Source organism: Lathyrus oleraceus, chromosome 5, assembly GCF_024323335.1.
Source record: "Lathyrus oleraceus cultivar Zhongwan6 chromosome 5, CAAS_Psat_ZW6_1.0, whole genome shotgun sequence".
In the NCBI taxonomy this organism is placed as follows: domain Eukaryota; kingdom Viridiplantae; phylum Streptophyta; class Magnoliopsida; order Fabales; family Fabaceae; genus Lathyrus; species Lathyrus oleraceus.
Genome location: NC_066583.1, coordinates 191,903,976 through 192,048,154, shown reverse-complemented (window position 1 = coordinate 192,048,154; position 144,179 = coordinate 191,903,976).

The window sequence follows — 144,179 nt, the reverse complement described above, 5'->3', positions numbered from 1 at the left end:
CACTCATGGCCTTCCCAAACAAAGTAGCTTGAGCAATGAGGAAATCAGATGGGATACCTTGAATTCCACCTTTGGTAGTCATATGAGCACCAATATCAGATACATCTATATGCAACAAATCAGCAATCTCTTGGGAAGAAGGAACTCTCTCCAAGCCACTGAACGACAACTGGTCTAAGATAGGTATACCCACGAGATAGGCATACTCCTCAAGTGTAGGCATAAGCTGGAAATCTGGGAAAGTGAAGCAACGATACATAGGATCATAGAACTACACCAACACACTCATCAGACCTTCATCCACCTGAGTAGTAAGAATAGACAAAAGCTTTCCATGACGAGCCTTGAACTCCAAGGGATCTAATACATAGGATGTCAAACTCCTTAACTCTTTCAAGTCGGGTTGTCTGAAATTGTACTTCTTCATATTCCTTCTTTGTTTATCCATGTCTGAAAATTTGCAAATAGACCTCTTAAGTTCCTTGAAAATTTTCTCATTGATGATGATATGGATGTGTATGAATGCATGAATGCATGGATGCAATAATCACACTCAAGGATCAAGCAAGTCACGCCACACAAAGGTCACGAGATGGATAAAGTCATCCTCAATATCAATCATCCATTTTGGTGGATTATGGTTTGCACCTTATCAACACCCAAGTTCCATTGATATTAAGGATATACGAGAACGAACCAGCCGCAAATCAAGGGTTTGTTGCAAGTCACGAGCATGGAGTCTCGGTTAAGAACCACCCAAAGGGAGTGTACTATGGTTAAACTTGACAATCATGTTCTACAAGAGGTCCCCATAGTCATCATCTCATATTTCGGATATTATCGGATGAAACGACTACTCGTATTCCAAAAATATTCTCAAGAGAGACTCTTATGAGTGTAGTATCGCGTAACAATCGTATCAAATCTTACACTTGAATGATTTTCGCACTACGTCCTAAAATAGGCCAAGATGGGCTAGGTAATCTAAGGTCCTTGGCTTCTAAGGTATATATTGGAAAAAGTAATGCCTAACCATGACTACTCGTGTGACATTATTGATCCCAACAAGACCTCCACCAAGTGAATGGGCTTGCAAGTCAACTTGCTAAGGAATAACTCCACACAAGTCAACAAGACTATGTCATTCTCCTATCATAAGTGCACTCGAGTTCGGGTATAGAACTCATCTCACAAGAGACCACCAAGCCCACAAGCAATTGATATATATCAAGCAATTCATACATTACAAACAATACAGTCATCCCAAATTTGCACAAAAAATATGTCACAAACAAATATAATCATACAATACAACAAAGGCAAAAAGTAGGCTAAACCCCTTAGGAAACAATCAACAGTATCACCAGCAGAGTCGCCACTTTTCTGTAGCGGGGTATTCGTTACCTTTAGATTTATGGACTAAATCAAAATTAAGCATACAATTCGAGTCGCCACCGCACTTCTATTTATCCAAAGTAAAGGTTAGAAAGCGAACAAAAACAAAGTAATAAGTTTTATCAAATCAAAAACTAATAAAAATGTCAGAGATATGGTTAAGGGGGTTAGTTATGCAATGAGATGGTTTTAAGCACCCAAAACATCCTTAGTACTCTAAGGGAGCCCTTTTTGCAAAGTTGTATGGTAGGTTGGTATTTGTGAAAATATTTGTGCAAACATAATTGGGGAGATGAGAAAAGAATATACAAATTATTTACAATTTTGTTGTTTGAATGGATGAACCCATTGCCTACGTACCATCACAAAGGTAGGATCAAAACCTCGTAGTTCGGGGTAAAAATCTCAAAAGAATATGTGAATTGATTTGATCAAAAGCCTTAAGGTCTTTTGTTATCAAAGGGAGAAAACTCAACCTAAACCAACAATCCACCATGTGAGGAGAGCTTCAACATACTAGTGATGGATTCACCCTATAATAAGTATGGAAGACTTATAGTCAAATCACTAAGGATAAGGTGAGGTTTACATCAACCACTATGATAACTCAAACCTATGGCTAATGTTTATGAAAAAAGTTTTAATCAAAGATGGTCACTGGAACCACAAAAATCACTTGGAGTGAGTTGAATTTACAAATTAAAAGTATTCACAAAATGAGGTCAAGGTATGAATTAGAGTTCATTTACAATGAGTATTAGTGAAAAGAGTTTGAAAAATCAAAGGCATATGGCCTAGGTTTCTAGTTTTGAAAACAATGTCAATGTTTGCACAAAATGAGTTTGGCTTGGGTTAGAGTGGAGAGAAGAAGAGAATGACTAGTCCTAAACATGCAAAGATGAGAGAAGAGAATAAAACCCTTGGAGTTCCTTTCTTGAGATCATAAAGATGATTCAAGATGCTCCTTTCCTTTGGACTTAGCAATTAACTCAAGCAATCAAACAAATATTTAATCAAGCTCCTAGGATCTTCATTTGGCTTGTCTCTTAACTTGGATGCTCATGACAATGGTCCTTCTAACTATCTCAAGTTTGGAATCCCTATCACACAAGAACAAACAATCAAAAAGTTCACAATGCAATAAAATAATGGATAAAGAGAGTGTTTAGATTAGGGGTCCTTTCAAGTCAACATCAAAATGTAAGCATTCTAAAGGTATGAGGCCTAGTTGCTCTTCAACAATTTTAGCATTCTAAAGGCATGAGGCCTAGTTGCTCTTGAACTCCATTAAGCATAGGTGAGGTCCTAATTCTAAGTCCTTTCTCCTTTTTGCATTGGGTTCACACAAACAAAGACAAAACATATACAAGGCAATATTATATTTACACAATAATGTGCTCAAGTGAGCAAAAGGCAAATGGCATAAACATAAACATGAGCTCAAATGAGAAAAAGGAAAAGACAATATGAATAAATGAGCAAGAAATTAAATTGCATTAAAGTAAATTGCAAGAATTAAATGCTTAAATTATAAGTTAGTAGTTAGTAGTTAGTGTTAGTGTGCCATAAGGCAATTTAGCGCTATGTTAAGCAATCATAAGTGGACTAATGTAGTAGTCACACATTTCTGAGACCGGTCAATAAAACTATAGGCCAAATAACACAAGTTAGAGATCATGACTAGTAAGCCAAGCTCCTACAACTTGCCATGCCAAAAGAAAAGAAGAATGACCTTGTATGGATTTCAGGTTCTTTTCTTGACCAAGAAGCAACCTATCTTGGACACAAAGCAATTCACTTGATCTTTGATCAAGTTGAATTTGATTTGGATCAAAGAAGGTTAAGCCCCTCATATGTCAAGGCTAACCACAAATCATTAACTCATTGGTCAAAAGAAAAAGAAGAATATGAGAGATGAAGATGAAATGTACAAAATGAAAATTCAAAAGACATAACAAAAACACAATGATCAAATGTGAATGGGATCAACATTAATCAATGGTAAACAGAAGTGAAATGAAGATTAGAAGTCAACAAAGGACAAACATATTTTTTGTATTTTTTGGAATTAAAATAATACATGAAATAAAATGAACAAAGTAAGGTTAAACTTCAAATCCAATTCAAATCAACTTGGACAAGTCCAATTGGATCATCATATGTCTAACATGGTGAAACTAGGTTTGACAGATTTTCTCAATATTTTTTGAAAACAGAAACTATTTTTAAACAATTAAAAAATGAAGAAAAATAACACAAATGGACTAAAATCTCAAATAAATCTCAAATCAATTAAGAAATTGATGAGAATATTTTTTATAGATTTATCATCATCCACATGTATTAAGAAAATATTTTTGGCATTTTTGAATAACTAAAAGTATTTTAAATGAATTAAAAACAATTAAAAACAAAAAAATTCACCAAAAAATATTAAATGGAATCATAAAAGTAATTAAAAATCAGATTATGAAACTAGAATTTAAGAGAAAAAAATTGCAATTGGTCCCATATTTTTGTGATTTCAAATAAAAGAGTTATGAATTTTTGAAAATAAATGGAATAAAAGAAAATAAAACAGAAATTAGGAAAATAGAAAAATCAGGAAGCGTTGAATCATCATTAATTAATTGACGTGGATGATCCTGAGTCTCTCACGTGCGCGCTCATTGTGTACCCTAGTCAAACACGTGGTATCATGAATTAAATGAAGTCAAACAAAAGCATGGCCATGATTAGATCGTGGGAGCCTCATCCAATGGTTCAGGATCAACCACGTGGGGACGGTGATGGAAACCACCGTCCTCTCCAGCGAGAAAACAGAAATCGACCACCAGTTGCAGGTTTTGCAACCTCAACCAAACCACACATGCCTTATACCAAATTAAAGCTGGGGTGATGTACATCACCCCTATAACCTTGGATTTCACTCAAGATCCCTATAGAAGGAGAAATCTGAGATGGAAAATCCAGGTGTTCAAGCTGAAGAGCAACAATTCATGAAATTACAGCCACCATTGGCTTGCCTCTCACATGAGGACTTCAGAAAACCAAGCAAACTCAAGCAAAGCATAATATATGATGAGATTCGAAGCAAAATCGTTGAGATGTAAACCTTTGAAGTGCAACTTTGATGAGCACGATCGAACCAATCTCTTGCTTGCAGCTTGATCTTGAGGTATGGTATGAGTGCAAGGCTTAGGAATTAATATTGAAGATCAACTGATGTTGTTGAAAATCAAACTTGAAAAGTGAAATGAAAATGCAAAATTCCTTTGATGTGAGGTTAGGATTCAATTCCAGCAGAGTTTTAGGCGCCTTCAGGTTGAGAATTGAATGAAGCAATGCATCTATTTATAGCTGAAAGTGCAAGGCAAGGGAATGGAACTCGTGTGCATGATCATTGGGTCCTCCATGCATGGGCTTGTACAGGCGATTGTGAGGCCCAAAACCAATTGGAAATGAATGCAGAGCTTAAACCAAGTTGAATTGGACGTGTGATTTGAATGGCATTTGCTTGTGTAAGAAGATTTCATGTGAAATGCATAAATGGTCACAAATGTTCCTCTCTTCGAAAATCCATCTTGGAAAATCCAAACATAGGCATGTCAATAATGGTTGGAAAGGTCTTGACATAAGGAACAAAATCTATATTGGACAAAAATCCATTTGTAGCTGGGAAAATTGTGAAAAATGGCCATGAAGTTTGAGGTACAAAACATGTATTTGAAAAAGTTTCCCAAAAATGACAAACTTCAAGCCCTTCTGTTTAAATGATGCAAGGCTCAAATGGAAAAACCTCCAATATCAAAGTTGTAGATATTTTCAAGACAATAAATTTGAACTTAAATTATGCATCATTTGGATTTTTAATGAGCAAGTTATGGTCACATGAAGTTGGACTTTTTCAAGATTCAATGGCTTTGGTCCAAAGTGACCTATAATGTTTTGTATTATCAAATATGTTTCTTTTTGGATTATGAAATTTTGTCCAACGTAACATTTGAAGTAGACATCTCAAAATTTCCAATTCAATTGGTATCACCCAAAAATCAGAAAAAATGAGTGAGTTAGGTCCTTGGGAAGTTGACCCAAAATTAGGGTTTCTATCAAAATGACCTATAATGTTTTGAAATGAATGATGACCTTCCATGTTTAAAATTAATTTTTGATGAACATGAAAGTTGTTAAAATGGTTCTTAAGAACATTTTTCTCTTGGGGTCATCTTCATTCGACAAACACATCAAAAGTTAGGTCTCAGTGGATTTCAATTTAGTTAGATGATTTGACTGGTCAACTTCTCAAGTCCAAACTTCAAATCTTAATGAATGAATGATTGAGGATACTCACATAGGCTCATATATGCATAAAATAATGAATTAAAGAACTTACCTTGATTTAATTTGATCATAGGTTGAGGTTGCTTTATGAGCAAGGCACAATCAATGCACAAATGAATTAGGGTTTCCTTGGGAAACAATCTTCAAGCCCTTTGGCTTATCTTGATCAAATTGGAAAATTGAGATACTTGGGAGACATATATGATGATTGATAGATTTGGGGACCATTTTCATGCTTGCTTTCATCTTCATCTGGTCATTTCAATGATCACAGGAGCCTTCTCTGAGCCTTGGATCTCATGATTGCTTAAGCTTCAAAACAAAACAAGTTAGTGACATATTTTTGTGCTTTTGGTTAGTAAACAAAATAAGAAAAGCAATAATACACAATTCAAGCATGCTTGGTGGTCTCAAACCAACTCACACAAGTCATAACCCTAGGGTAAAGGAGCCAAGATGCTACGATCCTTGAGGCAATGCAATGAGCAATGATATGATGCCATGAGGGATCTTAGGGTAAAAATTAGGGTCTTACACTATGGCAAAGAATATGTTGAGAGTAGGTTACTCTTGGCTGACAATGGAATCTGATTGTTGCAAGTTTGTGAAGAAATCCACAAGTGTCAAATATATGCAAATAAGATTCATGTTCCTCCGACGCTGTTAAATGTCATTTCCTCTCTATGGACCTTCTCCACGTTGGGAATTGATATGATTGGCATGATTGAGCCCAAAGCTTTGAACGAATATCGTTTCATTCTAGTGGCTATTGACTACTTCACAAAGTGGGTTGAAGCGGCATCGCATGCGAATGTGACCAAGCAAGTTGTTGTGAGGTTTATTAATAATCAAATTATATGCTAATATGGTATACCAAGTAAGATCATTACTGATAATGGATCTAACTTGAATAATAATATGGTGGAAGCTCTTTGCAAAGACTTCAAGATTGCACATCATAATTCTTCTCCCTACAAACCCAAGATGAATGGGGTTATTGAAGCTGCGAAAAAAACATCAAGAGGATCATTCAGAAGATGGTTGTAACGTACAAAGATTGGCATGAGACGCTCCCATTTGCTTTGCATGGGTATCGTACATCCATCCGCCCTTCAACAGGGGCAACCCATTTTCACTTGTTTATGGCATGGAAGTTGTGCTCCCGATAGAGGTTGAGATCCTATCATTGCGTGTGCTGATGGAAGCCAAGTTGACTGAAGCTGAATGGTGTCAGACCAAATTTGACCAGTTGAATTTGATTGAAGAGAAGAGGTTAACCGCCATGTGTCATGGTCAATTATATCAGTAGAGAATGAAGAAAGCTTTTGATAAGTAGGCCAGACCTCGTGTATTCAGAGAAGGTGACCTTGTGCTCAAGAAGATCTTATCTTTCAAACCAGATTCTAGGGGCAAATGGGCTCCTAATTATGAAGGCCCATATGTTGTTAAGAAAGCCTTTTCAAGCGGTGCTTTGATTCTAACAACTATGGATGATGAAGAGTTCACGTGTCCTATGAATGCTGATGCAGTCAAGAAATACTTCGCCTAAAAAAGAAAAGAACAACTCGCTAAGTTGAAAACCCGAAAGGGTGGCTTAGGCAAAAATGAGCGTCTCGGTGGATTAAAAACCCGAAAGGGAGATCCAGGCAAAAGTTAGATACATAAAACAAAATAGTTATCCTGATAGATTGAGTACCCCACCTTGGGGAAATTTATGCAAAAATTAGGGATTATGGCAAGTAACTGTATCCTGTTGATCTCCAATCTTGAAGACTTTCTTGAGCATAATGTTTGGTTCTGAATCATCTTCAACCAAAGCTAAGAGCACAACGGATATCATAGTTGGTAGAAGTATTAGTGGTATTTATATTCAATGTAGTCCTTTTCCATGTAGATTGCCATTTTTCAACTTTTGTAAAGATCTATGAAGTCTTGTAATTTACAGACTACCATCCTATTAAATAAAGTTGAGCTTTTTATCCAATTGTTTCTACTCTTATTTATTCAGCTAAATAGAATTAAATTTTATTATGATCATTTTGAAATTAAAGTTTTAAAATAAAAATCATGTTTTCTTAAATAATAAAAGCAATTACTTTTTAAAGAGCAATCGATTTCATTTACGGGATATCCACAGCGGTCCGGGAACAAGTAATCCCTAAAATGCGAAACATTGTTGGTTTACCCCAAGCAATTGGTGTGATTTATGTTTCTTCCCCAGCAGCATTTCAGCATCTCCATCCGAGTTTTGTTGGTTTCCCCAACTGAGTTCGTAATTGCCTCCATCGAGTCTTGACATAAGGAACAAAATCTATGTTGGACAAAAATCCATTTGTAGCTGGGAAAATTGTGAAAACTGGCCATGAAGTTTGATGTACAAAACATGTATTTGAAAAAGTTTGCCAAAAATGACCAACTTCAAGCCCTTCTGTTAAAATGATGCAAGGCTCAAATGGAAAAACCTCCAACATCAAAGTTGTAGATATTTTCAAGGCAATAAATTTGAACTTAAATTATGCATCATTTGGGTTTTTAATGAGAAAGTTATGGTCACATGAAGTTGGACTTTTTCAAGATTCAATGGCTTTGGTCCAAAGTACCCTATAATGTTTTGTATTATCAGATGTGTTTCTTTTTGGATTATGAAATTTTGTCCAACATAAAATTTGAAGTAGACATGTCAAAATTTCCAATGCAATTGGTATCACCTAAAAATCAGAAAAAATGAGTGAGTTAGGTCCTTGGGAAGTTGACCCAAAATTAGGGTTTCTATCAAAATGACCTATAATGTTTTGAAATGAATGATGACCTTCCATGTTTAAAATTAATTTTTGATGAACATGAAAGTTGTTAAAATGGTTCTTAAGAACATTTTTATCTTGGGGTCATCTTCATTCGACAAACACATCAAAAGTTAGGTCTCAGTGGATTTCAATTTAGTTAGATGATTTAACTGGTCAACTTCACAAATCCAAACTTCAAATCTTAATGAATGAATGATTGAGGATACTCACATAGGATCATATATGCATAAAATAATGAATTAAATAACTTCCCTTGATTGAATTTTATCATAGGTTAAGGTTTCTTTATGAGCAAGGCACAGTCAATGCATATATGAATTAGGGTTTCCTTGGGAAACAATCTTCAAGCCCTTTGGCTTATCTTGATAAAATTGGCAAATTGAGATACTTGGGAGACATATATGATTATTTATAGCTTTGGGGACCATTGTCATGCTTGCTTTCATCTTCATCTGGCCATTTCAATGATCATAGGAGCCTTGGATCTCATGATTGCTTAAGCTTCAAAACAAAACAAGTTAGTGACATATTTTTGTGCTTTTGGTTAGTAAACAAAATAAGAAAAGCAATAATATACAATTCAAGCATGCTTGATGGTCTCAAACCAACTCACACAAGTCCTAACCCTAGGGTAAAGGAGCCAAGACGCTATGATCCTTGAGGCAATGCAATGAGCAATGATATGATGCCATGAGGGATCTTAGGGTCAAAATTAGGGTCTTACACTATGGCGAAGAATATGTTGAGAGTAGGTTACTCTTGGCTGACAATGGAATCTGACTGTTGCAAGTTTGTGAAGAAATCCACAAGTGTCAAATATATGCAAATAAGATTCATGTTCCTCCGACGATGTTAAATGTCATTTCCTCTCTATGGACCTTCTCCATGTTGGGAATTGATATGATTGGCATGATTGAGCCCAAAGCTCTGAATGAATATCGTTTCATTCTAGTGGCTATTGACTACTTCACAAAGTGGGTTGAAGCGGCATCGTATGCGAATGTGACCAAGCAAGTTGTTGTGAGGTTTATTAAGAATAAAATTATATGCTGATATGGTATACCAAGTAAGATCATTACTGATAATGGATCTAACTTGAATAATAATATGGTGGAAGCTCTTTACAAAGACTTCAAGATTGGACATCATAATTCTTCTCCCTACAAACCCAAGATGAATGGGGTTATTAAAGCTGCGAACAAAAACATCAAGAGGATCATTCAGAAGATGGTTGTAACGTACAAAGATTGGCATGAGACGCTCCCATTTGCTTTGCATGGGTACCGTACATCCATCCGCACTTCAACAGGGGCAACCCATTTTCACTTGTTTATGGCATGGAAGTTTTGCTCCCGATAGAGGTTGAGATCTTATCATTGCGTGTGCTGATGGAAGCCAAGTTGACTGAAGCTGAATGGTGTCAGACCAAATTTGACCAGTTGAATTTGATTGAAGAGAAGAGGTTAACTGCCATGTGTCATGGTCAATTATATCAGTAGAGAATGAAGAAAGCTTTTGATAAGAAGGCCAAACCTCGTGTATTCAGAGAAGGTGACCTTGTGCTCAAGAAGATCTTATCTTTCAAACCAGATTCTAGGGGCAATTGGACTCCTAATTATGAAGGCCCATATGTTGTTAAGAGAGCCTTTTCAGGCGGTGTTTTGATTCTAACAACTATGGATGATGAAGAGTTCACGTGTCCTATGAATGCTGATGCAGTCAAGAAATACTTTGCCTAAAAAAGAAAAGAACAACTCGCTAAGTTGAAAACCCGAAAGGGAGATCCAGGCAAAAGTTAGATACATAAAACAAAATAATTATCCTGATAAATTGAGTACCCCACCATGGGGAAATTTTTGCAAAAATTAGGGATTATGGTAAGTAACTGCATCCTGTTGATCTCCAGTCTTGAAGACTTTCTTGAGCATAATGTTTGGTTCTGAATCATCTTCAACCAAAGCTAAGAGCACAACGGATATCATAGTTGGTAGAAGTATTAGTGATCTTTATATTCAATGTAGTCCTTTTCCATGTAGATTGCCATTTTTCAACTTTTGTAAAGATCTATGAAGTCTTGTAATTTACAGACTACCATCCTATTAAATAAAGTTGAGCTTTTTATCCAATTGTTTCTACTCTTATTTATTCAGCTAAATAGAATTAAATTTTATTATGATCACTTTGAAATTAAAGTTTTAAAATAAAAATCATGTTTTCTTAAATAATAAAAGCAATTACTTTTTAAAGAGCAATCGATTTCATTTACGGGATGTCCACAGCGGTCCGAGAACAGGTAATCCCTAAAATGCGAAACATTGTTGGTTTACCCCAAGCAGTTAGTGTGATTTATGTTTCTTCCCCAACAGCATTTCAGCATCTCCATCCGAATTTTGGTGGTTTCCCCAACTGAGTTCGTAATTGCCTCCATCGAGTCTTGACATAAGGAACAAAATCTATGTTGGACAAAAATCCATTTGTAGTTGGGAAAATTGTGAAAACTGGCCATGAAGTTTGATGTACAAAACATGTATTTGAAAAAGTTTTCCAAAAGTGACCAACTTCAAGCCCTTCTGTTTAAATGATGCAAGCCTCAAAAGGAAAAACCTCAAACATCAAAGTTGTAGATATTTTCAAGACAATAAATTTGAATTTAAATAATGAATCATTTGGATTTTTAATGAGAAAGTTATTGTCACATGAAGTTGGACTTTTTCAAGATTCAATGGCTTTGGTCCAAAGTGACCTATAATGTTTTGTATTATCACATGTGTTTCTTTTTGGATTATGAAATTTTGTCCAACATAAAATTTGAAGTAGACATGTCAAAATTTCCAATGCAATTGGTATCACCTAAAAATCAGAAAAAATGAGTGAGTTAGGTCCTTGGGAAGTTGACCCAAAATTAGGGTTTCTATCAAAATGACCTATAATGTTTTGAAATGAATGATGACCTTCCATGTTTAAAATTAATTTTTGATGAACATGAAAGTTGTTAAAATGGTTCTTAATTACATTTTTATCTTGGGGTCATCTTCATTCGACAAACACATCAAAAGTTAGGTCTTAGTGGATTTCAATTTAGTTAGATGATTTAATTGGTCAACTTCTCAAATCCAAACTTCAAATCTTAATGAATGAATGATTGAGGATACTCACATAGGATCATATATGCATAAAATAATGAATTAAATAACTTCCCTTGATTGAATTTTATCATAGGTTAAGGTTTCTTTATGAGCAAGGCACAGTCAATGCATATATGAATTAGGGTTTCCTTGGGAAACAATCTTCAAGCCCTTTGGCTTATCTTGATAAAATTGGCAAATTGAGATACTTGGGAGACATATATGATTATTTATAGCTTTGGGGACCATTGTCATGCTTGCTTTCATCTTCATCTGGCCATTTCAATGATCATAGGAGCCTTGGATCTCATGATTGCTTAAGCTTCAAAACAAAACAAGTTAGTGACATATTTTTGTGCTTTTGGTTAGTAAACAAAATAAGAAAAGCAATAATATACAATTCAAGCATGCTTGATGGTCTCAAACCAACTCACACAAGTCCTAACCCTAGGGTAAAGGAGCCAAGACGCTATGATCCTTGAGGCAATGCAATGAGCAATGATATGATGCCATGAGGGATCTTAGGGTCAAAATTAGGGTCTTACACTATGGCGAAGAATATGTTGAGAGTAGGTTACTCTTGGCTGACAATGGAATCTGACTGTTGCAAGTTTGTGAAGAAATCCACAAGTGTCAAATATATGCAAATAAGATTCATGTTCCTCCGACGATGTTAAATGTCATTTCCTCTCTATGGACCTTCTCCATGTTGGGAATTGATATGATTGGCATGATTGAGCCCAAAGCTCTGAATGAATATCGTTTCATTCTAGTGGCTATTGACTACTTCACAAAGTGGGTTGAAGCGGCATCGTATGCGAATGTGACCAAGCAAGTTGTTGTGAGGTTTATTAAGAATAAAATTATATGCTGATATGGTATACCAAGTAAGATCATTACTGATAATGGATCTAACTTGAATAATAATATGGTGGAAGCTCTTTGCAAAGACTTCAAGATTGGACATCATAATTCTTCTCCCTACAAACCCAAGATGAATGGGGTTATTAAAGCTGCGAACAAAAACATCAAGAGGATCATTCAGAAGATGGTTGTAACGTACAAAGATTGGCATGAGACGCTCCCATTTGCTTTGCATGGGTACCGTACATCCATCCGCACTTCAACAGGGGCAACCCATTTTCACTTGTTTATGGCATGGAAGTTTTGCTCCCGATAGAGGTTGAGATCTTATCATTGCGTGTGCTGATGGAAGCCAAGTTGACTGAAGCTGAATGGTGTCAGACCAAATTTGACCAGTTGAATTTGATTGAAGAGAAGAGGTTAACTGCCATGTGTCATGGTCAATTATATCAGTAGAGAATGAAGAAAGCTTTTGATAAGAAGGCCAAACCTCGTGTATTCAGAGAAGGTGACCTTGTGCTCAAGAAGATCTTATCTTTCAAACCAGATTCTAGGGGCAATTGGACTCCTAATTATGAAGGCCCATATGTTGTTAAGAGAGCCTTTTCAGGCGGTGTTTTGATTCTAACAACTATGGATGATGAAGAGTTCACGTGTCCTATGAATGCTGATGCAGTCAAGAAATACTTTGCCTAAAAAAGAAAAGAACAACTCGCTAAGTTGAAAACCCGAAAGGGAGATCCAGGCAAAAGTTAGATACATAAAACAAAATAATTATCCTGATAAATTGAGTACCCCACCATGGGGAAATTTTTGCAAAAATTAGGGATTATGGTAAGTAACTGCATCCTGTTGATCTCCAGTCTTGAAGACTTTCTTGAGCATAATGTTTGGTTCTGAATCATCTTCAACCAAAGCTAAGAGCACAACGGATATCATAGTTGGTAGAAGTATTAGTGATCTTTATATTCAATGTAGTCCTTTTCCATGTAGATTGCCATTTTTCAACTTTTGTAAAGATCTATGAAGTCTTGTAATTTACAGACTACCATCCTATTAAATAAAGTTGAGCTTTTTATCCAATTGTTTCTACTCTTATTTATTCAGCTAAATAGAATTAAATTTTATTATGATCACTTTGAAATTAAAGTTTTAAAATAAAAATCATGTTTTCTTAAATAATAAAAGCAATTACTTTTTAAAGAGCAATCGATTTCATTTACGGGATGTCCACAGCGGTCCGAGAACAGGTAATCCCTAAAATGCGAAACATTGTTGGTTTACCCCAAGCAGTTAGTGTGATTTATGTTTCTTCCCCAACAGCATTTCAGCATCTCCATCCGAATTTTGGTGGTTTCCCCAACTGAGTTCGTAATTGCCTCCATCGAGTCTTGACATAAGGAACAAAATCTATGTTGGACAAAAATCCATTTGTAGTTGGGAAAATTGTGAAAACTGGCCATGAAGTTTGATGTACAAAACATGTATTTGAAAAAGTTTTCCAAAAGTGACCAACTTCAAGCCCTTCTGTTTAAATGATGCAAGCCTCAAAAGGAAAAACCTCAAACATCAAAGTTGTAGATATTTTCAAGACAATAAATTTGAATTTAAATAATGAATCATTTGGATTTTTAATGAGAAAGTTATTGTCACATGAAGTTGGACTTTTTCAAGATTCAATGGCTTTGGTCCAAAGTGACCTATAATGTTTTGTATTATCACATGTGTTTCTTTTTGGATTATGAAATTTTGTCCAACATAAAATTTGAAGTAGACATGTCAAAATTTCCAATGCAATTGGTATCACCTAAAAATCAGAAAAAATGAGTGAGTTAGGTCCTTGGGAAGTTGACCCAAAATTAGGGTTTCTATCAAAATGACCTATAATGTTTTGAAATGAATGATGACCTTCCATGTTTAAAATTAATTTTTGATGAACATGAAAGTTGTTAAAATGGTTCTTAATTACATTTTTATCTTGGGGTCATCTTCATTCGACAAACACATCAAAAGTTAGGTCTTAGTGGATTTCAATTTAGTTAGATGATTTAATTGGTCAACTTCTCAAATCCAAACTTCAAATCTTAATGAATGAATGATTGAGGATACTCACATAGGATCATATATGCATAAAATAATGAATTAAATAACTTCCCTTGATTGAATTTTATCATAGGTTAAGGTTTCTTTATGAGCAAGGCACAGTCAATGCATATATGAATTAGGGTTTCCTTGGGAAACAATCTTCAAGCCCTTTGGCTTATCTTGATAAAATTGGCAAATTGAGATACTTGGGAGACATATATGATTATTTATAGCTTTGGGGACCATTGTCATGCTTGCTTTCATCTTCATCTGGCCATTTCAATGATCATAGGAGCCTTGGATCTCATGATTGCTTAAGCTTCAAAACAAAACAAGTTAGTGACATATTTTTGTGCTTTTGGTTAGTAAACAAAATAAGAAAAGCAATAATATACAATCAAGCATGCTTGATGGTCTCAAACCAACTCACACAAGTCCTAACCCTAGGGTAAAGGAGCCAAGATGCTATGATCCTTGAGGCAATGCAATGAGCAATGATATGATGCCATGAGGGATCTTAGGGTCAAAATTAGGGTCTTACACTATCGCAAAGAATATGTTGAGAGTAGGTTACTCTTGGCTGACAATGGAATCTGACTGTTGCAAGTTTGTGAAGAAATCCACAAGTGTCAAATATATGCAAATAAGATTCATGTTCCTCCGACGATGTTAAATGTCATTTCGTCTCTATGGACCTTCTCCATGTTGGGAATTGATATGATTGGCATGATTGAGCCCAAAGCTCTGAATGAATATCGTTTCATTCTAGTGGCTATTGACTACTTCACAAAGTGGGTTGAAGCGGCATCGTATGCGAATATGACCAAGCAAGTTGTTGTGAGGTTTATTAAGAATAAAATTATATGCTGATATGGTATACCAAGTAAGATCATTACTGATAATGGATCTAACTTGAATAATAATATGGTGGAAGCTCTTTGCAAAGACTTCAAGATTGGACATCATAATTCTTCTCCCTACAAACCCAAGATGAATGGGGTTATTGAAGCTGCGAACAAAAACATCAAGAGGATCATTCAGAAGATGGTGTAACGTACAAAGATTGGCATGAGACGCTCCCATTTGCTTTGCATGGGTACCGTACATCCATCCGCACTTCAACAGGGGCAACCCATTTTCACTTGTTTATGGCATGGAATTGTGCTCCCGATAGAGGTTGAGAACCTATCATTGCGTGTGCTGATGGAAGCCAAGTTGACTGAAGCTGAATGGTGTCAGACTAAATTTGACCAGTTGAATTTGATTGAAGAGAAGAGGTTAACTGCCATGTGTCATGGTCAATTATATCAGTAGAGAATGAAGAAAGCTTTTGATAAGAAGGCCAGACCTCGTGTATTCAGAGAAGGTGACCTTGTGCTCAAGAAGATCTTATCTTTCAAACCAGATTCTAGGGGCAATTGGACTCCTAATTATGAAGGCCCATATGTTGTTAAGAGAGCCTTTTCAGGCGGTGCTTTGATTCTAACAACTATGGATGATGAAGAGTTCACGCGTCCTATGAATGCTGATGCAGTCAAGAAATACTTCGCCTAAAAAAGAAAAGAATAACTCGCTAAGTTGAAAACACGAAAGGGCGATCCAGGCAAAAGTTAGATACATAAAACAAAATAATTATCCTGATAAATTGAGTACCCCACCATGGGGAAATTTATGCAAAAATTAGGGATTATGGTAAGTAACTGCATCCTGTTGATCTCCAGTCTTGAAGACTTTCTTGAGCATAATGTTTGGTTCTGAATCATCTTCAACCAAAGCTAAGAGCACAACGGATATCATAGTTGGTAGAAGTATTAGTGATCTTTATATTCAATGTAGTCCTTTTCCATGTAGATTGCCATTTTTCAACTTTTGTAAAGATCTATGAAGTCTTGTAATTTACAGACTACCATCCTATTAAATAAAGTTGAGCTTTTTATCCAATTGTTTCTACTCTTATTTATTCAGCTAAATAGAATTAAATTTTATTATGATCATTTTGAAATTAAAGTTTTAAAATAAAAATCACGTTTTCTTAAATAATAAAAGCAATTACGTTTTAAAGAGCAATCGATTTCATTTACGGGATGTCCACAGCGGTCCGAGAACAGGTAATCCCTAAAATGCGAAACATTGTTGGTTTACCCCAAGCAGTTAGTGTGATTTATGTTTCTTCCCCAACAGCATTTCAGCATCTCCATCCGAATTTTGGTGGTTTCCCCAACTGAGTTCGTAATTGCCTCCATCGAGTCTTGACATAAGGAACAAAATCTATGTTGGACAAAAATCCATTTGTAGCTGGGAAAATTGTGAAAACTGGCCATGAAGTTTGATGTACAAAACATGTATTTGAAAAAGTTTTCTAAAAGTGACCAACTTCAAGCCCTTCTGTTTAAATGATGCAAGCCTCAAATGGAAAAACCTCAAACATCAAAGTTGTAGATATTTTCAAGACAATAAATTTGAAATTAAATAATGAATCATTTGGATTTTAAATGAGAAAGTTATTGTCACATGAAGTTGGACTTTTTCAAGATTCAATGGCTGTGGTCCAAAGTGACCTATAATGTTTTGTATTATCACATGTGTTTCTTTTTGGATTATGAAATTTTGTCCAACCTAACATATGAAGTAGACATCTCAAAATTTCCAATGCAATTGGTATCACCTAAAAATCAGAAAAAATGAGTGAGTTAGGTCCTTGGGAAGTTGACCCAAAATTAGGGTTTCTATCAAAATGACCTATAATGTTTTGAAATGAATGATGACCTTCCATGTTTAAAATTAATTTTTGATGAACATGAAAGTTTTTAATATGGTTCTTAAGAACATTTTTTTCTTGGGGTCATCTTCATTTGACAAACACATCAAAAGTTAGGTCTCAGTGGATTTCAATTTAGTTAGATGATTTGACTGGTCAACTTCTCAAGTCCAAACTTCAAATCTTAATGAACGAATGATTGAGGATACTCACATAGGATCATATATGCATAAAATAATTAATGAAATAACTTCCCTTGATTGAAATTTATCATAGGTTGAGGTTGCTTTATGAGCAAGGCACAGTCAATGCATATATGAATTAGGGTTTCCTTGGGAAACAATCTTCAAGCCCTTTGGCTTATCTTGATAAAATTGGCAAATTGAGATACTTGGGAGACATATATGATGATTTATAGCTTTGGGGACCATTGTCATGCTTGCTTTCATCTTCATTTGGCCATTTCAATGATCATAGGAGCCTTCTAGGAGCCTTGGATCTTATGATTGCCTAAGCTTCAAAACAAAACAAGTTAGTGACATATTTTTGTGCTTTTGGTTAGTAAACAAAATAAGAAAAGCAATAATATACAATTCAAGTATGCTTGGTGGCCTCAAACCAACTGACACAAGTCCCAACCCTAGGGTTTAGGAGCCAAGATGCTATGATCCTTGAGGCAAAGCAATGAGCAATTATATGATCCCATGAGGGATCTTAGGGTCTTATACTATGGCAAAGAATATGTTAAGAGTAGGTTACTCTTGGCTGACAATGGAATCTGACTGTTGCAAGTTTGTGAAGAAATCCACAAGTGTCAAATATATGCAAATAAGATTCATGTTCCTCCGACGCTGTTAAATGTCATTTCCTCTCTATGGACCTTCTCCACGTTGGGAATTGATATGATTGGCATGATTGAGCCCAAAGCTTTGAACAAATATCGTTTCATTCTAGTGGCTATTGACTACTTCACAAAATGGGTTGAAGCGGCATCGTATACGAATGTGACCAAGCAAGTTATTGTGAGGTTTATTAAGAATCAAATTATATGCTGATATGGTATACCAAGTAAGATCATTACTGATAATGGATCTAACTTGAATAATTATATGGTGGAAGCTCTTTGCAAAGACTTCAAGATTGCACATCATAATTCTTCTCCCTACAAACCCAAGATGAATGGGGTTATTGAAGCTGCGAACAAAAACATCAAGAGGATCATTCAGAAGATGGTTGTAACGTACAAATATTGGCATGAGACGCTCCCATTTGCTTTGCATGGGTACCGTACATCCATCCGCACTTCAACAGGGGCAACCCATTTTCACTTGTTTATGGCATGGAAGTTGTGCTCCCGATAGAGGTTGAGATCCTATCATTGCGTGTGGTGATGGAAGCCAAGTTGACTGAAGCTGAATGGTGTTAGACCAAATTTGACCAGTTGAATTTGATTGAAGAAAAGAGGTTAATTGCCATGTGTCATGGTCAATTATATCAGTAGAGAATGAAGAAAGCTTTTGATAAGAAGGCCAGACCTCGTGTATTCAGAGAAGGTGACCTTGTGCTCAAGAAGATCTTATCTTTCAAACCAGATTCTAGGGGTAAATGAACTCCTAATTATGAAGGCCCATATGTTGTTAAGAGAGCCTTTTCAGGCGGTGCTTTGATTCTAACAACTATGGATGATGAAGAGTTCACGCGTCCTGTGAATACTGATGCAGTCAAGAAATACTTCGCCTAAAAAAGAAAAGAACAACTCGCTAAGTTGAAAACCCGAAAGGGCGATCCAGGCAAAAGTTAGATACATAAAACAAAATAATTATCCTGATAAATTGAGTACCCCACCTTGGGGAAATTTATGCAAAAATTAGGGATTATGGCAAGTAACTGCATCCTGTTGATCTCCAGTCTTGAAGACTTTCTTGAGCACAATGTTTGGTTCTGAATCATCTTCAACCAAAGCTAAGAGCACAACGGATATCATAGTTGGTAGAAGTATTAGTGATCTTTGTATTCAATGTAGTCCTTTTCCATGTAGATTTCCATTTTTCAACTTTTGTAAAGATCTATGAAGTCTTGTAATTTACAGACTACCATCCTATTAAATAAAGTTGAGCTTTTTATCCAATTGTTTCTACTCTTATTTATTCAGCTAAATAGAATTAAATTTTATTATGATCATTTTGAAATTAAAGTTTTAAAATAAAAATCATGTTTTCTTAAATAATAAAAGCAATTACTTTTTAAAGAGCAATCGATTTCATTTACGGGATATCCACAGCGGTCCGAGAACAGGTAATCCCTAAAATGCGAAACATTGTTGGTTTACCCCTAGCAGTTGGTGTGATTTATGTTTCTTTCCCAATAGCATTTCAGCATCTCCATCCGAGTTTTGTTGGTTTCCCCAACTGAGTTCGTAATTGCCTCCATCGAGTTGTAGGCGCATTATCGGAGCAGGTTGCATAGAATCATCAAATTTTATTTCCCCTCAAGTCGCCAGCAGAGTTGTCCCTGACCCCGGTTAGCCCCGATTCTTGAGCAGTATTTTCGATCCTCTGCAAGGTTGTCTCCCATTTAATATGGTGTTGACTTAAAATCCCCCGTAGAGTTGATGATGCAGATTTTCGACAAACCTTTTCCTTTTTCCCATCCAGGATTGAGCCTTTGAGGTGGATGATTCCTGTTCATTCCTTTGCAACTTTTTCTCTCCGGCAAATGCTCCTCTCTTGTGAAGATTGGTTGAGTATTGTATTGGTGATGAAGACCAATAACATTTGTATCCTTTGTGATTGTTTTGTCAACATAATCAATATATATACATATACATATACATATACATATACATATACATATACATATACATTCATAGATTTCATCATTGCATTAATAATGCACTTTGTGATTCATTGTTTCTTTGATCCTCTGCTACAGTGGTATCCTTTCCCCCCACGCAGATTTGGTATGTCTGTCCTCTTTCAATTGTAGAGTGTCATCCCCTTAAGCAGAAAGAATTTAACCTTTCTCATTCCCCACTGAGTTATTTCCTCGTGGATGATCATTATTTTAGATTCCTCCCCAGTTGATTATCTGGATGGAATCACTCCCCCTGAGTTATATCCTCATTGGGTTGAGTCTTTGATTGACTATTTCTTTCTAGATCTTACCTAGATAGATGCTTTTGGTCCCCTGAGAGTCTATTACCCAGTAAATGGTAATATTCTTCTCAATTTTCAAGTATTTCACTTCTGCCCCAATACCCGACAAAAGTAACATTTTTCTCCCCAGCGGATTCGTTTTCACGTCTCCTAGGAAGTTTATCCTTGATATGTTCATCTTAACCGATGACGGATACTCTTTGTCTTCTGAGTTTAATATTGATATATTCATCTTGACTGATGACGGATATTCTCGTTTTGGTATTCTACCCAGTAAAATGGTAGTTGTAATCCCTATTTTGTTTCCCAGAAGGTTAATCCTTGATATTTTCATCCTAATTGATGATGGATTTCCTCTTCTTTGCGGTTTTCTGCCCAGTAACCAGTAGTTGTAAATCATGCTTCCCCTCAGAGCCTATCCTTGATATGTTCATCCTAACCGGTGACGGATATTCTCTTTCTGGTATTCTATCCAGTAATCGAGAGATAGAATTCTTACTTTTTAGGTAGTTTATCCTTGATATGTTTACCCTAACCGGTAACGGATATTCTTCCTAATGTCCCCAGGTGAGTCTATCCTTGATATGTTCATCTTAACCGATGACAAATATTCTTTCCTTTGAGTCTATCCTTGATATATTCACTTTAATCAGTGACATATATTATATTTCTTTATGGTCTTCTGCCCAGTAACCGGTAGTTGTAAATCCTATTTGATTTGGTTCTTTCCTCAGCGAGTCATCCTTGATATGTTTACCCTAACCGGTAACGGATGTCCTCTCTGACAGATTATGTCATCTCCTTACCCAATAACCGGTAGTGGATAATATACTTCTGTTACTCTTGTGTTAAATATCATTTCTTCCCCAGTTGAGTTTGAGTGCGTATTTCCCAGTGAGATCGCCATTCACTATTTGGTTCGAGTATTTCGGCTTTGTTCCGATCTACCCGTTTTCTCTGTAGATTTTCCTTTTATCCCCCGGCTGAGTCTTTCCATTGAATTATTTTCATGGGATCCCTCATGTCCCCCAACAGTCTTAAGTCGTAGCCTGACCTATGCACAACCTTTTTATTCCCTCCAGAGTCTCTGTCTCCCCAGTGAGTTTTCCTTATGGAATGCATTATACTCCCGCGGACTTTCGGTCTCTCCGGATTCTTTTCCTTGTGGCAACATTTTCCCCACAGATATATTTTTAACATTCACATCATATGCATCATGAGGTCTCTTAGGGACCAAAATTTGTTTCTATATGTTGTTATTTAATTCTATTCTACTGAGTCAATGCGAAGATTTTAACCTTCATCTCCTTAGCTAGAACGTCCTTAAATAAGAGCAGCTGTAAGACCCCAATTTTGACCCTAAGATCCCTCATGTCATCTCATCACATGCTTTGACATTGGGATCACACCTTGGCATCCTCCTTACCCCTCATTCATTGGGTTTGCATTGGGAGAGATCACCAAGCATAATTTGATTATATCATACTTTGTTTATATCATTTACTAACCAAAATACCAAAAATATGTCAATGTATAGTTTAACTCTTTTGTAGGTAGTGGGGATGCTCACCTATGTTTTATCAAGCTCATATCTAGGGTTCAAGACCCTCAATGCAAGGAGCTCAATCAAGAAAAGGTTTACATTGGCCCTAAGTATCATATATGGATCCCCATGATCTTCAAATGACATTTTGATCAAGAAATCATTAAGAGTTTGGAGTTTGTTTGCCTTGGAAATCCTAATTCATCTAGGTATCTTATGTGACTTCTTCAACAAGTTTCTTCACCAATTGATCAAATATTTCAAGGTATACTTCACATTACATCATCTTATGCATATATGATCCTCCATGAGTCCCAAGAGTCAAGAGAATATCAAGCTAGTAAGTTGGTTCATGGTGGTTGACTAGAGAAAGTCAACTAGTCAAAACTAGGGTTCCCTAGACCCTATCTCCTACAATATTTGTGTAGCGGTGTATTCGTCGCTATATGATCTATTGATTAAATCATAAGCTATGAGATACATTCAAATTTTCGAGTCGCCACCGCACTTTTATTTGTCCAAAGGACTGGCTAAAAAGCGAACAAAAGCCTAAGAAGTTTTACACGTAGAAAACTAATAAAAAGATCAGAGATTCTGGGTAAGGGGTAAATTACGCAATGGGAAGGTGTTAGGCACCCACTACGTCCTAGGTACTCCTAGGGAGCCCTTTTCACACTTGTTATGCAAAAATTATTATTTGTTATGACATAAAGATTGTGCAAACATGATTGGGATGATGAGAAAAGAATATACATTTTTATTATTATTGGGTTCGAACGGATGAACCCGTTGCCTACGTACCTTCCATCAAAGGTAAGGATCAGAACGCCGTAGTTCGGCTAAAAGATTTCCAAAAGTGGGTTAGGTTCAATTTTAAACACAAACCCTAGGTCTTACGTTATCCACGGGAGAAAACTCAACCTTATATAAACAACAACGTCCACCATGTGAGAAAAGCTTCAACTGGCCAGGGAGGGGTTAACCCTATAATAGGCGAGGAAGGCTTACAATTCAATCACTAAAGACAGAAGGTGAGATTAACATCAACCACTAAGATAAATCAAACCTATAGCTCATGTATGAAAAGATTAATGGACAAAGCCAAAACAAGTGAATGAGTGGAGTTACTGATTATGATTATGAAAATGGAGTCAAAGTATGATTAAGATCAATTCAAATAAGTATTATGAAATGAAGTTTGAAAAAAGTCAAGGACTTGAGTCCAGGTTTTTAGTTAGAAAACATGAAGATGTTTGCACAACACTTATGTCAAGTTTTAAAAGATAAAGTGTGAAAAGGTTCTAAGACGTAATGAATGATGAATGGATGAAGGATGGATAGTAAAACTTCTTAGAAGGTTCACCTCTTGAAATCATATAGCAGATGATTCAAGTGTGTCCTTTGGAAATAGAAATTAATAATAACAAACAAACAAAGCAAGCAAAAGCGGATATCGGATGCCAATCAATGGTCTTAAACCAATCTCCTAAAACAAAACGGGATATCAGATGCCACTCTATGGACTTACACTAATCTCCACAGGCAAAGAAATAAAAGCGGATACCGGATACCAATAAATGGATTTACACCAGTCTCCTAAAACAGAAATGGATATCAGATGCCACTCAATGGACTTACACTAATCTCCTCAAAAGAAAAAAACAAAGATGAAATGTGGAAGTCAACTGCCAATCTATCTGGACTTAGGTTAACTCCACAGCATGGTCCTAGGAAATCCAATGCCACATCACAGGGACTTATAATGGATCCTCACATACAAGAACAAAAGCAACAATATGATCACAGGAATGCAAATGCCAACTTACAGGGACTTATAATTGCAACCTCTCATACAAACAGATGAACAAACTATGATCACAGGAAAGCAGATGCCAACTTACAGGGACTTATAACTGCAACCTCACATACAAAACCAAACAGATCAAATTATGATCACAGGATAACAGATGCCAACTTACAGGGACTTATAACTGTATCCTCACATACAAACAGATAAACAGAAGATATGAGTGACCAATGAGGTCTTACACTCTATCCTTCCATATCACAGGAGCAAATGCCAAAAGCAATGGACTTACAATTGTCCTCCATGGGTAAACCACAATGAAAGCATCACAAAACAAATGAGATGATCATGCACTAATGGCAATTGATGATGATAAATGCACAACATACAGGCAAACAAATGCACATGAAGCAATCAATCAATCAATGAATAACAAACAGCACACTCTATAGCCAAACAATTGGGGGGCTCACACAAGAGGGTTTGACTTTAAAAGTCCACTGTAATGGGTAAAGGTCGCTCTTAACCTGGCCATTGAAGGGCTCAGGTGAAGCAGATGAAAAGGAGATGAGGGGTGTGCCCCATTGCTTCTATCTCATATCAGAGAGAGCATCAAAGAAAGTGTGGGAGTTCAGAAAGTAGGAACTCTCTCCACATTATCGACTCGATTAGATCTTGGGTATTTATCTCATTGCTTCAACCAGGTACTGGGAGCAAAGAGAGGACACACTGAATAGTGGGGGATAGATTGCTTATCCCTACCTTCCACCAATTGCCTTACTTGAAGGACTTTTCCTGCTTGGGACAAATATAAACAAACACAGGCATTGCCTCTTAAGGAGGACTTCAGACAGTTTGCCCGGTCAAATAACAGACCGGGTCTTCAGACTACATGAAGAAGAAGTATTTATACCTCAAAGCAAATGCTATAAAGCAAAGCAAGCAATCAAGTTCAAAGAACTTAGGCAACTAAAGTACCTGAAAAAAGTCAAACTCATTAGTAAACAAGTCAACAGTCAAAAGCAAAAGAAAATGAACCAATGGTCACACAGAGGGACCAAATGTGCAAGGCACAAAGACTCAAGTATGAGTCACCTACAAAACAAGGGTTAGCATGTGGCAACCAATCAAATTCAATCACATTTGAGTGATCCTTAAAGCATGGGTGCTCAACCTGAAACAACAGCTCAATTGTAAGCTCAGAAGACCACTAGGACTAGCCTAGGGTCAAAGATGAAAGAAAAAGTCAAGGCAGCAAGCAATGTTCAATCAAAGTCAAATTCAATCATGTAGGAAAGTAAACACAATTGGATTCAAACTTATATCATGCATCAAGGTCATTTCATGTGCAAAAGAATGCAAAGCATAGCAAAGGAAGCATGCAAAAGTCAACAGCAAAGACTTCATTCAAAAGTCAACTCAAACATTTTCAAAAATTATGAAATAAATCATACTCAATCCTAACATCTAACATGGTACACATGTCAAATTTCAATGCATTTGGATGAGAGGAAGGCAGTCAACAAAAATCATGAAGTCAAATCAAATTCAAGTAAGCATGGTGAAAGTCAACAAGCATGGGTCAACTTCAAAAAATCATATCAATTTGAAAACAGAAGAGAAATGAATGAGATTAACACCAATGCAAAGCTTGAGATGTCTAGTTATCACATATGAAATTTCATGATTATATAATAAGATTTGAGAATTTCACAAAAGATTTGGCAAGGCATAGCACAAAAAGTCAACAAATGAACAAGTATGGAAGAAAATTCTCAAATAAATGGAAAACAGCATGATTAATTCCAAGAAAATTCATACATCAACTAGACATGTAAAGGATCATTCATGCAAAATTCGAAGTCATTTGGATGTGGGGAAATGTGTGAACAAAAATTGTGAAAATGCATGATCATGGTATAGCACCAAATTCAACACATAACTTCAAAAAATCATAACTCTCAATCCACAAATGATAAATGCACAAACTTTATATGGAAATGAAGATCAAGGTGCCTAGTTTTACCACAAAAAATTTCAAGCTCATTGGATATGAAATGACAATTTCACAAAAGGAATGGCACAATGTGTCATTTATGCATACATGTCAAGAAAATAATTACCAATTAAAATCCAACCAATGAAAAATTAATTAAAATTCACCATAAAAATCTAGACACATTCATGAGTATGAGGAAAAAATTTCACAATTTTTTGATGAAAATTGAATGAGAAATAAAATGTGGAAATTGGATGAAATTATGATGCAAACATGAACAAAATGGTGTGGCAATTGGTCAACATAAGTCAACGCAGTGGCAAACTAGTAATTCCGGGCTCATTAACCTAAACTACTGCGTTTTGGCAAGGCAAAACGAAATGTTCTGATTGGCTCCCAGCCAATAGAACAGTAAAACGACCAATGGAGCAAAACTCTGGTTTTTTCACCTAAAACCCTTAGGGTTTCTAACAGCAGCCAAAGCAATGCTCAATGTTATCATCATCATGCACGAACAAACATAACCAACCTTAATAATCATCATTCAAGCATCAATCTGTAACCAACATCAACAATCCAAAACAAAACCATGTAATCTCATCATTTAAACAACACCAGCTGACAGCAAAACAAACATTAATCAAGGAGGAACTCTGGGCATGGCAGGTTCAAGCAACAGCAGCATTCAACACCATCATCATGTGCTCATCATAAACAACAGCAAACACAAACTTCATACAAGTTCAATCACATCCAAACAAATTCGACAACAAAAAAACTCAGCAGCATAGCATTATTATGGACAAGGTAATTGTTTAAATAACAACAGCAACAACCATCATTATTGTTCATTATCCAACAGCAAGCAACAGCATGATATGCATTGCAGTATGGCAATTGCAGCAGGGCATAACAGCATGTAACATTGAACAAACAACAGCAACAACAGCATATAAACATGTAATCAATACAAGTTCATCATCAATATACACCCTCAACCAAAAATTCGAAAGGCAATGGCAATCAACAAGACAATGACAAAGTTCATGTAATGTCTAAAGCAGCCCTAAACCAAACATAACTAACACAACTCACATGGATTTCTAGGCAACTTAAGGTTTAATGGCAGGGCATAATCAACATGGCTCTCAAATGCAATCAACATGGTAACTTCATGCAAGTTCAACATCCTAGAACACACTTTAAAACGAGCCACACAATAACAAGGCAATGGAGTTCAGACAGCATCATGTTCATTATTTGAATCAATCAACACATGAGCAAAAGCACATAGCAGCATAGCATTCAGCATTCAAATGCAATTCATGAGGTTTTTCTAAACTGCAGTAAGGTTTCATAACAGCAATGAGCATGGTATCAAGTTCATCATCAATTTGCAGCATGGTTGATAGCTTCAATCAATCAATCAAAAAAAAAAAAAAAAACAACAATTGAACAGCAACATGTAACAACACACCAGTCAAACATCCATGACCAACACAGTCAAACATCAATTATGTGGATTTTATGGTCAGCTTAAGACAGCAAAACAGCAAGTCAAGCTTATGTTGCTCAACTAACAGCAAAATTCCAACAGCAAGAAAAAACACAATGTGGCAATGATGCAACCATGCTCATGCACCTAAACAACACAAACCCTACACCTTCAATGCAAAAAAACCTGGGCGAGTTCTAAGGTTCAAACAGCAACCAGCAATAGCATAATGTGTTCATCAAACATCTCAATCAGCACACAACAGCATGGATATTATGAGCAAGTTTGAAGTTGTCCATCAGCAGGGCATATGCAGCAATGGTATTCATCAACATGTTTCATCATCATCAAACCAGTCATGAACAAACAAATATACAGAAGCAACAATGATCAAGCAAGCCATGCAGCAACTATCACCATTTAACAATCAACCAACACAAAACAACATTTAACCCTGTGGAAATCTGGACAGAATTAGGGTTTTAATGCAACAGTATTCATCAAGTTCATGCAACATCATCATGAATCAACATGCCCATAAAATGAAACCAAGCATGCCAATAGCTTCAACAAGCATCAAACAACAAGAATGTGGTATCATATTTCGTTAACTCATCATGTCCAAGCTAAATCGAAGAAAAATGCATTTTACACATGAAAATGAAAGTTCAGATTTAACACGATATAGTCAACCATTTCAAGCAAACTACCATCCATTAGAATCAGCATCAAGTGAACTATCTAAAGCATATCATAGATTTGAGAATGATGATGGTCGAAAACTTACTTGTTTGTGAAGAAAAATGTGAAACCGGGTTGTTTAGATGTTTTCAGCTCGAACCAGATGCCCACAATGCCTTGAAATGATGAAGGGTTGAGGTTGTTTGGCTCATTGATGCTTGGAAAATCTCACAGCTCGATCTGCCATTATTGAGCTTGGTGAAAAGCAGAGTTTGGAAGAGCTGTTACAGCAGAGTAATGGAGGTCCAAAAAGCTTCCTAAAGTTGTCCTAGTGAAGGAACAATGAAGGGTTACTCGAAGGTTTTTCAAGGTTTTGTGCAGAAAACCAATTTGATGAAAAATGGTGATTTGAGAGTAGAGAGAGTTCTGTGCTTGTGGCTGCTTGTCTAGGGTTGGCCAATGGCAGAAAAATGCACTTATATTCATCTGTTTAAGCTCACATTATCACATGCTAATCCCAGTTTAATTTTATGAATCAAAATGCCAATTGCTAATTATGCAAAAGTGAGTAAATGGAGGTGTATGTTTGCCATGAGCTGGGCCTGGACAGGCTGCATACAGACTGTATGTTTGCTGTTTTGTGGCTGCACATGTACTGCTGTACTGGTTTACTTGTATGAAGCCAAATGCACAAATTGCCAAGCTTGCATTTTTATCCAAAATTGTGGTATGGTGATGGAATGTGCATGAATTAGGACTTGAGGCAAGTTTCAAATGTGATTTTAAACCTTTCCCAATTGGCAAAATGATGAAAAAGTCCATAAATCAAAAAGTCAACTGTGAGTCAAACTTTGATTTTTAAAGGAATAGGTCCAAAAATGCCATTTTGAATGGTAAGGTTTTAGGTTATGAAATTTATATTTTGGAAAGAGGATGAAAAATGTGGTTTGTAGGAAAAAACCCCACCAAATTTGGCCTTATGGTTTGAGAGATATGGCTTGTTGAAGTTCAAAATTTGATGAAAATGATTTGATCATATCTTGACAACCACACATGGGATTTGAGAGTTCTTGGACTTTTTGAAAATGGGAAGACAAGATCTTCAACTTTCATGTTGGGCAAAAATTCATTTGAAGCTTGTATCATGATGTAAGTTTAAGATCAAGAAGTTTCCATTTTTGGCAGTTGAAATTACAGGTCCACTTTCTATTTCTGGAAAATTTCTGATTGGCTTGATTTTCTTCCATGATGAGGTTGAACATGATAGATGAGGTTTATACAAGCATGAATGAACTCTTTCAAATCAATTCTATCCATCAAATCCTGATTAAATCAACTGTTGACCAAGTTTGACTTTTCTAGGGTTTTGGACTGATTGAACCACTTCTGATGAATTCCAAACCCTAATTCCTTGAGACCTTGACTTCCAATGATGTCTCAAGATGTATGAACCTTTGATTAATGACCATGATGCCCAAATTCCACAAGAATGGCCATCATCCATTGCTTTGACTGATCAATGACTGACTTTGACCTAATTGCTGATGATTACTTTAACTGCAAGCAAAAAGGTTAGACTGACAATATTTTTGTACTTTTTGAATAATAAACATATGAAAGGCAAAGATATGCAAATGCAAAGTATGCTTGGTGATCAAGGAACAACCCACAAGGCAATCTATCCACTAAGAGGAAAGCAAAGGCATGCATTGATCCTTGAGGTTATGATATGAATGATATGGGCCATGAGGGATCTTAGGGCCCAAAATTGGGGTCTTACAGATGCCCCTATTTAAGGTCATTCTAGCCGGAGAAGTGAAGTTTAGAAATCTTCATCTCGACGCGGTAGAATGGGCTTAAATAACAGTAATGAGACAAATTTTGGTCCCTAAGAGACCTCATGATGCGAATGTATGTATGCAAAAGACACAAATTCTGTGGGGAATATGATTCACACAGAAGAAAAGACGATCCATCGGAGTAATACACTCATCAGGAACAGAGACTCTAACAAGACTCTATGGGGATAATAAAAGAAGAAGAAATGTGTGAACAAGACACGACTCCAAACTGGGGAAAGACAAAACTGACATAACGTGAACAAAACATGACCCTGATTAGGGAATACGGAAAAAAGATTGGAGAACTCACTGGGGAGTGAAGGACTCACACTGGGGAAAGGAGTTCAAAATAGAAAATAAATCCATTGGAGAGGCACAAGCTGACTCCTGAGGAGAAGCAACACAAAGTTTCACTGGGGAAGTAACAAAGCACATGAGATGTTACCGAGCAGACGGGTAACGAACTCAGGAAAATCTGACTCCACAGGGGGACCGAGGTCATAATAGGGAGCAGAAAGGAGGGAACACCAAGGATACCGGTTATTGGGTATATAATAGGTGACCGACCGAAAACGTGAATTGGTTTTCACTTCCAAAACACTCATCATCCTGAAGAGAGCTAGAAAAGCAAACTTGTTTATAGGATGGACATTCAATTCCACAAGGAAAATGAATCTTACTCTGAGGGGAAAACAATCAAAAGATCGACTCAAGAGTGAACGAGATATAATATCCATTACCGTCAGAACGTGGATAGAATACTCAGATGAGACATATTATTCATTACCGGCAGACCATGAATAATATACTCGAAAGGAAAATTATCCTGAACCGGTTACTGGGTTGTTTAAAGGATAAAATCCGAAGACGTGAATTGGTTTTCACTTCCAAAACACTCATCATCCGAAAGGAGGGCTTGAAAAAGCAAATCGACTTACAGGATGGGCATTCGAATCCACAACGGGAAAACGAATCTTACTCAAACGGGAACACAAACCCAAAGAGTGCATGAGATATAATATCCATTACCGGCAGACCGTGGATAAGATACTCGCATGAGATATATTATCTATTACCGTCAGAACGTAGATAATAAACTCGCATGGTAAGAAACACCAGAGATACCGGTTACTGGGTATATAATAGGTGATCTACCGAAAGCGTGAATTGGTTTTCACTTCCAAAACACTCATCATCCAAAACACAAACTGGTTAAAGGATGGCTATTCGATTCTACAAAGAATACGAATCTTGCTCAGTTGGGGAAAATCAACAAAGGATTCCAACTAAAGAGCGCATGAGATATATTATTCATTACCGGCAGACCGTGAATAATACACTCGAAAGGAAAAGACACCAGAGATACCGGTTACTGGGTATATAATAGGTGACTAACCAAAAAAAGAGACAATCGATACCAAGCATACGGGTAAACGAAAGACAACTCCAAGGGATAAATTGCAAGCATCCGGCAATTATCCGACAACAAAGAAATATTCGACTCCGCAAAGGGAAATAACGAATCTTACTCGACTGGGGAAACACAAAAGGCTTCGACTGAAGAGTGCATGAGATATACTATTCATTACCGGCGGACCGTGAATAATATACTCGCATGGAAGATTATCCGCAACCGGTTACTGGGTTAAAAAAGGATAAATCAACCGAACAGAAAGGCATCGGGATACCAAATTAGGTATATAATGATAACCAATCAAAAGGAGCAACAGACGTTACCGACAAAAGGGTAAATGAAAGGCGAACTGCTGAGGATAAATTGCAAGCATCCGGCAATTATCGACAGAAGACTAGCTGGGGGATGCACTGGTAAACAACCAATGATCCGGGGAACAAATCACTAGCATACGGTGAAAAGACCCACTGGGGATAAAATTGCTAGCATACGGCAATTATCCACAAAAGACTTGCTGAGGATATAAGTGCTGATCTGAGCAACTTACACAAGCAAAGGAAAATCATCATCAAATATTGAATGAAGATAACCACAAAATTAGGGTTTACATCTACCGAATACGGGGTAGAAGACCAAAAACTCCGCGTGGGGATAGAACAAATCACAAATCCGCACGGGAAACCAAAATAGGGTTATAACAAACCACAAACTGCTGAAGAGCAGGAAAATATAGGATTTACAACTACCGGGTAGTAGGTAGAAAACCAAAACCTCTGGCTGGAGAATAAAGGGTGTATAACCACAAATTCTGTTAAGACAGCCAGGAAAAGATAGGACTTACAACTACCGGTTATGAGGGTAGAGGCCCAAAACATTCCGCTGGGGAACAACCCACTGGGAAGCACAAGACATTTGACAAATAGCCAATTCGGGAATGATCCGAAAAGACGGACTGAATAAAGACACGTCCTAATGAGGATGTAACTCAAATAGGAAAATCCATCCCAATATATGTGTTGGGAAGGAAACGGAAGAAACCGTCATCCACGAGGATAGATCTCAGTGGGGAACTGCAGAAGGAGAGACAGACATTTTCTGCTTATGGGGTTGACTCTATATGGAGAGATTTTAAACACCCAACATCTGCTTGGGGAGATCTGTAAAGAGATCTATATCACCCTAGCAGGAGACACGACAAACAAAGATATATGGCAAGAAATGCGACATGAATATCTGAATGTTTATGAATATGCATGAATATGCGTGATTTATGTTTGATGAATGCTGACAAAACAGACAATTCTAACACAAACAGGTTCGGGAAAAAACGTCCGGTATTATACTTCCAGGGGAAAAACCAGCTGGAGAGCCAATCTGCGGAGATCTACATGCTGAAGAGCAAAGATCTGCAGGTACTGCTGAAGAAGCAGAGAATCATAGATATCAGGAAACAACCCAATCAGGGTACAGAAAGTCACAACGGGCAAAAGAGCCACCAAGACAAATCTGTAGGGGAACAAGAGAAGTCCCAAAGTATATCTGCAGGGGATCCCAGTGTCAACTGAGAAACAAAAGAGTGCATTGCACAAGCACAAACTGCTGTAGAAGCAAATCCACACAACTCCGCCGGGGAACAACCCACCGAGGGGGAATGATATCATCCAGATAGAATCTAACTGCATAAGCATCTCTACTGGGGAAAACTGTCGGCTACTCTCTTGGGGACAAACCACTGAGGGAGGATAGATCAAACAAGCAGATTCTGCAACAAACCACTCCCCTTGGGGAGAATATACATAGCAAGACTGATCACAGCAAGTAGATTCTGCAATATAAGCCACTCTACTGAGGATCACAAACAATCAGGAAATCAATCCGTTCACTGGAGGCTAGAGCCATCATCCGACCACACTGGGGATGAAGGAGAATTCGACGGGCGAAAATGCCACAACAAACATTCTACAGACTAAGCTGAGGAAAAGATGATTGCAAAACTGGGATGTCAACCCAATCAACCACTGAGTAGGAAAATAAATCCTGCTCTGCCGGAGAGAAAAACTCTGATGGAGAGATAGCAACAATTCCACAGACGACTTCGCCGGGGAAAAGGTAAAGTACCGGGTATCAAACCACTGACCTACCGAATCTTCAAAAAGACAACCGTGCTGAGGGAACAAACAAATCCTGCTGGCACACTGCATGGGGAGAGAAGCGGTAACAACTCCACTTGCAACCCTGGTGGGGATATTAATAACAGCTTTACTCGCGACTCCGAGGGGAGTATCAATCAACAGCTATACTCATGACTGTTCTGAGGAGACAAATAAAGTCTGGGGAATACGACCCACTGGAGAAAGTGACAGGGCACCAAGATGACAAACCATCAACCGCCGAAACTTCTCAAGAAAACACCCATGCTGGGGAAAAACTGCTGCTGGAGGAAACAAAGTCTTCAACAACACATCACTTGCAACTGTACTGGGGAACAGCCCCAACAATAACTTTGTTTGAGGAACAACCTCAACAAACATCTGAAGAAAGAAGATACCACCAAACCAGGAATATGAACAAATGTCTTACCTGTTGGGAATCATGCCACCCTCGGGAGAGCACTGAGATATTCTTGAGTATCCTTTCAATCTTGCGAATGTTCACTTTGTTTAAAACAAAAATTTTGAAAAATTTGATTTGTTTAAAACAATGACATTTTTATCAATTTAAAACAATGCAAAACATTTGTTGAATTGAAACAAATAAGAGTGCAAATAATTGGATAAAAAGCTCAAATTGATTTGATAGAATGGTAGTCTGCAAATGGCAAGACTCCATAGATCTGTACAAATTTGAAATTAGTGATATATATTGGAAGAGGGCTACATTGAACATAATGATCCTTTCTCTACCAATTTGAATCTCGATGTATCCGAATCTTCAGTTGACGACGAATCGAGAATCTTCTGACGAAATGATGACTAATGAACAAGAAAGTCTTGTCAGGATGCAGTTACTTGCCAAAAATCCCTAACTTTTGCCTAGATTGCCCCAGGGTGAGGTACTCAATCTAGCGGGATGCAAATATATCTCTTTTTTTCAAGTCTCTAATTTTTGCCTGGATTACCCTTGCGGGTTCTCCACCGAGACGCTCATTTTTGCCTAAGTCGCCCTTTCGGGTTTTCAACTTAGCGAGCAATTCTGTTTTTTCATTCTTTTTTCATTTGCATATACTCTTTTTTTTATTAGGCAAAGTATCTCTTAACTGCATCTGAATTCACAGGACGAGTGAAATCCTCCCCATCCATTGTTGTAAGCATCAAAGCACCGCCTGAAAAGGCTCTCTTAACAACATATGGACCCTCGTAGTTTGGAGTCCACTTGCCCCTGGAATCGGGCGCGAAAGACAAAACTTTCTTGAGCACAAGGTCACCTTCTCGGAACGCACGAGGCTTGACCTTCTTGTCGAATGCTTTCTTCATTCTTTGCTGATACAACTGACCATGACACATGGCAGTTAATCGTTTCTCTTCAATCAAGTTCAATTGGTCATAACGACTCTGAATCCATTCAGCGTCTGTCAACTTGGCTTCCATCAAGACTCGCATTGATGGGATCTCCACCTCTACTGGGAGAACGGCTTCCATGCCATAAACAAGAGAGAAAGGGGTTGCCCCTGTTGACGTGCGTACAGACGTACGATATCCATGCAAAGCGAATGGCAGCATCTCATGCCAATCTTTGTACGTGACAGTCATCTTCTGGATAATTCTCTTGATATTCTTGTTAGCAGCTTCAACAGCCCCATTCATCTTAGGTCTGTAAGGAGAGGAATTATGGTGTGCAATCTTGAATTCAGCGCACAACTCATCCATCATCTTATTGTTCAGATTGGATCCATTATCAGTAATGATCCTCTCTGGCACACCATAACGGCAAATCAACTGGTTCTTGATAAACTTCACAACCACCTGTCTGGTTACATTCGCGTACGACGCGGCTTCAACCCATTTGGTGAAGTAATCAATTGCTACGAGAATAAATCGATGTCCGTTGGACGCTTTCGGCTCAATCATACCGATCATGTCGATTCCCCACATAGAGAAAGGCCATGGTGATGAAATCACATTCAGGAGTGTCGGAGGAATATGAATCTTATCCGCATAAATTTGACACTTGTGACATTTCTTCACATACTTGCAACAGTCAGACTCCATTGTCAGCCAATAGTAGCCTGCTCTCAACATTTTCTTAGCCATGGCATGTCCATTGGAATGAGTACCAAATGAACCCTCATGGACCTCAGTCATCAATAGGTTTGCTTCGTGTCTATCCACGCATCTGAGCAAAACCATATCAAAATTTCTCTTATACAGCACTTCACCACTGAGGTAGAAACTGCCTGACAACCTTCTCAAAGTTTTCCTATCTTTCACAGATGCCCCAGGCGGGTAGACCTGGTTCTGGAGGAAATTCTTGATATCAAAATACCAAGGCTTGTCATCTTTTACTTCTTCGATTGCAAATATGTGAGCGGGTCTGTCCAAGCGCATCACCGTAATGTTGGGAACATCATTCCACCATCTGACGACTATCATAGAAGCAAGCGTAGCAAGGGCATCTGCCATCCGATTATCCTCTCGAGGAATATGATAAAATTCAACTTCTGTAAAGAAAGTTGAAATTCTCCTTGCATAATCTCTGTATGGGATGAGACCTGGTTGATTTGTCTCCCATTCACCTTTGATCTGATTGACAACCAAAGCTGAATCACCATAGACATCAAGATACTTGATTCTTAAATCAATGCATTCTTCAAGTCCCATAATACAGGCTTCATACTCCGCCATATTATTCGTGCATTTGAAAGTTAGCCTTGCTGTAAATGGAATGTGCGATCCCTGGGGATTAACAATTACTGCCCCAATTCCATTTCCATATTGATTAACAGCGCCATCAAACACCATCGTCCATCTGGAACCAGGTTCTGGACCTTCATCAAGTGTAGGCTCATCGCAATCTTTCATCTTCAAATACAGAATTTCCTCGTCAGGGAAGTCGTACTGAACAGACTGATGATCTTCAATCGGCTGGTGCGCTAAATGGTCAGCCAAGATACTACCTTTGATAGCTTTCTGAGCTCGATACTCGATATCATACTCAGATAACAACATCTGCCAACGGGCAATCCTCCCAGTTAAAGCAGGCTTCTCGAAAATATACTTAATTGGATCCATTCTGGATATCAACCAAGTTGTATGATTTATCATGTACTGGCGCAAACGCTTAGCTGCCCAAGCTAAAGCACAACACGTCTTCTCAAGCATAGAGTACCGAGACTCACAATCAGTAAACTTCTTACTGAGGTAGTATATAGCAAACTCCTTCTTCCCTGATTCATCTTGTTGACCGAGTACACAACCCATCGAGTCTTCAAGAACTGTTAAGTACATAATCAGAGGTCTTCCTTCCACAGGCGGAGACAAAATCGGAGGTTCAGACAGATAATCTTTGATACTGTCGAAAGCTTTCTGGCAATCCTCGGTCCAATCATGAGACTGATCTTTCCGGAGGAGCTTGAATATCGGCGCACATGTGGCAGTCATGTGGGATATAAATCTGGAAATGTAGTTCAAGCGGCCAAGAAAACCTCGGACTTGCTTCTCAGTTTTGGGTGCGGGCATCTCTTGTATTGCTTTGACCTTTGCAGGATCAACCTCAATACCTCTTTCACTTACCACAAAACCCAACAACTTGCCGGAACGGACTCCAAAAGTACATTTGTTCGGATTCAGACGAAGCTGGAACTTCCTCAAACGCTGAAAAAGCTTCAACAAATGCTCAATATGCTCAACTTCCGTTCGGGACTTAGCAATCATATCATCAACATAGACTTCTATCTCCTTGTGCATCATGTCATGAAACAAGGTAGTCATAGCTCGTTGATACGTGGCTCCGGCGTTCTTCAAACCGAAGGGCATCACTCGATAACAGAATGTTCCCCAAGGTGTGATGAATGTTGTCTTCTCCATATCCTCTGGTGCCATCTTGATTTGATTATATCCGGAAAATCCGTCCATAAAGGAAAAGACTTTGAATTTAGCTGTATTGTCTACCAACATGTCAATGTGTGGTAGAGGAAAATCATCTTTTGGGCTAGCTTTATTCAAATCTCTGTAATCAACGCACATACGGACTTTTCCGTCCTTCTTAGGAACAGGCACAATATTGGCCACCCATAGAGGATATGTCGAAGTCACCAGAAACCCCGCATCAATTTGCTTCTGAACTTCCTCTTTGATCTTCACTGCCATATCTGGATGAGTTCTTCTGAGCTTCTGCTTCACAGGCACGCACTCAGGCTTCAAAGGCAGGAAATGTTGCACAATATCTGTATCTAAACCCGGCATGTCTTCATAGGACCAAGCAAAGATATCTGAATATTCTCGTAGCAAGCTGATCAAATCTTCCTTAACAGACTCTTCAAGAAGTGCCCCAATCTTCACCAGGCGCTCACAATCTTCAGATCCCAAGTTGACTGTTTCCAAGTCTTCGAGATGCGGCTGAATGATCTTCTCTTCGTGCTCAAGGAGACGGGTGATCTCATCAGGAATCTCTTCAACGTCATCTTCTTCTGCCTCAAATACAGGGAATTCAAAATTGGGAGATGGCGTTGGATCATTATGTTCAATGGGTTTTAGAATCAACCTGCATAATGATTTTGGTTAAGAAAAAAACTTCAGAATTTAAACAAGCAAATCATTATGCAGATGAGAGAATGTTGCTTTTACAGCTTTTATTTTGTTTTTATGGTTTTTTGTGATCACTGATTTCATAAAGAAAAGCAAAAAGTGAAAACAAAGGAAAAACAAATGTTTTGACAATGCAAAAATTGAATGAAAACATCATTGTATATATGCTTTGCCAACAATGTCATCACTTCTCCTTTTGGCATGGGAGAAGGGTTTTAAACAAAATGAACAATTACTCTGATCTATGGATAACTGTAGGAACATCCACAGCGACCCAATTGTGGCAGACACCACCAGGAATAACAAAATTGTTCAGATCTTCTGCATCTTCTTCTTCAATGATAGCAGCAGCTTCCTCTTCTGCAGGTTGATCAGCATGGATGAATCCTCCACTGGTGAACAGACCTTGCTCATTGCATGCCCCAGAACCATAGCCAATGCCAGCCCGGGATCGATTATCTTCAAGTTCAAGCACTTTCCCTAATCCAGCAACTGCACCACATTCAATGGCCAGCTTAGCATCACGGTAGGAAGTGAATGAAGGAGACTTCTTCTCGATTGGTTTATCAATAGATAAAGCTTGGAACTGGGTTCCAACTTCATCCTCTGCATCAATGTACGAGAAAGAAGATAGATTACTGACCAGGAGAGCCTTTTCTCCCCCTACTACAACCAATTTCTTATTTTTCACAAACTTCAACTTTTGGTGTAGGGTGGATGTCACGGCGCCAGCCTCGTGAATCCATGGTCTGCCCAAGAGACAGCTGTATGATGGGTGAATATCCATTACTTGAAAAGTGATCTGGAAATCACTTGGTCCAATCTTGATTGGGAGATCCACTTCCCCAATCACGGTCTTGCGCGACCCATCAAAAGCTTTAACAACAACCCCACTCTGCCTCATAGGAGGACCTTGATATGACAATCGAGAGAGTGTGGATTTTGGCAATACATTAAGGGACGATCCAGTGTCCACCAGTACATTGGACATTGCATCAGATTTGCAGTTCATTGATATGTGTAAAGCCATGTTGTGGTCTCTTCCCTCCTCAGGGAGATCAGCGTCACAAAAGCTTAGAGTGTTGCAAGCGGTAATGTTTGCAACGATGCTATCGAATTGTTCCAAGGTGACGTCATGATCGACATATGCCAGGTCCAAGACTTTCTGCAGAGACTCCCTATGAGGCTCTGAATTCAGCAGTAGAGAAAGAATAGAAATCTTGGAGGGCGTGTGTAGAAGCTGGTCTACAATATTATACTCACTCTTTCTGATGAGTCTCAGCATCTCATCAGATTCTTCATCAACAGTGCCACTCGGGCCACCTGAAGAAATGGGAGTCTTTTGTACGGAGGAGGAAGGCTGGGCACCAGCAGGTGCCGGATTCTGAACATTCACAGCAGTCCCCACAGGACGCTCAACAGATTCAGAAGAAACAGCCGGAGCTTTGGCAGGCGCAGAAAACACACGACCACTGCGGGTCAACCCACTAACATCAGCGATAGTGGTCACGGAAGTGGAAGGCAAAGGTACTTCAACCCCATCCTGGACAGCAACAGGATTGTATCTGAAAGGTACAGCTTTATCAGATGAATAGGGCACAGGGCCAGCTGGCTTGATAATCAGAGAAGGCGAAGCTTTAGGCTTATTGCTATTATACCGAATAACAACGGGCTCTGGCAATTTGAACACCGGGGAGATGACACTCACTTCGGGCTCAACTGTATCCACATTGCGATTCTGGAGAATCTCAATGGTACCTTCATTCAACATCATCTGCAGTTCTCGGCGAACCTGATCACAACCCAAGCGGTTAACAGCACAGACGCGGCACTTATCGTGGTTATGCTCCAAATAACTGTGCTGACACAGCATTTTATGTAATCCAACCAATGACTGCCGGATATGACTGATGTACTTCACCTTGTATTTCCCAAGGTCTTCCTGGATCATATTCACAGATTTCCCATGCGAAGGCAATGGGTTTCTGGTGACATTAGGGTTAGAGTCTTCAAAACTCAGGATTCCACTTCTCATGAGGTCCTGAACCTTATTCTTCAGCGGGAAGCAATTCTCTACGTTGTGGCCCGGAGCACCGGAATGGTAGACACAATGCTGGTCTGGTTTGTACCACCATTGCGGATTGGCAGGAATAGCAGGAGGATCCCTGGGAGAAACCAACTTCCTCTCCAACAAGGAGGGATAAAGCTCTGTATATGTCATCGGAATAGGGTCGAAGCTGACCTTCTTCCTATCATAGTTCGTATTTGCTTGGTTGGTTGTACTTCCACGAGGCTGGTAAGCCTGTTGCTGTGGACGTTGCTGTTGTTGTTGGTACTGCGGCTGTGGATATTGCTGCTGATGCTGATACTGTTGAGCATTATCCTTGAATACAGGTGCTACACTAGCCACCTGGTGCTGATGTTTGGAATGATGTGCAGGCTTCCTCTGAACAGAGGGTCTTCGATGCTTGGGCTGAGACTGCACAGCATGCGCTTCACCTTCTTTCCTCTTAAACGCTCCATACCGTTTAGAGGAAGAACCATCATCTTTAGACAACCGTCCTTCGCGGACACCTTCTTCAAGACGCATCCCCATGTTCACCATCTCGGTGAAATCAGAGGGAGCGCTGGCCACCATTCTCTCATAGTAAAATGACCCAAGAGTTTTCAGAAAGATCTTGGTCATCTCTTTCTCTTCTAATGGTGGAGTGATTTGAGCTGCCAGCTCACGCCATCTCTGGGCGTACTCCTTGAACGACTCTTTGTCCTTTTGTGACATAGACCTGAGTTGATCTCTGTCAGGCGCCATGTCAACGTTGTATTTATATTGCTTGACGAAAGCTTCGCCAAGATCATTGAAAGAGCGGATGTTGACACTATCCAAGCTCATGTACCAACGGAGAGCAGCACCAGACAAACTGTCTTGGAAATAGTGGATCAAGAGTTGATCGTTGTCGGTCTGCGTTGACATCTTTCTGGCATACATGACCAAGTGTGCCAAAGGACAAGTGTTCCCTTTATACTTCTCAAAGTCTGGGACCTTGAATTTAACAGGTATCTTAACACCGGGAACTAGACAAAGTTCGGCTGCTGACTTGCCGAAGAGATCTTTGCCTCTGAGAGTTCTCAATTCCTTTCTCAGCTCGAGGAACTGATCGTTCATCGCATCCATTTTCTCATGTACATCTGAGCCCTCAGACGCTTCAGAGTGATAAATGGTGTCGTCTACCCTCGGCATGGTATGCACGACAGGAGGAACAGGAATAGGGACCGGGCTAGATGCCGGCATTTGAGCAAATGTAGGAGCTGGCAGATCGGGCATGAAGCCAGGAGGCATCCCCCAAGGAAAACCGGGAGGCATGGCATTTGGCTGATGGGCACTGACAGGTACCGCTGAAGTAGCTATCTCTGATATGACCGTCCGCTGAACGGGAGTTGCTGGTTGTTGAGGAGCAGGCTGATTCTGGGCAGCAAGAAGTTGCTCCATCAGAGCGCCAAGTCTGGCGACTTCATCTCTCAAACTCTGGTTCTCTTGTTCCAATTGCTCCATAATCCTTGCAGAGTTGACCCTCGTATAATACCGGTGAGTCAGCTTGTCTTCAAAATAAATGAAGAGCAGATGGTTAGAACCGGAAGACCAGAAACAAAGGAGTACCTGCTTATGCAAGAATGATGCATGAAATGCTTGTGCAAATGCTTTATTTTCAAGGAACCCTCAGGGTATTTTTTTGCAATATTTTGAATTTTTAAACATTTAGATTGCTCATGGAAAATATTTCATTCAAGATATTAAGACAAAGAAGTACAGCATTCTTTTAAATATTACAAAGAGAAAAGGTAAATAACATCCTATGGATCCCTATTAGCTCGGGATGCTGGAAGACGAGAAGTGTACAACTTCTTGATCTCTCTCTCATAGGCAGCCTCCATATCAGCTTTCTCCTTTGCAAGTTGATCATACTTCCTTTTCCAGAATTTGGAAGACTGAGGAAGCAAAGAAGTCCAAGTATCGTTCGGATCGTCGATCACTCGGTGCTCGAGAAATTCAATCATATCATCTTTCTCCTTGAGCTGCTGCAGCAATTCCTCTCTCTCGCGGATCCAGGCACGCGAAGGGTCTTCTTCTCTCAACTCCTCTACATGTTGGGTAGGGAGGGTTGAAGGCCCAGCCACATCCAACAGTGTAGGTCTCGGATGATCATACGGCATCAGGTAGGTAGCAGCCCTCTGTCTGACCCAAGAGGTGTATGGCTCCAAAGCAATGCAGTTCTTTGGACCCAATTCATTCCTACTCTTTATGCGAATATTGCGCCAAGCGCGGACAAATCTGGCTTTCAGGCCTTGGGGATCTTTACCCTCCTGAAAGAATACACCTTCTAACAGAATGTTATGGGGTTTATCCTTTAGGGGGAACCCAAGCTGACGACGTGCAAGCGTAGGATTGTAGGTAATCCCACCACATGTACCAAGAAGAGGCACATTAGGGAATTCCCCACAAGAATTGATGATCTGGACGGTATCATACACGCGATCATACCAGGTGATATCATCATTGGTGAGAGACATGAGTCTCTGAGACCACCGTAGACATCCCTTGTTCTCCTTGAAAGCAACTGTCTGCGGCAAGTGCGAAATAAACCACTTGTACAGCAGGGGTAAACAGCAGACAATGACTCCTCCATTCTTCATATTCCTCAGATGCAAGGAGACATACGCATCACCCAACAAGGTCGGAACCGGATTAAGGACTGAAAAGATCCTAATAGCGTTCATGTCGACGAACTTGTCAAAGTTGGGAAACAGCACCAATCCATAGATGAGTAACACAAATAGAGCCTCAAAGGCATCCTCACTCATGGCCTTCCCATAAAAGGTAGCTTGAGCAATAAGGAACTCGGAAGGAAAACCTTGAATTCCGCCTTTGGTAGTCAGATTTGCTCTAATCAAATCTTCATCTATATGCAACAAGCTAGAAATCTCTCGAGCAGATGGGATACTCTCTAAGCCACTGAACGGCACTTGATCCAGAATAGGAATCCCAATAAGGTGAGAGTATTCTTCCAAAGTCGGCAACAGCTGGAAGTCCGGAAATAAGAAGCAATGATAGAGCGGATCATAGAACTGAGCGAGAGTGCTCATCAATCCCTCATCCACTTGAGTAGTTAACAGCGGCAGAAGCTTCCCATAACGAGCTTTGAAACCCAAGGGATCTAATACATATGATGTCAGATTCCTTAACTCTTTTACATCGGGCTGCTTAAAGCTGTACTTCTTTGTATGCCTTTTCGGTCTTTCCATGTCTGAAAATTTTGCAAATAACCCTTTAAGTTCCTTGAAAATTTTCTCTTTTGATGACATGAATGCGGATGAATGCGTGAATGCATGAATGCAACAAACACACTCAAGGATCAAACAAAGCACACCAAACAAAGGTCGTGGGAAAGCTCTATGTATCCCTAATATCAATCATCCATTTTGGTGGATTTAGGTTTTCACCTTATCGACACCCAAGTTCCATTGATATTAACGGTACATGAACCGGTTCAAACATTCCTAATATCAACCAGCCGCTTTGATGGATTTTAGGTTTTACACCTGATCCGGGATCCATTGATATTAACAATGTTTGAACGACTCAACCACGAATCACGGGTTTGTTGAGAGTCACGAGCATGGAGTCTCGGTTAAGAACCACCCAAAGGGAGTGTACTAGGGTTTAAACCTGCCAGACATGTTCTATCAGAGGTTCCCATAGTCATCGTTCCATCTTTCGAATATTATCGGAGGAACGAATACTCGTATTCCAAGAATATTCTCAAGAGAAACTCTTATGAGTGTAGTATCGCGTAACAATCGTATCCGAACTGACATCTGAACGACCTCCGCACTACGGTCCTAAAAATAGGCCAAGATGGGTTTGGTAAACTAAGGTCCTTGGCTTCTGCGGAACATGATTGAAAGAATAATGCCTAACCAAAAATAACTTGTGTGACATTATTAGTTCAACATGACCTCCACCAAGTGAATGGACTCGCAAGTCAACTGGCTAAGGACTACTCCACACCAGTCGACAAGACTATGCCATTCTCCTATCCTAGAGAGCACTCGAGTTCGGGTATAGAACTCATCTCACAGATCACCAAAGCAAACAGCAATGTATATCAAGCAATTCACACATTACAATCAATACATTCATCCCAAATTGTACAAAAATATGTCAGATAAAGAATAACAATATAGCACAACAAGGGTGAAAAGTAGGCAATACCACCAGGGATTCTGGTGAGGTCTCCCCAGCAGAGTCGCCACTTTTCTGTAGCGGTGTATTCGTCGCTATATGATCTATTGATTAAATCATAAGCTATGAGATACATTCAAATTTTCGAGTCGCCACCGCACTTTTATTTGTCCAAAGGACTGGCTAAAAAGCGAACAAAAGCCTAAGAAGTTTTACACGTAGAAAACTAATAAAAAGATCAGAGATTCTGGGTAAGGGGTAAATTACGCAATGGGAAGGTGTTAGGCACCCACTACGTCCTAGGTACTCCTAGGGAGCCCTTTTCACACTTGTTATGCAAAAATTATTATTTGTTATGACATAAAGATTGTGCAAACATGATTGGGATGATGAGAAAAGAATATACATTTTTATTATTATTGGGTTCGAACGGATGAACCCGTTGCCTACGTACCTTCCATCAAAGGTAAGGATCAGAACGCCGTAGTTCGGCTAAAAGATTTCCAAAAGTGGGTTAGGTTCAATTTTAAACACAAACCCTAGGTCTTACGTTATCCACGGGAGAAAACTCAACCTTATATAAACAACAACGTCCACCATGTGAGAAAAGCTTCAACTGGCCAGGGAGGGGTTAACCCTATAATAGGCGAGGAAGGCTTACAATTCAATCACTAAAGACAGAAGGTGAGATTAACATCAACCACTAAGATAAATCAAACCTATAGCTCATGTATGAAAAGATTAATGGACAAAGCCAAAACAAGTGAATGAGTGGAGTTACTGATTATGATTATGAAAATGGAGTCAAAGTATGATTAAGATCAATTCAAATAAGTATTATGAAATGAAGTTTGAAAAAAGTCAAGGACTTGAGTCCAGGTTTTTAGTTAGAAAACATGAAGATGTTTGCACAACACTTATGTCAAGTTTTAAAAGATAAAGTGTGAAAAGGTTCTAAGACGTAATGAATGATGAATGGATGAAGGATGGATAGTAAAACTTCTTAGAAGGTTCACCTCTTGAAATCATATAGCAGATGATTCAAGTGTGTCCTTTGGAAATAGAAATTAATAATAACAAACAAACAAAGCAAGCAAAAGCGGATATCGGATGCCAATCAATGGTCTTAAACCAATCTCCTAAAACAAAACGGGATATCAGATGCCACTCTATGGACTTACACTAATCTCCACAGGCAAAGAAATAAAAGCGGATACCGGATACCAATAAATGGATTTACACCAGTCTCCTAAAACAGAAATGGATATCAGATGCCACTCAATGGACTTACACTAATCTCCTCAAAAGAAAAAAACAAAGATGAAATGTGGAAGTCAACTGCCAATCTATCTGGACTTAGGTTAACTCCACAGCATGGTCCTAGGAAATCCAATGCCACATCACAGGGACTTATAATGGATCCTCACATACAAGAACAAAAGCAACAATATGATCACAGGAATGCAAATGCCAACTTACAGGGACTTATAATTGCAACCTCTCATACAAACAGATGAACAAACTATGATCACAGGAAAGCAGATGCCAACTTACAGGGACTTATAACTGCAACCTCACATACAAAACCAAACAGATCAAATTATGATCACAGGATAACAGATGCCAACTTACAGGGACTTATAACTGTATCCTCACATACAAACAGATAAACAGAAGATATGAGTGACCAATGAGGTCTTACACTCTATCCTTCCATATCACAGGAGCAAATGCCAAAAGCAATGGACTTACAATTGTCCTCCATGGGTAAACCACAATGAAAGCATCACAAAACAAATGAGATGATCATGCACTAATGGCAATTGATGATGATAAATGCACAACATACAGGCAAACAAATGTACATGAAGCAATCAATCAATCAATGAATAACAAACAGCACACTCTATAGCCAAACAATTGGGGGGCTCACACAAGAGGGTTTGACTTTAAAAGTCCACTGTAATGGGTAAAGGTCGCTCTTAACCTGGCCATTGAAGGGCTCAGGTGAAGCAGATGAAAAGGAGATGAGGGGTGTGCCCCATTGCTTCTATCTCATATCAGAGAGAGCATCAAAGAAAGTGTGGGAGTTCAGAAAGTAGGAACTCTCTCCACATTATCGACTCGATTAGATCTTGGGTATTTATCTCATTGCTTCAACCAGGTACTGGGAGCAAAGAGAGGACACACTGAATAGTGGGGGATAGATTGCTTATCCCTACCTTCCACCAATTGCCTTACTTGAAGGACTTTTCCTGCTTGGGACAAATATAAACAAACACAGGCATTGCCTCTTAAGGAGGACTTCAGACAGTTTGCCCGGTCAAATAACAGACCGGGTCTTCAGACTACATGAAGAAGAAGTATTTATACCTCAAAGCAAATGCTATAAAGCAAAGCAAGCAATCAAGTTCAAAGAACTTAGGCAACTAAAGTACCTGAAAAAAGTCAAACTCATTAGTAAACAAGTCAACAGTCAAAAGCAAAAGAAAATGAACCAATGGTCACACAGAGGGACCAAATGTGCAAGGCACAAAGACTCAAGTATGAGTCACCTACAAAACAAGGGTTAGCATGTGGCAACCAATCAAATTCAATCACATTTGAGTGATCCTTAAAGCATGGGTGCTCAACCTGAAACAACAGCTCAATTGTAAGCTCAGAAGACCACTAGGACTAGCCTAGGGTCAAAGATGAAAGAAAAAGTCAAGGCAGCAAGCAATGTTCAATCAAAGTCAAATTCAATCATGTAGGAAAGTAAACACAATTGGATTCAAACTTATATCATGCATCAAGGTCATTTCATGTGCAAAAGAATGCAAAGCATAGCAAAGGAAGCATGCAAAAGTCAACAGCAAAGACTTCATTCAAAAGTCAACTCAAACATTTTCAAAAATTATGAAATAAATCATACTCAATCCTAACATCTAACATGGTACACATGTCAAATTTCAATGCATTTGGATGAGAGGAAGGCAGTCAACAAAAATCATGAAGTCAAATCAAATTCAAGTAAGCATGGTGAAAGTCAACAAGCATGGGTCAACTTCAAAAAATCATATCAATTTGAAAACAGAAGAGAAATGAATGAGATTAACACCAATGCAAAGCTTGAGATGTCTAGTTATCACATATGAAATTTCATGATTATATAATAAGATTTGAGAATTTCACAAAAGATTTGGCAAGGCATAGCACAAAAAGTCAACAAATGAACAAGTATGGAAGAAAATTCTCAAATAAATGGAAAACAGCATGATTAATTCCAAGAAAATTCATACATCAACTAGACATGTAAAGGATCATTCATGCAAAATTCGAAGTCATTTGGATGTGGGGAAATGTGTGAACAAAAATTGTGAAAATGCATGATCATGGTATAGCACCAAATTCAACACATAACTTCAAAAAATCATAACTCTCAATCCACAAATGATAAATGCACAAACTTTATATGGAAATGAAGATCAAGGTGCCTAGTTTTACCACAAAAAATTTCAAGCTCATTGGATATGAAATGACAATTTCACAAAAGGAATGGCACAATGTGTCATTTATGCATACATGTCAAGAAAATAATTACCAATTAAAATCCAACCAATGAAAAATTAATTAAAATTCACCATAAAAATCTAGACACATTCATGAGTATGAGGAAAAAATTTCACAATTTTTTGATGAAAATTGAATGAGAAATAAAATGTGGAAATTGGATGAAATTATGATGCAAACATGAACAAAATGGTGTGGCAATTGGTCAACATAAGTCAACGCAGTGGCAAACTAGTAATTCCGGGCTCATTAACCTAAACTACTGCGTTTTGGCAAGGCAAAACGAAATGTTCTGATTGGCTCCCAGCCAATAGAACAGTAAAACGACCAATGGAGCAAAACTCTGGTTTTTTCACCTAAAACCCTTAGGGTTTCTAACAGCAGCCAAAGCAATGCTCAATGTTATCATCATCATGCACGAACAAACATAACCAACCTTAATAATCATCATTCAAGCATCAATCTGTAACCAACATCAACAATCCAAAACAAAACCATGTAATCTCATCATTTAAACAACACCAGCTGACAGCAAAACAAACATTAATCAAGGAGGAACTCTGGGCATGGCAGGTTCAAGCAACAGCAGCATTCAACACCATCATCATGTGCTCATCATAAACAACAGCAAACACAAACTTCATACAAGTTCAATCACATCCAAACAAATTCGACAACAAAAAAACTCAGCAGCATAGCATTATTATGGACAAGGTAATTGTTTAAATAACAACAGCAACAACCATCATTATTGTTCATTATCCAACAGCAAGCAACAGCATGATATGCATTGCAGTATGGCAATTGCAGCAGGGCATAACAGCATGTAACATTGAACAAACAACAGCAACAACAGCATATAAACATGTAATCAATACAAGTTCATCATCAATATACACCCTCAACCAAAAATTCGAAAGGCAATGGCAATCAACAAGACAATGACAAAGTTCATGTAATGTCTAAAGCAGCCCTAAACCAAACATAACTAACACAACTCACATGGATTTCTAGGCAACTTAAGGTTTAATGGCAGGGCATAATCAACATGGCTCTCAAATGCAATCAACATGGTAACTTCATGCAAGTTCAACATCCTAGAACACACTTTAAAACGAGCCACACAATAACAAGGCAATGGAGTTCAGACAGCATCATGTTCATTATTTGAATCAATCAACACATGAGCAAAAGCACATAGCAGCATAGCATTCAGCATTCAAATGCAATTCATGAGGTTTTTCTAAACTGCAGTAAGGTTTCATAACAGCAATGAGCATGGTATCAAGTTCATCATCAATTTGCAGCATGGTTGATAGCTTCAATCAATCAATCAAAAAAAAAAAAAAACAACAATTGAACAGCAACATGTAACAACACACCAGTCAAACATCCATGACCAACACAGTCAAACATCAATTATGTGGATTTTATGGTCAGCTTAAGACAGCAAAACAGCAAGTCAAGCTTATGTTGCTCAACTAACAGCAAAATTCCAACAGCAAGAAAAAACACAATGTGGCAATGATGCAACCATGCTCATGCACCTAAACAACACAAACCCTACACCTTCAATGCAAAAAAACCTGGGCGAGTTCTAAGGTTCAAACAGCAACCAGCAATAGCATAATGTGTTCATCAAACATCTCAATCAGCACACAACAGCATGGATATTATGAGCAAGTTTGAAGTTGTCCATCAGCAGGGCATATGCAGCAATGGTATTCATCAACATGTTTCATCATCATCAAACCAGTCATGAACAAACAAATATACAGAAGCAACAATGATCAAGCAAGCCATGCAGCAACTATCACCATTTAACAATCAACCAACACAAAACAACATTTAACCCTGTGGAAATCTGGACAGAATTAGGGTTTTAATGCAACAGTATTCATCAAGTTCATGCAACATCATCATGAATCAACATGCCCATAAAATGAAACCAAGCATGCCAATAGCTTCAACAAGCATCAAACAACAAGAATGTGGTATCATATTTCGTTAACTCATCATGTCCAAGCTAAATCGAAGAAAAATGCATTTTACACATGAAAATGAAAGTTCAGATTTAACACGATATAGTCAACCATTTCAAGCAAACTACCATCCATTAGAATCAGCATCAAGTGAACTATCTAAAGCATATCATAGATTTGAGAATGATGATGGTCGAAAACTTACTTGTTTGTGAAGAAAAATGTGAAACCGGGTTGTTTAGATGTTTTCAGCTCGAACCAGATGCCCACAATGCCTTGAAATGATGAAGGGTTGAGGTTGTTTGGCTCATTGATGCTTGGAAAATCTCACAGCTCGATCTGCCATTATTGAGCTTGGTGAAAAGCAGAGTTTGGAAGAGCTGTTACAGCAGAGTAATGGAGGTCCAAAAAGCTTCCTAAAGTTGTCCTAGTGAAGGAACAATGAAGGGTTACTCGAAGGTTTTTCAAGGTTTTGTGCAGAAAACCAATTTGATGAAAAATGGTGATTTGAGAGTAGAGAGAGTTCTGTGCTTGTGGCTGCTTGTCTAGGGTTGGCCAATGGCAGAAAAATGCACTTATATTCATCTGTTTAAGCTCACATTATCACATGCTAATCCCAGTTTAATTTTATGAATCAAAATGCCAATTGCTAATTATGCAAAAGTGAGTAAATGGAGGTGTATGTTTGCCATGAGCTGGGCCTGGACAGGCTGCATACAGACTGTATGTTTGCTGTTTTGTGGCTGCACATGTACTGCTGTACTGGTTTACTTGTATGAAGCCAAATGCACAAATTGCCAAGCTTGCATTTTTATCCAAAATTGTGGTATGGTGATGGAATGTGCATGAATTAGGACTTGAGGCAAGTTTCAAATGTGATTTTAAACCTTTCCCAATTGGCAAAATGATGAAAAAGTCCATAAATCAAAAAGTCAACTGTGAGTCAAACTTTGATTTTTAAAGGAATAGGTCCAAAAATGCCATTTTGAATGGTAAGGTTTTAGGTTATGAAATTTATATTTTTGGAAAGAGGATGAAAAATGTGGTTTGTAGGAAAAAACCCCACCAAATTTGGCCTTATGGTTTGAGAGATATGGCTTGTTGAAGTTCAAAATTTGATGAAAATGATTTGATCATATCTTGACAACCACACATGGGATTTGAGAGTTCTTGGACTTTTTGAAAATGGGAAGACAAGATCTTCAACTTTCATGTTGGGCAAAAATTCATTTGAAGCTTGTATCATGATGTAAGTTTAAGATCAAAAAGTTTCCATTTTTGGCAGTTGAAATTACAGGTCCACTTTCTATTTCTGGAAAATTTCTGATTGGCTTGATTTTCTTCCATGATGAGGTTGAACATGATAGATGAGGTTTATACAAGCATGAATGAACTCTTTCAAATCAATTCTATCCATCAAATCCTGATTAAATCAACTGTTGACCAAGTTTGACTTTTCTAGGGTTTTGGACTGATTGAACCACTTCTGATGAATTCCAAACCCTAATTCCTTGAGACCTTGACTTCCAATGATGTCTCAAGATGTATGAACCTTTGATTAATGACCATGATGCCCAAATTCCACAAGAATGGCCATCATCCATTGCTTTGACTGATCAATGACTGACTTTGACCTAATTGCTGATGATTACTTTAACTGCAAGCAAAAAGGTTAGACTGACAATATTTTTGTACTTTTTGAATAATAAACATATGAAAGGCAAAGATATGCAAATGCAAAGTATGCTTGGTGATCAAGGAACAACCCACAAGGCAATCTATCCACTAAGAGGAAAGCAAAGGCATGCATTGATCCTTGAGGTTATGATATGAATGATATGGGCCATGAGGGATCTTAGGGCCCAAAATTGGGGTCTTACAATTTGTCATATGAAAATTATTCCAAGAGAAAAGTTACTATAAATGACATTCCAAACAACTTTCATGTTTAGGTCAAGAGCTAGTTTTTCTTAGAAAATCATTTTGTATGGTGAAAGATTATAGGTCATTTTGCCTAAACCCTAGTTTGGAGGTCAACTTCCCAAGACCATAACTTTCTCAATCTTTATGAGATGAAGTCCATTCAATTTTCATTATCAAATTCAAGATGTATACTTCAACTTTGAGGTTTGGAGGAGTTTCAAAATTCAACTTGCAAATGAATGTGCCAAGAGGAAACATTATAGGTCATTTTGGGCCAAATCCATTGAACACGTGATTTTCTTCAACTTCTAAAATGCATAACTTCTTCATGATAAATCCATATGAGGTCAAATTTGTGACCAAATTGAAGGGATTTGAAATAGATACAACTTTGATGAAGAAACGTTTCTCATTTGAGGTCCATAGAAAAAGTTATTTAAGGTGGAAGAAGTGAACATATGGCTTGGTACTTAGAAATTCTTTTGATATGTTTGATTTTCCAAACTTCCACCTCAAAATTCATCATGATCCAAGCTTCAAATGAAAACGTGTTCAACATGAAACTCTTGATCTAACCTTTCCAAAAATTCCAAAGTCATCTCATTTGGATAAAGTATGAGGCACTTGCGTATGGGTTAAAGTTGAAGGACCATTTGGATGATTTCAAGTTCCACTTTTCATACACGAATGCATGGCTTGACAACATGATTTCAGCATGGCTTACACTCAATTTTGGACCTAAGTGCATCACTTGATTGGCCTATCACACGCCCATACAAGCATGCAAGAGAGATGTTCAAACTTTTTCCAAAAATGGAAGTGTGCAATTATCAAAATCATGGCCTATAAATAAGACCTCTCTTGCTCAAAAATAAGGACCTGATGTCCAAGCTTCGGTTCAGCAACCCTAAACCCTCACCATTAAAGGATAAGCTTGAAGATTTTCTTTGAAAATCGAGTTTCAAATCTCTAACTGTTTTGAGATTGAAACTCCAAAAGTCCATCCCTCTCCTCAATCCAGGCCATCTGATCCTTTTGAAATATTTTAATCTTGAGCGTTGCTTCTAATTACGTGTGCTGCTCAGTTGACTCAAGACCACATGGAACGCGCGTTTTGGACCATTTAATCTGTCGCCTCAATTAATGAGGGAGATCAGATGGTCCACGTATTTTTGAATTTTTTATTTTTGATTTTTATTACTTTATTTTCATTAATTCGTATTAATTTCATTATTGATCCAAAAAATATGGGACTTTCACCAAAAAAAATTCAAATATTTTCCTCTTCCATTTTCTAAATTAAAATTATATTTTGGATCAATATTGATATTTTTCATGATTTAATTGTTTTTGTGCATATTTTTAATTGTTTAAAAATACTTTTGACTTTCCAAAAATTATGAAATTTTTTGTCCAAGGTTTTGTGACCTTCATTGACCTTGGATAAATCTCTTGGCCATTTATTTGGTGTTTTGAAGAGATTTTAGGTGTTTGATCAAACATAATTTAATTTAATGCATTTTTAATTGATTTTTTAATTGTTTAATTGTGAATAAATTATGTTGAGCTATTTTTATTGACTTGTGAAGTTTGAATATTGTGTTTGATCCTTGGTCAAGGTTGATTTGACTTTTGTTGGATTAAAATCATTGGATTTAGGGGATTGATGACACGTACATTTCATCTCCCAAAATGAATGAATGATTTTAATTTGATAAAATTCCTCCCATGACCAATTTGTGTTTATCTCATTTCCCCTCCATCTTCATCTTCAATCTCATTCTATCCAATCCATTCCATTGACCAATGATATATCTATATCCTAAGGTTAATTGGTTCATAAACCAATACAAGTATGAATGAGATTAGGTCCACCCTTTTGCCATTTTCTTTTTAAGTGTGGTATGTTTTAGGAGTGTGGTTCATTATACTATATCTCTAACATGCTTTAACACTAAAATTTCTATTGCCTGGCCTAAGGTAGTTGTGACTTCTACATAAGTCCAATTACGATTGCTTAACATAACGCTAAATTTTGACCCAAAAGGTATATTATTCTAGTAAGTGGGATTGTAAGCCTCCCCCCTTTCATGGTATTATGTGGGAACTTGGCCTTTTTTTCCTTCCTTTGGAAGATGTCTTGGTTCAAGGATCCATGCTTGTGAATAGAGGGTTGAGTGTTCTCCAAAGAATGACTTAATCAATTGAAAAGCAAAAACAATACTAACATCTAATCAACTAACATTTGACTAACCTTTATTCTATTTGCTTTTATTTTCAAGTCATTTACTTTATGTCATTTAGAATTCATGTCATTTATCATTTTTCCATTTACATATCATTTAACTTGTTTACGTTTATGCCATTTTCCATTTTCTCATTTGAGTCATATATTGTGATTGTATGTACTTGTTTGTGTATCTTGTTTGTGTTTGTGGTCTTAGGACCCTAAAATACCTAATAACAACAAAAACCCTAAAAAATGTTTGTGTGGACTGTTGGACTTGATCTGAGCTTTGGACTTACAATTAGGCAACATTTCCCTATGCAAAAGGACTTGGCCAATGCCAAATTTTCTGAAACCAAGTTTGAGATTTCATCTAATGCAAGTATTGGGATCCACTTGAGTTCATCTAGTACATGGTCTTGATGCAAGTGTTACTTTGAACCTGTGTCTAATGCCTTATTCTGAGCCATTCAAGGAGTATGTCATCTGATACATGGGAGATGAAGAAGAAGACTATGAAGTTGCTAGCTTGGATGTGGCTATCTTTATATGATGCCTTGCTCTTCATTATGCTATTTGTGTAATGATATTGCTTGATTCCAAAATCCAAAGGAAAAATGGGTTTCTATATGACACTTTTTTCTATTGGATTGCATCCCACTGGTCAGATATTTTCAACTCTTAACTTTTAAATTTTTTCTTAGGATTAGTCTCTTCATCTCCTCTCATTTATTAAATTTAAAATCTCTCCCCCCTTTCAAAATCTTCTTTGCTTGTGACTTCTAAACTTTGACTTTATTGCAAATTAGAAACTTTGGCCTTATGCCATTGCATTTTTAAACTTCTTTTCTTAATTCAAACTTGTAAATGAACTTAACCATACTTGACTTAAAATTTCAAAAAGACAAAAATAACTAACACTCATTCAAACTCTTTTAGGCCCTTTGTGCCTCTCTTGAACTTAAATTTTTGTTAAAAGCAATTCACTCACTTTGAAATTGATACCACAAACTATGAGGTTTTGATCCCTCATTTTATGTTGGTACGTAGGCACAAGTCCGAAGGTCTTGTCAAACACAAAAATATAATCTATGAATTCTTTTCTCATCCCCACACTCTATTCTTCTCAAACATCTTTTATACCAAAAACACATACACACATAAAAAAGGGCTTCCTAGGAGTACCTATGACACTTTGGATGCTAACACCTTCACTTTGTGTAACCAACTCCCTTACCTGTAATCTCTGGCATTTTATTAGTTTTGATTTGAAAAATTCTTATCTTTGGGTTTTGTTCGTACTTCTCCCTTTTTCCTTTGAAAACAATAAAAGCGCGGTGGCGACTCTGGTTTTATTGATGTTAAGTTTATCCATAGCTTAATGGTCATGAATTTACCGCTACACTATACATGTGAATAAAGGAATAAGAATTAAACTCTATAAGTTTGGAGGCAAATTTGCTATGGGCATGATGATAGTCCAAATGAGAGTTTAAAGGCGAAAGTACGTGAAAGGGAAAAAATGGCGGCCAAACCTGTCACTACGTATACCAAGAGTAGCTAAAAAATCTCCTACGTCTCTTACTCCTGCAAAGAACCCATTACGATTTAGCTTCCCAAGACAACCCCATCATTATTTTCATATATATTCCACATGCGTTTGTTTGTGATGCCTTAAGCTCTGCTTGGTGATCTCAAACATGATAACCTACTCACTTTCTTCTTTGTCATACAACCCATGACAATGGAAAACAATCACTAAACCATAATGATCAACTTTCTTAACAAGATGAAAGAATTTTTAATATTATAACTCAACTAGACAAACCTTATATGCCAAATTACTAAAACAAAGAGGTGTACATAAAGATTCTACACTAATCCTATTGGGGCATTAGTGTGGAATACACGGCATAAAACCTCACACTTTAATATCTTCAATGGGAAAACTTGCTTTCCAATTTAGGTTTGAGAATCTTATATAGAAAAATAACTTTGGGATTTTTTCTTTTTGATCTACAATTATTTTCGTCAAGAATCTTTGCATAATTTGTTGGATATTTGATTTGCTCATTTAATATCTCCAACAAAAGATATGATTTGGTTTGTTACAAATTCAAATTTAAATCTCTTTTAAATATGATTTGATCTTCACAATTGTCTAACAAATTATATAAACATATTTCTAAACCAATAGCAATAAAACATAATTGAATCTTCTCAAAAGATTATATTAAAACACAAATATTTGGCGCCTGTTGTAAAAGGATCGGATGTCGTACCAATACAAATGAGCATCGCGCCCAACATGTGTCCCCGAATCACATCCTCTGCAGTGCATAGGTTAGTATGTTAGCACATACATAGCCAACTACATGAGAAAACATCAAGAATCAGCATCAAAAGATGCACAACATTATTTAAACAAACCAATCTTTAATTAGCTATAGAGCCCTTACAAAAAAAACACAAATACAAGATCCATAAGAACCACTTATAAACTTAAACTTATTATTCAATCCATCCTCTGCAGTGCTTGTGAGCAATCCAATTTGCATCAGCCTCTAAGTCAGAATCATGTTTCTGAATTTGTTTCTTCTTCACATACTTCCTTTTGGTAATAATATTCTTGTCAGTTGTAGATGACATTGCATCTTCACCATTTGCACAAGGACCAACCCTTTTAATCTTTCTTTCCTTCATCATTATTTTATAGGGTTTTGAATTTACAGACACCTCACTCATTTTGAAATGCAGATGTGAAGGTAGAAAGAGAAAAATATCAGAAGATTAAGATCCTTGTTTTTAACGCAGGTCCATATATAAGGAGGTATAGAAACAAGAAAATTTTGTATGGTTTCATGTGCAACACATACCAAGTGAGAGATAAAGTCCCCAACACACCTCCCTAGCATTGATTGCTATTAATTCACACATGAGCAGACATTAACAGTATCCTTTAATGCCTTAGTGAAGCTGTTATCCAACAGTTTTTCAGTTTCCATGTGTTTAAGAGCTTCCTCATTTTCTTCAACAAGTTCCCTAATAAGTCATGACACATGTCAAGATTTGATTTATTCTTTGTTGGCCTTGAATTATTGAATACTTTATAGCCTTTATGATGTTCCAAAACAATGTCAAAACATCTAGTTCCACATTATTATTATTCAATATTAACTTTATCCCGCGCAACTACTTACCACTTCTCCCAACAGTTGTATGATCGGCTTCATCAAATGACAATGTTCCACATCCTTCTTTCAATAGTCGTACAACTTTTTCAATTGTCAAAACTTATGTTGACAGATTTCTTTCAAGGCCTATCCTTATGTGATACAACCACACCCTCTGCAGCAAACTTTCTTCAACCACGTAAGACACTTTGAGAGTGATAATTCTTTGTCATTCACCCTTTTCACAATAGCCAAGGAATTTTCTTCAACATTTGTCTCTGATTTTGGCCTTCTTTTTATTCCACATAGAACAAGACTAGTGTGCTCATTCTTCATCAACTTGGGAACTTATTTACCATTTTGTCACTCACGATGTCTGTCACAACTTATACAACATCTTCCTTATTAATTTTGATGACACCTTTGATCATATGGTTACTCCATAAATGTTGAGTTCAACTACTTCCTATGGAATCACATGAGGAAAGCTTCATTTTCTCTTCTTGAAAATCAGGAAGGTAACCCACATCTTTAGTCATGTTGAACTCATACTCAGTCACCTTTTATTGAACATCTAACATTGTCCTACTTTCCACCATTGTGACTAACAACAGATCCTCACTGTTGTCATACCCTAAAATTCCTCGTAGAGACAATTGTCTCTTAAGATGATACTGTTAAAGATAGCTTTCAAGAACCAGTTGACATCTATTTCAATAGATATGAAGGAAACAACATATTTCTCAATATCTCCACTCTTGGACTTATTTTCATCATTCAGAAGGGACATATCATTCTTTGAAGTAAAAACTAGAAGAACGCTTTCATTTTTACATATCACACTTTGACCATGTATCTTCGCATCTTTGAATGCATGATCATGACTATCAACATCAACTATAACATTATCACCCTCAATATCTTTACGAATAAAATCATCAACTTCCCTATGCACTTGTTACTCTTCCAACATGTTGGACATGATGAGTGGCAAATTTTTATCACCATCAGTATTTTTCAACATGGTTTCTTGGGGATCTTCTCCAGAGGATATTTGAATTTCATGAAGGTTTCTCATAGGCCCATACCTTTGTAGACAAAACTTATATCTCCATATGCAGCTATATCATCCTCAACATCAAGAGGTTTATTATGGAGTGAATGACCTGATTCATACTTCTTGTAGTTTAATTTCAATTAATTACTTCCAGATTTACTAACCAGTCTTGAGTCATAACCATTATTCCTCTTTGGCTTCTTCCTTAGAACCAAGGTATGTTGTTCAAAGTTGTGAGGACCTCCATCCTGACCATCGGCCTTCCCTTCAGTAACACCTTCTTGCTTAAGTCTAAAATCATCCTCTAGAAACGATTCAGACTCTCGAGAGATGTTGGAACATTTGTTTTGACATCTTGGTAGACCTTTATTCTTCATACCAATTAGATATATCAATCAAGAGGTCTTTGAAACTCATGATGTCCTTTTCATATATGGCCCTTTTGAAACAAACTTCTTTACCCTTGTTAGTTACATTACTCTTGGAGTTGTTGAAGTTCATATCCCTCATTTGAAAACATAGTTGGTTCACATTAGTAGATAAATTTTTCTCAATGGAACCTCTTCTTGACTAGGATTAACTATTTTCATTGAGCCCTTGATTCTTCCTTTTTCTCAATTTACATGAGTTGTCTTATCTTTATCCATGTGCATGGTACCCTCACTCTTACCATACCATTATTTCCTTGAGAAACCTCTATGTTCTATATGAACTCTGGCGGTGGTTGATGCAGCATTAGATTTCTATTTCTTTTTGGCATTTTCTTCCATTCGTCCTATGATATTTAATTTAAGCCTTTTCAAAATAATAGTGCCTTGTATGTTCATATTTTCCATAGTGATGACATATCAAAGTATGTTTCTTGTTCTTCTTATAACGGGGTTCTGCATGTTGAGCACGATCCTAGGACATGTGATTCAGCCTCAGAACTTCAGTCTTTTCTTCCGACATAACAATTTTCTTTAGGGGAATCTTCTGGTTTATATCTTTCATGCTTTCACCTTCATTTTTTCACTTCACATTCTTGGCCATCTCTCCAAACTCTATTTTTTAATCAAGTAAACTTTAATTCTTTTTCAACTTACTTTAAAAAAGAATCAATTTTCCAGTTTGGAGTTTAGAGATGAAATCTCTTCTTCTCCACATGTTATTTTTGAAGCAAGTTCCTATAATCCCTTATTAGGAACACGAATGGTTTTATTTTGGTTGTCTATAGTTAAACATTCTTCTTTCCACTTGTTGAACACAAACCTGAATGAAGTATTAAGCTCTTCTTCAGATAGATCTTCAATATTGGTCTCTCCTTCAGACACACATCTTCCAGAATAAGCCATCACATTATTGATAGTTTCCATTCACCTTCACTTTCATAATCAGACCAAGTGATGGTTAATCCCTTTTTTTGTTTCCTTAGATAGTTAAGGCATTCTGGTATAATGTTTCCATAGCCTCCACATTCAAAGCACCGAGTACCCTTCCCATTATTGGGTTCTTCTTCATTCTTTCCTTTGTCTTGGGGAATGATGTTAGACCTCTTTTCTGGGACATTTGTCCTCCACTTCCTGTTTGGATGCTTCAAGTTATTATTTTTTCCCCCAAGAAGAGCTATATCATCTCCCAAGCTCTCTTATTTGTCACCTTGAATTCCAACTTCCTTAGTGTTGGATACAAAGGTTATACTTTTTTTCTTCTTTTTTGACCTATCACTGATGGAGATCTCAAATGTTTGTAGGGAACCCATGAGTTCATCGACCTTTATAACGCTAAGGTCATGAGTTTCTTCAATAGTAGTCACTTTCATATCAAACCTCTTAGGAAATGATTTTAGAATTTTCTTGGAATGCTTTTCTTTAGACATCTTTTCACCTAAGGCAAAAAAGGTGTTGGCAATATTCGTCAATCTGATGTGAAACTCACAGATTGACCCATATTCGTTCATCCTTAGATTTTCAAACTTGGTGGTAAGGAACGGTAACCTTGACATTCACACTTTGGATGTGCCTTCATGAGCAGTTTTGAGAATCTCCCATGCTTATTTAGATTCTAAACATGTGTTGATAAACCTGAACATGTTCTTGTCCACACCATTGAAGATATCATTCAAAGCCTTGGGATTTCCAAGAGCTTTCTCATCTTAAGCATCAACCCAATCAATCGTTGGTTTTAGACTGATTGTGCCATCTTCAGCAGTAATTATCGGTTGTTTCCACCCTTTTAATATAACTTTCCATGCTTTATTTCCCAAGGATTTGAGAAACGCAACCATCATCACCTTCCAATAATCATAGTTTGTTCAACCTAAAAAATATGGTTTATAGACCGATCTTCCATCTTTCATTGTCTCCATTTAAGCTGAACTTATCTTCCCTAGAGCTCACCCAATAGGCTAGGGTGCTTTCTCTGATGGCAATTGAAATTGTGTTCCACTGGGGACAGATGTTGAGCATGATTTTTTACAACAATTTCGACAAGATACACCAGAACCACTACAATAACAATAAATATATACTGGAGCAAAAAAGAAATAAACAACACAATCAATTGTTTACCCAGTTCAGTGAAATTACACCTACGTCTGAGGGGTTAAGTCCATAACCCAAGAAAGGAAAATCACTTATTAGTAGTTTAGTACAATTAGTCTTACAAGAAATAGCAAACCTTATGTTGTTCAATGCCTCGTCCTAACACTACCCAGTGACTTTCTATTTAGAGTCTCCCCTTAAACATGATAAACTAATCACTTTCTTCTCTTTCGAACAACCCTTGACATAGACAAACAATCACTAAACCCTATTGATCAACTTCAATCTTAACAAGATGAAAGAATGTTGAAAATTACAACTCAAATAGACAAACATTATATGCCAAGTTACTGAAACATAGAGGTGTACATAGAGATTCACACTAATCTTATTAGGGTATTAGTGTGGAATACACGACACAAAACCTAGCACTTTAAGATCTTCAATGAGAATGCTTGATTTCCAATGTAGGTTTAAGCTCCTTATATAACAAAATAAATGTGGGCTTTTTCCTTATGATCTCCAATCATTTTCGTCTAGAATCTTTGCAATCTATTGGATATTTGATTTCTCCTTGAATATCTCCAACAAAAAAGATATAACTTGGTTTCTTATAAATTTAAATTTGTATCTACTTTAAATTTGATTTGATCTGAATAGTTGTCCAACAAATCATATAAACATATTGCTAAACCCATAGTAATAAAACATAACCAAATCTTCTTAAAAGATTCTATTAAAACGCAACATATGGCGCCTGTTGCACAAGGACCAAATGTCGTACCAACACGTTGGAGTGTCGCACCTAACATATTTCCCTTTTGCAGTTTCATGCAAATTTAGCATGCTAGACAAATCTTGAACATTTGGACCCTTCTCCAAGGTGTTGTTTTGCTAAATACATCAAATCCAAGGACCAATTCTCTAGGAACAACACAAGCTCTACTTAAGAAGGAACATCTTTTATAAGGAAGGAAAAAAGCAAATAGCCAGGGAAAATTTTCCCTATGAAGCCATGGGCAGCTCAAAATGGGCCATGAGGTCTCCAAAATTTTAGTATCTACGCGCTAGTTGGTTTTAGTCCCCGTGAACTCACTCTTAATATCCACTTGCCCATGTTGTACCCTAAAATTTTCCCTCCCCTTTTCACCTTTCCATTCAAACCTTTACTAGAGAATCATTTACATACCTTCATGTTTCATACATATGCATCAAATAATTCATTCATATCTATTGGTTGATCATTATGGATTCAAAGTTCTTGGCTTGCAAAGCTAGGGTCTTGGAGTGGATGAAGCCCTAGAGGCTCAGCTTAGATATTCATCTAGTGGTAGGGGATGGAAAACCCTAAGGGTTTGATCTTTGAAGTGTTAATTCAACAAAGTTATATAATGATGCTCTTCATGGGGGTTTAAACCCTAATTTGCTGGTGATTGGGTTGTAAGGCTTCATGTTGGTTATGTGGCTCCTATCTTGTCCTCTAAACCCTAGTTGGGGGGGCCTTATTGTAATACCCCAATTTTGACCCTAAGATCTCTCATGCTATCTTCATGGGGGTTTAAACCCTAATTTGCCGGTGATGTGTTGTCACACCTCTCAACCACAGGATCCATTCAAAATGTTTTAATCTTAGCCCTTGGTTCTGATTACCACGCGTACAACGCATTTGACTTGGTGCATGGTGGAACGCGCGCCTATGGCCATCAGATCTGCCACCTCAATTAATGAGGGAGATCTGATGGCCCCTGATTTTCCATATTTTCTGATTTTTAATTTAATTGTGTTATTTTGATTAATTCATATTAATTTCATTTTTAATCTAAAAAATATAGGACTTTCACCAAAAATCTTTAAATATTTTCCTCTTCCATTTTATAAATTAAAATTCCTTTTTGGATTAATTTTGATATTTTTCATGAATTAATTGTTTTTGTGCATATTTTAAATTGTTTAAAAATACTTTTGACTTTTCAAAAATCATGAATTTTTTTGTCTAAGGTCCTTTGACCTTGTTTGACCTAGGATAAATCTCTTGGACATTTATTAGTGTTTTGAAGAGGTTTTAGGTTTTGACCAAACTAAATTTAATTTAAATGCATTTTTAATTTGATTTGTAATTGAGTAATTGTATAGAAATTATGTTTAGCCATTTATATTGACTTGTGATGTTTAACTATGTGTTTGGGTCTTGGTCAAGGTTGATTTGACCTTTGTTAAGTTAAAATCATTGGATTTAGGGGATTGATGAAATGTACGTTTCATCTCCCAAAATGATTGAATGATTTTAATTTGATAAAATTCCTCCCATGACCAACTTGTGTTTCTCTCATATCCACTCCCTCTTCATCTTCAATCCCATTATATCCCATCCCTTTTATTGACCAATGAAATCTCAAAATTCTAAGGCTAATTGGTTCATCAATAACCATGTGTTAGATGAATCAATACAAGTATGGATGAGTTAGGTTCATCCCTTTGATCTTTTTCTTTTAGTGTGTCGTATGTTTTAAGAGTTTGGTTCATCTTACCAAATCTCTAACATGCATTAGCACCTAAATTTTAATTACCCAACCTCAGATAGTTGTGACTTCTACATAAGTCCAGTTACGATTGCTTATCATATAGCTAAATTTGACCTTAAAGGCATATCATTCTAGTAAGTGAGATTGTAAGTCTCCCATCGTTCATGGTATTGTATGGAAACTTGGATTTTATTTCCTTCCTTTGGAAGATGTCTTGGTTCAAGGATTCATGCTTGTGAATAGATGGTTGAGTGTTCTCCAAAGAATGACTTAATCAATTGAAAGGCAAAACTCTACTAACATCTAATTAACTTTGACTAACACTAAATATTATTAACTTTGCTTTACTTTCAAGTCATTTACTTTATGAAATTTAATTTCAAGTCATTTACCAGTCATTTGTCATTTACATATCATTTAACTTGTTTATGTTTATGTCATTTTCACTTTGCTCATTTGAGCCATATATTGTGATTGTATATATTTGTTTGTGTATTTTGCTTGTGTGTGTGGTCTTAGGACCTTCAAATACTTAATAAACAACAAAAACCCTAAAAAATGTTTGTGTGGACTATTGGGTTTGATATGAGCTTTTGGACTTAGAATTAGGCAACATTCGATATGCAAAAAGTACTTGGCCAATGCCAACATTTCTAAGACCAAGTTATTGTGATTCGAGCTTTCATCTGATGCATGTATTGGGATCCACTTGAGTTTATCTGCTACATTATCTTGATGAACTGTTATTTTGATCTCATGCTACACCTTATTCTGAGCAAAAATCAAGAAGTATTTCATCTGATACATGAGAAGACAAATAAGACTGTTAGCTATGGATTTGTCTGCTTGGATGTGGTCATCTTTATTGGATGCCTTGCTCTTCATATTCCTAACTGCTTATTGATTATTGCTTGATTCAAAGTCCAAAGGGGAAGTGGGTTTTCTATATGACATTCTTGTCTGTTGGATTGCATCCCATTGGTCAGACCTTTTCAACTCTTAACTTTTTATTTTATACTTAGGATTAGTCTCTTCATCTCCTCTCACTTCTTAAATTTCAAAATATCTCCCCCTTTTCAAAAACCTTCTTTGCTTGTGATTTCAAAACTTAGACTTTATTGCAAACTAGAAAATTTGGCCTTATGCCATTGCTTTTTTTAAACTCTCTTCTCAAATCAAACTTGTAAATGAACTTAACCATATTGACTTAAAATTTCAAAAGACAAAAAAAACTAACACTCATTCAAACTTTTGGGCTTTTTGTGCCTCTTTTAAGCTTAATATTTTATTAAAAGCAATCCACTCATTTTGATATTATTACCACGAACTACGAGGTTTTGATCCCTCATTTTTATATCGGTATGTAGGCACAAGTCCGAAGGTCTTGCCAAACACAAAAATATAATCAATGATTCTTTTCTCATCCCCACACTCTATTTGTTGCAAACATCTTTTATACCAAAAACACATACACACATAAAAAAAAGGGCTCCCTAGGAGTACCTATGACACTTTGGGTGCTAACACCTTCCCTCTGTGTAACCAACCCCCTTACCTGTAATCTCTGGCATTTTATTAGTTTTAATTTGAAAACTTTTTATCTTTGGGTTTTGTTCATACTTTTCCCTTTTTCCTTTGGAAACAATAAAAGCGGGGTGGCGACTCTGCTGGGGAGTAGTCCTCAATGGGTTTAGCCTACTTTTTTTATGTGTATAAATTTTTCTATTTGATGTTTGTATACTTATTTGTGTGATATAATTTGTTTGTTGTGCTTGGTGATCTCTGAGTGGTGAGATAAGTTCTAACCCGAACTTGAGTGCAATTAAGATAGGAGGATGGTATACTCATGTTCAACTTGTATGGAGTAGTCCTTAACAAGTTGGCTTGAGACCCATCTACTCAGTGGAGACCCTTTTGGAGTTACTGATGTCACACAAGTTATTTGTGATTAGGAATTACTTTTTCTGATTTGGGGTCTGAGAAGTTGAAAAACATAAAACATTTAACCCAACTTGGCCTATTTAGGACGTAGTGCAGAGACTGTTCAGGTGTATACCTGATAACAGTTGTTACGCGATACTACACTCAGACAAATTTCTCTTGAGAATATTATGGGTTGATGAGTCAGTCATCCTGATCTATAATATCCGATGGATGGAGTTAAGACGTTGAGAACTTTTTAGAACATGATCTACATGTGCTTATCCTTAGTACACTCCTTTGGGATGGTTCTTAACCTGACTCCATGTCCGTGAATCACAACAAATCCTTTGATTCTTGGTTGATCCAATCAAGTCTTGTCAATATCAATGGAACTTGGGTGTTGATAAGGTGAAAACCATAATCCACCAAAATGTATGATTGATCTTGACAATGACTTCATTCATCCCTTGACCTTTGTTTATTTGCCTTGTGTGTGATCCCTTATTTGTGATTGTTGCATTCATGCATCCATGTGCATCATGACATTTATGACACAAAAATAAGTTCAAGGAACTAAGGTCTTATTTGCAAATATTTCCAGACCATGGATTATGGACGAAGGAACACTAAGAAGTACAATTTTAGATGTCCTGATTTAAAGGAGTTAAGGAAGTTGGCATCCTTTGTATTATATCCCTTGGACTCCAAGCAACGTCATGGGAAGCTTTTGTCTGTATTATCTACTGATGTGGTTGAAGGACTCTTGATTGTTTTGGTTTAGTTTTATAACCCATCTACCGTTGTTTAACTTTTCCCGATTATCAGCTTATGCCTACGTTAGAGGAGTATGCCCATCTCTTGGGAATACCTGTTTCTGAGAAGGTGCCTTTTAATGGATTGGAGGAGATCCCCGGATCTCGTATCATAGCAGAAGCTCTTCATCTGAAGAAGTCTGAGATTGAGGCTCATTGGATGAAGAAAGGAGGAATGTTTGGATTGACTTCTGAGTTTCTCATAGGGAAAGCTACTGTCTTTTCTCAAGTCGGTAGTGTGGACGCTTTTGAAGCCATCTTTGTGTGGCTCATCTATGGTTTGGCTTTGTTCCCTAACATTGATAGTTTTGTTGATGTTAATGCCATTAGAATCTTCTTGGTTGGGAATCTTGTGCCTACTTTGTTGGGTGATATATGTTTCTCTTTGCATTTGAGGAATTCTAAAGGTGGTGGGACTATTGTATGTTGTGTTCCTCTCCTGTACAAGTGGTTTACTTCACACTTGCCTCAGACGCCTGCTTTTTTGGAGAACAAACAATGTCTACGGTGGTCTCAGAGACTCATGTCTATCACTAATGATGATATTTTTTTGTACGATTCTACATTGAGTAGCTTGGATATTATTGACAGTTGTGGTGAATTCTCTAATATGCCTCTCATTGGTACACAAGGAGGAATAATTACAACCCTGCTTTGGCTCGTCGTCAACTTGGGTTCCTCTTGAGAGATAAACCTAATAACACTCAGTTATAAGGTATTTTATATCAAGAGGGTAAAGATCTCTAACTTTTGAAGCAAAAGATGATACATGCTTGGTATAACGTGCATAGGAAAGGAAGGTCTGAGCTTGGTCCGTGCAACTGTGTAGCTTTGGAAGCTTACACTAGTTGGGTGAAGAAGAGAGCTTTGGAGTTAAGGATGCCGTATGCTTGTGAGAGACCTATGTCTTTGGTTGTGGCTGAGCCATCAACTCTCCCTAACCAAGATGTAGAGGAGTTAGAAGACGCGCTCGCCAAGATGAAGAAAGAGAAAGACATGTGGGAAGAGAGGTTCCATGCTTTAAGCCAAAAGCATGAGGAGTTGCAGCTTGAGTCAAGGAAAAAGGACGCGCTTATTGAACTTCTTGAAGACCGAGCAGTGAAGAGACGGAGAGATCCAGAGGGTCCACCTTCCTCTAGTATTCCTCAGCTTGGAAGAAGATTTTGGATCAGCTTGCCCTTGAGAAGGCTCAGATGAAGACATCCTTTGAGTCCGAGATTTGATGCATCCAAAGGAAGAACGCGCCATTAACCAGATCATCTGACATTGTTGTTAGGGGATCCTTAGGATGATTAGTTTCCTTTTCTCTTGTATTTATACTTTGGTTTCTGAAATTGTACTTAGTGTAATTCTTCCAAATTTTTATGATTAAAAGAGATTTTATGGTCAATCAAATTTCTATTACTATTATTATTTGAATATATTTGCAAATAGAACTTCATGTGTTCCTTGAAATTAAAAACAAACAAAAACATTGCATTTCATGCATCATTCGCATAACATGTTTTCTTCTGCCAGATGTCTTATCGGTTATTCTTCTATGCTTCATCCAAGCTGACTCACCGATACAACACATGGCCAATCAACCCAAGATTATGGAGCATTTGGAACAAGAGAACAGTGAGCTGAAGGATAAGATTGCCCGACTGACTGCCATGATGGAGTCTGTTCTTGCTGCGCAGAATCAGTCTTCACCAACTCCCGTAACTCCTCCCCAGAGGACTGTCATCTCTGAGGTTGCTACCTCAACCATTCCTGTTGCTGCCACTCAATCCGGTCTAACTATGCTTGCTGGATTCTTGTGGGGGATGCCACCAAATTTCATGCTTGAAGGGTTTGCGCCTAGATTTGCTTCTATGTCGGCATCTAGCCCGGTCATGTCCGTGCCCCCTCCAGTTGTTCATACCTTTCCTCGTGTTGAGGATAATATCTACCATTCTGAGTCGTATGAGGGCCCAGATGTTTATGAGAAGATGGATAAAATGAAGGATCAGTTCCTTGAGCCGCGCAAGGAGTTGAAAATGTTGAGAGGAAAAAATCTGTTTGGTAAGAGTGTTGTTGAACTCTGCTTGGTACCAAATGTGAAGATCCCGATGAAGTTCAAATTCCATGACTTTGAAAAGTATAAGGGAAACACATGTCCACTTAGCCACTTGTTATGTGCAGCGGGGTATTCGTTACCTTCAGATTTATTGACTAAATCAAAAGTAAATCATACAATTCGAGTCGGCACCGCACTTCTATTTATCCAAAGGAAAGGTTAGAAAGCGAACAAAAACCGAGAAGTTTTATCAAATTAAAAACTAATAAAAATGCCAGAGATCTGGGTAAGGGGGTTGGTTATGCAATGGGAAGGTTTTAAGCACCCAAAACATCCTTAGTACTCTAAGGGAGCCCTTTTTGCAAATGTGTATTGTGGGTAATTATGGAAGGCTTATAGTCCAATCACTAAGGATAAGTGAGGTTTACATCAACCACTATGATAATTCAAACCTATGGCTAATGTTTATGAAAAAAAGTTTTAAAAAAGGTGGCCACTGGAACCACAAAAATCACTTGAAGTGAGTTGTATTTACAAATTAGAAGTATTCACAAAATGAAGTCAAAGTTGACTTAAGATTCAATTCAAAATAAGTATTAATGAAAAGAGTTTGAAAAAATCAAAGGCATATGGCCTAGGTTTCTAATTTGAAAACAATGTCAATGTTTGCACAAAGATGAGTTTGGCTTGGGTTAGAGTGGAGAGAAGAAGAGAAGGGCTAGTCCTAAACATGAAAAGATGAGAGAAGAGATAAAACCCTTGGAGTTCCTTTCTTGAGATCATAAAGATGATTCAAGATGCTTCTTTCCTTTGGACTTAGCAAGCAACAAGCAATCAAAACAATTAAACATTCGAGCTCCTAGGATCTTCATTGGCTTGTCTTTCTCTTAACTTGGCTACTCATGACAATTGTTCTTCTTACTATCTCAAGATGGAATCCCTATCACACAAGAGCAAACATCAAAAAGTTCACAACACAATAAAAGAAATGGATAAAGAATGAGTTTAGATTAGGGGTCCTTTGAAGCCAACTTTCAAATTTTAGCATTCTAAAGGCATGAGGCCTAGTTGCTCTTCAACAAGTTTAGAATTCTAAAGGCATGAGGCCTAGTTGCTCTTGAACTCCATTAAGCATATGTAAGGTCCTAATTCTAAGTCCTTTCTCCTTTTTGCATTGGGTTCACACAAACAATCACAAAACCAAAAACAAAGCAACAATATATTTATATACAATAATAAGCTTAAATGAGCAAAAGGAAAATGGCATAAACATAAACATGAGCTCAAATGAGCAAAGGGAAAAGACAATATGAATAAATGAGCAAGAAATGAAATTGCATTAAAGTAAATTGGAAGAATTAAATGCTTGAATTAAAAGTTAGTAATTAGTAGTTAGTGTTAGTGTGCCATAAGGCAATTTAGCGCTATGTTAAGCAATCGTAAGTGGACTAATATAGTAGTCACACCTATCTAAGGCCGGTCAATAAAACTATAGGCAAATAAACACAAGTTAGAGATCATGACTAGTAAGCCAAGCTCCTACAACTTGCCATGCCAAAAGAAAAGAATGAAAGGCCTTGTATGGATTTTAGGTTTTTTGCTTGACCAAGAAGCAACCTATCTTGGACACAAAGCAATTCACTTGATCTTTGATCAAATTGAATTTGATTTGGATCAAAGAAGGTTAAGCCTCGCATATGTCAAGGCTAACCACAAGTCATTTACTCATGGGCCAAAAGAAAAAGAAGAAGATGAAGATGAAATAAAATGAATAGAAAATGAGAATTCAAATGACATAATCAGAATACAATGGTCAAATGTGAATGGAATCAACATCAACCAATGGTAAACAGAAGTGAAATGAAGATTAGAAGTCAAGAAAGGTCAAACATATTTTTGGCATTTTTTTGGAATTAAAATAATACATAAAATAAAATGACAAAGTAAGGTCAAACTTCAAATTCAATTCAAATCAACTTGGATAAGTCCAATTGAATCGTCATAAGTCTAACATGGTCAAACAAGGTTTGACAAATTTTCTCAACATTTTCTGAAAATAGAAACTATTTTACAATCAATTAAAAGCATTAAAATATAACACAAATGAATTAAAATCTCAAATAAATCTCAAGTCAATTAAGAAATTGATGAGAATATTTTCATAGACATATATGATCCAAATTTGTTAAGAAAATATTTTTGGAATTTTTGAATATCAAAAAGTATTTAAAATGAATTAAAAACTATTAAAACAAAATAATTCACAAAAAATATTAAATGGAATCACAAAAATAATTAAAAATCAGATTATGAAACTAGATTTTAAAAGATTTTTTTTGCAATTGGTCCCATATTTTTGTGATTCCAAATAAAAGAGTTATGAATTTTTTGAAAATAAAAGGAATTAAAGAAAATAAAATAGAAATTAAAAAAATTCTGGAAAATCCACAGCGCTTGGATCCACTTTCATTAATTGACGTGGACAATCCAAGGGATCAGAGGTGCGCGCTCATCATGGACACAAGTCAAGTGCAACACACGCTGGATTTAAAAAAGTCAAAATAATGCATGGCTGAGATTAGAACGGAGAAGTTAGATTCAAAGGCCAGAACTCATCCACGTGGGGACGGTGGTGGAAACCACCGTCTTCTCCGGTGAGCCAACAGAAACCGGCCACCAGTTGTAGGTTTTGCAACCTCAACCAAATTGCATGATCTGTATACCAAATTAAAGCTAGGGTGATGTACATCACCCATGTAACCTTGGATTTCTCTCAAAATCTCTATGGAAGGAGAAATCTGAGATGGAAAATCCAGGTGTTCAATCTGAAATGCATCAATTCACAAAATCAAAGCCACCATTGGCTTGCCTCTCACACGAGGACTTCAGAGAACCAAACAAACACAAGCAAATCACAATATATGGTGAGATATGGATCAAAACAGTTAAGATGTAAACCTTTGAAGTGCAGCTTTGATGACCACGATCCACTCCAATTCTTGCTTGCAGCTTGATCTTGAGATGATGAGGATGATAGGCTTAGGAATTATAAACTGAAGATCAACCAGGGAAGTTGAAATTCAAGTTTGAATTTGAGAAAGTAAAATCAAAATTCCTTTAGTGTGGTTGGGTTTCAATTTCTGCAGAGCTTCAGGTTGATTCAAGGATGATATTTGAATGAAGTGAGCATGCTATTTATAGATGGAATGCAAGGCAATGAGGTGTAGAATCTGTATGCATGAAGCTTTGGGTCCTCCATGCATGGGCCTGTACAGGCGCATGTGAGGCCTAAAAGCAATTGGAAATGAATGCTGAGCTCATTTGAAGCAAGTTTGGACGTGCAATTTGAATGGTGTTTGCTTGTGCATGATGATTTCATGTGAAATGCATAAATGGTCACAAATGTTCCCCTCTTCGAAAGTCCCATATGGAAAAGTCAAACATAGGCATGTGAGTAATGGTTGGAAAGGTATTGACATAAGGAACAAAAGTTATGTTGGACAAAAATCCATTTGGAGTTTGGAAATTTATGAAAACTGGCCATGAAGTTTGAGGTACAAAACATGCCTTTGAAACATTTGCCACAAATGACCAACTTCAAGCCCTTATGTTTTAATTATACAAGCCTCAAATGACAAAACCTCTAACATAAAAGTTGTAGATATTTTCAAGATGATCAATTTGGACTTACATTTTGCATCATTTGTATTTTTTATGAGAACGTTATGGGCACTTGAAGTTGGACTTTTCCAAGATTCAATGGCTTTGGTCCAAACTGACCTATAATGTTTTGTATTATCACATGTGTTTCTTTTAGGATTATGAAATTTTGTCCAACATAACATTTGAATTAGACATACCAAACTTTCCAATGCAATATATCTCACCTCAAAATCATAACAAATGAAGGAGTTAGGTCCTTGGGAAGTTGACCCAAAATTAGGGTTTCAGTCAAAATGACCTATAATGTTTTGAACTAAATGATGACCTTAAAAGTTTCAAATGAATTTTTGATGAACATGAAAGTTTTTCATATGGTTCCTAAGAACATTGTTTATCTTTGGGTCATCTTCATTTGACAAACACATCCAAAGTTAGGTCTCAGGGATTCTCAGTTTAGTCAGATGACTTGACTGGTCGACTTCTCAAGGCCAAACTTCAAATATTGATGAATGAATAATTGAGGACACTCACATAAGCTCATATATGCATAAAATTATGAATTAAAGAACTTCCATTGATTGAATTTGATCATAGGTTGAGGTTGCTTCATGAGCAAGGCACAGTCAATACATAGTTGAATTAGGGCTTCCTTGGGAAGCAATCCTCAAGCCCCTTGGTTTATCTTGATAAAATTGGAAAATTGAGATACTTGGGAGATATATATGATGATTGAGAGCTTTATGAACCATTGTCATGCTTGCTTTCATCTTCATTTAGCCACTTCATTGAGCATAGGGGCCTCCTAGGAGCAAGGGATCTCATGATTGCTTAAGTTCAAAACAAAAGATCTTAGTGACATATTTTTGTGCTTTTGGTTAGTAAATAAAATAAGAAAAGAAATAATATAAAATTCAAGCATGCTTGGTGGTCTCAAACCAACTCACACAAGTCCCACCCTAGGGTTAAGGAACCAAGATGCAATGATCCTTGAGGCAATGCAATGAGCAATGATATGATGCCATGAGGGATCTTAGGGTCAAAATTTGGGTCTTACAGATGCCCCTATTTAAGATCATTCTAGCCGGAGATATGAAGATTAAAATCTTTATCTCGACGAGGTAGAATGGGCTTAAATAATAACAAACAGACGAATTTTGGTCCCTAAGAGACCTCATGATGCAAATGTATGCATGCAAAGATTGATACTCTGTGGGGAATATAAGCACAAAGAGGAAAAGAAATCAGGAGAAACTGAAAATCCATAGGAGTAATGCGCTCACTAGGGAGACAAGACTCTGGGGAGAAATAAGGGTAAAATGCGTGAGTAGGTCACGACTTAAGACTTGCTGGGAGACACAAAGGGATTCCATGAAAATAAATCAATGGAAAGACTCGAGCTGACGCAAAGATGCATGTATTGGGGAATACGCCAATACAACAAAACTATCCACAAAGGATACTTCGGATAAAAATCCGGACTCAGGTGGGGAAATCCACAAAGGACACAGCTGAGGAAAGACTATAATGAGATATTACCGGTTACTGTGTAATAAACTCAAAGAGACATGTGATCAAAACACCGGTATAAGGGTGAGGGAACAACATGCTCAGGAAGAAAGAATATCTAAGACCGGTATAAGGGTGAGAGATATCAATCATCCAAAACATCTGAGGAGGACCTAAAAGGTATATCTCAACTCAGGAAAATCTGACTCCACAGGGGACAATAAAGTCATAATAGGGAGTAGAAGGAAGGAACACCAGGGATGCCGGTTACTGGACATATAATAGGTGACCAACCAGGCGTGAATTGGGAACACATCCAAGACACTCATCATCCGAAAAGGAGGCCTGAAAAAAGCAAACTCGATTTACAGGATGGACATTCGATTTCATAAGGAAATACGAATCTTACTCAACTGGGGAAGAAAAAGACTTCGACTAAAGAGCGCATGAGATATATTATCTATTACCGTCAGAACGTAGATAATATACTCGCATGGAAGATTATCCATAACCAGTTACTGGGTTAATAAAGGATAGATCGACCGAAAAAAAAGGAGATCGGGATACCGGCTACTGGGTATAAAATGATGACCAATCCAAAGGAGAAACAATCATTACCAAACAAAAGGGGAAATGAAAGATGACTCGTTGGGGATACATTGACAAGAGTAATGATCCCAAAGATATGTCACCGATTACTGGGCGATATATCCAAAAATGAAGGAATATCAATACCGAATATTGGATAAAGAAAACCAACAAAGAGGGGATTACATCTACCGACTACTGGATAAAAAACCATAGAAATAGGACTTACAACTACCGATTACTAGGTAGAAGGCCACAAAGTCCACTAGGGAAAGGATGAACAATTACTGGTTACTAAGTAATTGAACAGCTAAACCACAGGGAAACTACAGGGAAAATAACAAGAAAGGAGTCAATCTAGGAATAAGCTAGAAAGACACAATCAAACACGACTCAACCCAATGAGGATATAACTCAGGGGAGTAATTCCATCCAGATACACAACTGGGGAGGAAAACGAAACAAAAATCATCCACGAGGATATAACTCAGTGGGGAATATAGAAGGAAAGATAGACACTTTCTGCCTAAAGGGCTGACTCTAGATGGAGAGATCAGACGCATACATATCTGCTTGGGGAAGAACATTTCACCAATAGCAGGAGATAACAAGCAAGGATATATGGCAAAGAATGCAACATGAATATCTGAATGCTATAATTATGCATGTATATGCGTGATTTATGTATGATTAATGCTGACAGACAAACATGTCTAACACAAATAGGTCCAAGAATCAATGAACCGATATTCGGTATAACATCTCAAAAGAGAAAGCCAGGCCCACAGGAGAAAATCCAATTTGGTGGGGAGCAGTAAACCAAGAAACACAGACGGTCGCTGGGGATCAAGCAAAGTCGCTGCCGGGGATAAATACCATCGCTGGGGATCTGCGACCGCTGTTGGGGATAAGCAAAGGTCACAACTACCAAATGTTGGGGATCCTCCGACAATTCTCGGGATCATGCAAAGATATTGATAAGATTTGTCAGAGAAGAACTCTATGGAGGATCTTATCAGGCCATAATATGAAATTATGTGGGGAAAGACCACCAAACAGAAACACATCAATCAAACATTCTCTTCTAACCGCTGAAGAAACATCTCTGCCACCGGGAGAAGGAACAAACTGCTTTGCTGGGGAAGCTACAGAGTTACCGCTAGGGATTTTCTGCTGAACAGACAAAAGATCCATCGTAGAGGAAACTCTATTGGGGAGCTCAATCACGGATAAGATTCAGTCGTAGAAGAAACTTGATGCGTGCTTTTCGCAAGTATACGAACGCGTCAGAGTAATATAAAAGATTGTCGAATCCACAGAGACCAAGTGTCAAGCTATCGTTATCTGTTGTTATGGTGTTTATCAAAGGCAGTCAAAATAGGTGTTTTTCGTAGTGTGCAATGAAAAGTAAAGTATTTAAATAGATTTAATTAATAAAGACAGGGTCGAATGTAATTCACGTAATCAATTGATAATCCAAGTACTTGCTAATAGAACTACTTATAGGCAATGTTTCCTACTTTGAAAAGAACTAATTTAACAGGAACTGTCGCTTTCGCATATTCAGAACCGAGTTGTACTCCCTAATCAAACCCTCTTATTGTCACTTATAAAAAGGCGCGCATTGCGTTAGAGTAGTAAACCTATTTTTAAGAAATATAGTATCTTGACTAAGTTGAAAAGTATTATAACCTGGACTTCTTAACCAAAAGAGGTTCTTACAAACCAGACTCTAAACTTATAAACGCGTCCGAAAATAGTTTTAAAATCTCTTTTCTTCTTAATGTTAAAAATTCCTAATGAACTAAACAAAGCGCTTTCGCTGTTTTTGAAATAGTTAAAAACAATTAAGTTTATAAAGACGTTGGACGACTTTCGATCTTACCCAACGGAATTGAAGTGCGGGAAAACTTAAGTTGAAGGTTAAAATAGCCCTTAAGTGTTTCTACGGACAATTGTACGGATTATCGGTTCAATTACGATCCTTACATTCTAACCTTTTAGATTTAGTTAGACATGGTAAAATAAAAGTGCATTAATTTAAATAAAAGTAGTGCGAGTGCGGAAAGTAAATAAAAGTAGTGCGAGTGCAGAAAGTAAATAATTTAAAGCGAGTGCGAGGAAATAAATAAAGTAAAAGCGAGTGCGAGGAAATAAATAAAGTAAAAGCGAGTGCGGGAAATAAATAAAGTAAAAGCGAGTGCGGGAAATAAATAAAGTAAAAGCGAGTGCGAGGAAATAAATAAAGTAAAAGCGAGTGCAGGAAATAAATAAAGTAAAGACAATAAATAAAAACCTGCTCCAATCGGAGGGCTGAGTAAATTGCAATGCGGAAAAGAAAATGGCGGCAGGATTAACTTCCTTCCAAAGTCCTCCAAACTCGATTACAGACTCTATCACAGACTTGATTACACGATTGTGGTAACACTCCAATTCGAAGCGATTACCACTATAAAATACTGAATATATGCCTAAGTGAAACAAAGTTGCTTCTGAGTTTGCCTCTGCTCTAAGTTTGGATGATTGTAAAAGTGAATTCGCGTTTCTATTTATAAGCAAGTAAAAAGATGGAAATGACTTGGATGCCCTTCAACTTGAAAATAGGAGGGAACCGTTTTTCCTCTTGTGGCGCCCGCCACAAGGCCAAAGTGAGGCGCCTTAGTGGATGTAGTGGGGAAACGTGGGAGTTGAGGGAAGTTGAATTTGACATGTCATGGCTTGGTCTGTGGCGCCCGCCACTGGGTAGGCCATAAGCACAAAATGCTGAATTTTAGGGTTTTTAGCCCTTTTTCACTCCTTTTCTCGATCGGGGCTCCGATTAAAGTAAAAACCTGAAAATAAAGGAAAACAACTAGAATGCATGTGAAATCGGAGTCGAAAATACGTAAATTTTAGTGTTATCAAAACTCTACTAGGGAACTCAATCACGGATAAGATTTCGTCGTAGAAGAAACTCTACTAGGGAACTCATCAAGGAATGATATGAAACTCTGTGGGGAACAACCACCAAACAGAAGTTCCAATAATCAACACATCTCCTATTATTTGCTGGAGAGGTGTCTCTGCTAGGAGGAGAGAACCAATGCTCCGCTGGGGAAATACACAACATCTTCACCACCAGTTCAACTAGGAGGAAACTTTCCAATAAGGAGGGGAAATCAAAATATCAGGCAATTCCACTGGAAATAGACTATAAGCGATCCAACTGGGGACAGTCTGCTGTGAGAAACCCTGTTGGGGATAAGTTATAGGCAAACCCACTAGGGAGAAACTGAAAGCCAACTTGCCGAGGATTCCCACTCATGCTGGGAATTCCTACTCACTCTAGATTTCCATTTATGCTGAGGGAAAGACCAACTTCCTCGAAAATAGATAGCATATCAATTTTTATCAATCTATAAGGGATTTTAGGTCAGTCCACACAAGGGATGACAACCCTATATTTGATAAAACACAAATGCTAAACTCAGACTCACTGGGGATCTGAGGGTGGAGGTATACACATATCCAAGAAGATCAAGGCCAAAACTCAAGAATTTCTGGGGATCTGATGGCGTATCACCCTTTTCTGTGCTCGCTGAGGAGACAACCTGAAAAATGATGAAGAGGATGCAAACATGCCAGAAATATGAACAAATGTCTTACCCTTCTGGAGATCGTACTATCCTTGGGAGAGCACTGAAGACGTTTCATTTATCCTTTCAATCATTGTGAATGTTCACTTTGTTTAAAAATAATTTATAAAACTTTATTTTTTTTAAACAATGATATTTATCAATTTAAAACATGCAAACATTTGTTAAACAGAAATAAATAAGAGTGCAAAGAATTGGACAAAGGCTTAAATTTATTTGATGGAATGGTAGTCCGCTAATGGCGGGACTCCACGGATCTTTACAAATTTGAAAATGGTGATATATATTGGAAAAGGGGATACATTGAACATAATGACCATTTCTCCACCAACTCTGAATCCGATGTATCTGAAGCTTCAATTAACGATGACTGAGCGAGAATCTTTAACATACGACAGCTTGTAGAACAAAGTCTTGTCAGGATGTAGTTACTTGCCAAATCCCCAAGTTTTGCCTAGATTGCCCCAGGGTGAGGTACTCAATCTAGCGGGATATATATGTATATTTTTTATATGTTTCTAACTTTTGCCTAGATCGCCCTTTCGGGTTTTCAATCCACCGAGACGCTCATTTTTGCCTACGCCGCCCTTTCGGGTTTTCAACTTAGCGAGCTATTCTGTTTTTATTTTAGGCGAAGTATTTCTTGACTGCATCTGAATTCACAGGACGAGTGAAATCCTCCCCATCCATAGTTGTAAGTATCAAAGCACCGCCTGAAAAGGCTCTCTTAACAACATATGGACCTTCATAGTTTGGAGTCCACTTGCTTTTAGAATCGAGTGTGAAAGACAAAATTTTCTTGAGCACGAGGTCACCTTCTCGGAACACACGAGGTTTGACCTTCTTATCAAAGGCTTTCTTCATCCTTTGCTGATATAACTGACCATGGCACATGGCAGTCAATCTCTTCTCTTCAATCAAGTTCAATTGGTCATAACGACTCTGAACCTATTCAGCCTCAGTCAACTTGGCTTCCATCAAGACTCTCATTGATGGGATCTCAACCTCCACGGGGAGCACAACCTTCATGCCATATACAAGAGAGAAAGGGGTTGCCCCTATTGAAGTGCGGACAGATGTACGATAGCCATGCAAGGCAAATGGCAGCAACTCATGCCAATCTTTGTACGTAACAACCATCTTCTGGATAATCTTCTTGATGTTCTTATTAGCAGCTTCAACAGCCCCATTCATCTTGGGTCTGTAGGGAGAAGAATTATGATGTGCAATCTTGAACTCGCTACACAGCTCTTCCATCATCTTGTTGTTCAAGTTAGATTCATTATCAGTAATGATCTTGTATTGCACACCATAACGGCATATAAGTTGATTGTTGATGAAGTTAACAACTACCTGCCTTATCACATTCGCATACGATGCCGCTTCAACCCACTTAGTTAAGTAATCAATTGCTACGAGAATAAAACGGTGACCATTTGACACCTTTAGCTCTATCATGCCAATCATGTCAATTCCCCACATGGAGAAAGGCCATGGGGATGAAATAACATTCAGAAGTGTCGGGGGAATATGAATCTTATCCGCATAAATCTGACACTTGTGGCATTTCCTCACGTACTTGCAGCAGTCAGACTTCATTGTCAGCCAATAGTAGCCTGCTCTCAACATCTTCTTTGCCATGGCCTGTCCATTGGAATGAGTACCAAATGAACCCTCATGAACTTCAGTCATTAACAGGTCTGCTTCGTGTCTATCCACGGATCTGAGCAAAACCATGTCAAAATTCCTCTTATAAAGAACATCACTATTAAGGTAGAAACTGCCACATAATCTCCTCAAAGTCTTCTTATCTTTAACAGATGCCCCAGGCGGGTAAGTCTGACTTTGGAGAAAGCACTTGATATCATAATACTATGGGTTATCATCTTTCACTTCTTCAACTGCAAATACATGAGCTGGTCTATCCAAGCGCATCATAGTGATATTGGGGACTGCATTCCAATATTTGACAACAATCATTGAAGCAAGCGTAGCAAACGCATATGCCATCTGATTCTCATCTCGAGAAATATGACGGAAGTCAACCTCAGAAAAGAAAGTTGAAATCCTCCTCGCATAATCTCTATATGGGATGAGGTCAGACTGATTCGTCTCCCATTCACCCTTAATATGATTAATAACAAGGGCTGAATCACCATAAACATCAAGATGTTTGATCCTAAGATCAATACACTCTCCAAACCCATAATACAGGCCTCATACTCCGCCATATTATTCGTGGATTTGAAAGTTAGCCTGGCTGTAAAAGGAAAATGTGTGCCCTGAGGAGTAATAATCACTGCCCCAATACCATTTCCATACTGATTAACAGCGCCATCGAATACCATACCCCATCGAGAACCAAGCTCTGACCCTTCATCGAACATAGGCTCATTGCAATCTTTCATCTTCAAATACATAATCTCCTCATCAGGGAAGTCGTACTGAACAGACTGATAATCCTCAATTGGTTGATGTGCTAAGTGGTCAGCCAAGATACTACCTTTAATAGCTTTCTAAGCTCGATACTCAATATCATACTCACACAACAACATCTGCCAACGGGCAATCCTCCTAGTTAAAGCAGACTTCTTAAAGATATACTTGATTGGATCCATTTTGGATATCAACCAAGTCGTATGATTCAACATATACTGGCGTAAGCGCTTAGCAGCCCAAGCCAAAGCACAACATGTCTTCTCAAGCATTGAGTATCGAGACTCACAATCAGTGAACTTCTTACTTAGATAGTAGGTGGCATATTCTTTCTTCCATAATTCATCTTGCTGACCCAATACACAACCCATAGAGTCCTCAAGAACTATCAAGTACATAATCAATGGTCTCCCTTCAAAAGGCGGAGACAGAATCAGAGGCTCAGACAGATACTTTTTGGTACTGTCAAAGGCCTTCTGGCAATCCTCGGTCCAATCATGACGCTGATCTTTCCAGAGGAGCTTGAATATAGGCGCACATGTGGCAGTCATTGGGATATAAATCTGGAAATATAATTCAAGCGGCCAAGAAAACCTTGGACTTGCTTCTCAGTTTTGGGCGCAGGCATCTCTTGTATTGCTTTGACCTTTGTAGGATCAACTTCAATACCTCTTTCACTGACAATAAAGCCCAATAACTTCCCGGAATATACTCCAAATGTACACTTGTTTGGATTCAAGCGGAGTTTGTACTTCCTCAAACACTGGAAAAGCTTCAACAAGTGCTCTACATGTTCAAATTCCGTTTTCGACTTTGCAATCATAACATCAACATATACCTCGATCTCCTTGTGCATCATACCATGAAACATGGTAGTCATAGCTCGTTGATACGTGGCTCCGGCGTTCTTCAAACCGAAGGGCATCACTCGTTAACAGAATATTCCCCAAGGTGTGATGAATGTTGTCTTCTCCATATCCTCGGGTGCCATTTTAATCTGGTTATAACCGGAAAATCCATCCATGAATGAAAAGACATTGAATTTGGCTGTATTATCTATCAACATATCAATGTGTGGTAAGGGAAAATCATCTTTCGGACTATCCTTATTCAAGTCTCTATAGTCCACACCCATTCGGACTTTTCCATCTTTCTTAGGCACAAGTGTAGCGGGGTATTCGTTACCTTTAGATTTATTGACTAAATCAAAAGTAAGCATACAATTCGAGTCGCCACCGCACTTTTATTTGTCCAAAGGAAAGGCTAAAAAGCGAACAAAAGCCAAGTAAGAAGTTTTATCAAATCAAAAACTAATAAAATTGTCAGAGATCTAGGTAAGGGGGTTGGTTATGAAATGGGAAGGTTTTAAGCACCCAAAACATCCTTAGTACTCTAAGGGATCCCTTTTTACAAATGTTGTATGGTAGGTTGGTATTTGTGAAAATATTTGTGCAAACATGATTGGGGAGATGAGAAAAGAATATACAATACTTACAATTTTGTTGTATGAATGGATAAACCCATTGCCTACGTACCATCACAAAGGTAGGATCAAAACCTCGTAGTTCAGGCTAAAAAAACTCAAAATAAGTTGGTGAATTGATTTGACAAAAGCCTTAAGGTCTTTTGTTATCAAAGGGAGAAAACTCAACCTAAACCAACAACCCACCATGTGAGAAGAGCTTCAACATACTAGTGAGGGATCCACCCTATAATAAGTATGGAAGACTTATAGTCCAATCACTAAGGATAAGGTGGGGTTTACATCAACCACTATGATAACTCAAACCTATGGCTAATGTTTATAAAAAAAAGGTTTTAACAAAGGTGGCCATTAGAACCACAAAAACAAACTTGAATGAGTTGTATTTACCAATTAGAAGTATTCAAAAAAGGAAGTCAAAGTTGACTTAAGGTTCAATTCAAAATAAGTATTATGAAAGGAGTTTGAAAAATCAAAGGCATAGTGCCTAGGTTTCTAATTTTGAAAACAATATCAATGTTTGCACAAAATAAGTTTGGCTTGGGTTAGAGTGGAGAGAAGAAGAGAAGGGATAGTCCTAAACATGCAAAGATGAGTGATGTGAAATAAAACCCTTGAAGTTCCTTTCTTGAGATCATAAAGATGATTCAAGAGCTCCTTTCCCTTGGACTTAGCAAGCAATAAGTAATTAACTCAAGCAATCAAGCAAATATTCAATCAAGCTCCTAGGATCTTCCAATTGGCTTGTCTCTCTTAACTTGGATGCTCATGACAATGGTCCTTCTAACTAGCTCAAGTTTGGGATACCTATCACACAAGAACAAATAAATCAAAAAGTTCCTCAATGCAATAATAGAAATGGACAAAGAGAGAGTTTGGATTAGGGGTCCTTTCAAGTCAACATTAAGATGTAAGCACTCTAAAGGCATGAGGCCTAGTTGCTCTTCAACAATTTTAGCATTCTAAAGGCATGAGGCCTAGTTGCTCTTGAAAATCTATTAAGCATAGGTGAGGTCCTAATTCTAAGTCCTTTCTTCTTTTGCATTGGGTTCATACAAACGAAACAGAACAAGCACAAGGCAATAGTATATTTACACAATAATGTTCTCAAGTGAGCAAAAGGCAAATGGCATAAACATAAACATGAGCTCAAGTGAGCAAAAGGCAAACGGCATAAACATAAACATGAGCTCAAGTGAGCAAAAGGAAAAGACAATATGAATAAATGAGCAAGAAATTAAATTGCATTAAAGTAAATTGCAAGAATTAAATGTTTAAATTAAAAGTTAGTAATTAGTAGTTAGTGTTAGTGTGCCATAAGGCAATTTAGCGCTATGTTAAGCAATCGTAAGTGGACTAATGTAGTAGTCACACCTATCTGAGGCCGATCAATAAAACTATAGGTAAATAAACACAAGTTAGAGATTATGACTAGTAAGCCAAGCTCCTACAACTTACCATACCAAAAGAAAAGAAGAATGACCTTGTATGGATTTTAGGTTCTTTGCTTGACCAAGAAGCAACCTATCTTGGACACAAATCAATTCACTTGATCTTTGATCAAGATGAATTCGATTTGGATCAAATAAGGTTAAGCCTCTCATATGTCAAGGCTAACCACAAATCATTAACTCATTGGTCAAAAGAAAAAGAAGAAGATGAAGAAAGAGATGGAGATAGAATGTACCAAATGAAAGTTCAAATGACATAACCAAGACACATTGATCAAACATGAATGGAATCAACATCAATCAATGGTAAACAGAAGTGAAATGAAGCTTAAACGTCAAGAAAGGTCAAACATATTTTTCGTATTTTTTTAGAATTAAAATAATGCATAAAATAAAATGAACAAATAAAGGTCAAACTTCAATTCCAATTCAAATCAACTTGGATAAGTCCAATTAGATCATCATAAGTCTAACATGGTCAAACAAAGCTTGACAAATTTTCTCAACATTTTTTGAAAACAGAAACTATTTTTAAACAATTAAAAATAGAGAAAAATAACATATATGAACTAAAATCTCAAATAAATCTCAAGTCAATTAAGAAATTGATGAGAATATTTTTCATAGACTTATCATCATTCATACATGTTAAGAAAATATTTTTGGCATTTTGAATATCAAAAAGTATTTTAAATGAATTAAAAAACAATCAGAAATGAAATAATTCACAAAAAATATTAAATGGAATCACAAAAATAATTAAAAATCATTTTATGAAACTAGAATTTAAGAGAAAAAATTTGCAATTGGTCCCATATTTTTGTGATTCCAAATAAAGAAGTTATGAATTTTTGAAAATAAATGGATTAAAAGAAAATAAAACAGAAATTAATAAAATAGAAAAAACCACAGGCATCTGATCAGAGCTCATTAATTGATGTGGCTCATGAAACAGCTCTCAAGCGCGCGCTCATTGTGTTCCTTGGTCAAACGCGTGGTATGCAGCATTAAATGAAGTCATAACAATGCAAGGCTAGGATTAAATCCGGGAATCAACATCCAACGGCCATGGTTCAGACGCGTGGGGACAGTGGTGGAAACCACCGTCTTCTCTGGTGAGAAGGCACAATCCGGCCACCAGTTGCAGGTTTTGAAACCTCAACTAAAACACGCGATCCATATACCAAATCAAACCTGGGGTGATGTACATCACCCCTGTAACCTTAGTTTTTTGCTCAAGATTCTTATGGAAGAAGAAATTTGAGGTTGAAAAACTAGGTGTTCAATCTGAAGTTCACCAATTCACAAAATTAAAGCCACCATTGGCTTGCCTCTCATATGAGGACTTCAGAAATGCAAACCAAAACAAGAAATGCACAATAATCAGTGAGATTCGAAGCAAAACAATTAGGGTGTAAACCTTTGTAGAGCAGCTTTTATGAGCCGAATTCAACCAATCCTTTGCTTGCAGCTTGATCCTGATGCTTGGTATGAGAGCTAGGCTTATGAATTAGTGATGATAATCAACTGATGTTGTTGAAAATCACACTTGAAAATGAAAAGTGAAAATGCAAATTCCTTTGGTGAGAGATTGGGGAATCAATTCAGCAGGGGTTCAGGCGCCTTCAGGTTACCATTTGAGTGAAGAGAGCACTCTATTTATAGATGAAAGTGCAAGGCAAGGGTGAGCAAACTCGTGTGCATGAACTTGGGTCCTCCATGCATGGGCCTGTACAGGCGCATGTGAAGCCCAAAAGCATCTGCAAATGAATGTTGAACATCAACCAAATTGATTTGGACGTGCAGTTTGCAAGGCAATGGATTGTGCACGAAGATTTAACATGAAATGCATAAATTGTCACAAAACTTCATCTCTTCGAAAGTACCAATTGGAAAATTCAAACATAAGCATGTGGGTAATGCATGGAAAGGTTTTGACATGAGGAACAAAAGTTATGTTGAACAAAAATCCATTTGGAGTTTGGAAAATATTGAAAACTAGTCATGAAGTTTAAGGTACAAAACATGTATTTGAAAAATTAGCCAAAAATGAACAACTTCAAGCCCTTCTCTTTCAATGATTCAAGACTCAAACGGAAAAACCTCCAACATCAAAGTTGTAAATATTGTCAAGAACATCAATTTGGACTTAAGTTTTACATCATTTGGATTTTTAATGAGAAAGTTATGGGCGCTTGAAGTTGGACTTTTTTCAAGATTCAATGGCTTTGGTCCAAAGTGACCTATAATGTTTTGTATTATCACATGTAATTATTTTAGGATTATGAAATTTTGTCCAACATAAAATTTGAATTAGACATCTTAAACTTTCCAATTCACTTGGTCTCACCTCAAAATCATAAAAAATGAAGGAGTTAGATCCTTGGGAAGTTGACCCAAAATTAGGGTTTCAGTCAAAATGACCTATAATGTTTTGAAATGAATGATGATCTTCCAAGTTTCAAATGTATTTTTGATGAACATGAAAGTTGTTCATATGGTTCTTAAGAACATTTTTGCTCTTGGGTTCATCATCATTTTACATCACATCAAACGTTAGGTCTCAGTGGATTTCAAAATAGTCAGATGATTTGATTGGTCAACTTCTCAAGTCCAAACTTCAAATAATGATGAATGAATGATTGAGGACACTTACGTAGGCTCATATATGCATAAAATTATGAATGAAAGAACTTCCCTTTGATTTAATTTGATCATAGGTTGAGGTTGCTTCATGAGCAAGGCACAGTCAATGCACAGTTGAATTAGGGTTTCCTTGGGAAACAATCCTCAAGCCCTTTGGTTTATCTTGATCAAATTCACAAATTGAGATACTTGGGAGGCATATATGATGATTGAGATCTTTGGGAACCATTGTCATGCTTGCTTTCATCTTCATCTGGCCACTTCAAAGAGCATAGGGGCCTCCTAGGAGCCTTGGATCACATGACTGCTTGAGCTTCAAAACAAACAAAATTAGTGACATATTTTTGTGCTTTTGGTTAGTAAAAAAAATAAGAAAAGAAATAATATACAATTCAAACATGCTTGGTGGTCTCAAACCAACTCACACAAGTCCCAACCCTAGGGTTAAGGAGCCAATATGCTATGATCCTTGAGGAAAATGCAATGAGCAATGATATGATGCCATCAGGGATATTAAGGTCAAAATTAGGGTCTTACAGATGCCCCTATTTAAGGTTATTCTAGCCGGAGATATGAAGGTTAACATCTTCATCTCGACGAGGTAGAATGGGCTTAAATAATAACAGAGAGACGAATTTTGGTCCCTAAGAGAGCTCATGATGCAAATGTATGCATGCAAAAAATAAAATACTCTGTGGGGATATGTGTCCACAAAGAAATCGGAAGAAACTAAAAATCCATAAGAGTGATACACCCATAAATGGGACAGAGACTCTAGGGGGAGAAATAAGGGTAAAAATGCGTGAGCAGGTCACGACTAAAAAAACTTGTTGGGAGACACGAAGGGATTCCATGAAAATAAATCAATGGAAAGACTCGGGCTGACGCAAATAAGCATGTATTGGGTAATATGCCAATACAACACAACTATCCATAAAGGATCCTTCGGATAAAATTTGGACTCAGGTGGGGAAATCCACAAAGGACTCTGCTAAGGAAACAACAAATGAGGTATTACCGGTTACTAGGTAATAAACTCAAAGAGACATGTGATCAAAACACCGGTACAAGGGTGAAAGAACAACACTCTCAGGGAGAAAGAATGTCTAAGACCGGTATAAGGGTGAGAGATATCAATCATCCAAAACATCTGAGGAAAACCTAAAAGGTATATCTCAACTCAGGAAAATCTGACTCCACAAGGGACAAAAAGTCATAATAGGGAGCAGAAAGGAAGGAACACCAGGGATACTGGTTACTAGGCATATAATAGGTGACCAACCAAGCGTGAATTGGGGAATATTTCCAAGACACTCATCATCCGAAAGTAGGGCTAAAAAAGCAAGCTCGATTAAAAGGATGGACATTCGATTCCTTAAGGAAATATGAACGTTACTCGATTGAGGAAGAAAGAAAGACTTCGACTGAAGAGCGCATGGGATATATTATCTATTACCGTCAGAACATAGATAACATACTCGCATGGAGGATTATCCACAACCGGTTACTGGGTTAATAAAGGATAAATCGACCGAAAAGAAAGGACATTGGGATACCGGTTACTGGGTATAAAATGATGACCAATCAAGGGGAGAAACAATCATTACCAAACAAGGGTAACTGAAAGATGACTCGCCATGGATAAATTGCTTGATCAGAGCAATTATCCAAGAGATATGTCACCGGTTACTGGGTGGTATACTCAAGAAAATGGAGGAATATCAATACCGAATATTGGATTAAGATAACCAACAAAGAGGGGATTACATCTACCGGATACTGGGTAGAAAACCAAAGGCGAGAGTACCCATCATCGGTTAGGATGAACAAAATCAGGGATTACCTCTGCAATGGGATTACAACTACCGGTTACTGGGTAGAAAACCACAGAAATAGGACTTACAACTACCGGTTACTGGGTAGAAGGCCACAAAATCCGCTGGGAGAAAATGAACAATTACTGTTTACTGAGTAATTGATCACTTGAACCACAGGGAAGTGCAGAGGAAATAACAAGAAAGGGGGCAATTTAGGAACAAACTAGAGAGACACGATGAAACAAAACTCGACCCAATGAGGATATAACTCAGGGGAGTAATTCCACCCCAATACATATTTTGGGAGGAAACTGAAACAATAATCATCCACGAGGACATAACTCGGTGGGGGAATAATGAAGGAAAGATAGACACTCTTTGCCTATAGGGCTGACTCTATATGGAGAGATCAGACACAAACATCTGCTTGGGGAAAAACATTTCACCACTAGCAGGAGACAACAAGAAAAGATATATGGCAAAGAATGCAACATGTATATCTGAATGCTATGATTATGCACGTATATGCATGGTTTATGTATGATTAATGCTGACAAACAGACATATCTAACACAAATAGTTCCAAGAATCAATGGACACACATCCGGTATAACATCTCAAAAGAGATAAGCCAGGCAGACAGGCCCATAGGGGAAAAACCAATCTGGTGGGGGGGCCAAATACCAGGAAAAACCAATCACCGCTGGAGATCAAGCAGAGTTGCTGCCGGGGACAAAGACTGCTGCTAGGGGAACAAGACCGTTGTTGGGGATCAGCCAAAGGGCACAGCTACCACAGCTGGGGATCTTCCAACAATACGCAGAGATATGGATAAGATCGGTCATAGAAGAACTCTACTGGGGATCTTATCAGGTGGTGATGTGAAATTTTGTGGGGAACAACCACCAACAGAAACACCTCACTCAAACATTCACTCTAACCACTGAAGGAAAATCTTTGTTGCGGAGACAAAGAAACAAAATCAATCCGCTGGGGAAGGAAACAACACATCCTCCTCGAAGTTCCAACGCCAAACTAGGATCAGGTAAAGTCTTAGTTGGGAGCTACAGAGCCATCGCCAGGGATTTGCTACTGAACAGACAAAAGATCCGATGCAGAGGAAACTCTGTGGGGGGCTCAACACGGATAAGATCCGTTGTAGAAGAAACTCTATTGGGGAACTTATCAAGAAAATATATGAAACTCTGTGGGGAACAACCACCAAATAGAAGTTCCAAAAATCAACACATTTCCTTATATCTGTTGGAGAAACAATCTCTACCAAGGAGAGAGAATCACTGCTCCGCTGGGAAGGGAATAAACATCTTCAACACCAACTCTACTAAGAGGTAATCATTCAATAATGAGGAAAAACAAATATATCAGGCTCTGATTAGGAAACTCCACTGGGGAAAGACTGCTGGCGATCAAACTGGGGATAACCTGTAGGCGACCCAACTGGGGAAGTCTAACGTGAGCAAACCTACTGAGTATAAGTGGTAAGTAAACTTGCTGGGGGGATCAAGTGTATCCGAATCCGCTGGGGACAAGCTACAAACTAACCTACTGATAATTTCTACTCGTGCTGGGAATTCCTGCTCACTCTTTGGGAGATTTCCACTCATAATGAGGGAAAGACCAACTTCCTCGAAAAAGATAGCATATCAATCTATAAGGGATTTTAGGTCAGTCCACACAAGGGATGACAACCATATATTTGATAAAACACAGATGCTAGACTCAGACTCTCTGGGGATCTGAGGATGGAGGTAAACCAAGACCAAAACTCCAGACTCTCTAGGGAATTTGGTGGGGTATCACCCTTCTCTGCGCTCACTGAGGAGGCAAACCTGAAAGATAATGAAAAGGATACAAATATGCTAGGAATATGAACAAATGTCTTACCCTTTTGGAAATCGTACTATCCTTGGGAGAGCACTGAAGACATTCCATTTATCCTTTCAGTCATTGTGAATGTTCACTTTGTTTATAAACAGTTTATAAAACGTTATTTGTTTAAAACAATGATGTTTATCAATTAAAACATGCGAACATTTTTTAAACAGAAACAAATAAGAGTGCAAAGAATTGGATAAAGGCTCAAATTTATTTGATAGAATGGTAGTCCGCAAATGGCGAAACTCCATGGATCTTTACAAATTTGAAATTGGTGATATATATTGGAAAAAGGGCTACATTGATCATAATGACCATTTCTCCACCAACTCTGAATTCAATGTATTCGAAGCTTCAGTTGACGATGACTGAGCGGGAATCTTTGACAGATGACAGCTATAGAACAAAGTCTTGTCAGGATGCAGTTATTTGCCAAATCCCTACTTTTTTCCTAGATTGCCCCATGTAATACCCCAAAATTTACCCTTCATTTTTCCTGGAAAAAAAAAACAAAAACGAAAAAAAAAAAACGAAAAAAAAAAAAAACGAAAAAAGAAAAACGAAAAAAGAAAAAAAAAATAATTAATTAATTAATTAATTAAATAAATAAAATATAACAAATTATTTTGGACTTTGGTCTCCCTCATTTGAGCCCACTACCCACGAAAATCAGTCTATAAATACTGAAGTTTCAGTAGAGGAAAACACACTTGGAGTTACACTGGGAGATTCACTGGAAAAAGATAGTGAGAGAAAGAAGACAAAACAAAGGGGGATTTTGAGGAGAAACAAAACACTCTGAGGTTTCCTTGGAACAAAACCCTTAGGAAAAAGATAGTGAGAGAAGACCTGACAGAGAACTCAGAGTAGCCTCCAAACCCTAAAGGGAACTCAACTTGTAAACCTCACGGGTGCAACTCAATTTCAATCAAGCTCTCCAATCAGGTTTGCCCTATATCCATCATCTTTATGCCTTTAATTTGAATGCTCTAAATGTATGAGGTATTATGGGTGAATTTGATACCTTTTTTGTGAGCCTTTTGTGAATTTTGATGGAATTATTCATGTGGTTACATTTTGATTTAGGGGCAACTCTGGGTTACCCTATTTTGTTTCTTTAACCTGTCTTTGCGTTGCCATGGCATTGTTTTCCCTGGATTTCACCTTGTTTGTCTAACCTTTCTGTTGAGTTTTCGCGAGGGCTCACATACTCTTGCAGGGATACCATCCGGAGGTTTATCCTGATTAATCGTATTGACTGATTTTCTTTGATGGTCTAGCTGGAGAGATCTCAGGGTTGCTAATCCTTTAATTGCTGTAACTTCAGATCTTTATCCGTGTGGTAATTTTTTCCTTTTCTCGTACTTTATCGCTTTCTTAGCTGGAAGACCTCGATAGGAGGCAATGTTTGGGCCCCTTGGTGGCATTTTACTTTGAGATACATGTTTTGTGTTTTGTATTCATATCCCCACATCTAGCGCGGTTCCTTCGTCAAGGACTGCCTGTTTGCCCTCGAGCATCCCAAACCCTAAAACCCAAAGCAACACGTTTACTCCTTCTACTACAGGCGAGTAAGTCTCCAAAGATCGAGCATCCGGTAGATTGCGTAGTGACGTCGTTCGTCCAAAACCCAATCCATAACCCCGTAGTTAGCCGAACTACGGCTTGCTCTGATTCTCATTCCATATGAGATACGTAGGCATAAGATGCGATGTCTTAGCGAGCACACATCCCCCCAACCCATAGGTCAGCCGAGCTACGAAGACTCTGATTCTCATATTCAGATGAGATACGTATGCAGTGGATGCAACATCCGCGCGAATCATTTTCATTTAACCCTTTTTTGTTTTTTTTGGCAAACAGCACAAGATAAACCCACACCCTTTAGACAAGAACTACAAAAGTGGATCCCGTAGAGTACTAAGGATGCGTAGGGGTGCTAATACCTTCCCTTCGCATAACCGACTCCCGAACCCAAGATTTGGTTGCGAGACCCCGTCTTGTCCTTTCCTTTTTCAGGTTTACTTCGAGCGTTTCCTTTCCCTCCTTTGGGATGAATAACGCACGGTGGCGACTCTTCTGTCATTTCCTTTCGCCGGTTGTTTTTTTCGCACACTGTATTTTTCAGGTTGCGCCAGCTGGCGACTCTGCTGGGGATTTTCTTTCGCCGGTTGTTTTTTCGCACACTGTATTTTTCAGGTTGCGACAGCTGGCGACTCTGCTGGGGAATCGGTTTCCCTAAGCGAGTCCCTCCTAGATTTTGTAGTTTGTTTGTTTATTTGGTGTTCATGCTTTTGTACAGTTATTTATTTACCTGCTTTACCTTATTGCATTGTGTACATATCATTGTTGTATCTGTTGGCTGGCTATGGCTGCTTGGTGATCTTTGTGAGATGAGTTCTATACCCGAACTCGAGTGCACTTAAGATAGGAGAATGGCATAGTCCTGTCAACTTGTGTGGAGTATTCCTTAGCGAGTTGACTTGCAAGCCCATTCACTTGGTGGAGGTCATGTTGAGATCAATAATGTCACATAAGTAAGTTGTGGTTAGACATTACTTGTTCCAATATAGACCTAAGAAGCCAAGGACCTTAGTTTACCAAACCCATCTTGGCCTATTCGTAGGACGTAGTGCGAAAGTCGTTCAAGTGTAAGATTTGATACGATTGTTACGCGATACTACACTCATAAGAGTCTCTCTTGAGAATATTGTTGGAATACGAGTAGTCGTTCCTCTGATAATATCCGAAAGATGGGATTATGACTATAGGAACCTTTTGTAGAACATGTTTGGCAGGTTTAAACCTTAGTACACTCCTTTTGGGTGGTTCTTAACCTAAACTCCATGCTCGTGACTTGCGACAAACCCTTGATTCATGGTTGATCTGATCAGGTATCCTTAATATCAATGAAACTCGGGTATTGATAAGGTGTAAACCATAATCCGCCAAAATGGGTGGTTGATATTAAGGATAACATGATCCATCCCATGACCTTTGTTTGGTGTACTCTTAATTTCTCTCCAGACAGTGCAACCTGACAGATGTTCAAGCAGATACAGCAATCCTGATTGGCATGCCATTGCATTGCATTCATATCATCACACCATTTGCATTCATATCATTTAACACATGTTTATCCTTTTCAAGGAGGTTTAAATCTTCTTCTTGATTCTAGTCGGGGTTTTCTTCTTACACTGTTTATCAAATGTGAGACTGGAATCAAGGGGGTAGAATACTTTTGGAATTGATAAACATGTCATTGCATTTGCATAGTCATCCGCATGTCTTGCATAACAGGTACCGCCACAGTGTTCTCAGTTTGTTTGGTGTCCCACTAGCAGGATAGCTGACTCAGGCATTCACCGATACGGTACCCGGAGGAACCAACAGAGAGTAATGGAAAGCCTACAGGCAGAGCTCGCCGAGATGAAGATTCGCATGAATCAATTCATGGATTTGGTTCAAGGGGTGGCTCAAGGACTGCAGGAGCTTAGATTATTGGTGCAGAGGGATCCCCCTATTACTCAACCGGAGACGTTGGCTGATCCTCCAGCTGGAGAGGCTAATGGTCCCAATGGACCGGGGCCTATCCCAATCCTACATGTCACCTCCGGTCAACAACCCATTCAGGATGGTCAGGATGATCAGTTCCCCTTGCTTCAGGAAGACTTTGGCATGGACCCCATGTTTAGAAGATTGGAAGAAAGGTTGAAGGCAGTGGAAGGACAGAATCCTCTGGGAGTAGATGTTGCTGACTTGGGGCTGGTGCCAGGTGTGAGAGTGCCACCGAAATTCAAGGTCCCGATATTTGACAAATACAATGGCAGCTCTTGCCCCAAAACTCACGTGCAAGCCTATTTCTGTAAAATGGTTGCATACTCTGATGACGAGAAGCTACTTATGTACTTCTTCCAGGATAGCCTAGCTGGGGCATCCTTGGAATGGTATATGAGGCTGGACAGAGCCCACATCCGTTGCTGGAGGGATTTGGCAGAAGCTTTCGTGAAGCAGTATCAGTATAATGCAGACATGGCTCCGAACAGAACTCAACTTCAGAATCTGTCTCTTAAAAGCAATGAGTGCTTCAGGGAATACGCTCAACGCTAGAGGGATACAGCTTCCCGTGTTCAGCCTCCTATGTTGGAAAAGGAAATGGCCAACATGTTCATGAATACGCTGCCTGAACCTTACTTGGAGCGTCTGGTAGGTTGCAATGCTTCCAACTTTGCTGATGTGGTATCTACTGGAGAAAGGGTGGAGAATTACCTAAAGACATACAAGATCCAGAGTGGAGGTGGATCCTCATCAGGGGTGAAGAAGCCGTTCATTCAGGGACAGAAGAGAAGAGAAGGGGATGCAAATGCCATATCTTCTTATCAGAACAGGGATAACCGGAGGAATAATTTTCAGAATTATCATCAGCAACCGTATGTCGCGGCTGTGACCATTCCAGCTGCAGCGCCACTACAACAACAACAATCACAACGTCAACCAGCTCAGTATCAACAGCAGCAACAACCGGGTAACAGACCCGCTTATCAACAGAGGCAAAGGATGATGGACCGGCGTTTCGACACCCTTCCAATGCCGTACGCCCAGTTGCTTTCTAGTCTTCAACAACTACAACTTATGCAATTGCGCACTCTGGCTCCTCCTGTTGGTAGACTTCCGGTGGGTTACGACGCCAACGCTAGGTGTAGCTTCCACTCTGGGACACCTGGCCATGACATTGAGAACTGCAAAGCTTTTAAGCACGTAGTTCAGGACCTCATAGATTCAAAGGCCATCGACCTTGCACCAGCTCCGAATGTCGTCAACAATCCCATGCCCCAGCATGGTGGTGCGAACGTTAATTTGGTAGAGGGAGAAGCCAAGTCCATTAAGGATGTGTTGAAGTTGAAGACTCCATTGTTGGATATCAAAGGATGCTTGCTGAAGGCCGACGTTTTCCCCGGTTGTGGGAAGGGTTGTTTGGATTGTGCTACTCAGGGCGGAGGTTGTTTGAAACTACAGCAGGGTATTCAGGCCTTGCTCGACAAAGGTATCCTCTAGGTTGAGGGTTTGTCTGTCCAAGAGTCTGCGGAAGGGGTTGAGGAAGAAGGGTTTGAAGATGCTACTGATGAATTCGCAGATGTTGTTCCTACTGTTTCTGTAATCCATAATGATGTAATTGAACTTGATTCCGATGTTTCGGATGCTTGCATTTCAATGAATGAGATTTCTGAGTACGACTGTGATATAGCTACTATCACTTATTTCTACCCAACCAATCAGATCCGTGTGCCAGAAGCGCAACCCGTGCCACCAGTGCGACGATCTACTATGACCATCACAACCCCTGGTCCTTTACCCTTCACCAGTGAAAGGGCCATTCCGTGGCATTATGGGGGGAGCGTGTATACGCACGATCATAAGGTGGAACGGCCACTGAAAGTAGAAGAGGGTCAGAAGCCTGAACTTGAAGGTCCCGCAGTGGATAATGTCGGTGGAATTGGGCGATTCACCAGGAGTGGTAGACTGTTCTCACCACCGATTACCCAAGCTGATAATGCTGATGCTGTGGCGAAAGCCAAGGGCAAGCAAGCCGTGAACGGGGATACCTCTGCACCCCAGGGAAGTTCTGAGCCCACTTTTGCAAAGGATGTGGACGAGCTTCTGAGAATCATAAAGAAAAGCGATTACAAGGTAGTCGATCAGTTGATTCAGACTCCGTCCAAGATATCCATTCTCTCACTCCTATTGTGTTCGGAGGCACACAGGGAGGCACTTCTGAAGGTTCTTAATGCTGCTTATATACCTCAAGAGATCTCGGTAAACCAACTAGAAGGGATCGTCGCCAATGTGCATACAAGCAACGGGTTAGGTTTTACTGATTCTGACTTAACACCAGCCGGACGCAATCATAACAAGGCTCTGCACATCTCGATGGAATGCAGAGACACCGTGTTATCGCATGTTCTGGTGGATACAGGCTCCTCTCTCAATGTGCTACCCAAGAGAGCCCTGACAAGGTTAGAAGTAGAGGGTTTGGTCTTGAAACCTTCAGATCTTATTGTGAGAGCCTTCGATGGTTCTAAGAGGTCGGTGTTTGGAGAGGTAGAATTGCCAATTTTGATTGGATCACAAACCTTCAATATTGTCTTCTACGTGATGGATATCAGTCCTTCCTACAGTTGCTTGTTGGGTCGTCCTTGGATCCATAATGTTGGGGCAGTCTCTTCAACTCTACATCAGAAGATTAAGTTTCCGGTCAACGGACGAATTATCACCGTCTGTGGTGAGGAGGACATCCTGGTCAGTAACCTGTCTACATTCAAGTATGTAGAAGTAGAAGGTGAAATTCATGAGACTCTGTGTCAGGCTTTTGAGTCAGTTCAAGTCAAGGATGCAGCTCCGGTGGAACAGGTTAAAGCGGGTGCCTCTATCTCATCCTTTAAGCAGGCACGGGCCGTGGTGGATTCAGGTGTTGCTCCCGGTTGGGGGCGTCTGTTGGAATTACCAGTGAAAGAAGATAAGTTCGGGATTGGATATCAGCCAGCTCTGACTTCTACAACACTTCAGGGGCCGATCACTTTCTCTAGTGCTGGCATCATTCAGTATGGTCAAGTCTTTGCAGTCGACGAAGAAGATGGGGATAGTGATTGTGACATTGACAACTGGGTGCGTCCGAGGATCCCGGATGAAGTCATCAACAATTGGTCTTCTGAGGAGATTATCCAAGTCACTCTTCTTGAAGAGTAATTTTCTTTGTTTATTCATGCATATCCAAGTCTTACGTTCCGCCCAGGGCGTAATGACTCATTGTAGGGCCCATCTATGTGACGCTTGCATTTTTATCATAAATAAAGGACGTATTTTTGCATTCAAATATTTCGTTCCCTGTCTTTCTATTTTTGCAGTTTTTCAAAATAAAAAAATGGCAATGTTTCGTTTAGTTTTCACTTCTTGTTCACACTCATAAGCATATACCATCACTCATGCAGATGCACATCACCGGATCCTATTGATAACGGTTCTGCTATGGCTCGTTTCGACTTTGAAAATCCAATCTTTCAAGCTGAAGAAGAGGGTGATGAAGACTGTGAACTCCCTGAAGAACTTACCAGGTTATTAAAACAAGAGGAAAGGGTTATTCAACCGCATCGAGAGTCTGTTGAAGTGATTAATCTCGGCACCGAAGACGCCAAGAGAGAAATCAAGATAGGGGCTGCTTTGAGAGATGATGTGAAGAAAGGGCTGATTGAATTGCTGCAAGAATACGTTGACATCTTCGCCTGGTCTTATCAGGACATGCCCGGGCTGGACACAGACATCGTGGTACACCGCTTGCCTCTCAAAGAAGGTTGTCCTCCGGTCAAGCAGAAACTCAGAAGAACAAGACCAGAGATGGCTGTCAAGATAAAGGAAGAAGTACAAAAGCAGTTGGATGCAGGGTGTTAGTTGTAATTTTAAGTGTCGGGTTTTTGTTATCGTATCCACAGAGATTGTAAGATATCACCGCCGTTCGATGGTTGTATTAATCTTAGCTTAAGTAACAATAGGGTTTTGGTTGGTTGTCACGTTATCTTGCATAAAAAGGTAATAAATTGCGGTAAAAGTTTTGGTTTGAATAAATGAGAAATATTGCCAAAGTTAGGGTTCGATGATCACTTTGCATGTATTTGTTCGGTCAACAATCTTATAAACTCCTTTAGATGATAAATCATTTCACAAAGTCCTCCCACTATGTTTCTCTCGAACACACATTGTGAGTTTTCCCATTTTGATCCATTGTTTCTCTCGAACACAATCTATCAAAATGACAACTTTTTGGTTCAACCTTATGGTGAACAAAATCATTCATTACTATCTCTAGCTAACAAACAAGATTGGATGAAAACCTATGTCAAGAGTTGGTAAACATCTCTCGATCATAAACCAACACAAAGAGTTTTAAATAGAAACAAAGTTTTCATCATATATTCACCATTAAAGAGTTTACACATGAAGATCCTTACATTTACACACAAAGCTAGTAATCACCTACATCTAACCTTGACAAATGGATGACTTAGCTACTCATTTTCATGGTAGCTTGGTCGGCAAGTTTCGGAAGAAGGTTGATCAACATCCAAGTCGGATAATCGAGATTGGATGGGAATCCACCTTCTTTTTGTAGAAGATGGTTCAAAGATGAAGAGAAATGAAATCTAGGGCATAAAAGATCCTCAGAACAATGCTGTAAAATATCTCTAAGAAAGTACAAAAGTGGAAAAATTAGGTAAAACTAAGGTATGGCTCTCAAAAGTGGCACTTGCTACTTATAGAGCTGTACTGGGCTGTCATGCTCGCTAGGCGAGCAGAATGGCTCGCCTAGCGAGGGTCAAATTGAGGCACAAGAGGCACCTGCACCCAGAGACACAGTCTATCTCAGACTGTCATGTTCGCCTAGCGAACAAAACCTTCGCCTAGCGAAGGGCACGCTTCAACCCTCGCTCCAGCGAGGTTGAGAGGTTTGGCTACTGGAATGCTCGCTGGGAACTCGCTAGAGCCTCGCCTAGCGAGTGAGTGCTGGCTGCGCTTTTCACCAAAACTGAACGAACTCGCTAGCAGCTCGCCTAGCGAATTTATTGATATTTTACTGGAGCTTTTCGCTGGCTGCTCGCCTAGCGAGTGCTTCGCCACAGACCTCGCCTAGCGAGCAGGCTGATGAATGCTTGATTTCTTTGGTTCCTTTGCCAACTTTCTTGTGTCTTCATTTTCAATTATTTCATGCCTTCTTCCTGCACAATAACACACAAATCAAAGGTACCAAGATCGTTTATCAATGTAATGCATTTCATCTAAAACAAAGGTGGTTTTGACAACATTAGCAAGGAAATAGAGTGAAAGATGCCCACATATGATAGCTCAAATAAGCACTTTTGGGCATCTAACAACTCTCCCCAACTAGATTCTTGCTTGTCCTCAAGCAAAGTATGCCCCTTGAAGGACAAGAGGATTTGCTTTAAGAAAATGGTTTCTCCGAAGTTGGATAAAACGGCTCAAACACAAGTGAGTCAGCATATACAAGTTTCCAACGGTTCGAATAAAATAATACACAAGAACTAAAACTTAATAGCAATGCGAAATATTTATCTATCTACAACAATATTGTTCTGAATGAATCACCCTATCTCTCCTCTTCGAATAAGGAATGAAGAATTTACGCGTTTGCAACCGCGGGAATAATTTCACTCTCTAACAAACAATGAAGAAATCAAATAGATTCATACAATGTCTAACAATCATAAATGGTAATGTGGAAGCATAAAGATCACTAAGGGCTTTTCGGTTGAAGCTTGGTTAGGTTAACAAACAAGGGTCATTTCTAAGGCCATTGAAAACGAAATTGCCGATGCAAAAGAGACATTCACTGTACACATATTCACACCTCTCGACTTCGTTCCATTTGTTTCTTATTTGAAACCTTCACAACTCATATTCCACAACTCAATTTTTATTTTTCACTATTTTTCTTCCAAGCAAGCATTCATTTTCATTCTTTCTATTTTTGTTCTTTTCTTTCACATCATATTTACAAAACAGATGTTTCTTTTCTATATTTTTATTTTCAATGCTTGCTCGGTTTTTCTTTTATTTTTTTCAAGAGTTGTGGTACTTACCGATTCTCCCCAACTTATTTCTTACTCACCCTAAGTGAATGCTCTTAACTTTTTACGGAAAAAGAACAATAATCAAGATTTTCCGGGTTGTAAAAAAAGATTTTTGAGATCTCGCTTTATTTCAAGCTGAGATTCAACTGTTTAAGCTCAAAGGGGTTAACGAATACTCTCTGCTCACAGGTAAGTTGTTTTTGGATGTAGTTGTGCTCGAAAGAAAACAAGTGCCTTGATCATTTCTAATTGCTTCCACAATTTCACAATAATAAAAGACAAAGCATGAATCAACAAAACTTATTAGAATCCAGCATTTAAGTGTACAATGGAGGTTTCCTCACAATTTGTGGTTTTAAGTTCTAGATGACACATTCATTCAATTATGTTGCAAAAAGACAATATTCAATTTACCAAAAAGAGTAAAGTTCTTAATGCATTCTAAAATTCTAGCCGGAGGTAACCATGTACCTTAGCCTCATTCACTTGTTTATTCTTATCATTGCCATCCAAGCTCGGATGCACCTTCATTGGGTACTTCTTTGAGGAGCAACCAATCTAGAAGGTTTGCCACTCAATCAACCAAAAATTTATTAAACAAACAAAATTAAAAATATAAATAAATAACATTACTGAAAATTTAAATTTCTTCATGGGGGACAAAACACCCCAAAAGTACAAAACCAAAGTCAAAATACAGAATCCGAAAATACAATAGAAATAAACATAAAAACTGAAAAATACAACAACTTAACCCTCCAAGGGCTCAGAATCCTCCTCGCTACCGGCTTCAGAACCGGTAGCCTCATCATCCTCAGCATCATCATCATCAGCTGCAGCACCTGAAGACGCACCAGCGCCCACCCCCTCACCATAGACAGGCCTGTCCACAGGCCAGTTGGCGTTAAGCAGAAACTGCTCACGCGTCATCAAGGCATGAGCACCACTTCCCTGCAGCTGTAACCGCTGCATAGAGTCGTGCATATCTATCATGGCTCTCTGGGATGCCTCCATCCATTCAAAACTGTAATCGCACACAGCTCGCAGGTAGGGATCAAGTCCAGGAGTAGAAGTACCAGGACCATCAGAAGCCCGGGTACTCTCTGTAGCTGCACTGCCTCTGGCATTCTTGGCTCTACAATATTTGGCCACGTACCGGTCATCGATCGGCGACGGGATCCTTACCTGACCCCGAGACGGAAGCTTCACCTTTGCCTGAATGCACAAACTCATGATCAAGCACGGGAAAGCTAGGGGACAATTCACACGAGCCCCCGACTTTAGCCCTCTTTCGATCACGGACTTAAGCTCATTAGCGATGATCCTCGCCACATCGATCTGGACGTTGGAGAGGATACTGTGAACCAAATGTGCCACTGGGATCGGCACTGTAGAGGTGTGGGACTTAGGCTGGATGTTCGTCAGCACCAACAGCAGTACCAGTTGAGCCATGGGAGTCATGTCCTCCCTGTGATACCTCATTGGAACCCCAAATGGGTTCAGCTCAACATATTTCCCCCTTAATAGCAGGCCGGCAGAAATGGCTGGAACATCCCGGTGAAGCCGTAGGTCAGTGTGGTATGTGTCCCTCTCTTCAGCTCCCAGCTGGAGCGGTTCCCCAAGGACTCGGTTGATGGCATCCCGATCAAATGCAACTGGACGCCCGGCCACTCTAGATATCCAAGTAAAGGGCTCGTCGTCCTCAGGCAGTGCGTTTGCATAAAACTCACGCACCGTTGCTATGTCATAATGCTCAAGTGGGGAAATTAACCGATCCCACTTCATAGTGTCCATCAACCCGACAAATGCTCTGTTTGTGCCTTGGGGGTTGATGAGGAATCGCTTCTCCGGAAGAATTTTCCGTTTCTCCAGAGAAATGTACCTGGCGGCCTGCTTCGGGCCGACAAATTTGTCGTTATCAAACTGGATAGGTACAGACCGGGAAGTGTTTCCTCCCTTTCTTTTCTTTGACGCTCCAGACCTTGATTCCATCTGCAAAATATAAAAGGAAACAACACACACCAAACAGATTAGACAGCAAAACCATTTTTCAAAAGACTGTCAGGCTCGCTGCTGCTTCGCCTAGCGAAGTGGCAGCGAACGCTCGCCCCAGGTTCGCCTAGCGAGTGCTAGCGAACCTTACGGGTTTTTGGGGTTTTCAGCATGTTCAAAGAATATTTCCCAAAACCCATACTCTAATGGTGTCAATTTCAGAACCTAATGATTTATCGATTAAACAAACGTTCTATGGCTATTGGGGATTACACATTTACATGCAAAACCTAAAATCCCCAATTCCAAAACCTAAAATCCCAAATTGCAAAACCTAAAATCCCACATGCAAACCTAAAGTTTCCCATACCACAACTCATCCTAATTGTCATTCAAATTGGAAATACAGAGTTCAAACATAAAGAAAATGTAGTAGGGCAAACCTTAGTTACAGTGATAGATTGAAATGTGAAGTGGAATAGGGTTTGCAATCTCCAAATAGGGAACCAAGTTGTTAGTGATAGAGATGCAAATGAGAGAGTGTGGAGAGCTCTGAAAAAATTTCCTCAGCAGAGTCGAAAAACAGAAAAATTGTGTTTGGGGCAAAATGAGTGCCCTGCTGAGATTTTAAATAAGTGCTGTCATGCAGCGCTCGCTGCTGCTTCGCCTAGCGAGCAGCTAGCGAGTCTGCTCGCTACTGCCTCGCCTAGCGAGCAGCCAGCGAGCATGACAGCAAGTGCTTTTTTCAAGGGCAGCAATTTCATGTTCATCCAGCATGGTTAGCACTAGGAAACCCAACACAACACAACACAAAAAACAGTAAATACTTACAATGTTGGGGTGCCTCCCAACTAGCGCTTGTTTAACGTCGGCTAAGCTCGACGGTGTGATGCTCACAGAGGAGCATCAAACGGAATTGTGCAGCTTCCGCGATCCACTTTGTTGTTTGAGCTACCGGGATCCATTTTGTTGAGCAACTTTCTCAAGGGCTTTGTTGTCTTCAAGAGGTTTTTGATGAACCTTCGATAAAATCCAATACCACCCTTTTTCGGAACTATTTGCACAACGCTCACCCATTCACCGTTGGCGGTAGAACAATTCATCCCGGCCTCTACCAGTTTGACAACCTCTTTCTTCTTCAGCACCCGCATCAATTGATTCTCTTCGTTTGTGGACAAATTATTGCTAATGATCACGGGTTTAGTACAGTTATCATCAAGGTACACATATTTCAAATGTGGCTCCAGTTTTGGTTCCTCCACTATATTGGTCATATCCACGCCTTCCCTTGTCTCATCATGATAGAAAAGTTCTCCGTAAGCCTCTAATTCATGCAACCATGCTTCCATCTTTTTTTCTTTAGTTTTGGTCGAAACTTGGTAGACTCCTATAAGAGGTCTTTCGGAAGGATTAGAAATATGAACCTGGTTTGCGACCTCCACTAGCTTCTCCTCTGTGGCATCGATTCGGAAAGAATCATGTTTATCATTGAGATGCTTTTTGGCTTCAAAAAGATGGAAGGCTACCTCTTCATTTTGGACCCTTACCTTCATCAAACCGTTATCTACGTCTATCATCATGCGCGCGGTTTTCATGAATGGTCGGCCCAGGATGAGCGGAGCATCATCATCCTCTTCCATATCAATAATAATAAAATCAACCGGGAAGAAGAATTTATCAACTTTGACTAACATGTCTTGAGCCACTCCATATGGTGCAGTGGTAGATTTATCAGCAAGTTGCAAAGTCATCTTAGCAGGTTTGCTATCAACATTTCCCAATCTTTTGATAATGGACAGTGGAATTAAATTGATGCTAGATCCCAAGTCAATCAAGCCATTACCCATGTAGGTGTCTCCGATGGTTACCGGTAGAGCAACTCGTCCCGGATCGGATTCCTTCCTTGGGAGAGTTTTTTGAATGATGGCACTACATCGTGCATCAAGCAAGATTGTCTCAGGTTCCGTGTACCTCCGTTTTTTGTAAGTATGTCCTTCATGAATTTGGCATACTTTGGCATTTGCTCCAAGGCTTCATCAAACGGAATGTTCACTTTCAATTGTTTAAAAATATCCATGAACCGGGCGTAATTTCGTTCATTCTCCCTTTTGGACGGAGCATGAGGATAAGGAAGGTTTTGGATTGGAGTAGCGCTAACTACCTCCTTTCCTTTTGCAATTCTCGAACTCCTCCATCTAGGTTTTTTCACTGGCTCCACCACTACTTCATCACTTGTATTTTTCTCAATCTCCACACTTTTTTTCTTTTCAACTTCACCATTCGTTTTGTTCTTTTCAACTTCTTCCTTTTCACTCCACTCCCCCACTTCACCATCAATATTTTCCTCAACTATTTCCTCCTCATTTTCTCTCTCAACTCTTTTTTTATTCTCACTCATCAACTCCCTCCCACTTCTCGTTGTGATCGCCTTACAATACTCCTTAGGATTTGTTTGCGTGTTTGCCGAAAAGGAAGGACCGGTTTGTTGTTCCGCGAGTTGCTTAGCAAGTTGCCCAACTTGAGTCTCGAGATTTTTTATAGCCGTGTCGTTGCTTTTTTGATTTTCCATTGACATTTGCATGAATTGCGTCAATGTCTCTTCCAACTTCGAAGTTACGACCGGCGGTTGTTGAGGTATATAAGGATTTTGAGGAGGGTTTTGACGGCTAGAAGAATCACCTCCATAACCTTGGTTTTGGTAATAGTTACTTCTAGGTTGGAACCCTTGGTTCCCTTGGAAATGTTGTTGTTGATTTTGAGGGTTTGGTTGATAAGGTTGTGGTTGTTGTTGTTGTGGTCTCGGTTGGTAGTTCCTTTGGTTTGCCATGTAGTTTACTTCTTCAAACCCCGGAGGTGGACAGAATCCGGTGTCATGCTCACCTTTACAAAGCTCACAACAAGCTATTTGTTTAGCTTTAGACGGTTCTCTCAACTCTTTAATTTGTTGCGTTAAGAGTTCCACTTGTTGTGAGATGAGCTTGTTTTGGGCAAGGATGGCATCGTTCGTCCCTAGCTCAAGCACTCCCGGCTTCTTCAAAGAGTTGCCTCGACTTTGACTCTGAAGATCATTTAGAGCCATTCGATTTATAATGTCTATAGCTTCTTCGGCACTTTTTGACAATAAAGAGCCACCCGAGGTAGCATCCAACAACGTTTTGCAGTTTGGTTGAAGTCCATTTTTGAAGATATGGATTTGAGTCAATTCATCAAATCCATGCCCTTTACATTTCCGAAGCATGGACTTGAATCTTTCCCACGCTTCATTTAATGATTCACTGGTTCCTTGTGAAAACACCGAGATGGCCGTCTTGGATTCCATGAATCGGTTATGGGAGAAAAATCTTTCGATGAATTTCTCTTCTAACACGTTCCAGTCTGTCATTACGGCTGGTGTTTGATCTAGGTACCAATCCTTTGCTTTACCGAGCAAAGCGTGGGGAAATAATCGTCTAAACAACGGAAGCTCCTGAGCCTGATCCACTCCGGCAGCCAATGCTATCTCATAAAATTTTGTGAGAAAAGCAAATGGGTCTTCATGGTCCATTCCGGTGAATGGACTTCCATATAATAAATTTAGAGTTCCCGTTTTCATCTCAGCTTGCCTTCCTGTGTGGTTGGCAAACTGAGCGGTGTTCCTTGGACTATTTATGCATGGAGTAGAAATAGGTGGTGGTGGTGGTGGCTCCATGTTTGGTATGAATGGTGGTGGATTTGTGGTCGAAGAACTTTCTCCTTGCTCTTGGCGTTGTCTAGCCTGTTGCCTCCTACGTCTCGTTTTGCTATTGAGCCTCCTTGCGGTTCTCTCGATCTCGGGATCAAAAAGAAGTTCGTCCACAGGGGTTTGCCCTCGCATAAAACGTAAGCTGCACACTAAACCAAACAAATTACAAGCACAAGTCAAAAATTCACAAGCTAAAACTTAAACAACCATTGCGATGCTCGCAATATCAATTTACAATCCCCGGCAACGGCGCCATTTTGTTAGTTGTAATTTTAAGTGTCGGGTTTTTGTTATCGTATCCACAAAGATTGTAAGATATCACCGCCGTTCGATGGTTGTATTAATCTTAGCTTAAGTAACAATAGGGTTTTGGTTGGTTGTCACGTTATCTTGCATAAAAAGGTAATAAATTGCGGTAAAAGTTTTGGTTTGAATAAATGAGAAATATTGCCAAAGTTAGGGTTCGATGATCACTTTGCATGTATTTGTTCGGTCAACAATCTTATAAACTCCTTTAGATGATAAATCATTTCACAAAGTCCTCCCACTATGTTTCTCTCGAACACACATTGTGAGTTTTCCCATTTTGATCCATTGTTTCTCTCGAACACAATCTATCAAAATGACAACTTTTTGGTTCAACCTTATGGTGAACAAAATCATTCATTAGTATCTCTAGCTAACAAACAAGATTAGATAAAAACCTAGGTCAAGAGTTGGTAAACATCTCTCGATCATAAACCAACACAAAGAGTTTTAAATAGAAACAAAGTTTTCATCATATATTCACCATTAAAGAGTTTACACATGAAGATCCTTACATTTACACACAAATCTAGTAATCACCTGCATCTAACCTTGACAAATGGATGACTTAGCTACTCATTTTCATGGTAGCTTGGTCGGCAAGTTTCGGAAGAAGGTTGATCAACATCCAAGTCGGATAATCGAGATTGGATGGGAATCCACCTTCTTTTTGTAGAAGATGGTTCAAAGATGAAGAGAAATGAAGTCTAGGGCATAAAAGATCCTCAGAACAATGCTGTAAAATATCTCTAAGAAAGTACAAAAGTGGAAAAATTAGGTAAAACTAAGGTATGGCTCTCAAAAGTGGCACTTGCTACTTATAGAGCTGTACTGGGCTGTCATGCTCGCTAGGCGAGCAGAATGGCTCGCCTAGCGAGGGTCAAATTGAGGCACAAGAGGCACCTGCACCCAGAGACACAGTCTATCTCAGACTGTCATGTTCGCCTAGCGAACAAAACCTTCGCCTAGCGAAGGGCACGCTTCAACCCTCGCTCCAGCGAGGTTGAGAGGTTTGGCTACTAGAATGCTCGCTGGGAACTCGCTAGAGCCTCGCCTAGCGAGTGAGTGCTGGCTGCGCTTTTCACCAAAACTGAACGAACTCGCTAGCAGCTCGCCTAGCGAATTTATTTATATTTTACTGGAGCTTTTCGCTGGCTGCTCGCCTAGCGAGTGCTTCGCCACAGACCTCGCCTAGCGAGCAGGCTGATGAATGCTTGATTTCTTTGGTTCCTTTGCCAACTTTCTTGTGTCTTCATTTTCAATTATTTCATGCCTTCTTCCTGCACAATAACACACAAATCAAAGGTACCAAGATCGTTTATCAATGTAATGCATTTCATCTAAAACAAAGGTGGTTTTGATAACATTAGCAAGGAAATAGAGTGAAAGATGCCCACATATGATAGCTCAAATAAGCACTTTTGGGCATCTAACACAGGGTTTCTAGCAGTCACCAATTATCCGTCATGGGTTGCAAACATCGTCCCAGTACCTAAGAAGGATGGAAAGGTACGGATGTGTGTCGACTACCGGGATCTGAACAGAGCTAGCCCTAAAGATGATTTCCCATTACCTCACATCGACGTTTTGGTGGATAATACAGCTCAGTTCTCGGTATTCTCCTTCATGGATGGCTTTTCTGGCTATAACCAAATCAAGATGGCACCAGAAGACATGGAAAAGACAACTTTCATAACCCCATGGGGCACCTTCTGCTACAAGGTGATGCCGTTTGGTCTGAAAAATGCCGGAGCAACATATCAACGAGCTATGGTAACTCTGTTCCATGATATGATTCATCATGAAATCGAGGTTTATGTGGATGATATGATTGCGAAATCTCAGACAGAAGAAGAACATTTGGTGAATTTGCAGAAACTGTTTGAGCGTTTGAGGAAATTCAAACTGAGACTTAATCCGAATAAGTGCACTTTCGGGGTGAGATCGGGAAAATTGCTGGGTTTTATTGTTAGCGGAAAAGGAATTGAGGTGGATCCTGACAAAGTGAAAGCAATACAGGAAATGCCTGAGCCAAGAACAGAGAAGCAAGTTCGTAGTTTCTTAGGGAGGTTGAACTACATTGCAAGGTTCATCTCTCACCTAACAACCACGTGTGAGCCAATTTTCAAATTGCTGAGGAAAGATCAGGCTATCAGGTGGAATGAAGATTGTCAAAGGGCTTTCGAGAAGATAAAAGAGTATCTACAGAAACCTCCAATCCTTATACCTCCAGTTCCTGGGAGACCTCTGATAATGTACCTGTCAGTGACCGAGAACTCGATGGGGTGTGTATTGGGACAGCATGACGAGTCTGGTCGAAAAGAGCATGCCATATACTACCTTAGCAAAAAGTTTACCGACTGTGAAATCAAATATTCGCAGCTTGAGAAAACTTGTTGTGCTTTGGCTTGGGCTGCTCGCCGACTGAAACAGTATATGTTGAACCATACTACCTTGTTGATTTCTAAGATGGATCCAGTGAAGTACATCTTTGAGAAGCCGGCTCTCACCGGACGTGTTGCCCGTTGGCAGATGATTTTAACAGAGTATGATATCCAGTATACGTCACAGAAGGCCATCAAAGGGAGTATTCTGTCAGACTACCTTGCCGAGCAACCGATTGATGATTATGAGCCAATGAAGTTTGAATTCCCTGATGAAGACATCATGTTCCTCAAGATGAAAGACTGTGAAGAGCCAGTTGTTGAGGAGGGACCTGATCCAAACGAAAAGTGGACTTTGTTGTTTGATGGGGCTGTCAATGCTAGAGGTAGTGGAATTGGCGTTGCCATTACTACTCCGAAGGGTGCCCACATGCCTTTCACCGCTCGTTTGACTTTTGAGTGCACAAATAATGAAGCTGAGTACGAGGCCTGTATCTTGGGTATTGAGCAAGCCATTGATCTGAGAATCAAGACTCTGGACATCTTCGGAGATTCAGCTCTGGTGATCAATCAAGTGAATGGTGATTGGAATACTCTCCAGCCCACTCTGGTCCCCTATAGAGATTACACGAGAAGACTTTTGACTTTCTTCACAACGGTAAAATTGTATCATATACCTCGTGATGAGAACCAGATGGCAGACGCACTTGCTACTCTATCCTCCATGATCAAGGTAATTCGTTGGAACCATGCTCCCAGGATCGATGTGATGCGTCTTGACAGGGCCGCGTATGTGTTTGCTGTTGAACTGGTAGTCGATGACAAGCCTTGGTATCACGATATCAAGTGCTTTCTGAAGAATCAAGAGTACCCTGCAGGGGCATCCAACAATGACAGGAAGACTTTGAGAAGATTGGCAGGCAGTTTCTTCTTGAACAAAGACGATGTGCTGTATAAGAGGAACTTCGACATGGTTTTGCTCAGATGTGTGGACAGACATGAGGCGGACATGTTAATGCAGGAAGTTCATGAGGGTTCCTTCGGTACTCATGCCGGCGGACATGCAATGGCTAAGAAATTGTTGAGAGCGGGTTATTATTGGATGACCATGGAATCAGATTGTTTCAAGTATGCTCGGAAGTGTCATAAATGCCAGATTTATGCTGATAAGGTGCATGTACCGCCGAATCCTCTGAATGTGATGTCTTCGCCGTGGCCGTTTGCCATGTGGGGCATTGACATGATTGGAAAGATTGAGCCGACTGCTTCCAATGGGCATCGCTTCATCCTTGTTGCCATCGACTATTTCACCAAGTGGGTCGAGGCAGCGTCGTTCACGAATGTCACCCGACATGTGGTTGCCCGTTTCATCAAGAAAGAAATCATTTGTCGCTATGGGATTCCCGAAAGAATCATTACTGATAATGGTTCTAATCTCAACAACAAAATGATGAAGGAGTTGTGTCAGAACTTCAACATTCAAGATCACAATTCTTCCCCTTACCGCCCTAAGATGAACGGCGCTGTTGAGGCGGCAAATAAGAACATAAAGAAGATTGTGCAGAAGATGGTCGTCACGTACAGAGATTGGCATGAGATGCTACCCTTCGCCTTGCATGGGTACCGTACTTCAGTACGTACATCGACCGGGGCAACCCCTTACTCCCTGGTGTATGGTATGGAAGCAGTCCTACCTGTTGAAGTGGAGATTCCTTCTCTAAGAGTCATGTTGGATGTCAAGTTAGATGAAGCTGAATGGATTCGGACAAGGTTCAATGAGTTGAGTCTTATCGAAGAGAAGCGAATGGCAGCCATTTGTCATGGGCAGTTGTATCAGAGTCGGATGAAGAGAGCTTTTGATCAGAAGGTGCGTCTGTAGCGGTGTATTCGTTACTATATGATCTATTGATTAAATCATAAGCAAAGTATACAATAACATAGAGTCGCCACCGCACTTTTATTTATCCTAAGGACTGGTTAAAAAGCGAACAAAAACCTAAGAAGTTTTACACGTAGAAAACTAATGAAAAAGATCAGAGATCGGGGTAAGGGGTAAATTACGCAAAGGGAAGGTGTTAGGCACCCAATGCGTCCTAGGTACTCCTAGGGAGCCCTTTTCACACTTTGTTGTTTGGAAATTATTATTTATTATGACATAAGTAATGTGCAAACATGAGTGGGATGATGAGGAAAGAATGTACAAATTAATTATTGGGTTTGAACGGATGAACCCGCTGCCTACGTACCTTCCATCAAAGGTAAGGATCAAAACGCCGTAGTTCGGCTAAAAACTTCCAAAAGTTAGTGGATTCAATTTTAAAACACAAGCTTAAAGGTCTTACGTTACCCACGGGAGAAAACTCAACCTTGTATAACAACTAGTCCACCATGTGAGAAAAGCTTCCACTTGCCAGAGAGGGGTTAACCCTATAATAGGCAAGGAAGACTTACAATTCATCTACTAAGGACAAATAGGTGAGATTAATATCAACCAACTAGGGTAAATCAAACCTATAGCTAATGTATGAAAACTTAACAAACATGGACAAAGCCACAAAATCATTTGAATGAGTGAAGTTAATTGATTTGGAATTATTCACAAAGTGGGGTCAAAGTATGATTAAAGTCAATTCAAAGAAGTATTTACAAAAATGAAGTTTTGAAAACCATGGACTTAAGGTCCAAGTTTCTAATTTGGAAAGAGGTGAGAATGTTTGCACAACACTTATCTCAAGTTTTAAAACATGTGTGAAAAGGTAGGACACAATGAGGTGAATGGAATGGTGTGTATGTAAAACTTCTTAAGCGGTTCGCCTCTTGAAATCATATAGAAGATGATTCAAGTGGGTCCTTAGGAATAGGCTACAGATGAGCAATAATATGAACAGATGAAAGTAAATAAAAGCGGATACTGGAGGCCACTCAATGGTCTTATACCTGTCTCCTAAAACAAGTAAGGATATCAGAAGCCACTCTATGGACTTACACTAATCTCCATCAGAATAAAACAGAAACAAAACAGGGAAGTCAACTGCCAATCTATCTGGACTCATGTTAACCTCCACAGTATGATCCTAGGAGTACAAATGCCACATCACAGGGACTTACAATGAATCCTCACATACACAAATAAATGCACTAGGCAATGGGTATGAGTGACCAATGAGGTCTTACACTCTACCCCTTCCATGTCATGGGAACAGATGCCACCTCACAGGGACTTATAACTGGTTCCTCAATGGGTAAGCAAACAATGTCACAAGGACAAGGACATGAACATGCACTAATAGCAATCAAAGGTAAAATGCACAATGGCAATCAAGTAATCATGTATGATGAATCAAATAATCAAACCATATAATCAAGGAGCACGCACTATAACCACACAATTTGGGCTCAAGCAAAGGTAAGGCATTAAAGCCATCTGGAATAGGGTCAAAGTCGCTCTTAACCTGGCCATTGAGGGGCTCAGGTGAAGCAGATGAAAGGGTATGAGGGGTGTGCCTCATTGCTTCTATCTCATGTCCGAGAGAGCATGTAAATATAAGAATGTGGGGGAGTTCAGAAAGTAGGAACTCTTTCCCCGATTGGACTCGATAGATCTTGGGTATGGATCTCAATGCTACAACCATGTAATGGGAGCAATGAGAAGACTCACTGAATAGTGGGAGATAGGCTACTTATCTCTACCTTCCACCAATTGCCTCGAATGAGGACTTTTCCTGCTTAGGACAAATATAAACATACACAATCAATGCCTCTTAAGGAGGACTTCAGACAATTTGCCCGGTCAAATAACAGACCGGGTCTCCAGACTACATGAAGAAGAAGGTTCTATACCTCAATGCAAGTTGCTATTTAAGCAAAGCAAAGCAAGTTCTTAAGAGAACTGAGCGACTAAAGGGTACCTGGAAACAATCCAATAAAATCAGCATCCCATTCATAAGCAGATAACAACATAAGAATCAATTAACAATGTTCAATCATACAATAATATGCATAGCACAAGGCTCACATGAACCAAACATCCTACAAAACAAATAGGTTAGTCATATGTGTCAAGTAACACAATCCCAAATATGAAATAATTTCTTTGATCCTTAACTTCTTAACCTGAAAAGGCACAATCAACTTCAAATGTAAGTAACATGACCACTAGGACTAGCCTAGGGTCAAAAAGATGGAAAAATCTTAAAACAGCAGCCAATTCATGATCAAATTCAAGTAATATCAATAACAAAGGGATCCCAATTGGTCCCATATTCAAACTATGCTCCTATTTCTATTTATGCAACATGGAAGGCAAAAGATGCAATGTGGAGCCTCATACAAGCAACCAGCAAGATCACATTCAAATAAATGCCAAAATGGCACCAAAAAATCCACAAAAATTCTATCCTAACCAGAAGGCATTCAGCAAGTCACATATTAAATTTCAAGTCATTTGGACTAATAGATCAATAGGAATTAATTAAACATGGTACAGCATGCAAAAACTACATCAAATGAAGTCAAAAATTATACACCAACTTCCATCTAATGGCAAACAGCAATTGTTACATTCAAAATTCATGGGACCAAAGCCAAAAGCTACCTTAACATGTTAAGAACTATCCTACAAAGTTTCATGTCCATTGGATTAATTATGAGGATATGGCAATATAGATGCTAAAGGTTACACCAATGGAATTCTAACATGCTAGGCAGCAAGAAAAAATATGAATCAAATCGAAAATGGATTGCAAAAATCCACAAAAATTAACAGTGGTAGTAAACATGTCAAATAAACTTCCTGCAAAAAATTAGGGCCATTGGCCAATGGGAAGCATAGGAAAATATTTGGGGAATTCAGCATACCAAACTATGTCACATACATACATGTCCAACTTCAATAATTCATATATAATAGACCATAGGCTAAAAAATTCCCAAACCTATGTCAAAAAATCCAGCAGGATGTCAAGAATCAATGTCTCAATTTTCAATTAATTTGAGTATAGTATGTGGTTTCTAGAATTAAAATGGCAAAGTATATGGAAATAATACACATTAATAACATCTCTAGGTCCATTAATATTTTTCCCAAGCACTATTTCCTTTTTGATTTTTATAAAATAATAGGGAAAAAATTATGATTAACAAAAAAATGAATGGTATTTTTGGATCATTTTTGAATATTATATGAATTTTCTAAGATTCTAAATATTTATTTAATAATTATTTTGAATTAAATTGGATTTATTTGGATTTATTAAATTATTATGGTGACAGTGGCACGTTTGTAATTCTTAAAGTCCAGCTTAAAACGCCACCGTTTCAATTAGATGAGGTGAACGGCTGGGATTGCATCTGGCAATGAAAAACACGGAAATGCAAAGGCAATGCGGACGGAACGGATCTATCGCTGGAAATTTTCCAGAAAATGATGAACTTCATCATGTTCATCGCCTGCGTTCATCAGTTCTTCGCCTGGGAATCTAGGTCACGCGCAAACGGCGACGGAAATTGACGAATCGCATACCGGTCGAACCGGTTTCTTATCAGGAACACAAATATGTAACCAATTTCACCTATAGATTGCTGTACAAGACGAATCGAAGGAAAAAAGAAAACGCTTCGAAAACCTAAAATTGGCAATAATTCAACCGATTTCCAACAATTTCTAATGCTACAATTTGATATACACTCTACACAGCATAATCTGACACATCCCTAACTCAATTTAAGCTATCTTGAAATTCGATTCCCAACCTTTTCTTGAAACCGTGACGGCAATGATGGATTCGCGCGAATTCGAGCTCGAAGGTATGAAACAGATGGTGCAAAGTGTCGTGGGAGATGCGTGATGATGCGATTTCAGCTCGACGATGCTTCGATCAACACGAATCACCGGCTGTCATGGAAGCGAAGGATTTCGCAGCAGTTCAATCTTGATGATTCTTGCCACAAGTAGCTGGAACAGAAACGCAAATTCACCTGCAAATCATGATTCCAACCAAAAAATTCCAGAAAGAGAGAAAGGTTATTGATGAATTATCAAAAAATGTGAAGAAGAAAAATTGTGAGGTTTTTTGAGAGAATTGGGATTTTTGCTCTTGGATCTTGTGAAATCGTGATTTGGAAAATGTGATTAGCTCCAATTCTGTTAGAGATTAACGTTATATATGGATTACTAATACCAAGCATAATCATAATTAGTGAAAAATGGATTAGTGCAAAAATGGTTTTTGTGAAATTTGGAGTTAAGCTCTTTTGAATGGTTAGAAGCACATTCAGCAGAATTTTTCACTTGACACAAGTCAAAAATATCCATTGGGAGCTAGTTGCATTGACCTTGTTTCCAAATTCTCAATATTTCCAAAAATGGACCATTTTGCCCCTCTCCTTAAATTGATTCACTTCAAAAATGGCATTTTGCACGGAGCCTTTTCCAAAAAATCCAATTATGCAACTTTGAAGTATACATTAAATGGAGTTTGTGCATATAAAGAACTTGCATTTTGGATAAACCATGCGGTAGTTATGCCCTCCCGATTACGGGTCTTTTTTGAAATTCATCTGACCATATCTTGCAAACCACACATTGGATTTTTGAGTTCTTGGACTTTTTGGAAAGGTGAGATCAAGATCCTCAATTTTCATGTTGGACAAATTTTGATTTGAAGCTTGTATCATGAAGTTATTTTGAGGGGGAAAAACCTTCCATTTTGGGCAGCTGAAATTACAGGTCCACTTGCCATTTTGGGAAACTGTCTGTCTGACTTCAATTCCTTCAACCTTGACCTTTGAAATGCCAAATGAAGTTTATATAGACATGAATGAGACCTTTCCAACCAATTCCAATCATCAAATCACTGATTAAATGCACAGTTGACCACAGTCGACTTTTGTTGACTGGGCCATGTTCTGATGAATTTCAAGCCTCTTTCACGTGAGATCTTGATCCCAAATAATGTCACAAGTTATATGAACTCTTAATGACTGATCATGGTGTCCAAATTCTTCAAGAATGGTCACCATCAATTGCTCAAGGCCTGATTTGACTGATTAACTGATGATTGCTTCAGCTGCAAGAAACATGGTTAAATGACAATATTTTTGTACTTTTGGCTAGTAAACATATGAAAAGCAAAGACATACAAATGCAATACATGCTTGGTGATCAAGAACCACACTCACAAGGTATCCCACCCACTAGGAGGGCAACTAGGGTATGCAATGATCCTTAAGGCCATGATATGATATGATATGGGCCATGAGGGATCTTAGGGCCAAAATTGGGGTCTTACAGATGCCCCTATTTAAGGTCATTCTATCCGGAGAAGTGAAGTTTAGAAATCTTCATATCGACGCGGTAGAATGGGCTTAAATAATAGTAATGAGACGAATTTTGGTCCCTAAGAGACCTCATGATGCAGATGTATGCATGCAAAAGCAAATTCTGTGGAGAATATATGGTTCACACAGAAGAAAAGACGATCCATCGGAGTAATATACCCACCGGGAACAAAGACTCTACTAATAGGACTCTTATTGGACTCTATTAGGGGATAGTAAAAAAAAGAATGCGTGAGCAGGACACGACTTTGATTAGTGAAAACAAAACTGACACAGCGTGAACTAGACACGACTCCGAGTGGGGATAACAGACATCGGAATGGAGAACTTGCTGGGGAAGCAAAGGACTCACACCGGGGAATAAAGAATTCCAGAGGAAAATAAATCCCTTGGAAAGACATAAGCTGACTCAATTATCCATCAAGGATACTTCGGATAAAAATCCGGACTCGGACCAGGAAAAGATTCACGTAGAACCTCCCTGCCGGGAAATGCATATACTGGGGAATAAACACCCATATAGCAAAGGGTAAAAATCACCAAAGGAAACTCCACAGGGGAATGTCTAACAAAGAGACTCTCCTGGGAGAAGCAACAGGAAATGAGGTGTTACCGGTATAAGGGTAACAAACTCGGGAAGAATGAATATCTAAGACCGGTATAAGGGTGAGAGATATCAATCAACCAACATCTGAGACAAACCAACAGGGGGTACAAAACTCAGGAAATCTGACTCCACAGGGGACCAAGGTCATAATAGGGAGTAGACAGAAAGGAACACCAGGGATACCGAGGTCTATAATAGGTGACCGACAGAAACGTGAATTGGTACATATGCCAAGACACTCATCATCCGAAAGGAGGGCTTGAAAAAGCAAAATCGACTTACAGGATGGACATTCGAATCCACAACGGGAAAACGAATCTTACTCGACTGGGGACACAAACCCAAAGAGTGCATGAGATACCATATCCATTACCGGCAGACCGTGGATAGAATATTCGCATGAGACATATTATCTATTACCGTCAGAACGTAGATAATAAACTCGCATGGTAAGAAACACCAGAGATACCGAAGTATATAATAGGTGATCTACCGAAAACGTGAATTGGTATATATGCCAAAACACACATCCGAAACACAAACAGGTTAAAGGATGGATATTCGATTCTACAAAGAATACGAATCTTGCTCAGCTGGGGAAAATCAACAAAGGATTCCAACTAAAGAGCGCATGAGAAATATTATTCATTACCGGCAGACCGTGAATAATATACTCGAAAGGAAAAGACACCAGAGATACCGAAGTATATAATAGGTGACTAACCAAAAGGAGAGAGACAATCGATACCAAGCATCCGGGTAAACGAAAGACAACTCAAAGGGATAAATTGCAAGCATCCGGCAATCATCCAACAACAAAGAGTATTCGACTCCGCAAAGGGAAATAACGAATCTTACTCGACCAAGGAAACACAAAAGGCTTCAACTGAAGAGTGCATGAGATATATTATCCATTACCGTCAGAACGTGGATAGTATACTCGCATGGAAGATTATCCACAACCGGTATAAGGGTTAATAAAGGATAAATCGTCCGAAACGAAAGGCATCGGGATACCAAACAGGCATATAATGATGACCAATCAAAGAGTGTAACAACATTACCAACAAAATGGGTAAATGAAAGACTCACTGGGGATTAATTGCAAGCATCCGGCAATTATCCACAAAAGCTGGGAATGCATTGATATACAATCAATGATCCGGGGAACAAATCACTAACAACCGGTGAAAAGACCCACTGGCGACTTCAAAAGGATAACATTGCAAGCATCCGGCAATGATCCAGAAGACTGCTGGGAATACAAGTGCTTACTCAAGAGCAACTACCCAAAGCAGGGAGGAATATCAACATCGAATATTGAATGAAGATAACCATAAAGGAGAGATTAGGGTTTACATCTACCGAATACGGGGCAGAAGACCAAAAATCTGGCTGAGAAAACAAGGGGTTAACAATACCGACTACTGGGCAAGAAACCAAAAGACTCAGCTGAGGATAAAATTGCTAGCAACCGACAATTATCCATATGTATCATAAGATACCACTCCGCTGGAGAGAAAAATCACAGCGACATAGGATTTACAACTACCGAATACGGGGTAGAAAACCACAAACTCCACTGGGGATATAGATCACCACCGGGAACCAAACTCTGTTAGGGATAACACCACAACAACAGAAAATCCACCGTCAACCAGATCGAACCACAAAGGTTACCACTGCTAGGGGAAAAGAGATAGGACTTACGACTACCGGTATGAGGGCAGTAGCCATACTCTGGTGAGGATAACCACAAATTAGGGTTTACATCTACCGAATACGGGGTAGAAAACCAAAACTCTGCGTGGGGATAGAATAAATCACGAATCCGCACGAGAAACCAAAAATGAGGTTTATAACAGACCACAAACTCTGTTGGAGAGTAGGGGATTAGGATTTACGACTACCGACTATCAGGTAGAAAACCAACAACTCTGGCTGGGGATTAAAAGGTATATAACCACAAGTTCTGCCAAGAAAGCCAGGAAAGATAGGACTTATAACTACCGGTATAAGGGTAGAGGCCAGAAATCGACTCTTGCGGAGGAATAAAAGGTATATAACCGCAAATTCCGCCAAGAGGACAAGGAACAATAGGACTTACAACTACCGGTATAAGGGTAGAGGCCCGAAACTCCGCTGGGGATAAAAATCACCACAGGGAAGCACAAGAAACAGACGACAAACGACGATCCGGGAAAGATCCGAAAAGACAGACTGAATCAAGACACGTCCTAATGAGGATATAACTCAAATATGAACATCCACCCCAATATATGTGTTGGGAGGGAACGAAAAAACCGTCATCCACGAGGGAATATCTCAGTGGGGAACTGCAGAAGGAAAGACAGACACTTTCTGCTTATGGGCTGACTCTATATGGAGAGATTTAACACCCGACATCTGCTTAGGGAGATCTATAAAGATCTATATTACCATAGCAGGGAACAACAAACAAAGGATATATGGCAAAAATGCAACATGAATATCTGAATGTTTCATGAATATGCATGAATATGCGCGATTTATGTTTGATGAATGCTGACAAAACAGACATTTCTAACACAACAGGTCCAGGAATCAAACGTCCGGTATTATGCTTCCAGGGGAAAAACCAACTGGAAAGCCAATTCTGCTGGAGATCTACATGCCGTAAAGCAAAGATCTGCGGGTACTGCTGGGAAGCAGAAGCAAGAGAATCAGAGATATCTGGAGAACACCAAATCTCTGAGCAACGGATCAGCGATCACCCCAACTAGGGCACAGAAAGTCACAACAGGCAAAGAGCCACAAAGACAAATCCGTCGGGGAATGAGAGAATCTCAAAGTCCTGCAGGGGATCCTAGCAAACACTGCTATGGGAACGGATCCAACATAACTCCATTGGGGAACAACCCACTGAGGGAGCAAAGGTCACCCGGATAGAGTTTGGCTGCACAAGCAACTCTACTGGGGATATCATCAACTACTCTCTTGGGGAACAACCCACTGAGGAAGGAAAGCACCAAACAAGTAGATTCTACACCAAACCACTCTACTCGGGGCGAACACACATCTGATGGATCACATCAGCAGATTCTGCAACAAAATCCGCTCTACTGAGGATCGAAAAGTGATCAAGAAATCAATACGATCTCTGGATGACGGAGCTATCGACCGACCATACGGGGGATTGAAAGAGGTTCAACAGGCAATATTGCCACAACAACCGCTCTGCAGACAAATGCTGGAGAAAGATGGATGAAAATACTGGGATATCAACCCAATCAATCATGGAGTAGGAAAATAAATCCTGCTCTGCTGAGAATAACAACCATTCTGACGGAGAGAAAGCAACAAATCCACTGACGACTTCGCCGGGGAAAAGGTAAAGTACCGGGTATCAAACCACTGACTTACCGAGTCTTCCAAAAGGAAAGCGACCATGCTGAGAAAACAGACAAATCCGCTGGCAACTGCGCTGGGGAGAGTGACAACAACTCTGCTCGCGACTGCAATGGGGATATCAATAACTGTTCTACTGTGCCAAGGAGACCAATAAAGTCTGGGGATAGCAGTCCACTGGAGAAAGTGGCGAGGCACCAAGGTGGCAAACCATCAACCGCCGAATCTTCCACAAGGAAATCACCCATGCCGGGGAAAACTGCTGCTGGAGAAAACTGAGTCTTCAACAACACTCCGCTTGGGGAACAACCCCACCAACAACTCGACTTGTAATTATGCTGGCAACTCACTTGGGGAGAAATACGGGATACGGGGATATCAACCCACTAACCGCAAATTCTGAATACCTGAGCAATCAAGCCGGGGAGAGACTACTGCTGGAGAACAGACTGAGTCTTCAATACACAATTCTGCTTCGGAGAATCAAAATCCACAGAAGCTCCGCTTAGGGAACCACCCCAACAACAAATCTCTGCTTGGGGAACAACCCCAACAATCAAATCTGGAGAAGAAGGATACAAACCAAACCAGGAATATGAACAAATGTCTTACCTGTTGGAAACCATGCCACCCTTGGGAGAGCACTGAGAAATTCTTTGAGTATCCTTTTATCCTTTGTGAATGTTCACTTTGTTTAAAACAATAATTTTGAAAAATTTTGTTTTTAAAACAATGATATTTTTATCAAGTAAAACATGCAAAACATTTGTTGAATTCAAACAAATAAGAGTGCAAATAATTGGATAAAAGCTCAATTTTATTTGATGGAATGGTAGCCTGCAAATGGCAAGACTCCATAGATCTGTACAAATTTGAAATCAGTGATATATATTGGAAGAGGGCTACATTGAACATAATGATCCTTTCTCTACCAATTTGAATCTCGATGTATTCAAAGCTTCAGTTGACGACGAATCGAGAATCTTCTGACGAAAAGACGGCTGGTGAAACAGAAAGTCTTGTCAGGGTGCAGTTTACTTGCCAAATCCCTAATTTTTGCCTAGATTGCCCCAGAGTGAGGTACTCAGTCTAGCGGGATGCAAATATGCTTTTTTATCAAGTCTCTAACTTTTGCCTGGATTACCCTTGCAGGTTTTCCACCGAGACGCTCATTTTTTGCCTAAGCCGCCCTTTCGGGTTTTCAACTTAGCGAGTTATTCTGTTTTTCATTTGCATATACTTTTTTTTAGGCAAAGTATCTCTTGACTGCATCTGAATTCACAGGACGAGTGAAATCCTCCCCATCCATTGTTGTAAGCATCAAAGCACCGCCTGAAAAGGCTCTCTTAACAACATATAGACCCTCGTAGTTTGGAGTCCACTTGCCCCTGGAATCAGGCGCGAAAGACAAAACTTTCTTGAGCACAAGGTCACCTTCTCGGAACACACGAGGCTTAACCTTCTTATCGAATGCTTTCTTCATTCTCTGCTGATACAACTGACCATGACACATGGCAGTTAAACGCTTCTCTTCAATCAAATTTAACCGGTCATAACGACTCTGAACCCATTCAGCATCAGTCAACTAGGGACTTGAGGGTATAATTTTTCTTTTTTTTCTTTTGAAGAAATCTTGAAAAAATTTTGCTGATTTTTGATTTTTTCATCTTTTTCCACCCTCTCTTCTTTCATTTTTTTTTTTACATTACATTTGTAATGCCCCAGTTTGACTGTTTTGCTGATTCTCATGGTACAGCTGAATGAGCTCCTTTTGTGCTCAAGAAGTCGGGTACTCTCATCAGGAATCCCCTTCAACATCATCTTCCTCTGCCTCGAATACAAGGAATTCAAATTTGGGAGATGGCGTTGGATCATTATGTTCAATGGGTTTAGAAATCCCTGCATAATGATTCTGGATAATGAAAAGCTTTTGAATTTAAACAAGCAAATCATTTATGCAGATGAAAAAGCTGTTTTCTTGTTTTTCAGGTTTTTTGTGATCACTGATTTCATGCAAGAGCAAAAAGTGAAAACAAATGGAAAAACGAATGTTTAACAATGCATTAATTGAATGAAAACATCATTGTATATATGAGCCAAACAATGTCATCACTTCTCCTTTTGGCATGGGAGAAGGGTTTTAAACAAAGTGAATATTATTACTTTGATCTATGGATAACTGTTGGAACATCCACAGCGACCCAATTGTGGCAGACACCACCAGGAATGACAAAATTGCTCATATCTTCTGCATCTTCTTCCAAGATAGCAGCAGCTTCCTCTTCTACAGACTGGTCATCATGGATGAATCCTCCACTCGTGAACAGACCGTGCTCACTATATGCCCCAGAACAAAAGCCAATGCCAGCCCGGGATTTAATCCATCAAAAGCACTCGGTCGGGAATATTCCTCCTCTGAGTTCACAATTCTCTTGTTCAAACTGATCCATCAATCTCGAAGAATCGGCTCTGGTGTAGTACCGGCGATGTGCGTCTTCAAAATAAATGAAGATCGCAGGGTCAGACCACAGGATGGGAGACCGGAACAAAACACCCGCTTATGCACATGATGCATGAAGTGTTTATGCATATGCTTGTTTTTTATTTCAAAGGAACTCGAGGGTTTTATTTGCAGACTTTGAAATATTTAAGCATTTTGATCGTATATGAAAATATCTCATCAGATATATCAGGTGAAAAAATTTTCCGGTTTTTTCATGTTTGAAATTTTTTGCAAATAAACTCCTTTGAGTTCCTTGAAAATTTTCTTTTTATCTGATGATATGGATGCGGATGAATGTATGAATGCATGAATGCAACAATCAAACTCAAGGATCAAGCAAGGCACACCAAACAAAGGTCGTGGGAAAGCTCATTGTATCCTTAATATCAATCATCCATTTTGGTGGATTTAGGTTTTTCACCTTATCGACACCCAAGTTCCATTGATATTAACGGTACATGAACCGGCTCAAACATCCTTAATATCAACCAGCCGCTTTGGTGGATTTTAGGTTTTACACCTGATCCGGGATCCATTGATATTAACGATGTTTGAACGACTCAACCACGAATCACGGGTTTGCTGAGAGTCACGAGCATGGGGTCTCGGTTAAGAACCACCCAAAGGGAGTGTACTAGGGTTTAAACCTGCCAGACATGTTCTATCAGAGGTTCCCATAATCATCGTTCCATCTTTCGAATATTATCGGAGGAACGAATACTCGTATTCCAAGAATATTCTCAAGAGAAACTCTTATGAGTGTAGTATCGCGTGACAATCGCATCAGAACTTACATCTGAACGACCTCCGCACTACGTCCTAAAAATAGGCCAAGATGGGTTTGGTGAACTAAGGTCCTTGGCTTCTAAGGCACATGATTGAAAGAATAATGCCTAACCACAAATAACTTGTGTGACATTATTAATTCAACATGACCTCCACCAAGTGAATGGACTCGCAAGTCAACTGGCTAAGGACTACTCCACGCCAGTCAACAAGACTATGCCATTCTCCTATCCTAAGGTGCACTCGAGTTCGGGTATAGAACTCATCTCACAGAGATCACCAAAGCAAATAGCAATTGTATATCAAGCAATTCAAACATTACAATCAATACAGTTATCCCAAATTGTACAAAAATATGTCAAATAACAAATGATAATATATCACACAACAAAGGTGAAAAGTTGGCAATACCACCAAGGATTATTTGATCCCCAGCAGAGTCGCCACTTTTCTGTAGCGGTGTATTCGTTACTATATGATCTATTGATTAAATCATAAGCAAAGTATACAATAACATAGAGTCGCCACCGCACTTTTATTTATCCTAAGGACTGGTTAAAAAGCGAACAAAAACCTAAGAAGTTTTACACGTAGAAAACTAATGAAAAAGATCAGAGATCGGGGTAAGGGGTAAATTACGCAAAGGGAAGGTGTTAGGCACCCAATGCGTCCTAGGTACTCCTAGGGAGCCCTTTTCACACTTTGTTGTTTGGAAATTATTATTTATTATGACATAAGTAATGTGCAAACATGAGTGGGATGATGAGGAAAGAATGTACAAATTAATTATTGGGTTTGAACGGATGAACCCGCTGCCTACGTACCTTCCATCAAAGGTAAGGATCAAAACGCCGTAGTTCGGCTAAAAACTTCCAAAAGTTAGTGGATTCAATTTTAAAACACAAGCTTAAAGGTCTTACGTTACCCACGGGAGAAAACTCAACCTTGTATAACAACTAGTCCACCATGTGAGAAAAGCTTCCACTTGCCAGAGAGGGGTTAACCCTATAATAGGCAAGGAAGACTTACAATTCATCTACTAAGGACAAATAGGTGAGATTAATATCAACCAACTAGGGTAAATCAAACCTATAGCTAATGTATGAAAACTTAACAAACATGGACAAAGCCACAAAATCATTTGAATGAGTGAAGTTAATTGATTTGGAATTATTCACAAAGTGGGGTCAAAGTATGATTAAAGTCAATTCAAAGAAGTATTTACAAAAATGAAGTTTTGAAAACCATGGACTTAAGGTCCAAGTTTCTAATTTGGAAAGAGGTGAGAATGTTTGCACAACACTTATCTCAAGTTTTAAAACATGTGTGAAAAGGTAGGACACAATGAGGTGAATGGAATGGTGTGTATGTAAAACTTCTTAAGCGGTTCGCCTCTTGAAATCATATAGAAGATGATTCAAGTGGGTCCTTAGGAATAGGCTACAGATGAGCAATAATATGAACAGATGAAAGTAAATAAAAGCGGATACTGGAGGCCACTCAATGGTCTTATACCTGTCTCCTAAAACAAGTAAGGATATCAGAAGCCACTCTATGGACTTACACTAATCTCCATCAGAATAAAACAGAAACAAAACAGGGAAGTCAACTGCCAATCTATCTGGACTCATGTTAACCTCCACAGTATGATCCTAGGAGTACAAATGCCACATCACAGGGACTTACAATGAATCCTCACATACACAAATAAATGCACTAGGCAATGGGTATGAGTGACCAATGAGGTCTTACACTCTACCCCTTCCATGTCATGGGAACAGATGCCACCTCACAGGGACTTATAACTGGTTCCTCAATGGGTAAGCAAACAATGTCACAAGGACAAGGACATGAACATGCACTAATAGCAATCAAAGGTAAAATGCACAATGGCAATCAAGTAATCATGTATGATGAATCAAATAATCAAACCATATAATCAAGGAGCACGCACTATAACCACACAATTTGGGCTCAAGCAAAGGTAAGGCATTAAAGCCATCTGGAATAGGGTCAAAGTCGCTCTTAACCTGGCCATTGAGGGGCTCAGGTGAAGCAGATGAAAGGGTATGAGGGGTGTGCCTCATTGCTTCTATCTCATGTCCGAGAGAGCATGTAAATATAAGAATGTGGGGGAGTTCAGAAAGTAGGAACTCTTTCCCCGATTGGACTCGATAGATCTTGGGTATGGATCTCAATGCTACAACCATGTAATGGGAGCAATGAGAAGACTCACTGAATAGTGGGAGATAGGCTACTTATCTCTACCTTCCACCAATTGCCTCGAATGAGGACTTTTCCTGCTTAGGACAAATATAAACATACACAATCAATGCCTCTTAAGGAGGACTTCAGACAATTTGCCCGGTCAAATAACAGACCGGGTCTCCAGACTACATGAAGAAGAAGGTTCTATACCTCAATGCAAGTTGCTATTTAAGCAAAGCAAAGCAAGTTCTTAAGAGAACTGAGCGACTAAAGGGTACCTGGAAACAATCCAATAAAATCAGCATCCCATTCATAAGCAGATAACAACATAAGAATCAATTAACAATGTTCAATCATACAATAATATGCATAGCACAAGGCTCACATGAACCAAACATCCTACAAAACAAATAGGTTAGTCATATGTGTCAAGTAACACAATCCCAAATATGAAATAATTTCTTTGATCCTTAACTTCTTAACCTGAAAAGGCACAATCAACTTCAAATGTAAGTAACATGACCACTAGGACTAGCCTAGGGTCAAAAAGATGGAAAAATCTTAAAACAGCAGCCAATTCATGATCAAATTCAAGTAATATCAATAACAAAGGGATCCCAATTGGTCCCATATTCAAACTATGCTCCTATTTCTATTTATGCAACATGGAAGGCAAAAGATGCAATGTGGAGCCTCATACAAGCAACCAGCAAGATCACATTCAAATAAATGCCAAAATGGCACCAAAAAATCCACAAAAATTCTATCCTAACCAGAAGGCATTCAGCAAGTCACATATTAAATTTCAAGTCATTTGGACTAATAGATCAATAGGAATTAATTAAACATGGTACAGCATGCAAAAACTACATCAAATGAAGTCAAAAATTATACACCAACTTCCATCTAATGGCAAACAGCAATTGTTACATTCAAAATTCATGGGACCAAAGCCAAAAGCTACCTTAACATGTTAAGAACTATCCTACAAAGTTTCATGTCCATTGGATTAATTATGAGGATATGGCAATATAGATGCTAAAGGTTACACCAATGGAATTCTAACATGCTAGGCAGCAAGAAAAAATATGAATCAAATCGAAAATGGATTGCAAAAATCCACAAAAATTAACAGTGGTAGTAAACATGTCAAATAAACTTCCTGCAAAAAATTAGGGCCATTGGCCAATGGGAAGCATAGGAAAATATTTGGGGAATTCAGCATACCAAACTATGTCACATACATACATGTCCAACTTCAATAATTCATATATAATAGACCATAGGCTAAAAAATTCCCAAACCTATGTCAAAAAATCCAGCAGGATGTCAAGAATCAATGTCTCAATTTTCAATTAATTTGAGTATAGTATGTGGTTTCTAGAATTAAAATGGCAAAGTATATGGAAATAATACACATTAATAACATCTCTAGGTCCATTAATATTTTTCCCAAGCACTATTTCCTTTTTGATTTTTATAAAATAATAGGGAAAAAATTATGATTAACAAAAAAATGAATGGTATTTTTGGATCATTTTTGAATATTATATGAATTTTCTAAGATTCTAAATATTTATTTAATAATTATTTTGAATTAAATTGGATTTATTTGGATTTATTAAATTATTATGGTGACAGTGGCACGTTTGTAATTCTTAAAGTCCAGCTTAAAACGCCACCGTTTCAATTAGATGAGGTGAACGGCTGGGATTGCATCTGGCAATGAAAAACACGGAAATGCAAAGGCAATGCGGACGGAACGGATCTATCGCTGGAAATTTTCCAGAAAATGATGAACTTCATCATGTTCATCGCCTGCGTTCATCAGTTCTTCGCCTGGGAATCTAGGTCACGCGCAAACGGCGACGGAAATTGACGAATCGCATACCGGTCGAACCGGTTTCTTATCAGGAACACAAATATGTAACCAATTTCACCTATAGATTGCTGTACAAGACGAATCGAAGGAAAAAAGAAAACGCTTCGAAAACCTAAAATTGGCAATAATTCAACCGATTTCCAACAATTTCTAATGCTACAATTTGATATACACTCTACACAGCATAATCTGACACATCCCTAACTCAATTTAAGCTATCTTGAAATTCGATTCCCAACCTTTTCTTGAAACCGTGACGGCAATGATGGATTCGCGCGAATTCGAGCTCGAAGGTATGAAACAGATGGTGCAAAGTGTCGTGGGAGATGCGTGATGATGCGATTTCAGCTCGACGATGCTTCGATCAACACGAATCACCGGCTGTCATGGAAGCGAAGGATTTCGCAGCAGTTCAATCTTGATGATTCTTGCCACAAGTAGCTGGAACAGAAACGCAAATTCACCTGCAAATCATGATTCCAACCAAAAAATTCCAGAAAGAGAGAAAGGTTATTGATGAATTATCAAAAAATGTGAAGAAGAAAAATTGTGAGGTTTTTTGAGAGAATTGGGATTTTTGCTCTTGGATCTTGTGAAATCGTGATTTGGAAAATGTGATTAGCTCCAATTCTGTTAGAGATTAACGTTATATATGGATTACTAATACCAAGCATAATCATAATTAGTGAAAAATGGATTAGTGCAAAAATGGTTTTTGTGAAATTTGGAGTTAAGCTCTTTTGAATGGTTAGAAGCACATTCAGCAGAATTTTTCACTTGACACAAGTCAAAAATATCCATTGGGAGCTAGTTGCATTGACCTTGTTTCCAAATTCTCAATATTTCCAAAAATGGACCATTTTGCCCCTCTCCTTAAATTGATTCACTTCAAAAATGGCATTTTGCACGGAGCCTTTTCCAAAAAATCCAATTATGCAACTTTGAAGTATACATTAAATGGAGTTTGTGCATATAAAGAACTTGCATTTTGGATAAACCATGCGGTAGTTATGCCCTCCCGATTACGGGTCTTTTTTGAAATTCATCTGACCATATCTTGCAAACCACACATTGGATTTTTGAGTTCTTGGACTTTTTGGAAAGGTGAGATCAAGATCCTCAATTTTCATGTTGGACAAATTTTGATTTGAAGCTTGTATCATGAAGTTATTTTGAGGGGGAAAAACCTTCCATTTTGGGCAGCTGAAATTACAGGTCCACTTGCCATTTTGGGAAACTGTCTGTCTGACTTCAATTCCTTCAACCTTGACCTTTGAAATGCCAAATGAAGTTTATATAGACATGAATGAGACCTTTCCAACCAATTCCAATCATCAAATCACTGATTAAATGCACAGTTGACCACAGTCGACTTTTGTTGACTGGGCCATGTTCTGATGAATTTCAAGCCTCTTTCACGTGAGATCTTGATCCCAAATAATGTCACAAGTTATATGAACTCTTAATGACTGATCATGGTGTCCAAATTCTTCAAGAATGGTCACCATCAATTGCTCAAGGCCTGATTTGACTGATTAACTGATGATTGCTTCAGCTGCAAGAAACATGGTTAAATGACAATATTTTTGTACTTTTGGCTAGTAAACATATGAAAAGCAAAGACATACAAATGCAATACATGCTTGGTGATCAAGAACCACACTCACAAGGTATCCCACCCACTAGGAGGGCAACTAGGGTATGCAATGATCCTTAAGGCCATGATATGATATGATATGGGCCATGAGGGATCTTAGGGCCAAAATTGGGGTCTTACAGCGTCCTCGTTGTTTCCAAGTCGGAGATTTAGTGTTGAAAAGGATCCTTCCTCCTCAGACAGATCACAGGGGCAAGTGGACTCCTAACTATGATGGACCGTATATTGTCACCAAGGTTTTTGATGGTGGGGCTTTAATGCTTACAACTATGGATGGTGAAAACTTCACTTCCCCTGTGAACTCAGGCGCAGTTAAAAAATACTTCGCATAAAATAGACCCGCTGGACAGTAAAAAAGAGTAGTCCAGGCAAAAATGGGCGTCCCGGCGAACCAAGAAAATGAAAGGGTTCGGGCAAAAATTAGGGACAAAAATAAAAAAAGATTGTACACCCGGTAAGTTGAAAACATGAAAAGGCAACTTAGGCAAAAATGGGTATCCCGGTGGATCGAAAACCCGAAAAGGGCGATCCAGGCAAAAGATAGGGATTAAGCGAATGACTGCATTCTGAGTCGTTCTGAATCTCATCTCGTGCCAATGACTGGAAATTTTTGAAGGATAGGAAACAGTCCAATCACTCTTTCAGAAAGCTGATCATCTGGAGGATCTTGAAGACGGGCAAGTCATAGCAGAATTGGAACCCAATAGAAATCCATTTCACATTGCCATTAGATTAATTTCTGTTTTTATCTATTGTGCGATTACCTCTTTCCAGGGATTGCTTCTTAATGTAAATGCCTATTCAGAGGCCATTCAATCAATAAAATCATGTTATTCAGTATATCTCTGTTTTCATTTTCATTTTACTGTTTTGTTTGCAAAAATGACGTCCGAATTTTTGATAAACATTGCATCATGACACATAAGGGCTTTACAGGTACATGCTTAATAAACATTTAAAATTGCTGTAAATTTTAAGTGCTTTGGATCGTCTATTCAGAACAGATACCCTCGGGGCATTTCCTTAAAATTCCCTGCAGATGATCGTGAATATCTTCCCCAGTGAAGTCACCAACAGACAAATTCGGTGTCTTATCCCTGCAGAGCTGATCAGAGCGTTGGATTCTTCAATCCCCAGCAGTTTCTCACCACCGTACTTCCCCAAGCGGTTGTTTCAGGACATACACTCCTCAGTAGAGTTGATAGTACCAGACTACATATCCCCAACGGGGTTGACAGTGCCAGACTTTATCTTCCCAGCAGAAGTGGCTGCTCCTTAGAGTTCGATGCTAGATCGATAATCCCAATGCCAGATCCATGGTTTCTTTCCTTGAAGCAGAACCTCGGTACCATATCAGTGTTTGCTCCCCCTGCTGAGTCATCTCTCGCAAATCGTGGTTGCCAGAACCATTGTAGCTTTCCTCAGCAGCAGGCTTCCAATGTCATTCTTTCCCCGATCAGAGTCTCGGTATGGCCAGAACACCGCATGGCTAGTCATCTCCCCACAGAGTTCTTTGCGCTGTGCATCTCCAACAGCCTTGCCAGGGTCCAGAAGATGGTGATCATTTCCTCAGTAGATCCCCTTGCCTCAGCTTGGCATTCTACCCAGTATTTCGCATTCCTGCATGTAGAATCATATTGCATTGCATCCTTCCAAATCGCGTAGCATTTCCATTTTCATGGAGCATTACGCCATTGAAAAATTCAAACATACGCATGTAAGCATAAAACATTCTCGGTATCCCAAGTGATAAGTTAGAACTTGTTTCTAGTACTCAGACTGAAGATTGTTCATGACTTACCTTTGTTATCCCCAGCAAGTGTCATTGGCCCATGCGCCGCCTCTGTTATCATTCCCTATTTCTGCCAATGCTGACAGGCATGAAGTTTTCCGGTATCGAGACCGAAGTGGCATTCAGGCCAGTTTTCCGGTATCCAGACCGAAGTGGCATTCAGGCCAGTTTTCCGGTATCCAGACCGAAGTGGCATTCAGGCCAGTTTTCCGGTATCCAGACCGAAGTGGCATTCAGGCCAGTTTTCCGGTATCCAGATCGAAGTGGCATTCAGGCCAGTTTTCCCGATATCCAGACCGAAGTGGCATTCAGGCCAGTTTTCCGGTATCCAGACCGAAGTGGCATTCAGGCCAGTGTTCCGATGTTCAGATCGAAGAAGTTTCCGACGGTCAGGTCGATGCGACTTGTGGCATTCAGGTCAATGTTCCGATATTCAGATCGAAGTGGCATTCAGGCTAGTGTTCCGATATTCAGATCGAAGTGGCATTCAGGCCAGTTTTCCCGATATTCAGATCGAAGTGGCATTCAGGCCAAGTCTTTCCGATGTTCAGATCAAAGAAGTTTCCGACGTTCAGGTCGATGCAACTTGTGGCATTCAGGCCAATTTTTTGATGTTCAGATCGAAGTCATTTCCAGTATTCAGACTGATGAGCGGCATTCAGGCCATGGTTATTTATGTGTTACCATTTATTTTGGTATCCAAGTTAACATTCTTTTTCGGTATTCAGACTGACTTTCACCGTACCAGACGGATTCTTCTTTCAAGACCACCTCTTTGCCGATTCTGACAGACATTGTTACTTCACTTCACTTCAGTGCAAATTTTTGGGCTTTTATTGTATTCAATCCCTTGATACCTCGAAAGCACGAAAGCAGCTGCCATCTTCTTTCCGGGTCTCCAGTTGATTGAATAGGGGCAGCTGTAATACCCCAAAATTTACCCTTCATTTTTCCTGAAAAAAAAACGAAAAAAAAAACGAAAAAAAAAAAAACGAAAAAATAAATAAATTAATTAATTAATTAAATAAATAAATAAAATAAATAAATAAAAAAAATATAACAAATTATTTTGGACTTGGGTCTCCCTCATTTGAGCCCACTACCCACGAAAATCAGTCTATAAATACTTAAGTTTCAGTAGAGGAAAACACACTTGGAGTTACACTGGGAGATTCACTGGAAAAAGATAGTGAGAGAAAGAAGACAGAACAAAGGGGGATTTTGAGGAGAAACAAAACACTCTGAGGTTTCATTGGAACAAAACCCTGAGGAAAAAGATAGTGAGAGAAGATCTGACAGAGAACTCAGAGCAGCCTCCAAACCCTGAAGGGAACTCAACTTGTAAACCTCACGGGTGCAACTCAATTTCAATCAAGCTCTCCAATCAGGTTTGCCCTATATCCATCATCTTTATGCCTTTAATTTGAATGCTCTAAATGTATGAGGTATTATGGGTGAATTTGATACCTTTTTTGTGAGCCTTTTGTGAATTTTGATGGAATTATTCATGTGGTTACATTTTGATTTAGGGGCAACTCTGGGTTACCCTATTTTGTTTCTCTAACCTGTCTTTGTGTTGCCATGACATTGTTTTCCCTGGATTTCACCTTGTTTGTCTAACCTTTCTGTTGAGTTTTCGCAAGGGCTCACATACTCTTGCAGGGATACCATCCGAAGGTTTATCCTGATTAATCGTATTGACTGATTTTCTTTGATGGTCTAGCTGGAGAGATCTCAGGGTTGCTAATCCTTTAATTGCTGTAACTTCAGATCTTTATCCGTGTGGTAATTTTTTCCTTTTCTCGTACTTTATCGCTTTCTTAGCTGGAAGACCTCGATAGGAGGCAATGTTTGGGCCCCTTGGTGGCATTTTACTTTGAGATACATGTTTTGTGTTTTGTATTCATATCCCCACATCTAGCGCGGTTCCTTCGTCAAGGACTGCCTGTTTGATCTTGAGCATCCCAAACCCTAAAACCCAAAGCAACACGTTTACTCCTTCTACTACAGGCGAGTAAGTCTCCAAAGGTCGAGCATCCGGTAGATTGCGTAGTGACGTCGTTCGTCCAAAACCCAATCCATAACCCCGTAGTTAGCCGAACTACGGCTTGCTCTGATTCTCATTCCAGATGAGATACGTAGGCATAAGACGCGATGTCTTAGCGAGCACACATCCCCCCAACCCATAGGTCAGCCGAGCTACGAAGACTCTGATTCTCATATTCAGATGAGATACGTATGCAGTGGATGCAACATCCGCGCGAGTCATTTTCATTTAACCCTTTTTTGTTTTTTTTGTCAAACAGCACAAGATAAACCCACACCCTTTAGACAAGAACTACAAAAGTGGATCCCGTAGAGTACTACGGATGCGTAGGGGTGCTAATACCTTCCCTTCGCATAACCGACTCCCGAACCCAAGATTTGGTTGCGAGACCCCGTCTTGTCCTTTCCTTTTTCAGGTTTACTTCGAGCGTTTCCTTTCCCTCCTTTGGGATGAATAACGCACGGTGGCGACTCTTCTGTCATTTCCTTTCGCCGGTTGTTTTTTTCGCACACTGTATTTTTCAGGTTGCGACACCCCAGGGTGAGGTACTCAATCTAACGGGATATGTATATTCATTTTTTACATCTCTAACTTTTGCCTAAACCGCCCTTTCGGGTTTTCAATCCACCGAGACGCTCATTTTTGCCTAAGTCGCCCTTTCGGGTTTTCAACTTAGCGAGCTACTCTGTTTTTATTTTAGGCGAAGTATTTCTTGACTGCATCTGAATTCACAGGATGTGTGAAATCCTCCCCATCCATAGTTGTAAGTATCAAAGCACCGCCTGAAAAGGCTCTCTTAACAACATATGGACCTTCATAGTTTGGAGTCCACTTGCCCCTGTAATCGGGCGCGAAAGACAAAACTTTCTTGAGCACGAGGCCGCCTTCTCGGAACACACGAGGCTTGACCTTCTTATCAAAATATTTCTTCATCCTTTGTTGATATAACTGACCATGGCACATGGCAGTTAATCTCTTCTCTTCAATCAAATTCAGCTGGTCATAACGACTCTGAACCCATTCAACTTCAGTCAACTTGGCTTCCATCAAAACTCTCATTGACGGGATCTCAACCTCCACTGGGAGCACAACCTCCATGCCATAAACAAGGGAGAAAGGGGTTGCCCCTATTGAAGTGCAAACAGATGTACGATAACTATGCAAAGCAAATGGCAGCATCTCATGCCAACCTTTGTACGTAACAACCATCTTCTGGATAATCTTCTTGATATTCTTATTAGCAGTTTCAACAGCCCCATTCATCTTGGATCTATAGGGAGAAGAATTATGATGTGAAATCTTGAACTCGCTACACAGCTCTTGCATCATCTTGTTGTTCAAGTTAGATCCATTATCAGTAATGATCTTGTCCGGCACATCATAACGGCATATGAGTTGATTCTTGATAAACTTCACAACCACCTGCCTGGTCACATTTACATATGATTCCGCTTCAACCCATTTGGTGAAGTAATCAATTGCTACGAGAATAAACCTATGACCGTTGGACGCCTTGGGCTCTATCATGCCAATCATGTCAATTACCACATAGAGAAAGGCCATGGTGATGAAATAACGTTCAGAAGTGTCGGGGGAATATGAATCTTATCCGCATAAATCTGACACTTATGGCATTTCTTCACATATTTGCAGCAGTCTGACTCCATTGTCAGCCAATAGTAGCCTGCTCTCAACATCTTCTTTGCCATGGCATGTCCATTCGAATGAGTACCAAATGAACCCTCTTGGACTTCAGTCATCAACAGGTCTGCTTCGTGTCTATCCACTCATCTGAGCAAAACCATGTCAAAATTCCTCTTATAAAGCACATCGCCATTGAGGTAAAAACTGCCAGATAATATCCTCAAAGTCTTCCTATCTTTAACAGATGCCCCAGGCGGGTAAATTTGACTCTGAAGAAAACATTTGATGTCATAGTACCATGGCTTATCATCTTTCACCTCTTCAACTGCAACTACATGAGCTGGCCTATCCAAGCGCATCACGGTAATATTGGGAACTTCATTCCAGAATTTCACCATAATCATTGAAGCAAGTGTAGCAAGCGCGTCCCCCATTCTATTCTCATCTCGAGGAATATGATGGAAGTCAACCTCAGCAAAGAAAGTTGAAATCCTCCTCGCATAATCTCTATATGGGATGAGGCCAGGCTAATTCGTCTCACATTCACCCTTAATCTGATTAACAACAAGGACCGAATCACCATAAACATCAAGATGCTTGATCCAAAGATCAATACACTCTTCTAAACCCATAATATAGCACTCATACTCCGCCATATTATTTGTGCATTTGAAAGTTAACCTTACTGTAAAAGGAAAATGTGTGCCCTGAGGAATAATAATCACTACCCCCATACCATTTCCATATTGATTTACAGCGCCATCAAACACCATGTTCCATCGTGAACCAGGTTTTGGCCCTTCATCGAGCGTAGGCTCATCGCAATCTTTCATTTTCAAGTGCAAAATCTCCTCATCGGGGAAGTCGTACTGAACTGACTGATAATCCTCAATTGATTGATGTGCCAAGTGGTCAGCCAAGATACTACCTTTAATAGCTTTCTGAGCTCGATACTCAATCTCATACTCTGATAATAGTATCTGCCAACGGGCAATCCTCCCAGTTAAAGTAGGCTTCTCAAAGATATACTTAATCGGATCCATTTATGATATCAACCAAGTCGTATGATTCAACATATACTAGCGTAAGCGCTTAGCAGCCCAGGCCAAAGCACAACATGTTTTCTCAAGCATTGAGTATCGAGACTCACAATCAGTGAACTTCTTACTCATATAGTATATAGTATCGAGACTCACAAGGGTCTCCCTTCCATAGGCGGAGACAGAATCGGAGGCTCAGACATATACTCTTTGATACTGTCCAAGGCCTTCTGGAAATCCTCGGTCCAATCATGACGCTGATCTTTCCGGAGGAGCTTGAATATACGCGCACATGTGGCAGTCATGTGGGATATAAATCTGGAAATATAATTCAAGCGGCCATGAAAACCTCGGACTTACTTCTCAGTTTTAGGCGTAGGCATTTCTTGTCTTGCTTTGACCTCGGCAGGATCAACTTCAATACCTCTTTCACTGACAATAAAGCCCAATAACTTGCCGGAACGGACTCCAAATGTACACTTGTTCGGATTCAGACGGAGTTTGTACTTCCTGAAACGCTGAAAAAGCTTCAACAAGTGCTCTACATGTTCAACTTCCGCTCTCGACTTTGCAATCATATCGTCAACATACACCTTGATCTTCTTGTGCATCATATCATGAAACAAGTTAGTCATAGCTCGTTGATACGTGGCTCCGGCGTTCTTCAAATCGAAGGGCATCACTCGATAACAGAATGTTCCCCAAAATGTGATGAATGTTGTCTTCTCCATATCCTCGGGTGCCATTTTAATCTGGTTATATCCGGAAAATCCATCCATAAATGAGAAGACATTGAATTTAGCTGTATTATCTACCAACATATCAATGTGTGGTAGAGGAAAATCATCTTTCGGACTAGCTTTATTTAAGTCTCTATAGTCCACACACATTCGTGCTTTTCCATCTTTCTTAGGCACGGGCACAATATTGGCCACCCATAGAGGATAGGTAGAAGTCACCAGAAACTCTGCATCAATTTGCTTCTGAACTTCTTCTTTAATCTTCACTGCCATATCCGGATGAGTTCTTCTGAGCTTCTGCTTCACGGGCACACACTCAGGCTTCAAAGGTAGGAAATGTTGCACGATATCAGTATCCAGACCCGGCATGTCTTTATATGACTAGGAAAAGACGTCGACGTATTCTCGTAGCAACTCAATCAACCCCTTCTTCACAGACTCTTCATGGAGTGCCCCAATCTTCACTTCACAAACACAATCTTCAGACCCCAAGCTGACTGTTTCCAGATTTTCAAGATGTGGCTGAATGATCTTCTCTTCGTGCTCAAGCAGACGGGTAATCTCATCAATAATCTCTTCAACATTATCTTCCTCAGCCTCAAATACAGGGAAAGGCTTGGGTTAGAGTGGAGAGAAGAAGAGAAGGGTTAGTCCTAAACATGCAAAGATGAGAGATGAGAAATAAAATCCTTGGAGTTCCTTTCTTGAGATCATAAAGATGATTCAAGAGCTCCTTTCCCTTGGACTTAGCAAGCAATAAGCAATTAACTCAAGCAATCAAGCAAATATTCAATCAAGCTCCTAGGATCTTCCAATTGGCTTGTCTCTCTTAACTTGGATGCTCATGACAATGGTCCTTCTAACTAGCTCAAGTTTGGGATCCCTATCACACAAGAACAAACAAATCAAAAAGTTCCTCAATGCAATCATAGAAATGGACAAAGAGAGAGTTTGGATTAGGGGTCCTTTCAAGTCAACATTAAGATGTAAGCATTCTAAAGGCATGAGGCCTAGTTGCTCTTCAACAATTTTAGCATTCTAAAGGCATGAGGCCTAGTTGCTCTTGAAATTCCATTAAGCATAGGTGAGGTCCTAATTCTAAGTCATTTCTCCTTTTGCATTGGGTTCATACAAACGAAACAGAACAAGCACAAGGCAATAGTATATTTACACAATAATGTGCTCAAGTGAGCAAAACGCAAATTGCATAAACATAAACATGAGCTCAAGTGAGCAAAAGGAAAATGGCATAAACATAAACATGAGCTCAAGTGAGCAAATGGAAAAGACAATATGAATAAATGAGCAAGAAATTAAATTGTGTTAAAGTAAATTGCAAGAATTAAATGCTTGAATTAATAGTTAGTAGTTAGTAGTTAGTGTTAGTGTTCCATAAGGCAATTTAGCGTTATGTTAAGTAATCGTAAGTGGACTAATGTAGTAGTCACACCTATCTGAGGCCGGTCAATAAAACTATAGGCAAATAAACACAAGTTAGAGATTATGACTAGTAAGCCAAGCTCCTACAAAGGTCACAATGGTAAGTGTCTGAGGCAAGTGCGAAATAAACCACTTGTACAGCAGAGGCAAATAGCACACAATGGTACCACCACCCTTTGCATTCCTCATATGCAAAGAGAAATAAGTGTCACCCAACAGACTTGGAACGGGATTAAGAGTAGAGAAAATCCTAATGGCGTTCACATCCACAAAATTATCGATGTTGGGGAATAACACTAGCCCATAGATGAGAAGTACAAATATGGCTTCAAAGGCGTCCTCACTCATGACCTTCCCAAACAAGGTAGCTTGGGCGATGAGAAAATCAGATGGGAGACCTTAAATTCAACCTTTGGTAGTCATATGAGCACCAATATCAGATACATCTAAGTACAACAGATCAGCAATCTCTTGGGAAAAAGTAACTCTCTCCAAGCCACTGAACGACAACTGATCTAAGATAGGTATACCCATAAGATAGGCATACTCCTCAAGCGTAGGAAAAAGCTGGAAATCCGGGAAAGTGAAGCAACAATACAGAGGATCATAGAACTGCACTAGCACACTCATCAGACCTCCATCCACTTGAGTAGAAAGAATAGACAGAAGCTTCCCATGGCGAGCTTTGAACTCAAAGGGATCTAATACATAGGATGTCAAACTCCTTAACTCTTTTATGTCGGGTTGTCTGAAACTGTACTTCTTCGTATTCCTTCTTTGCTTATCCATGTCTGAAAATTTACAAATAGACCTCTTAAGTTCCTTAAAAATTTTCTCATTGATGATATGGATGCAAATGGATGAATGAATGCATGGATGCAACAATCACACTCAAGGATCAAGCAAGTCACGCCAAACAAAGGTCACGGGATGGATCAAGTCATCCTTAATATCAACCATCCATTTTGGTGGATTATGTTTTACACCTTAACAACACCTAAGTTCCATTGATATTAAGGATATACGAGAACAGATCAACCGCGAATCAAGGGTTTGTTGCAAGTCACGAGCATGGAGTCTCGGTTAAGAACCACCCAAAGGGAGTGTACTATGGTTAAACCTGACAAACATGTTCTAAAAGAGGTTCCCATAGTCATCATCTCATCTTTCGGATATTATCGGATAAAATGACTACTCGTATTCCAAAAAAATTATCAAGAGAGACTCTTATGAGTGTAGTATCGCGTAACAATCGTATCAAATCTTACACTTGAACAACCTTCGCACTACGTCCTAAAATAGGCCAAGATGGGCTAGGTAATCTAAGGTCCTTGGCTTCTAAGGTATATATTGGAAAGAGTAATGCCTAACCACGACTACTCGTGTGACATTATTGATCCCAACAAGACCTCCACCAGGTGAATGGGCTTGCAAGTCAACTTGTTAAGGAATAACTCCACACAAGTCAACAAGAGTATGCCATTCTCCTATCATAAGTGTACTCGAGTTCGGGTATAGAACTCATCTCACAAGAGACCACCAAGAACACAAGCAATTGAATATATCAAGCAATTCATACATTACAATCAATACAGTCATCCCAAATTTGCACAAAAATATGTCACAAGTAAATATAAACATACAATACAACAAAGGCAAAAGTAGGCTAAACCCACTAGGAAAGACTACATCATCATGGAAATCCCTAGCAAAGTCGCCACTTTTCTGTAGCGGGGTATTCGTTACCTTCAGATTTATTGACTAAATCAAAAGTAAATCATACAATTCGAGTCGCCACCGCACTTCTATTTATCCAAAGGAAAGGTTAGAAAGCGAACAAAAACCAAGTTTTATCAAATAAAAAACTAATAAAAGTGTCAGAGATCTGGGTAAGGGGGTTGGTTATGCAATGGGAAGGTTTTAAGCACCCAAAATATCCTTAGTACTCTAAGGGAGCCCTTTTTGCAAATGTGTATTGTAGGTTGGTAATTGTGAAAATATTTGTGCAAACAAGATTGGGGAGATGAGAAAAGAATATACATTATTTACAATTTTGTTGTTTGAATGGATAAAAACCTCGTAGTTCGGGGTAAAAATCTCAAAAGATTGGTGAATTGATTTGAGCAAAAGCCTTAAGGTCTTTTGTTATCAAAAGGTGAAAACTCAACCTAAACCAACAATCCACCATGTGAGGAGAGCTTCAATATACTAGTGAGGGATCCACCCTATAATAAGTATGGAAGGCTTGTAGTCCAATCACTAAGGATAAGGTAAGATTTACATCAACCACTATGATAATTCAAACCTATGGTTAATGTTTATGAAAAAAAGTTTTAACAAAGGTGGCCATTGGAACCACAAAAATCACTTGAAGTGAGTTGTATTTAGAAATTAGAAGTATTCACAAAATGAAGTCAAAGTTGACTTAAGATTCAATTCAAAATAAGTATTAATGAAAAGAGTTTGAAAAAATCAAAGGCATATGGCCTAGGTTTCTAATTTGAAAACAATGTCAATGTTTGCACAAAGATGAGTTTGGCTTGGGTTAGAGTGGAGAGAAGAAGAGAAGGGCTAGTCCTAAACATACAAAGATGAGAGAAGAGATAAACCCCTTGGATTTCCTTTCTTGAGATCATAAAGATGATTCAAGATGCTTCTTTCCTTTGGACTTAGCAAGCAACAAGCAATCAAAATAATTAAACATTCGAGCTCCTAGGATCTTCATTGGCTTGTCTTTCTCTTAACTTGGCTACTCATGACAATGGTTATTCTTACTATCTCAAGATGGAATCCCTATCACACAAGAGCAAACATCAAAAAGTTCATAACACAATAAGAGAAATGGACAAAGAATGAGTTTAGATTAGGGGTCCTTTGAAGTCAACTTTCAAAATTTAGCATTCTAAAGGCATGAGGCCTAGTTTCTCTTCAACAAGTTTAGAATTCTAAAGACATGAGGCCTAGTTGCTCTTGAACTCCATTAAGCATAGGTAAGGTCCTAATTCTAAGTCCTTTCTCCTTTTTGCATTGGGTTCACACAAACAATCACAAAAACAAAAACAAAGCAACAATATATTTATATACAATAATAAGCTTAAATGAGCAAAAGGAAAATGGCATAAACATAAACATGAGCTCAAATGAGCAAAGGGAAAAGACAATATGAATAAATGAGCAAGAAATTAAATTGCATTAAAGTAAATTGGAAGAATTAAATGCTTGAATTAAAAGTTAGTAATTAGTAGTTAGTGTTAGTGTGCCATAAGGCAATTTAGCGCTATGTTAAGCAATCGTAAGTGGACTAATATAGTAGTCATACCTATCTGAGGCCGGTTAATAAAACTATAGCAAATAAACACAAGTTAGAGATCATGACTAGTAAGCCAAGCTCCTACAACTTGTCATGCCAAAAGAAAAGAATGAAAGGCCTTATATGGATTTTAGGTTTTTTGCTTGACCAAGAAGCAACCTATCTTGGACACAAAGCAATTCACTTGATCTTTGATCAAATTTAATTTGATTTGGATCAAAGAAGGTTAAGCCTCTCATATGTCAAGGCTAACCACAAATCATTAACTCATGGGTCAAAAGAAAAAGAAGATGAAGATGAAATAAAATGAATAGAAAATGAGAATTCAAATGACATAATCAGAATACAATGGTCAAATGTGAATGGAATCAACATCAACCAATGGTAAACAGAAGTGAAATGAAGATTAGAAGTCAAGAAAGGTCAAACATATTTTAGGCATTTTTTTGGAATTAAAATAATACATAAAATAAAATGACAAAGTAAGGTCAAACTTCAAATTCAATTCAAATCAACTTGGATAAGTCCAATTGAATCATCATAAGTCTAACATGGTAAAACAAGATTTGACAAATTTTCTCAACATTTTTTGAAAATAGAAACTATTTTAAAATCAATTAAAAGCATTAAAATATAACACAAAAAATTAAAATCTCAAATAAATCTTAAATCAATTAAGAAATTGATGAGAATATTTTCATAGACTTATCATGATCCAAATATGTTAAGAAAATATTTTTGGAACTTTTGAATATCAAAAAGTATTTCAAATGAATTAAAAACTATTAAAAACAAAATAATTCACAAAAAATATTAAATGGAATCACAAAAATAATTAAAAATCAGATTATGAAACTAGATTTTAAAAGAAAAATTTTGCAATTGGTCCCATATTTTTGTGATTCTAAATAAAAGAGTTATGAATTTTTGAAAATAAAAGGAATTAAAGAAAATAAAACAGAAATTTAAAAAAATCTGGAAAATCCACAGCGCTTGGATCCACTTTCCTTAATTGACGTGGACAATCCAAGGGATCAGAGGTGCGCGCTCATCATGGACACAAGTCAAGTGCAACACACGCTGGATTTAAAAAAGTCAAAACAATGCATGGCTGAGATTAGAACGGAGAAGTGAGATCCAAAGGCCAGAACTCATCCACGTGGGGACGGTGGTGGAAACCACCGTCTTCTCCGGTGAGCCAACAGAAACCGGCCACCAGTTGCAGGTTTTGCAACCTCAACCAAATTGCATGATCTTTATACCAAATTAAAGTTGGGGTGATGTACATCACCCCTGTAACCTTGGATTTCTCTCAAGATCTCTATGGAAGGAGAAATCTGAGATGGAAAATCCAGGTGTTCAATCTGAAATGCATCAATTCACAAAATCAAAGCCACCATTGGCTTGCCTCTCACACGAGGACTTCAGAGAACCAAACAAACACAAGCAAATCACAATATATGGTGAGATATGGATCAAAACAATTGAGATGTAAACCTTTGAAGTGTAGCTTTGATGAGCACGATCCACTCCAATTCTTACTTGCAGCTTGATCTTGAGATGATGAGGATGATAGGCTTAGGAATTATAAACTGAAGATCAACCAGGGAAGTTGAAATTCAAGTTTGAATTTGAGAAAGTAAAATCAAAATTCCTTTAGTGTGGTTGGGTTTCAATTTCTGCAGAGCTTCAGGTTGATTCAAGGATGATATTTGAATGAAGTGAGCATGCTATTTATAGATGGAATGCAAGGCAATGAGGTGTAGAATCCGTGTGCATGAAGCTTTGGGTCCTTCATGCATGCGCCTGTATAGGCGCATGTGAGGCCCAAAAGCAATTGGAAATGAATGCTGAGCTCATTTGAAGCAAGTTTGGACGTGCAATTTGAATGGTGTTTGCTTGTGCATGAAGATTTCATGTGAAATGCATAAATGGTCATAAATGTTCCTCTCTTTGAAAGTTCCATATGGAAAATTCAAACATAGGCATGTGAGTAATGGTTGGAAAGGTATTGACATAAGGAACAAAAGTTGTGTTGGACAAAAATCCATTTGGAGTTTGGAAATTTATGAAAACTGGCCATGAAGTTTGAGGTACAAAACATGCCTTTGAAAAATTTGCCACAAATGACCAACTTCAAGCCCTTTTGTTTTGATGATAAGGGCCTCCAATGACACAACCTCCAACATCAAAGTTGTAGATCATTTCAAGATGATCAATTTGGACTTAAATTTTGAATCATTTGGATTTTTGATGAAAAAGTTATGGGCACTTGAAGTTGGACTTTTTCAAGATTCAATGGCTTTGGTCCAAAGTGACCTATAATGTTTTGTATTATCACCATGTGTTTCTTTTAGGATTATGAAATTTTGTCCAACATAACATTTAAATTAGACATCCCAAACTTTCCAAATCAATTGGTCTAACCTTAAAATCATAAAAAATGAAGGAGTTAGGTCCTTGGGAAGTTGACCCAAAATTAGGGTTTCAGTCAAAATGACCTATAATGTTTTGAACTGAATTATGACCTTCCAAGTTTAAAATGAATTTTTGATGAACATCAAAGTTATTAATATGGTTCCTAAGAACATTTATTCTCTTGGGGTCATATTCATTTGACAAACACATCAAAAGTTAGGTCTCAGGGATTCTCAGTTTAGTTAAATGACTTGACTGGTCAACTTCTCAAGGCCAAACTTCAAATCTTGATGAATGAATGATTGAGGACACTCACATAAGCTCATATGTGCATAAAATTATGAATTAAAGAACTTACCTTGATTTAATTTGATCATAGGTTGAGATTGCTTCATGAGCAAGGCACAGTTAATGCACAGTTGAATTAGGGTTTCCTTGGGAAGCAATCCTCAAGCCCCTTGGTTTATCTTGATCAAATTGGCAAATTGAGATACTTGCTTTCATCTTCATCTAGCCACTTCATTGAGCATAGGGGCCTCCTAGGAGCAAGGGATCTCATGATTGCTTAAGCTTCAAAACAAAAGATGTTAGTGGCATATTTTTGTGCTTTTGGTTAGTAAAAAAAATAAGAAAAGAAATAATATACAATTCAAGCATGCTTGGTGGTCTCAAACCAACTCACCCAAGTCCCACCCTAGGGTTAAGGAACCAAGATGCAATGATCCTTGAGGCAATGCAATGAGCAATGATATGATTCCATGAGGGATCTTAGGGTCAAAATTAGGGTCTTAAATTATGTACGCTAGAAAGATATCAACTCAAACTGATAATGATCAGTTACTGATTCACTACTTTCAAGACAGTTTGACTGGTGCTTCCCTGAGATGGTATATGGGGCTAGACAGTGCAAGTGTTCGCACGTTCAACTATTTGGGTGAAGCTTTTGTGAAGCAGTACATGTATAATATGGATATGGCGCCTGATAGAGACCAGCTGAGGTCTATGTTTTAGAAGGAGAGAACTTGCTGAAAAGAAGGAGATGACGAAGATTTTCTTGAAGACCCTGAGTTTGTTTTATTACAAACGAATGATTGCCAACGCCCCTAGTGACTTTACCGAGATGGTAAATATGGGGATGAGATTAGAGGAAGGAGTCTGTGAAGGACGTCTGTCTAAATAAGAAGTGTCATCCAATAAGAAATATGGGAGTGGGTATGCAAAAAGGAAGGAAGGGGAAACCAATTCAGTATCTGTAGGGAGGCAAAGGAGGCCTCATGTCAGAAGGAACCCTCAACCACGTCAGCATCAACATCAAGTGTCATCAGTAATTTTAGTATTTTCCAATAATTCCAACAATCAATCTATCTCTATTCTGCAACAACAATGTCAATAACAACCGCAACAAAGAACCAACTACAACAATAACAACAATAATCAACAACAGAACTTCGAGAGGAAGAAGATATATTTTGACCCTATTCCTATGTCATATGCCGAACTGTATCCATCTTTGGTTCTCAGGAACCTACTCCAACCAAGAAATCCACCTCAAATTCCCGAGCCACTTCCATGGTGGTACAAGCCTGAAATCCGTTGTGCCTTTCACCAAGGAGCTCCTGGCCATGACATTGAAAATTGCTACCCATTAAAGTACGAGGCACAAAATCTTGTGAAGAGTGGGATGGTATCCTTTGAGGACCGTGCACCAAATGTGAAAGCCAATCCGTTGCCCGCTCATGGTAATGCTTCGGTCAATATGGTAGATGGTTGTCTTGGAAAGTATAAGGTTTATGATATTCGCCATATCAGGCAGTCATTGATTGCAATTCATAGGTACATCTCTTTGGTCAATGATTGTGAGCATGACCATGATGGTTGTGTGATATCTGTAAGACCCCAATTTTGACCCTAAGATTCCTCATGGCATTATAACATTGCATTTGCATCTTGCCTCAAGGATCATAGCATTTTGGCTCCTTACCTTTGGGTGGGATCTTTTGAGAGTTAGTTTGAGATCACCAAGCATGCTTGAATTGTATATTATTGTTTTTCTCATTTTATTTACTAACCAAAAGCACAAAAATATGTCACTAACATCTTTTGTTTGTAGCTTGAGCAGTCACAAGATCCAAAGCTTCTAGGAGATCCTATGTGCATTGATATGGCCAAGAAGAGATGAAAGCGAGGATGGAAATG